The sequence below is a fragment of the Homo sapiens genome, chromosome 3 (assembly GCF_000001405.40).
Source record: "Homo sapiens chromosome 3, GRCh38.p14 Primary Assembly".
NCBI lineage: Eukaryota > Metazoa > Chordata > Mammalia > Primates > Hominidae > Homo > Homo sapiens.
This window is the reverse complement of record NC_000003.12, coordinates 134,149,839-134,294,017: the sequence shown is the minus strand read 5'-3', so window position 1 is coordinate 134,294,017 and position 144,179 is coordinate 134,149,839. Positions and strand designations below refer to the sequence as shown.

The 144,179-nt window shown below is 39.7% G+C and overlaps 1 protein-coding gene and 1 pseudogene across 3 annotated transcripts, besides 5 other annotated features; one reads left to right on the top strand and one right to left on the bottom strand.

Annotated features, from left to right (window-relative positions):
• Nucleotides 42,985-43,804: a silencer, noted in NCBI's record as "silent region_14752". NCBI's record gives its function as "represses an Ori minimal core promoter by ATAC-STARR-seq in GM12878 lymphoblastoid cells {active_cell/tissue: GM12878}" and the evidence as "EXISTENCE:reporter gene assay evidence [ECO:0000049][PMID:35858748]".
• Nucleotides 42,985-43,918: a biological region, named in NCBI's record as "H3K27ac-H3K4me1 hESC enhancer GRCh37_chr3:133968944-133969720".
• Nucleotides 43,140-43,918: an enhancer, noted in NCBI's record as "H3K27ac-H3K4me1 hESC enhancer chr3:133968944-133969720 (GRCh37/hg19 assembly coordinates)". NCBI's record gives its function as "activates a minimal SCP1, AML or CMV promoter by ChIP-STARR-seq in naive H9 embryonic stem cells {active_cell/tissue: H9 hESC(naive)}" and the evidence as "EXISTENCE:reporter gene assay evidence [ECO:0000049][PMID:30033119]".
• On the top strand, nt 43,159-136,885 carry RYK (receptor like tyrosine kinase). Of its 3 annotated transcripts, none has more exons than NM_002958.4 (15): nt 43,159-43,595; nt 71,479-71,600; nt 82,411-82,510; nt 84,189-84,323; nt 86,493-86,546; nt 91,144-91,288; nt 98,836-98,936; nt 102,044-102,169; nt 105,095-105,181; nt 110,947-111,016; nt 115,945-116,077; nt 117,979-118,088; nt 118,250-118,409; nt 134,645-134,781; nt 135,754-136,885. In NM_002958.4, exons 1-15 carry the CDS (start codon nt 43,364-43,366, stop codon nt 135,863-135,865), a joined length of 1,824 nt encoding a protein of 607 aa, NP_002949.2. In that variant the 5' UTR covers nt 43,159-43,363; the 3' UTR covers nt 135,866-136,885. The 3 variants fall into 3 exon arrangements, 2 of the variants coding, with proteins under 2 accessions (NP_002949.2, NP_001005861.1); NM_001005861.3 differs by having other exon boundaries at nt 102,035-102,169; XR_007095716.1 differs by lacking the exons at nt 115,945-116,077; nt 134,645-134,781; nt 135,754-136,885 and having other exon boundaries at nt 102,035-102,169; nt 118,250-118,361.
• Nucleotides 69,519-69,813: an enhancer, noted in NCBI's record as "tiled region #4898; HepG2 Activating non-DNase unmatched - State 8:EnhW, and K562 Activating DNase matched - State 8:EnhW". NCBI's record gives its function as "activates a minimal TATA promoter and a strong SV40 promoter by Sharpr-MPRA in HepG2 and K562 cells {active_cell/tissue: HepG2 | K562}" and the evidence as "EXISTENCE:reporter gene assay evidence [ECO:0000049][PMID:27701403]".
• Nucleotides 69,538-69,697: an enhancer, noted in NCBI's record as "active region_20561". NCBI's record gives its function as "activates an Ori minimal core promoter by ATAC-STARR-seq in GM12878 lymphoblastoid cells {active_cell/tissue: GM12878}" and the evidence as "EXISTENCE:reporter gene assay evidence [ECO:0000049][PMID:35858748]".
• On the bottom strand, nt 122,919-123,574 carry HMGB3P14 (high mobility group box 3 pseudogene 14; annotated as a pseudogene).

The following is a 144,179-nucleotide window of genomic DNA, read 5'->3' as shown; positions in this document are numbered from 1 at the left end:
TCTTCAGCAACCAGAGTTATTCTTTTAAAATACAAATTAGGTCAGGCGTGGTGGCTCACGCCTGTAATCCCAGCACTTTGGGAGGCCAAGGTGGGTGGATCATCTGAGGTCAGGAGTTCGAGACCAGCCTGGCCAACATGGTGAAACCCCATCTCTACTAAAAATACAAAAAATAGCCGGGTGTGGTGGTGGGCGCCTGTAATCCCAGCTACTTGAGAGGCTGAGGCAGGAGAATTGCTTGAACCCAGGAGGCAGAGATTGTAGTGAGCCGAGATTGCGCCACTGCACTCCAGCCTGGGCAATAGAGCGAAACTCAGTCTCAATAAATAAATAAATAAAATACAAATTAGCTCATATCACTCCTCCGCTCAAAATCTGCCAATAACTTCCCATCTTTGCTCAAAGTGCTGATAAAGCCAAAGTCGTTCCAGAGATCTGCCTTCCTCAGCGCCTCTAGGCTCTCATCTCCTACTACGCTCTCCCTTGTCCACTCAATCCAGCCACCCTGGCTTCCTATCACTCCTGGCACTGTTACCAGAGAACCACATTACTAGCTCCTTCTCCTTCTGCAGGTCTTGCTCAGACAATATTACTTTCTCAGGAAGGCCTTCTCTGAAAGCTTTTTAAAAACTGCAGTTACCCTATCTTCTATCTTCTATCCCCTCTCCCTGCTTTTACTCCATAACATGTGTGCCACCTTCTAGCATAACACATTATACATACAGACTGGTTTGCTCTCTGTCTCTCCGCTAAAAAGTATGGTCCATGAGGGCAGGTACTATGTTTTGTTCAAGCCAAATCTCCAGCATCAGACCCTGCTTGGCACATAGCAGATGCTCAATAGATATTTGTTGAGGCCAGGCGCAGTGGCTCATGCCTGTAATCCCAGCACTTTGGGAGGCCAAGGCAGGTGGATCATGAGGTCAGGAGTTCAAGACCAGCCTGGCTAACATAGTGAAACCCCATCTCTACTAAAAATACAAAAATTAGCCAGGTGTGGTGGCACACTCCTGTAGTCCCAGCTACTTGGGAGGCTGAGGCAGGATAATCACTTGAACCTGGGAGGCGGAGGTTGCAGTGAGCTGAGACCATGCCATTGCACTCCATCCTGGGTAGCAGAGTGAGACTCCATCTCAAATATAATATATATATATATAAATAATATATATATTATATATAAATATATATATTACTCTTTTATTTAAAAAATTTAAAACACCAGTAGAAAAAGAGATAGGGAGAGAGGGAGGAAGAGAAAAAAGGTGGAGAGAGATACATACATATATATATTATATATATGTATATATACACACATATACACCTATATATTATATATGTATATATACACACATATACACCTATATATTATATATGTATATATACACACATATATACATATATATTATATATGTATATATACACACATATATACATATATATTATATATGTATATATACACACATATATACATATATATTATATATGTATATATACACACATATATACATATATATTATATATGTATATATACACATATATATACATATATACATATATACACATATATACATATATACGTATATATACACATATATATACGTATATATGTGTATATATACACACACACATATATATACACATATATACAAACACACATATATATATACATATATACACACATATATATACACACATATATACACACACACATATATATACACATATATACAAACACACATATATATATACATATATACACACATATATATACACACATATATACACACACACATATATATACACATATATATATTTGTTGAAATATTTTTTGAACCAATGATGAAACCCAGGACAGGAAGGACAGCCAGGGAAGTTCAGAAACAAGGGCGTGTTTTGCTTTTGTTTTTCTTCCTTGGCAGCCTTGCTCTGATCTTTCTCCACTTACTCTTCTTGCTCAAGGCCCCATTTGGCCACCATCCCAGGCCTCACTAGGGCTTTTCAGAGGTGCTTTTAAAGACAGTGGTAATCTGATTGGCTCAGCTCCACCTCTTTCCCATCTCTCCCTACCTTTTTCTCTTCCTCCCTCTCTCCCCATCTCTTTTTCTACTGGTGTTTTACATTTTTTAAGTAAAAGAGTAATATTTCTAAAAATATAACTTTATTTTCTGAATAGGCCAAGACTGAAGGAGGGGTAATTTGGGAGGACTCTGACAGCCAAGAGCAAATGCCACAAAACGTCTCCCTTCTGTCCCTTCACAGGCTCATGTTCCCTGCAGAGAATCACCAGTTCAACAGCGTGTATTAGCCAGGAGAAGAGAGGACAGGCTTTGCTTTGGTAGCAGACAGCCCCCAAATCTGTCACATAAAACAGAACTTTACTTCTTACTCGTGCCACATTTCCAAAATGAATTGGGAGGGGCTCTGCAGTTCAGTGTCTCAGAGATCCAGGCTGATGGAGGCTTTTCTGAAGTGTGATTGCATCATCTGATCACCCCTTCAGAGCAGGAAAAGAGAAAGATGAAGGGACATACTGGTTCTTAAAGGCATCAGGCCAGAAGTGAAGGCCATCACTTTCACTCACAGTTCATTGACTAGAATCAGTCACATGGCTTCACACAGTTTCCAGAGGCCTAGGAGAGGTGGAGGGCATATAGTTATTCTGTAAAAACTTAATGTCTCTTCCCAGGCACAATTCTGGGGAAGGAGTGAGGAGACATATCTTCCCCAAAGGTGAGAGGTCTGTTCAGAGATAGATGATTATCTACTCACCCGTTCCACCTCCCAGAGCTTGCAGAACTCAAATGAGGCCTGGCTTACACAAGACGAAGAGATCAAATATAAGCCAGCTCCAAGCATCTGAACAAGGCCAAATGGCAGGATGATTTCCTGGGGAAGGCAGGCACCAATTTTGCCTCGCTCTCCACTCCCTGATCCCAGACCTGCTAGAAGCATTGCGGACCTACAGCCAGACCATTAAGAACCCTCTGAGATATCAGTAACACTCAGTGACATCACCAAGAAGAATTTCTTCCTTCTTTTAGATTATTTCCCTAGGATAAATTCCCAGATGTGGAATAACTGGCTCAAAGTATAACAATATTTGTATGGCTTTTAAGTCAAGTTGACAAAGTGCTTTCCAAGATTTGCATGGTGAATAAGCACTGTCTATCATTATCTGTCCCTTGCATTGTCACCAAGATTAGAAGTGATTATTTTAGATTTTGCCATTCTGATGAGCAAAAATCATATTTTTTCTTTGTTTTAATTTGTATTTATGTGATTATAGCAGGCTTTAATCTTTTGCCACGTTTGTTTATAACAATGTTTCCACTTGTGTAATTTGTGAGCACAGATGCTGGCTTACTTACTTACTCAAGCCTTAATTTCTTAAACCAATTTTTATAAATTCTTTATGTAACAAAGATGTTACTATTCTGTCTGTGGTAACAGCAGCCTTGTGTCTCCACCTCATCATCCTCATTCTGGTCTCTGCTTTTTCATTTTGGTTATTTTATTTCCATCGTTTTTGTTGTAGTGAAGAAGTTTTAAATTTGTATTTACTCAAATTCATCGGTCTTTTCTTTTGTGGTTTCTTCCTTTTTTCTTTTGTTTTTCTTTCTTTTTGGTTTTCACTTCAAAGCTTACAAATATATTTCCTGTCCTGAAATTTGATTAATATTTGCTTCTATTTTCTTCCCTTTGTCTTCCGTAGTTTGTTTTTTTGACACTTAAATCTGCAATCCAAATAAAACTTAGTTTAGAATTATGGCATTTATTTTTCCAAAAAGTAGGAAGTATAAGACTTCCTGCAATTCCTTAAGCCAAATAAATAAACAAATAAAAGTGAAGTTTGTCCAAAAGTATCTTGGGGCATGTGAGGACTGGGGTGGGCCTGAAATAGAATTTTTGTTTAGTTCTCTTGAACCCTTAGTGTTTCTAAAGTATAGACAGGGTTGGAAATGGCCCATTTGAATAACCTCTTTTCCATCAGGTCCTCTTCAGAGGACACAGAATGAAGTCCAACTGCTAAAATCCTTATTTTATTTTTGAGACAGGGTCTCGTGTTGTTATCCGGGCTGGAGTGCAGTGGCACAATCTCAGCTCATTGCAACCTCTGCCTCCTGGGTTCAAGGAATTCTTGTACCTCAGCCTCCCAAGTAGCTGGGAGTACAGGCATGTATCACCACGCCTGGCTAATTTTTATATTTTTAGTAGAGACAGGGTTTCGCCATGTTGCCCAGGCCAGTCTTGAACTCCTGACCTCAAGTGATCCACCAGCCTAGGCCTCCCAAAATGATGGGATTATAGGCGTGAGCCACCATGCTGGCCCTTCTTTTTTTGTTTGTTTTTTTGAGTGTAACATCTACAGGGTTGACAGTTGTTGGAGGGTATGGGGGTGGTTAGGGCAGGGGCCTTTGTTTCCGGATTCATGAGGTTTTCTTTTTCTTGAGCTGTCTATAACAGCGAATGGCAGTTTATGTTACAGACTAATACTGTGATTTGCATCATCAGGTACATTCAGTTTTCTGCATTAAGAAGGCTATGTAGCTGCAGTCCACAGAAACCCTTTTAAAATGAAGATTGAGTAGGGGATGGACCCAAGAGGTGTATAGGCCAGGTAGTTCATTACAAAGAACAAACACTTACTTTGATTTTTTTTTTTTTTTGTCTGTTTGGGTTTTTTTGTTTGTTTGGTTTGGTTTTTGGTTTTTGGTTTTTGTTTTGTTTTGTTTTGTTTTGTTTTGAGGCAGAGTCTTGCACTGTCACCCAGGCTAGAGTGCAGAGTGCAGTGGCGTGGTCTCAGCTCACTGCAACCTCCACCTCCCAGTTTCAAGCTATTCTCTTGCCTCAGCCTCCCAAGTATCTGGAATTACAGGTATGCACCACAATGCCCAGCTAATTTTTTTGTTTTTAGTAGAGACGGGGTTTCACCATGCTGGCCAGGCTGGTCTCGAACTCCTGACCTCGTGATCCACCTGCCTCAGCCTCTCAAAGTTCTGGGATTACAGGTGTAAGCCACTGCACCTGGTCTGTCTGTTTAAGTGAAGGTGGAGAGATGGCTTACTGCTAATATATAGAGAATGCTAATACATATTTTTAGTCACCAATACAAATTTTATTCTAAACGTAGTCATGAGATATAGGGATAAATAAAATCTAGTAAATCTCAGAGAATTTAATCGTGGTGGCACAAGCCTATAGTACCAGTTACTTGGGAGGCTGAGGTGGGAGAAAAGGAAAATGAATTAAATGTAAAATGATATTCAGGAATTATATTGATTTTATTAGATGTAATAATGGAATTGTGGTTGCTTTTTTGTTGTTCTTATCTGTAGAGATATATACTGAAGAATGTATGAATAAAATAAAACTAAGTGATCTTAGAATTTGGTTTGCTCATCAGGAAGTTTTTTGCACTTTGACTTTTTAGTATATTGCATTAAAATTTGCTTATCTTGATTACTGAGTATTTTTGGAACCCCCTTAAGTTTTACATCTGAGACAAGTGCCATTCTCAACTCACCCTAGTCCTGGCCTTTGGGAGAGGGAACGTCAAGAAGTCAGTCAAGAGGTAGATAATGCAATTACAGAATGGTATGAAAGCTATAAAGGCAAAGCGATGGAGAATCAAGATGGAGTGAGGAGAGAGACTGGGAGAAGGTGTGTGCATGACTGTATATGTCTGTGCATGTTGTTAGGTGGTGTGCAGTGGGGAGTCAGGGGCAAGCACTCCACAGAGAGGATGGAGTTGGAGAAGTGGGGGAGTGGGAGGAATTAAGGATATGTTTTCTGGATAGAAAAGATGGGACTTGCTAATGGATTAGAAAGAGAAGGAGAGCAAAAGGGAAGAGACTGAATGTGGTTATAGTAATGGCAAAGAGTACATTTATCAAGGTGAGGAATAGTGAGGAGAAACAGGATTCAAGGGAAACCGTTTGACTTTGAACCATATTAAGCTTGAGCTACTTATTGAGGACACAAGTAGAGTTGTCACAAAGGCATTCCTGAAGGCAAATCTGGAGCTCGGGTAGAAGGAGTTGAGCAAGAGATACAAATTTGGATGAGGTCACTTATGGAGACAATATAGACAGAAAAATGGAGAGGGCACAGAGCTGAGCTCTGGGGCTAATCAATACTTATAGGTCAGGTAAGAAGGAGAAACCAGCAAATGAGGCTGAGGAGCAGCCATCATTGAGGTAGGAGGAATGCCAGAAGAATTCTAGAAGAACTCTATGAAATGCTGCTGAGAAGTGAGGTAAGCTGAAAAAAGAGAAGTAACCATTAGATATGGTAGCAGGCAGGTCCTTGGTGACTGAGTCATGGTCAGTGCTATGATTGGAACCTGTCCCCCAAAGGCCATGTGTTGGAAACTTGATCCCCAATGGAGCAGTGTTGAGAGGTGGGATTTTTAAGAGGTGATAAAGGTATGAGAGCAAAGTTCTCATGAATGAATGAATTAATGTCATTATCCCAGGAGTGGGCTTGTTGTAAAAGCAGGTTTGGCTCTCTCTCGCCTCTCTCTTGTTCTTGTTCTCACCCTCTGTTCACCCTTTACCTTCCACTGTGGGATGTGCAGCAAGAAGGCCCAGATGCAGGCCCCTGAACCGTGGACTTCCCAGCCTCCAGAACTGTAAAAATAAATCTCTCTTCTTTATAAATTACCCAGTTCATGTATTCTGTTATAGCAACACAAAACAAACTAAGACAGGCAGTGCAATGAGCAGGGGGATGGAAGCCAGATTGGAATGGATTAGCAAATGAATGTGAGAGGCAAGGAAATGAAAACAGTGAATTTGATAATGCATTTGAGAAATTATTCGAGGATGTAGAATAGAGAGATGGCTGGGAAGAATCCACAACCCTCATCTCCCCTATCTACGTACAATATTTTTAATTGAGTCTAGCTGTGGTTCAGGAAGCTGTGAAATTTGTGAAAATTGAGTTCATGAGCACAGGTTACTTTGTGTGAAGACTACAAAGAAGGAAGTAATTTGTCTTACATTTTTCATATTTCAAAAATGTATTATCTTTTAACCAGCTAAACAATTGCAGAGGAGAGCATTAGCTAAAAATGTTAAGTCTAAATTAGGGGTTGAGTTTTTTTGTTTGTTGGCTTTTTTATAATTTTTTTTTTTTTTTTAAACGGAGTCTCGCTCTGTCGCCCAGGCTGGAGTGCAGTGGCGCTATCTCCGCTCACTGCAAGCTCCGCCTCCCAGGTTGACGCCATTGTCCTGCCTCAGCCTCCCGAGTAGCTGGGACTACAGGCGCCCCCCACCACGCCCGGCTAATTTTTTGTATTTTTAGTAGAGACGGGGTTTCACCGTGTTAGCCAGGATAGTCTCGGTTTCCTGACCTCGTGATCCAACCACCTCGGCCTCCCAAAGTGCTGGGATTACAGGCGTTGAGCCACCACGCCTGGCCTATTTTTAATTTTTGTGGGTACAAAATAGGCATATATATTTATGGGGTACATGAAACATTTTGATACAGGATGGAAATATTTCGATATAGGATGGATGGATATTACTCATACAATGAGTTATAATCACACCAGAGTAAATGGGGTATCCATCACCTCAAGCATTTGTCATTTCTTTATGTTACAAACATTCCAATTATACTCTTTTAGTTATTTTTAAATGTACAATAAATTATTGTTGACTGTAGTCACTCTGTTGAGCTATCAAATACTAGATCTTATTCATTCTATCTAACTATATTTTTGTACTCATTAATCATTTCCACTTAGACCAACTTCCCCTCCCCCCACCCCCCCCACTGCCAAAACTGCCCTCCCTGGCCTCTGGTATCCATCATTCTGTTTTCTATCTCCATGAGTTCAATCGTTTTAATTATTAGATCCCACAAATGATTGAGAACAGACAAAGTTCTTCTTTCTGTGTCTAGCTTATTTCACTTAACATAATGTCTTCCAGTTCCATCTATGTTGTTGTAAATGACAGGATCTCATTCTGTTTATGACTGAATAGTACTTCTTTGTATATATGCACAACATTTTCTTTATCCATTTGTTTGCCAATGGGCACTTAGGTTGCTTCCAAATCTTGGCTATTGTGAATAGTGCTACAATAAACATGAGAGTGCAGATATCTCTTTGACATACTGATTTCATTTCCTCTGGGCAAATACCCAGTAGTGGAATTGCTGGATCATGTAGCAGTTTTGCCTTCAGTTTTTTGAGGAAACCCCATTCTGTTCTCCATGGTGGCTGTACTAATTTACATCCCCTCCAACAGTGTACAAGGCTTCCCTTTTCTCCACATCCTCACTAGCATTTGTTATTGCCTATCTTTTGGATAAAAGCCATTTTTACTGGGGTGAGATGATATCTCACTGTAGTTTTGATTTGCATTTCTCTGATGATCAATAATATTAAGCACCTCTTCATATACATGTTTCCCATTTATATGTTTTCTTTTGAGTAATATCTATTCAGATCTTTTGCCCATTTTTGAACTAGATTATTAGATTTTTTTTTATTGAGTTGTTTGGGCTCCTTATATATTCTAGTTTTTAATCTCTTGTCAGATGGATAATTTGCAAATATTTTCTCCCATTTTGTGGGTTGTCTCTTCACCTTGCCAATTGTTTCCTTGGCTGTGGAGAAGCTTTTCAGCTTTATGGGATCCTATTTGTCTATATTTCGCTTTGGTTGCCTGTGCTTTTGGGGTGTTACTTAATAAATCTTTCCCCAGACCAATGACCTGGAGAGTTTCCCAATGTTTTCTTTCAGTAGTTTCATAGTTTGAAGTCATAGATTTAAGTCTTTAATTTATTTTGATTTGATTTGACTTACAGTGGCTCACGCCTGTAATTTCTGATTTTTGCATATGGCGAGACAGAGGGGTCTTGTTTCATTCTTCTGCATGTGGATATCCAGTTTTCCCAGTATCATTTATTGAGGACTGTCTTTTCCCCAGTGTATGTTCTTGACATCTTTATGGAAAATTCGTTCACTGTAGATGTATGGATTTATTTCTGGGTTCTCTATTCTGTTCCACTGGTCTGTTTTTATACCAGTATCATGCTGTTTTGGTTACAATAGCGCTGTAGTATAATGTGAAGTCAGGTAATGTGATTCCTCTAGTTTTGTTCTTTTTGCTCAGGATAGCTTTGGCTATTCTGGGGCTTTCGTGGTTCTATATAACTTTTAGGATTGTTTTGAGCTTTTTAAAAGTAAGAATCATCTCCAAAGGCAGGGGACGCCAAGCATAGAGAAATGAGGGGTGATGGAAATCGAGCTCCATCTCATGCAGAGCATCTGACAGCTGAGACTGAGGGTCTGCCTACCACCTAATTGAGTGGACAAGCCCTTGAAGCGGGCTGCCCTGAGATGGAGCAGCCTCGGGAACACTTGCCACCTCAGCATTTTGTGACCAGTGCCTTGTTTTCCCCTCATCAAGGACAAAGCCAGAACTGTCTCCAGTAGCTGCAGTCCTCCATGCTGGGCGAGGGTGGTCTTCTGTCACTAACAGTGGGGAAACTGAGAAGAAGCAGAAACAGCATCACTTCTCCCCTGCCCCACCCCCGCCCCACCCTGTGTTCTTCAGTAAAGACAGGTAGAGAGCAGAGGGAATAATGAACATTCATTTTAAAAGCCACCAACCTGGGCCAGGCTCACATCTGTAATCCTGGCATTTTGGGAGGCTGAGGCGGGAGGATCACTTGAGACCAGGAGTTCAAGACCAGCCTGGGCAACATAGCAAGATCCCAGTCTCTACAAAAAAAAATTTTCTTTTTTTGAGATGGAGTCTCACTCTGTCACCCAGGCTGAAGTGCAGTGGCTCGGCCTCAGCTCATTGCACCCTCTGCCTTTCGGGTTAAAGCGATTCTCCTGCCTCAGTCTCCTGAGTAGCTGGGCATGTGCCACTATGCTTGGCTAATTTTTTATAGTTTTAGTAGAGGGAGGTTCACCATGTTGGCCAGGCTGGTCTCAAACTCTTGACCTCAGGTGATCCACCCGCCTCGGCCTCCCAAAGTGCCGAGATTAGAGGTGTGAGCCACCATGCCTGGTCTTACAAATATATATATATATATATATGTATATATACATTTTAATAGCCAGGTGTGGTGGCATGAACCTATAGTCCCAGCTACTCAGGAGGCTGAGGGAGGAAGATCGCTTAAGCCCAGGGGTTTGAGGCTGTAGTGAGCTATGATTGCACCACTGCACTCCAGCCTGAGTGACAGGGAAAGACCCTGTCTCTGAAAAAAAAAAAAAAAAAGCCACCAACATCATCTTTTTAATCAGCCTTGGTAGGGGAAACTGTTCTGAGAGGTAAAGAAACTTATTTTGGGTTTTGAATTCTAAACCCAAGGCACAAAGTATTAAGTTGTTGGAAATTGTTGGTTTGAGGAATTAGGGATAACTCTGCTCCTTATTTCAAGCAAACTGAACTGTGTAGCATGACCACTTCTCTGATTCCTCTTTGCCCACCTGCTTGCTCTGTCCCTCTGGCTTTCTAAATTTCCTGCTTAGACTTTGGGCAGGGACTGCTCAGACAGGCCTTAGTAGCTATTCTTTTTTTCTTTTTCTTTTTTTTTTTGAGACAGAGTTTCACTTTTGTTGCCCAGGCTGGAGTGCAATGGCGCAATCTTGGCTCGCTGCAAGCTCCGCCTCCTAGGTTCAAGCGGTTCTCCTGCCTCAGCCTCCTGAGTAGCTGGGACTACAGGTGCCCACCACCATGCCTGGCTAATTTTTTGTATTTTTAGAAGAGACAGGGTTTCACCATGTTGGCCCAGCTGGTTTCGAACTCTTGAGCTCAGGTGACTTACCTGCCTCAGCCTCCCAAAGTGCTGGGATTACAGGCGTGAGCCACCGCACCTGCCCTAATATCTATTCTTTAGTCAAGGAAATGAGACATTTATTAAATCAGCAACTCTGGCAGCTCTGAGGCCATACTTGGCCCAGCAGACCATTCAGAACAAACAAATCCATCTCCAAAAGTTTGTAGAGTTAAGGCAGCTTTCGCTGGATGTTTTACTAAAAGGTGCAATACAGAAAAATTTATGCCACCCAACATAGCAGTTTCTCCCAGCCCCGCCTCTTGTGGAGAGGGGAAGTCTTCTGCTTCATAAAACACACTCGATTCCCTCCTCTGGCCACTGGCGCTCTCTCTTCACATTCCTCTCCTCTCTTCTGTGCTTTCCTAGGCAGAACAGCCTGGCCTGCTATCAGCTTCTGCTCCTCTGCCTCTCATTCCAGCCATCCTGACTGGTACTGAGAACATATTTCCTGCACTTGAATGTTATCTGTCAAAACAGATCTAAGGGGCCTGGCACGGTGGCTCATGCGTGTAATCCCAGCACTTTGGGAGGCGAGGCGGGTGGATCACATGAGCCTAGGAGTTTAAGACCATCCTGGGCAACACAGTGAAACCCCATTTCTACAGAAAACACAAAAAATTAGCCAGGCATGGTGGCACATGCCTGTAGTCCCAGCTACTACAGTCCCAGGCTGAGGTGGAAGGGTTGCTTGAGCCCAGGAGGCAGAGGCTGCAGTGAGCCATGAAACCGTGATTGTGATTGCGACACTGCACTCCAGCCTGGGAGAGAGAAAAACAAAAACAAAAACAAAACAAACAAACAAAAAAAGATGTGAGGGCCCACTCTCCCCAGTGATGGGACTCCCATTTTATTTACTGAAGTCCTTTGGGTTTGTATTAGTTTCCTATTGCTGCTGTAACAAATTACCACAAATTGAGCAACTTAAAATAATATAAATGTAGTATCTTACAGATCTGTAGTTCAGAAGTTCAAAATAGGTCTCATTGGGCTGAAATCAAGGTGTGGGGAAGGCTGCATTCCTTTCTGGAGGCTCAAGAGGAAAATCTGTTTTCTTGCAGTTTTTCCAGTTTCTAGAATCCACTGCATTCTTTGGTTCATGACCCCCTGCCATCTTCAAAGGCTAGCAATTGCATCACTGCAGCCCTGCTTTCATAGTCAATCTTTTTATCTGACTCTGGCTCTTCTTCTACTTCTCTCTCTCACATTTAAGGAACCTTTTGATTATATCAGCTTGCCCTGAAAATCCAGAATAATCTCCCTATTTTAAAGTTGGCTAGTTAGTGACCTTAATGCCATCTGCAAACTTAATTCCTATTTGCCATATAACAACATAGTCACAGTTTCTGCAGATTAATACATGGACACCTTGTGGGGGGCATTATCCAGTATACCATAGGGTTCAAAGGCCAATGTGGCTAGCAGTAGCTTGGGGAAGAATGGTCTCCTTTTCCTGTAGCCACAGACAACACAGGAGAGAGGCCATGCTGGGTCCTAAGCCTGACTCGAATAGGTGGCAAAGGGGCTAAGGAAAACCTTTCTCCAAGTTTAGCATGATGCCGTCCTTTCTCAATTTTAGCTCTGCTCCAATTCTTGACCTTAACCTCCACATTCGGTGGGCAAAGATGGGTGGTGAGTGATTGTCAGAAGAAACAAAGATAAGCAGACACCTTTATCCCCAGTTAAGAGATATTTGCTTTCCATGACCTCTTTCATCCTCTCCTGGTCCTTTGGGCTCACAAACATTGAATCATTCAGATTTTGGTGGACATCTTGGCATGTGATGTCTCTCCCATCCCCAGAATAACATTGGCATCTTCTCACTGACACAGGGAGGAGGAAAAGCATCATCTCCCTGGGTCTCTGATTTGCAGATGAAGAAATGCAAGACGGTCACCTACTTCGATTTGGGACCAATCATAACTCCAGATCCCCATGCTTATGTGGTATAGTGAGATAGTCTCCAAAGATGGCTGTTGCCAATTCCTTTTTTTTTTTTTTTTTTTTTTTTTTTTGAGACGGAGTCTCGCTGTGTAGCCCAGGCTGGAGTGCAGTGGCATGATCTCAGCTCACTGCAACCTCCATCTCCCAGGTCCCCAGTTCAAGCAATTCTTCTGCCTCAGCCTCCCAAGTAACTGGGATTACAGGCATGCTCCACCATGCTCAGCTAATTTTTTTGTATTTTTAGTAGAGACAGGGTTTCACCATGTCAGCCAGGCTAGTCTTTAACTCCTGAACTTGTGATCCACCCGCTTCAGCCTCGGCCTCCCAAAGTGCTGGGATTACAGGTGTGAGCCACCGCGCCCAGCAGGCTGTTGCCAATCCCTTATGTCCCTGAATCCACTGCTGCTCCTCACATTGAGATGTAGCATCTAATTCCTCTCCCTGGGCTAACCTTAGTAACTTGCTTAACCACTAAATGTGATGGAAGTGAGGTTCTAGGTCTTTTGAGGCTAAGTCATAAAGTTTTGCAGGGTCCTCTTGGGCATTCATTCCTGGAATCCAGCCATAACTCTGTGAGAAGCCCAAGCCACATGCGGAGGCCAACTGTAGGCCTTCTTCTCATCTGGTTGATAAGACCAGATGAGTTCCCAGCCAACAGCAGTATCCACTGCTAGCCATATGAGTGAGCCATCTTGAATAGTTAGCCCAGTAAAGCCTTCAGAGAGAAAGTAGGAATGAGAAGAGTTTATATCTGAAAGAAGTAACATGGACAAAAATGGCAAACCAAAACAATGATGAGTAGATGAGAAATATGAATAGAGCTAATTGAGAACACTCATCTTTCAAGATTCAGTTCAAGTACCCTCTGCCAGGCAGCCACCTCCTCTTCCATTTTCCTAATTTCTGCCTTGCTTAAACTGTTTTTTTCCACTTTAATTGTAGCACCAGGAATATTTTGGGATGCTATTTTTTAAATTAAATATTCCTGTTATGGTTAGGGTAAAGGTAAGTGTCTACAACAAAGATTTCTCAAAATGCAATTGCTTAAATTATGTAGATGTTCCTTTTTCTCTCCCATAAAAAAGTCAGAAGGTGAGACCTGCTCCTCATGGTCATTCAGGGACCCTGATCCTTCCAAGTCATTGCTCCACTATCCTCCTTGGTAAATTCATCAACTGCTTTATAGAAACTTGGTCACCACCAGATCTGGGTTCCAGCCAGTCTGGAAGAGGGAAGACAGGCGGAGGAGGCAGGCCTGATGCCCTAGGCCTAGAAGTGGCCATATCACCTCCTTCACAGGTTTTTGTCAAGAACTTGGTCACATCACTGCACTGAACCCAAGGGAGACTTGCTGGTCCTTAAGAATGAGCCTGTCTCCTGACCCAGAGTGGAGCTTAATCTGAACCTGCTGAAGGTATGAGCCTGTTGCAGCTAGCTAGGCTGGAAGTGATAAAGGTGAAAGCCGACGTGGGGATCTGGGAAAGAAGAGAGAGAAGACAGATGTGGAAGAATTTAACAGGGAAAATGAACAGGGCTTGATGAATCTTGCCAGAACAGAGAGCTTTGAATGTTATGATCCCTTGTGATCTAAGTTGACAGATCTTTGGCACAAGTTTAAAGAACTTGAGCTGAATACTTCACTTAACAGAAATTTGTTAAACACATTCCAAAGTTAGAAAATTCCTCAACTGTTTCAAAATCACAGGAAAAAGCATGCCTTGAGCTTGAAGGCTTTCAGAGGTCTCTGGTTTAATACTGCTACTGTTAACAGGTTTGAGCACCAAATTGCACATAAGGGCTTTCACCTGGCTGCCATTCCATACCACTGGCCGTACCTTCCTGGCTTCAACAGCACCATTCTGGATTGCTAACAAATGCTCCAGAAAGCAAATGTGTGCACTCATTCCCTGATGTCCAGACACTTGCTGTTTTCTAGGGAACCAGGCTCTGTGGATAAGCAGTGTTTGGACACATCATTCTTTAAAGTCGGCACAGGTTTTGGAATCAGTGCAGACTGAGTCTGAATTCTGGCTTGGCTACTTACTACCTACTTTAGTCACGTTGTTTCACCTAAGCTTCTGTTAGTCCGTTAACTTACCTGCTTAAGCTCTAGCTCCTTCACCTATAAAATGGAGACTGTATTGGGCCTACCTCACTGGGTGTATGAGAAGCGTATTAGTCCATTTTCACACTGCTATAAAGACATACCCAAAACTGGGTAGTTTATAAAGAAAAGAGGTTTAATTGACTCACTCATCTGCATGGCTGGAAGGCCTCAGGAAACTTACAATCGTGGCAGAAGGCAAATGGGAAGCAAGGACCTTCTTCAGGTGGCGGCAGGAGAGACAGAGAGCGAGTGTGAAGGAGGAACTGTCAAACACTTATAAAACCATCAGATCTCTTGAGAACTCACTCACTACCACAAGACCATCATAGGGGAAACCGCCCCCATGATCCAATCACGAATCAGGTCCCTTCCTCGACATGTGGGGATTACAATTCAGATTACAATTTGAGATGAGATTTGGGTGGGGACACAGCCAAACCATATTATGAAGTAAATGAGGTTCTGGGTGTGAAGTACTTAGCCCTTAGTAAATGACAGTGAACGATAACCAATAGCTCTTAAACTATTACAACAACTAGGTTTTCAGGCCTCTGTGACCTCTCAAGTCAAAAGGTATTACAAGTATAAAAGAAATAATAGCCAGTTACAGCCATTTACAAAACTCAAGTGTGCAAAATGGAAACTTATTAATTTCTTCAGCTTGTCTTAATTTCCAATTCGGTGACTCCAGCGTGGCCCCTGGAAGATAACCTGACCCTGGTGCATGCAGTGCCACGTCTTGACTTCTCAGCAAAATTTGGGATGACAAATTGGACTTGGAACTCAGTCTTCACTTCCTCTCTCTTGCTCTCTCTTGTTTGATATAATCTAAGAATTTTGCTCATTGCATAGTCACCTCAAGGAGAGAGAAGTGGGTCCCTTTTTAGGTCTCCTATGCTTTAGGGACCCAAGTTGTTGTTTGCTACTGATGTCCTGCAGCCCATGGTGCTCTCAGAGATCACAGCTCTGACAGCTCTCGTCAGTGGCACATTCTGTTCCATCCTACAGTCTTCAGTCTTGTCCTCCCCTCACTTCTAGGGGTCAGGCTTGTTCCTCCCTTACTTCTGGGGACAGGCCAAGCTCATCCTCCCAGTGGGTAGGTGTCTCTCCCCTGACCTGGACCATGTTGGCTCTCACTACCAGCCAACTACTGGCTCACTATGAGCTAGAGAAGCCCTCCAAGCCACATTTGGACCTGTAAAAACTGGGACCTGTTCATATCTAAATGCATCATGCCACCATTCCTCTTGCTTCCCCTTACCAGAAGCTTATCGCAATAAAAGCTATTTGCTCTCCCTGACCTCTTCCATCCTCTCCTGGACCTCTTGGCTCACAAACATTGAGTCATTCAGATTTTGGTGGACATCTTGGCATTTGATGTCTCTCCCATCCCCCGGTGCAGGACCCATCTGAGCAACTACAGGGGGGAAACTGAGACTGCAAGTCTTCCTTTCTCTTATGTACCCCTCATCTCCCTTGGAAAAGTTTCCTTTTTTCCTCCTTCCCTTTCTCTTCACATCAGAGCTCATGTCGTGGGGGGAGTGTTCCAATACTTGTCAATTTATTCTTTTTGTATAATTCTGTCTCCTCTTTCTCCTCCCCAGCACAAAGCTCTTTTTATGTAGGTGAAAGGGATATGTGTGCCTGTGCGTGTGCATGCACACACACACACACAGGGTGAAAACCAGTTCTCCAAATTTATGCATACTTTGCAGGCTATTTTGTCTCCCATCCACCAGAGAACAAAACTTCTTTGAACTGAGAAGCTAAGAAAGTGTGCCATTCTTGTTAGTAGCAGGCCATTTGTGAATGCTGAGAGGGTGAACATGTTTTTTATGTCTCAGCTATTAGTCTGCCATAAATGAATACTTCATGTTGCATCTGTCTTACAAGTTATGTGGGTGTTTACCAAGTTAGTGCATAGGAAAGAGGTCAGCCAGGCTGCTCAGTGCATGGAGTGGGCAGAGGCCCCTTCGTGGTGCTCCACTGGACCCTTCTATTTACCATTCCAATCTTTGCATGTCACTTTTATTTTTGCCAAGTTATACATACACATATAGTTTAAGAAGTGAAATAGTTATCTGAAATGCTAGAAAGACAGCAGTCTTCTGGTCTCCTCTCCTGCCCTCCCCTCCCATTCTCACTGTATTCCTTCAGTTGACTCTTTTGATCTTTTCATCTATATTGCTGATTAATGGGATTATATTGCTGCTTGATTCTCCATTTTAGGCAATATCTATTGATAATGAGCATTTTACCTCTTTTAGATTATTTTGGCAAATATCCATGACCTATAGCTATTAAAGTCTCTTCCCATACTTTGCTTGGCGATCAATGTTAAATTCTGCCAAATGTTCACATATTTATTAGCAAAAAGGCACAAAAAGAGTCATGGCAATTATTCTTGCAACCGAGGGGATGTCCTCCGTTTCTATCTATGGGCATGTCCTCCAGTTGAAAGACTTCTGCTTCATCATTTCCAGATCATAGACTTCATGTTTTATGTTTGGGCTAGGGAGAGAAGCTGGGCATCTGTATGCTTCTCAAAGATATAATTATGTCTTCTATCCTTAGTCCTTCTTGCATTCCTCCTTTCAGAGATACCTGGTGTCTCTAACTCCTGACTTATGTTTTTGCTAAGTAAGTCAGTTGCCACTGTTCTTCTGCTTTCAGCTTCCAAAATGTAGTTACCATTGTCTCTGCTCCCATTCCCTTTGTCATTTGACTTATGCCCTTAAAAAAATCCGTTTCCTGCCAATTGAGTAGAGTTTAGGGAAATTGGAGAGATAAAAGTTGTGTTTAATCTGCCATTTTTAAGCAAAAATGTCTTATTCTATTTTAGCCCCTTCTGGTTTCATTTGGGAACTATCCAAGCTAGATGCCGTAATGTGTCACTTTAAACATCCTCTGCAAGCTTGTTCCTTTTTCCTTCCACTGCTCTGGATTTGCATGCAAATATGAATTATTCCACAGGCCATCTTCTTTCCTTTTGCAAACAAACTGCTCAACACATATGTTAGTGTTACCTCGAAGACTTCACTTATCAGTTTTGGCTTCACTCCAAACAATGCCCAGAACTTGAAGAGCCCTGGTCAATACTATCTTCTGTCCACCTCACCAACAAATACATATGTTCAACCCTGTTATCCAGTCTCCAACTCTACCCTACTATTCTGTGCTTTCACCCAGAAATGACCTTTGTTGATATTTCAGAGAGAATAGAAGCAACAAAATGTGAATTTCCTTAACTTCTTTCTCCTCCTTCCCTACCCCATGTCTACATCTGAACCCATCCGGACTGCCCTCTTCAGCAATCTCTGGCCCCAGCACTGTAACAGACTCTGTTTATGAAGCTGCCTGAGATGTCCCTCCTACATGCAGACCACACTGTGCTTTCCAGTCCCAGTTCTTCCTGCCTCTTTGGGACATTGCTCCATCAGCTATCCCCTTTTATTTTTATAATCTTATATTATATTCTTTTATTTTTTTAACTTTTATTTTAGGTTCTGGGGTACATGTGCAGATTTGCTACATAGGTAAACTCGTGTCACAGGGGTTTGTTGTACAGATTATTTCATCACCAAGATACTAAACCTACTACCCAAAATTATTTTTGCTGCTCCTTTCCTTTCTCCCGCCCTCCACTTCAAGGAGGCCCCAGTGTCTTTTGTTCCCTTCTTTGTGTTCATGAGTCCTCATGATTTAGCTCCCACTTATAAGTCAGAACATGTGGTATTTGGTTTCCTGTTGCTGTATTAGCTTGCTAAGGGTAATGGCCTTCAGTTCCACCCATGTTCCCATAAAAGACATGATCTCATTCTTTTTATGGCTGCATAGTATTCCATGGTGTATATGTACCACATTTTCTTTATCAAATCTGTCTTTGAGGGCAGTTAGGTTGACTCCATATCTTTGCTATTGTGAATAGTGCTGCAATAAACATTTGCATGCATGTGTCTTTATGGTAGAATGATTTATATTCCTCTGGGCATATGCCCAGTAATGGGATTACTGGGTTGAATGGTAGTTCTGCTTTGAACTCTTTGAGAAATTGCCATACTGCTTTCCACAATGGTTGAACTAATTTACACTCCCACCAACAGTGTATAAGTGTTCCCTTTTCTCTGCAACCTCACCAGCATCTGTTTTGTTTTTTTTTTACTTTTTAGTAATAGCCATTACTAAACAGTGTGTGAGATGGTATCTCATTGTGGTTTTGATTTACATATTTCTAATGATCAGTGATATTGAGCTTTTTAAAATATTCTTCTTGGCTGCATGTATCTCTTCTTTAGAAAACTGTCCATATTCTTATATTCTATAAGAGCAGCCTCATTTTGGACCTGGCCACTTTGGCACATTCCTTTTGGCTTAGAAAGAGCTTAGATTTTTTTCATCTTAAAAGAATCCCTCTAAATCCCTATGGAGATATTGCTCCTTCTCTCCCCACTCTTACATCAAGTTTCTTGAAAACATTGTATTTACTCTGTTTTCATACTGCTGATAAAGACATACCCAAGACTAGGTAATTTATGAAGAAAAAGAGGTTTAATGAACTCACAGTTCCACATGTCTGGGAAGACCTCATGATCATGGTGGAAGGCAAAAGGCAAGTCTTACATGGCAGCAGACAAGAGAGAAAAAATGAGGGCCAAGCGAAAGGGGAAACCCCTTATAAAAACATCAGATCTCATGAGACTTATTCACTCCCAGGAGAACAGTATGGGGGAAACTGCCCCTGTGATTCAATTAGCTCCCACAAGATCCACCCCACAATATATGAGAATCATGGGAGCTACAATTCAAGCTAAGATTTGAGTGAGGACACAGCCAAACTATATCAAACATCTTCTGAATTCATGGTCTCCACTTCCTTGCCTCTACTTTCTTCTGTGACCTTTGCAGTCAGCTTTCTGCTTCCCATGGAGTCTCCCTCACCAATGCCCATTTTGTCAGCAGAGGCATTGAGCATGCCTCTATTCATGGCTTACCTCATTGCATTTAGCACAATTGACCACTGCCTCCCTAACACACTTCTTTTTCTGAACACCATGACTACTCTCATGCTTCTCCTAAATCTCTGGTTACTCCTTCTTCTGTAGTTTCTTATAGGATTACGTGATCTTATTATATCTCATAATGCATGTTGCTATGGTTTAAATGTGTCCCCAAAGTCCATATGTTGGGAACTTGATCCCCAATGCAGCAGTGATGGAAGGTGGGGCCTAATGAGAAGTGTTTGGGTCATGGGGGCACCATTCTCATGAATCAATTAGTGCCATTATCTCAGTAGTGGGTTCCTTATAAAAGGACAAGTTTGGCCACATCTTGTCTCTTTCTTGCCCTCTCTTTGCCCTTCCATTATGGGATGACATAGCAAGAAGACCCTGCCAGATGTTAGCTCCTCAGTCTTCGACTTCCCAGCCTCCAGACCATAAGCCAATACATTTTTGTTCATTATAACTTACACAGTCTGTGGTATTCTGTTATAACAGCATAAAATGAACTAAGACATATGTTAATCATGCATTAGAGTGTCTGACATCTGTCCATGTTCAAGAAATGTCCCCAATCATTAGTAGTCGCAGCAGGAGGAAGAGGAGGGGGTAGAGGGTTAGCATTAATATTGCTACTAATTTCTATCCATCAGAATGGCACCACTACCACCTATTTCCAGTCCAAACACTTGGGATTCATCCTTGGCCCTTGCCACTCACTTCCTACTTCCCCAAACTTTATTTAACTTATCATCAAGCTATTGATCCTATTCCATAAATATCCCTCAGATCAGACCCTCTCTACCTGCTCCCCTGCCCCCATTTCCACCCTCACTTCCCTGCCCTGTTCAGTCCCCATCCTCTGTTACCCAGTCTATTTGAAAGTCGGAAAGCCACACTGCCTGGTGTCTCAGCCTCTGGCCTTACCATTTCCCCTCCAGTCCATCCTCTACATCTTCTCCAAAACGATCCTCTAACATGCTTGTCTGAGCAGATCACATCTCTCCCAGGCATATTTCAGTAACAATTATAATTGGAACAGAGAAGAGAAAAGCTAATATTTAAAATCATAACAGACTGCAGCTGCATCATCCCCAAAGGCTTGCATGCCTCTGAGCACAAAGCTCTTTGTTTCAAAACACCTGGGTGGGGCCGGCCTTGGTGGCTCATGCCTGTAATCCCAGCATTTTGGGAGGCCAAGGCCGGTGGATCACCTGAGGTCAGGAGTTCAAGACCAGCCTGCCAGCATGGCGAAACCCCGTCTCTACTAAAAATACAAAAATTAACCTGAAGTGGTGATGCGCGTAGTAACCCCAGCTACTTGGGAGGCTGAGACAGGAGAATCGCTTGAACCTGGGAGGCGGAGTCTGCAGTGAGCCGAGATCGCACCACTGCACTCCAGCCTGGGCAACAGAGCTAGACTCCATCTCAAAAAACAAACAAAGAAACAAAACAAACAGACAAAAAACACCTGGGTGGACACAGAAGGTGAACAGGTGGGAATTTAAAACAAAGAGATAGCTAAACTCCTCTGCAGGAAATAAGTTGGGATTTGGGGGCTGGCAGGCATCTAGAGAGGGAAGAGAATTGAGGAAAGCCTTAGGAGGGATGCTACCTCACCATCTCAGTGGGAGGCTGGAGGTATGCCCTCAACCCCACTGCCCTTTGCCCTACATCTTTAATAAAGTTTATTACATAAACACTGCCCCTCATGATCCTATAAATGGAGGAAAGGGGTGATGTTCTATGAGGATCTGCTAGGAACACAGAACTGAGAGCAGAGGTGGGAGGGCATCCCTGTGACTCTGGAAATTACAGGTAGGATGAAATTGGAGCCTGCAGACTCTAGGAACAAAGGGCTTGGACGGGGAGGACCTGATGTAAACAAAGGTGGGTGTTCAAGTCAATTATACCTAAATTTCTAAAAAGTGTCACCAGGCTCTTTGGCGTGATCTCATCACTATGGCCATAATGTGGCAGATGTTTTCTCTGGGTCAGGCAATGGGTTGGCTGCTTTGAATGCACAATCTCATGCCATCCTCTCCTAAGGCCTGCTACAGAGTTGACATTATTGGGTCCATTTACAACTTAGGACCTACCACTTACCTGGAGTCACAGAGTTGGAAGGGGTCAGAGAGTTGGGGTCTGAAAGCAGATCTATGTATTCTCGCCGTTATTCAGAGCTGTCTCCTTTCTCTTAGATAAACTCTCAGCATTTCCCCATTGGCTCCAATTTTCTAATCGTGGTCAAATAAAAAGTCAGATCCAGTCACAGGTCTGAATGAAAACATCAGGTCTATTCACTTGTTTTGCAAATTGGAAGACGTTGCTCCAAGGAAGGGCAGGGAACTGGGACACCAAGGGAGCCAAGTGAACGAGGATATTTCTTTTCATTGTGAGTCTAATGTTCCTTCCACTGCACCCATTTCCCAAACTGGGCCTGCAGAACTGGTGATGCCAATAAGTGTGCCATGAGAAAAGTATCCTGCAGTTAAATAAATCTGGACATTATTGAGTTAAAGTTAAATAGAGCTTCTCACAAGCTTCAATATATTACTGTACATTTCATTTGCCAAAAGCGGGTGTTGGTATGCTCGTTTCCCAAACTTATCGGACAAGGAGTTTGGTGGAACAATGATGAGCCTCTTATCAAGCTGGTGTATTGTGGAACAGAGTTTGGGAACTCTGGCTTACTTTGCAGAAAAATCCTTGCTTTGAGGAAATACAGGCATTACATTCAGCAAGGGTTTCAAGTAATGCAAACTGACCACCCATAAAGATGATATTTCCTGCAGGAAGGATGAGGAACTCCTGAAGTCCTGCAGGAGCTCACGTTTTTCCTGGTAGATAGGAGTAGAGACAGACTCTATGTAGAAGGGATATTCTGAGTAAAGGAAGGAACTCCACAGAACAGGCTTTGGGAGAAAGGACAAGATCTAGCTGAAGGATTCTGAGAATGAGGCCAGATACAAAAGAAAATGTAGTAAACAGAAAGGGCTGCTTTACAGTACTCAAAGCACAAGGATGATATACCTTTATTTTTCTCAAATAAAATCTGGCTTTGAGGCCCACCCACTGTGATTGGCAAGAAGTCTTATACTAGACATTTTTTATTTTTGGTGACTCCTTTTTTTTTTTTTTTTTGAGATAAAGTCTCACTCTGTCACCCAGGCTGGAGTGCAATGGTTCAATCATGGCTCACTACAACCTCCATCTCCCAAGTGATTTTCATGCCTCAGCCTCCCAAGTAGCTAGGATTACCAGGGCACACCATGGCGGCTAATTTTTTGTATTTTTAGTAGAAACGGGGTTTCACTGTGCTGGCCAGGCTGGTCTCAAACTCCGGACCTCAAGTGATCCGCCCACCTTGACCTCCCAAAGTGCTGAGATTACAGGCCTGAGCCACCCACCCCCCGCCCATTTTCGGTGATTCTTACCCCTTCCTTCAGGTCATACAAGCATCTGGGGCTTGTCTAGTCCAGAACAACTGGGGAAGAGCCAACTCTGGTCATGGTGGATACCCAAGAGAACCACTAGTGTAACTCCTGTGCAAATTTGGACTCCAGCTTGGACCAGCACTGCCATTCCAGGCAGGACGCCAAAATGGCCCTCCCAGGGGTTTCATCACAGACAGGCATCAGCTACAGAGACCCCTGTGGTAACCAGGGCCACTAGTTGGTGTCCACAGACATCTAGCCTCCTTACAGTATCTGAGGTACTCCTCTTCCCAGCCTCAGTGAAGTTTTCTTGGCAGCTGGATACATCCCTCCTTCCCTGGAAGCCCAAACTTCGGGCCCGCTCCCACTCCCAATTCATCCAATTTAGCTTCTTTAACCAAGCTCTGAGACCATGTGTCTAATAATGATCTTCTGGGTTTTGGGGAGCCAGGTTGACCTTACACATTTAAGGAGAGCATGAGCTACATACCCCCTTGAATCGGGAGGAAAAATGCCTCATCTTTCTTTGGCTAATGAATCCACAGCAGGCACTCCTAATAGTTCCATAAAAAAAAAAAAAAACAAAACGAAACAAAAAAAAACAGCTGGGCGCAGTAGCTCACACCTGTAATCCCAGCACTTTGGGAGGCTGAGGTGGGTGGATCACTGAAGTCAGCAGTTCCAGACCAGCCTGGCCAACCTGGTGAAACCCTGTCTCTACTAAAAATACAAAAATTAGCCAGGTGTGGCAGCATGCATCTGTAGTCCCAGCTACTCAGGAGGCTGAGGCATGGGAATCGTTTGAACCTGGGAGACAGAGGTTGTAGTGAGCTGAGATCACGCCACTGGACTCCAGCCTGGGCAACAGAGCGAGACTTGGTCTCAAAAAAAAAAAAAAAAAAAAAAAAGATTTTTCTCAAGAATGTATCATGTTACAAATACACCAAATACACAAGCAAGGCCATTATATTTGCTATGATTATATTTGCAGTAAAAGATAGGAAAATGTTAGAGACAAATTTGGTAAAGCAATGAAGTCAGGGGAGGGAAATTCACTCCAATAAGACCCTTCTCCCTATGGAGCTTCTCTCCACATGGGGTTGAAAAAACCTTGGAGTGATTCTGACACATGAGTAAGAATGACTCTAATGTGATCACTATAATAGCACAGATGCCTGGGAAGTATTGTGTAGCTGAGCACAGGAGTCAACATGCTATAAACTCACTTGACATCCACAACAATACATAACATAAATAATCATGACCAGTAAAAAGGAAAAGAATAGAAAGGCTGGCTGTGATGGCTAATTATTATTATTATTATTTAATTTTTTTTGGGGGGGGATGGGGTCTCCCACTGTCATCCAGGCTAGAGCACAGTGGCACAATCTCAGCTCACTGCAACCTCTGCCTCCTGGGTTCAAGTGATTCTCCTGCCTCAGCCTCCCTAGTAGCTGAGATTACAGGCACCCACCACCATGCCCTGCTAATTTTTATATTTTTAGTAGAGATGGGGTTTCACCATATTGGCCAGGCTGGTCTCGAACTCCTGACATCAAGTGATCTGCCCGCCTCTGCCTCCCAAAATGCTGGGATTACAGGCATGAGCTACTGCGCCTGGCCCATGTGATGGTTAATTATATGTGTTGACTTGGCGAGGCTAGGGTGCCCCATTGTTTTGTCAAACACCAGTCTAGATGTGCTGTTGAAGTATTTTAAAGATGTGATTAACATTTAAATCTGCAGACTTTGAGTAAAGCAGATTACTTTCGATAATGTGGGTGGGCCTCAATCTAATCAACCGAAGACCTTAACAGCCAAAACTGGGGTTTCCAAAAGAAGAACCAATTCTGTCTCAAAACTGCAAGACAGAAACTCTGCCTGAACTTATAGCCTGCAGACTCAGACTCAAGACAGCAACATCAACTATTCTCTGAATTTCTAGCCTGCAAGCCTGCCCTACACATTTTGCCCTTGCCAGTTTCCACAACTGCATGAGCCAATTCCTTGAAATGAACCTCTATCTCCTATTGATCTGTTTCAGGGGAGAATCGTCACTAATGAAAAAGGCTTATGCTATTTTGAATATTATAGTGTCCACTAGAGATTAAGAATTAAAGACATGAGAACGGAACCAGGTAGCAAACTAGGTGCCCATATCTACTTTTCCTCCCCCCGGCACCAAATTCTACAAAGTGGACAACATTTAAAGAAAGGGGAGAATGGAGAAGAGGTATAGAAGGAAAAGAAGGAGGAGGAGGAAGAGGCAGTGCATTTCTTGATACAGCACAGAGCTTTGACTGGGACAAGAAATGCAAAGATTTTTCTCTCAGTTTGCCTCTTGTTTTTTGACTTTGTTTATGGTTGTTTTGTCATGCAGGAGTATTTTATTTCCTATAAATGAATTAGAAAAATGAAGACATCCTCTAAAAGACAGAAAACAGATGGTATCAAGTTAACAGAGAAGAAAGATCAGAGAAAACCACAGCCTAAAATACCCTCAGTCCTGCTTTTGGAATGGAAGTTGTTCTGGAACAGCTCCTAGTTCAGAGTCAATGGACCCAAAAAAAGGGATGGTACCCTGGGGCAACCACTGGGATATGCAATTTGGAGCAACAGGCCATGTGAAACCCTTTTCTCTGCTCCTCTTGTGCCGAGCAAGGGTTAGCAGCAGTGTTGTCTCCAGGGTAAAGCAGTGACTTGGGTACTGAGGCCAGAGATGCAGAGTGATGTCCTGGCAACAAGTCACCCCCAGGATAGACAAGAAAAACCTCATGGCAAAAGATAAGCTAGTAGAGGTTTCCACACTCAGCAGAGGTACAATCTCACCACCATCCGCAAAAACCAATATGGCATCATAAAAACAAGGATGAGCAGATGATCAATAGTCAGGAAGTATCTGAGGAAAACCGATACCCTAAAAGAGAACAGCAGACTAACAAACAGAAAGACTGATGTCTGAGGAAAGAGTTAAGAGCAAAGAGAAGAGTTCAAATATCTCTAATCAATTGCTTCAGAATGGTTAAGAACATGGGCTCAGGAAACAAACTGCCTGAAATCAATTTTGATTTCTATCCTGCTCTGAGATGTATGGATAGCACTGGGGAAAGTTGTGCCTCAGTTTTCTAATCTGTAAAGTGGGAATTTGAATAATACCAATCTCATAGGATTATTTTAAAACTTAAATGAGATAATCATGAGAAAACAAACCTCAGTAATGAGGTAATAATAAGTACTCAATACATGTTCAATACTGTATTATTGTTTTTAAAAAGCAAGAACTGGCTGCAGTAGAGAAGCAAAAATTTGAGAATATAGAAATGAAAATCAATGTATGGCAAATTTATAAATGAGAAAGATGAATGAACCATATAATAGATTAAAAAGTGGGCCAGGCGCAGTGGCTCATGCCTGTAATCCCAGCACTTTGGGAGGCTGAGGCGGGTGGATCATTAGGTCAAGAGATCGAGACCATCCTGGCCAACATGGTGAAACCCTGTCTCTACTAAAAATACAAAAATCAGCTGGGCATGGTGGCACACACCTGTAGTCCCAGCTACCTGGGAAGCTAATGCAGGAGAATCGCTTGAACTGGGAAGGTGGAGGTTGCGGTAAGCCGAGATCTCACCATCACACTACAGCCTGGGCGACAAGAATGAAACTCTGTCTCAAAAAAAAAAAGTGAATTAGTCACTGAGATTTTAGCCAATGTGCCCAGGAGGTGGGGGTTGGTGTATGAGGGGCCAAGCTTTCTAACTGGCCTTTCCTTCTTTCCTTTCCCCTTCATGGAGGCAGAGCTTTTGACTGACATGCCTGCAGGTGAAAGTGGGGGTAGAGATTGGTGTGCCTGGGCTGAACTTTCAGTAGGTAGGGCCAGAAGTTTGTTTACCTATGGAAGGATCAAGCAAATAAGCCGATCCATTGAGGATAATGGGAGCCCGGTTTTTGAGTTACAAATAGGAAATGAGGAAGGAATTGTGTGGCACTGGAATCAGAAGTACTGATGTGAACTCATGGATGTTACAGATGTATGTATGTATATGTGTACATACATACACAGACATATACATACATAAATACATTTGTTTCCCTGCTTTGTCTCCTGAAAGGACCTGCAAACAATATACAATGAGCACACCTAGTTCCCAAATCTTGGTTTCTAAAGACCATTCTCTATGAAAAGGAACTAGGGCTGCTAAGAAAAAATGACTCCAGGGCTGGGGCAGAAAAGTGCAAGAGGAGATAAAAATATTTTGTTTTCCTAAAAAGTAAGAAAATGCTCAGTGAATGCTAGAGACATATCAAAAGGACCCAAGAATCAGCTGCAAGGGGACCCACTGGCCAAATCTGAGACAATTCAAACATAAAAATATATATAATGATAGTAATGGATTACAATCCACCAAATAAAATAATCCATGAATTCAGTTGATATAAATATATCAATAAATGGAAGAAAACGGAAAGTTCTCCCTTATGGTTAAATGCCAACTAAATATGGAAGAAATCAGAAAGTTAAAAAATCATCAGTAGGTAATCAAACTAGTAGATAAAAGTTTGGTGAGGAACAGGAGATTTATATAATCTCAAAGTATCTCCCCCCAAATTTCTTGTTAATTACAAGGGAAAATAACTTTACAGTGAGGAAATGTATCGGAGAACACCTTAAACAAGTATTTAAAGTTAACATCACAGTAACGGGCCAAGCCAATAACGCATGATTCACTGAGAAGAAAATAGCAATTCTACAATATTCCTGCCAAAATGTATAACCTGAATCTAATCACAAGGAAACATGAGGTAACACGGATTGAGCAACATTCTATACAATAACTGGTCAAGGGCAAGAAATTCAAGCAAAAGAAAGGCTAAGAAACTCTTTCAGATTAAAGGCGACTAAAAAGATATGACAAATAAATGCAATTTATGATCCTGGATTGGATCTTGGACCAGGAAAAAAACAGCTATAAAAACTTTATTGGGACAATTAATGAAATCTGAATGTGAACTGTGGATTAGAAAACAGTATTATATCAATGTTAACTGTCTTAATTTTGATAATGGCACTAGGGTTATAAAAGAGAATGTCCTTGTTCTTATGAAATACACAATGAAGTATTTAGGCTTGATGTATGCAACCTATTCTCAAACAGTTCAGAGTAATGTCTTCCTTCCTTCCTCCCTCCCTCCCTCCCTTCCTTCCTTCCTTCCCTCCCTCCCTCTCTCTTTCTTTCTCGCTCTCTCTTTCTTTCTTCCTTTCTTTCTCTCCTTGATTTTACAAATGAAACTGAGAATTTCCTGGAATTTCTGAAAGACACCAGTTCCGGAAATCTCAATAACTCCACTTTCATACATGCCAGAGAAACTGTAGACATCAGTTTAAAAAACCTTTTAAAAACCCATAAGGAGGCCAGGCATGGTGGCTCACGCCTGTAATCCCAGCACTTTGGGAGGCTGAGGTGGGCGGATCACTTGAGGTCACAAGTTTGAGACCAGGCTGGCCAACATGGAGAAACCCCATCTCTACTTAAAATACAAAAAATTAGTTGGGCATGGTGGTGGGTGCCTGTAATCCCAGCTACTAGGGAGGCTGAGCCAGGAGAATCACTTGAACCCAGGAGGTGGAGGCTGCAGTGAGCCGAGATCGTCCCACTGCACTCCAGCCTGGTGACAGAGCAAGACTCTGTCTCAAAAAAAAAGAAAAAAAAAAAAACAAGAGGCAGATAATGTATCAAGGTGATCAAAGTGGCAGTTAGAGTTACAATTAATTTTTCAGAAGGAATAATGGAAACCAGAAGACAGTGAAATATCATCTATGTTCTAGCAACTCTGAATTCTGTAATGAGCAAAACTATTTTTCCTTTAGAATAAGATAAGGCATTTCTACTCAAATAAAAGCAGAGAGATTTTACCACAAAAGATCACCATAAAGGAAAATTTAAAAGATGAACTTCAGGCAAAAGGTAAATGATTCCAGTTGGAAGTTCTGAGATACGAAAAGGAATGGTTGTAAGTGTAACTAAGCAAGCACTGACAAAATCAAGTAACAATAGTAGCATTAAACTTTTGTGCATGTAGGCATAGGCTAGAACTAAAATTGTTGACAATAAGAGCAAATGAGTGGGGGTGGGGGTGATCATAAAGTGTTTTAATGTTCTCACGTTCTTCAGGAGAAGGGTAAATATATGGATTAAATTTAGACCTGGTTAAGTATGAGTTTAATATAACCAGAACAATCATTAAAAGAACAGCCATAAAGCATACGACTTCCAAAAAAAGTAGAGACAAAAAAGTAAAATGAGAAGGAAAATCAATCCAAAAGAAGGCAAAAATTGGTTGGGGGCATGGGAGGAGAATAGCATAAGAAAGAAAATAGAAAATTTGTAATGAAATAGTTGAAATAAATCCAAATATACCTGTAGCTCCAGTAATGTAGTGAACTAAATTCTCAAGTTAAAGACAAATATTGTCATATGTAATAAAACAAAATCCACACTTAACACATTGGGACACAGAAATGTTGAAGCTGACAGGATGTAAAATGATATACAGGCAAATGCTAACAAGAAGAAAGCTGGCAAGCTGGTATGGCTTTATTAATTTTAGACAAAATAGACTCTAGGCAAAAAGCATCAATGGAGATAAAATGAGTCATACATAAGAATAAACAGCTCAAAATTTCCAGAAGACATATCACTTTAAAATTTCCATGTCACTAATAATATAGTTCCAAAATACATAAAGCTCAAACTGACGGAACTACAGGAAGAAACAGATAAATCTATTATCTTAAGGAGAAATTTGCATACAGTTGTCACAGTAAGAGATCAGGCAAAAACAGAAGAGTAAAAAGAAGGAACATTTGATCAACACAATAAAAAGGTTGAGGGGTTGAAGTAATGCACATTACACAGAACTTCGCTCTCAACTATTGTAGAGCATATATACTTTTCACATGAAACATTTATGAGAATTAAACGACATGCTACACCATTAATCTAGCTTTAACAAATTTCTTTTTTTTTTTTTTTTTTTTTTTTTTTTTTTTTTGAGACGGAGTCTCACTCTGTCGCCCACGCTGGAGTGCGGTGGCGCGATCTCCGCTCACTGCAAGTTCCGCCTCCCGGGTTCACGCCATTCTCCTGCCTCAGCCTCCTGAGTAGCTGGGACTACAGGCGCCCGCCACTACGCCCGGCTAATTTTTTTGTTTTGTTTGTTTTGTTTTGTTTTGTTTTTGAGATGGAGTCTCGCACTGTTGCCCAGGCTGGAGTGCAGTGGCAGGATCTCGGCTCACTGCAAGCTCCGCCTCCTGGGTTCACGCCATTCTCCTGCCTCAGCCTCCCGAGAAGCTGGGACTACAGGCGCCCACGACCACGCCTGGCTAATTTTTTTGTATTTTTAGTAGAGACGGGGTTTCACTGTGTTAGCCAGGATGGTCTTGATCTCCTGACCTCGTGATCTGCCCGCCTCGCCTCCCAAAGTGCTGGGATTACAGGCGTGAGCCACCATGCCCGGCCAACTTTCTAAAGATTGATATCTGAGCCCAAAGCTAGTATCTGTGAAGCTTTTAGAATTTTTTTTTTTTTTAAGACGGAGTCTTGGTCTGTCACCCAGGCTGGAGTGTACTGGCATGATCTCGGCTCACTGCAACCTCTGCCTCCTGGGTTCAAGCGATTCTCCTGCCTCAGCCTCCCGAGTAGCTGGGATTACAGATGCCCACCATCACGCCTGGCTAATTTTTGTATTTTTAATAAAGACGGGTTTTCACCATGTTGGCCAGGTTGGTTTCAAACTCCTGACCTCAGGTGATCCGCCCGCCTCGGCCTCCCAAAGTGCTGGGATTACAGGCATGAGCCACCATGCCCAGCCTTAGAATTTGACCTAGAGACAAAAACAGAACTACCATGTCTCAGAGCTGTGGAAAGTTCAGTAGTTTCAACTAAAGAATTCCTAGAAAGGTGTACTGATCTGTTCTAAAATGAATTGTGATAGTGGTTGCACAGCTCTATAAGTATACTAAAACTCATAGAATTGTTAACTTTAGGTGAATTGTGGCATGCAAATTATATATCAATTAAGTTTACGTATGTATCAACTTGAGAAGCTAGAAAACTATGGAAACCTGTCTGTTTCTATGAGGAATTTTAAAAACTTTCAGAAAGAAAATATGAGCTAATGAAGCTAAAGTATTTGGGGGAAAAAAAGAAGTCTGACTTCCAATGCCTCAAAGAAAACATTAGACTTAAGAGTACTGAACACTTACTATAGAAACCAGGAGACATGACGAAGTGACATACTGCACTCAGTGAATTAATCATGTAATAGCTGAAATCCTAAAGGCTTAGAAGAAGAGAATGAAATTGAAATATGGACTAATTGTATTCCACAATTAGAAGAACTGGAGGATCCCCAGAGTAAAAAAAATTAACAACTCAAAGATGATGGACAAACAAACAAACTCCATTAACTCTAACAGAAAGTGATTAGAAACCATTTCCAATGCTAACTGAATAATGAGATGTCAGCTAGGTACAAGAGGAAGAACAATTGAAAAGTTGCAATATGAACCTCTTTGCTATATTCACCAGAAAGTTATAATGAAAAGTGTAATGGACTGAATTGTGTCCCTCCATAATTCATTTGTTGAAGCTCTAACCCCCAATGTGACTATGTGCTTGGAGGCAGAGCTTTTTAGGGGAGTGATTAAGGTTAAATAAGATCAGAATAGTGGGGGCCCTAATCCAATTGAACTTCTATTCTTAAAAGAAAAGGAAGCGACACCAGAGATTTCTCTTTTTCTGTGGGGACACAGAGTAGAGGTCATGTGAGGGCAGAGCAAGAAGGTGGCTGTCTACAAGCCAGGAAGAGAGGCCTCACCAGAAACCCATCTTGGCAGCACCTTGATCTTGGACTTCTAGCCTCCAGAACTGTGAGAAAATAAATTTCTGTTGTTTAAGTCAGCTAGTCTATAGTCTTCTGTTACGGCAGCCTGAGCTGACTAACACAGAAAGCAAATACAGAAGCTTCTGATTAAAGATAGTAGAGCAAGAACATGCATTAATCTACAATCACTTCTAAAATCCCTTTAAAACCACCATTAAGAGATTTTTTAAAGGCATAAACAAACAAGGACAAAAAATATGGCAGAGGAGACAATAGCAGGAAGATGTTCAAAGCTGGAAAGCAGGACATGTAGTAACTTATTTTGCTGATCTGAGAAAGAGGAATTCTAAGGCAGAAATAGGGAAAGCAGAGAATCCATCCAAAAGACTCAGGAATTGGTGGAACCAGTTAACTTTGCAAGTGAAAATGAAGATGGTATTGAAAATAAGAGAGTTGTTTAAATAGATTAAAGAGCTAAAAGGTTGTTAAACCTCCAGATACCTTCCTGCTATAGTTTGCATGTTTGTCCCCTACAAACCTCATGTTGAAATTTGACTCCTGATGTTGCAAGGTTGGGTAGTGGCACCTGGTGAGAGGCATTTGGGTCATGGGGGCAGATCCCTCATGAATAGATTGATGCCCTCCCTGGGGGTGAATTCTTTCTCTGTTAGTTCTTTCAAGTTCTGGTTGCTAAAAAGAGTCTGGCACCTACCCCCACTTGCTTCCTCTCTTGCCATGTGACCCTTTTGCACATGCTGGCTCCTCTTCTACTTTCCACTGTTGAAACGACTTCAGGTCCTCACCAGATGCAGATGCCCAATCTTGAACTTTCCAGCCACCAGAATAATGAGCCAAATAAACCTCTTTTCTTCGTAAACTATCCAGTCTCAGATATTCTGTTACAGCAACACTAAATGGACTAAGACACCTCCCCAACTCAGCACAGCAAGATGTCTCACACCACCTCCCCAAATCTGGCAAAGTACTGGAGTTTTAAATATTGGAGAGGATAAAACTAAGGGTTAAGTTGAAGGCAAGAGTACCATATTAAAAATAGGAAGATTTTGAGATATTCTATCTACATATTGATTTTAGGATTATGGGTCCTTCTTTTCCCTTGGCTGCTGGAATGCTGTTAGTTGGGCCTGTACTCTTTGGTCAAGAGATGGGGAAAATATTCCGTGGGAAATTAGACCAGCCCAAAAGATACGTGGAAAGATATGGACATTGGGGATTCCTAAATAAGTGGCCAGATGAGCCACTGAGAATTTCATAGTCAACAGATTCCATCCATATCTATACAGTTTCCAATTCAATTTTTAGTGCTCCTCTCTTCAATGAGCAACCAGGCAAGGATGATTTCAGGAACTGGTCTAACAATAAAGACTAAGATTAAAAACAAACAAAAGAAAACGGAAAAATTAAAACTATACAGAGAAATAAAACTTTTTCAAAAGTTTTTAAGAAGTGTTTTAAAAATATATTATTACTATCAGAGCTGTAAGAGAAGATAATTATTATGAAGCAAGAATATACCATTAGGCCTGGCGCAGTGGCTTACGCGTGTAATTCCCGCACTTTGGGAAGCCGAGGCGAGTGGATCACGAGGTCAAGAGATCAAGACCATCCCGGCCAACATGGTGAAACCCCGTCTCTACTAATACAAAAATTAGCCGGGCATGGTGGCGGGCGCCTGTTGTCCCAGCTACTTGGGAGGCTGAGGCAGGAGAATCAATTGAACCTGGGAGGTGGAGGTTGCAGTGAGCTGAGATTGTGCCACTGTACTCCAGCCTGGTGACAGAGCGAGATTCCATCTCAAAAAAAAAAAAAAAAAAAAAAATATATATATATATATATATATATATATATATATATATATACACATACACACCATTAAAAAGGACATTTAAGAGAACAAACAAGCTCTGGGAAATGAAAAATTCGAGCAGAGTTATAAGATAAAATTAAAGAAATTAGTTAGAAAGATTAGCAAAGAGATGCTTTAACAGCCAGAATATAGGAATTTTAGAAAGAAGATGGAAAACAGAGTGGGGATATCATCAAGGACATAATTCAAGAAAACATCCCAGAACTGAATAGCCAGTGTTTGCAGATTCAAAGGATCCACAAAATACTCTAGACAACTGATTAAAATAGAAACACATCAAGGTACACATTAAAAACTTTCAGAATATCAGGAATAAAGTATTCCAAAATTTTCCAGAGGGCAGAGGGCAAGGGGAGGAAAAGGAGAGTGGGAGAGAAGGTTTTATACAAAGGGTCAAGAATCATAATGGCATCTGACTTTCCAAAAGTTACACTGAAAGGCAGAAGACGATGTAAAAATACCTTTGAAATTCTAAGGAAATGTTATTTTTAACATACAATTCTATGCTTAGTCAGTATTATGAATAAAGTGTTTATAAAGATGTTTGGAATAAAGACTTTCAAATATGCAAACTCTCAAAATACTTATCTTCCATGTATACTTTCTTAGGGAAGTGCTGGAAGAAGTGCCCACTATATAAAGAAGGCAAATCAAGAAAAAGGACGCTATCCAGGAAACAGGGAATCTAAAAAGAGTTACACAGGGAGGTCCCTGCATGATGGAACATTGCAAGATGATGACTTTACAGCATCTAGGGAATAATTAATCCAAATGTCCAAGATGATGAAACTGATGGATCAGCTGATGTGTTTGAATACATTGAGAGAAGTTTTAAACAACCGAGGGATGAGTTTGGGCATGAATTATTGATGAATACGTAGAAACCTAAGCAAGTGAACTACATGCTAACTTTAGTGGGGAAAAGGGCTGTGCAAGAAAGGAAAAATTATTGTCACATGGCTAAGCTATGAATAGCATTTACACAGTCATAACTATATAAACAGTGTTTATGGTATGATGGTAGTAAGAACAGGCAGTTATATGTGTGTGGTATTTTGGAGGGTATAAAAGAGAGCAAAATATACATAGTTTTCTGAAGGAGCAAATCATTTTAATACATAATGCCCAAAATAGAAAAACCAACAGGTCGGTCATATAAACATATTATTTCAAGTGATAGAAGTCAATAAACAGCTAAAGGGGTTTAAAGCAGCTGCCAGGTGAGAATGGAGAACAAGTGGTAATGTTGTTTCTTGGTAATATGCCTTGTGGAATGGTGGCTCACACCTGTAATCCAAGCACTTTGGGAGGCCGAGGCAGGCATATCACCTGAGGTCAGGAGTTTGAGACCAGCCTGACCAACATGGTGAAACCCCGTCTCTTGGGGGCCGGGCCCGGTGGCTCACGCCTGTAATCCCAGCACTTCGGGAGGCTGAGGCAGGCGGATAGAGAGTCAGGAGATAGAGATCATCGTGGCTAAAACGGTGAAACCCTGTCTCTACTAAAAATACAAAAAATTAGCCCAGCGTGTTGGCGGGCGCCTGTAGTCCCAGCTACTCGGGAGGCTGAGGCAGGAGAATGGCGTGAACCCGGGAGGCGAAGCTTGCAGTGAGCCGATATCGCGCCACTGCACTCCAGCCTGGGCAACAGAGCGGGACTCCATCTCAAAAAAAAAAAAAAGAAAAAGAAACCCCCAACTCTTCTAAAAAAGCTGGGCATGGTGATACATGCCTGTAATCCCAGCTACTTGGGAGGCTGAGGCATGAGAATCGCTTGAACCGGAGAGGCAGAGGTTGCAGTGAGCTGAGATCATACCATTGCACGCCAGCCTGGGCAACAAGAGCAAAACTCCATCTCAAAAAATAAATAAATAAATAAATAAACCAACAACAAAACAAACTATTTGACTCTTTAAACTATATTTGTATATAATTTTGTTAAAAATTAACAGGCCAGGCGCGGTGGCTCATGCCTGTAATCCCAGCACTTTGGGAGGCTGAGGCAGGTGGATCACAAGGTCAGGAGTTCAAGACCAGCCTGGCCAAGATGGTAAAACCCTGTCTCTACTAAAAATACAAAAATTAACCAGGCTTGGTGGCGGGCACCTGTAAACCTAGCTACTCAGCAGGGTGAGGCAGATAACTGCTTGAACCCAGGAGGCAGAGCTTGCAGTGAGCTGAGATGGCGCCACTGCACTCCAGCCTGGGCGATAGAGTCAGGCACTGCCTCAAAAACAAACAAACAAAAACACAAACAACAACAACAACAACAAAAAGCCCTAATTTTTTAAACAAAGAAAATGCCTGGGCCAGATGCGGTGGCTCACGCCTGTAATCCCAGCACTTTGGGAGGCCCAGGCAGGCGGATCACGAGGTCAGGAGATGGAGACCATCCTGGCTAACACGGTGAAACCCCGTCTCTACTAAAAATACAGAAAGTTAGCCGGGTGTGGTGGCAGGCACCTGTAGTCCCAGCTACTCAGGAGGCTGAGGCAGGAGAATGGCATGAATCCGGGAGGCGGAGCTTGCAGTAAGCCGAGATCGCGCCACTGCACTCCAGCCTGGGCGACAGAGTGAGACCGTCTCAAAAAAAAAAAAAAACAAAAACAAAAAACAAAAACAACAACAACAAAAAAGGAAAATGCCTGAAACGTATTATGACATAAAACAGAAACATTTAATGTTCTCTAAGCAGAAAGACATGACTCTGCAAATGTAGGTGACTTGAAACCAATATGAGAATGAAACAAAGAGAAATTATCAGTTGTGGAAGACCTAAAAGCTTCTGAGCAGAAATTTCAAAAGTAAATAGATAAATACACAAAATAAATTACAGAAAAAAGAGAAATATGCTGTCACGATAGGAAGGTTGGTGAAATCTGGCTTACTGCTTGTGTTAGAATAAGCTCTTACTTATTACCATGAGGACTGTAGTAATTTGTTACAGCAGCAACAAAAAACTGATGATGATGTCGCCCTCGATCAGTTGTACCTTTTCCTCAACTGTGGAGACCTCCTCACAATTTAAAAGAACATCACCTAGGTTTTCTCCAGGAATAAGGTCCTGTCTTCTGAGAGGCCAGACTAAATACATTAAATTAGGTTAAGACAAAGCCATTGTAACAAAGAGACCTCCAAATGGATTTAATAAGATAAAAGTTTATTTCTCTGTCACATAAGAGTCCGGCCAGTCTCAGCTGACAGTAGGTTGTGCTCATGTGGCCCCAGAGGCTTCTGAGCTCGTCCACCATGTTGCTCTTCTCCCTCGAAGCACCCTGCTTACCTCCGCAATCAAGGTGAACCATCGCCACTCACACAGAAAGTGAGGAAGCAGAAGCTGCGCGTATCACTTTTGCTCACATTCTACTCGAAAGAATTTAGTGAAGTACAGGGAAGGCTGTGAAACTAGCACAGCAAAAATTCTATGAGTATGGACAAAGGAGAGAACAGATTTCAGGGGACAATTTGTGTCCATCACCTGCATGACCCATTCTTTAGATTCTTAAGTCCCCTCAGCCCAAGGAAGTCTCTTCACTTTGGCCCCACATTGTGCATCCCCATTACAAGGTTCTGGTGGCCACCCTGATTCTTTTGTGAGATGCTCACTTTCTTCCAACTTAGCAAAGATCCCTGGCTCCCTTGTAGGATAATAAAGAGGCTTCTCCAGGCTTTCAGCCCAAGACACTGAATAAGGAATGTTTTTCATATTTCACATGCCAATATAAAATTTACTTTGATGATAGACATCATTTTTGCCGAATTTCTTTTTCACCTTGGGGAGAATGAAATTCTGCACATTTGAGCTAAACAATTCAACATTGAGGTTTGTGGTTAAAAAAAATGCTTATGACAAGTGAAGATGCCCTATAATACTGTGACTTCTCATAGGATCACTTGCCTATTTTAGTTTCAGTTACTGTAGCTAATGCCATTTGTCAATTGTTTAAAGTGCTATGAAAAATGTAATTTTTAAAATGAAATGCTGAACAACCTGGAACTAATATCTAGATCAGCACTGCCCAATAGAAATGTCAGGCCATAAACATAATTTTCTAGTAAAGTCAAAAAAGGTAAAAGAAACATATGAAATACATTTTAATAATATATTTTAACACAATATATCTAAAATATTACCACTCTAACATTCAACCAATATAAAAATTATCAATGAAATATTTTACATTCTTTTTTTTTTTAATACCAAGTCTTCAATATCTGGCATGTACTTTGCACTTACAGCACATCTCAATTCCTACCAGCCACATTTGAAGTACTTTATAGCCACATGTGGCTAGTGCCTACTATACTGGCCAGTGTAGAACTACATGATCTCAATGTGAAAGGTATGTGAAGAAAGAGGGAAGTGAAAGCAGGCTGAAATTCCTGTTTTGTTTAAAGTTAGATATGGCCACTAAGGAACATTCAGTAAATGTAATAACTAGTGTTTGGTACAAATGGTTAACCATATGGAAAAAATAAAATTGTATCATGTGCCATACATAAACATAAATTCCAGATAGATTAAGGAGCTATTTTTTAAGAGAAAAAAGTACAAAATACAAAAAGTATTAATTGGGGGACCTTTGAAAGACACAAAATGCGGAAGCCATAAAGGAAAAGATTGTCAGATTTATCTAAAATAGAAATCCAAAATTTAAGTTAAGTAAAGAACATCATAAGAAAAGTTAAATGACAAGGGATACAGTAAAAGAAAACATCCATAAATCAATAAGAAGACAAATAAGCTAACTAAAAAATAGAATATGTGGGCAGATATTTCAAAGAGTAATTTGAATATGCAATAAGTATATGAGATACTTAACCGCACTAGTGATGAGGGCAATGCAGATTAAACAACAATAAGCTATTTTTCTTTCACTAGACTGTCAACAGCAAAATGAAAAACATTGGCCTATTACCTTGTGTCTCTCATTTATGCCACATTTGGAAATGTATATTTGTAAAATCTTTTGGAAGGCAATTCAGCAGAATCTATCAAAATTAAAACATAACTCCTTTGGACTTGAAGATTCCATTTCAGAGAATCTGTTCTTCTAAATATTTATACATATGCACAAAGATGTATGTGCAAGGATTTGATGTGTATTACCAGAACTGGTAAAATCCATCAGTTCATCCCAACCAAAAGAACACCACAGGGATGCCTCTGTATGCCCTGTCATGAGAACATCCTCGAGATCTCAACTTACTTAGATCAGTCAAAAAAGCAAATCCTGTAGATCACAACTTTTTGTTGTGTTGTCCATTTCTATAAGGCTGAAAAAGAGCACACACATACAATTGTGTGTTTAAACCCATATATGTGTGAGTAACTGCCTAGAGAAAGGGCTCTCAGAACATACATCAAACTGGGCAGTGGGTAAGAGAGACGAGGGTGTGTGTGGAGGGACATATTTATATTTTATTTCACATACTTCTGTGCTGCTTGACTCTTTTACAGTGCAAATGGTTTAATATATTACTTGTGGAAGGAGAAGGTTTATAGAGAGAGCCACATTCCCAACTGCTCCTGGCAAAAGACGAGGCTGATTTCAGGACTTGGAGCCACCCCTTCTCCAACCACCCACCCCCACCCAGCTGAGTGGTTGGGTCAGGTCCATGTTGCTGAGTTGTCTCTGGGTGTCTGTCCTTGCGGGCACCAGGTATTCTCAGCCCACACCAGAGGTCAAACATGGAACACCCATCATCTCTGTGTAGCTTTGACCCCACGCTCCCATCTACCCATCTACCCCATGGCATCTCAAGTCCAAGACTGGCTTTTTAAAGTACAAGTCCTGCTGATGGTATTTCCTGGCCATGCTGAAATATGTCTCCTGGAGGAGGAGAATAAGGTCAACCACTGTGACAAACAAAACCAAGAGTGGAGGGCCAATGTGTGGATTGTGTTGATGACTGTGGCTTTCATTTCCCCAAGGCAAAGAAACCTCAGGAGGCTGTGGTCATGGTTTCTCATTTTCATGCTGAGGCTTTTTGGGAAATTTCAGAAGTTGCCACCCACACCTTGTTAGGGGAGGGAGAGGAAACTTCCTCTTCAGGATGGGCTGGGGATTGTGGGAAGACCTTTGTGTGAGACCAAGTGTCATGCAGAGACAGCAAGAGAGAGACTGGGAATCAATTCCTTCTCCAAGGGTTTAATTAAAGTGTGGGGAAGTTTGCAATCTTATTCAGAAGTTAACATCTGAGCATAGATTTGAAGGAGGTAAGAGATGAAGCCATGTGGGTGTCAGACAGAAGCATTCCAGAGACAGGGAACAGCAGTGCAAAGGCCCTGAGGTAGGATTGTGTCTGGTTTGTTGGAAGAACAGAAAGGAAGCCTTTGTGGTGTGGCAGGAACTAAGGGAGTAGGCGGTGAGCAGAAGATAAGGTCAGAGGGAAGGGAGAAAGGTGGAGAGTGAGAACTACCTTGACATCTTGGAAAGACTTTGCCTTTTATTCTAGGTGAGTTGGGGAACCACTGGTGGTCTGAAAGCCAGAGAGTACATGATCAGGCTGACGTTTAACAGAATGCCTCTGTCTGCTGTGTTGGGAACAGACTGAGCGAGTAAGGGAGAAAGCAGGCAACTGCAGCTGACCAAAAGAGAGACAGGAGAGCTGAGATATTAATGGAGTGACCAGCAGCATCAGAATTACCAGGAGGCTTGGGAAAACAGATTGTTGGGCCCCAGCCCTGGAGCTGCTACCTGTTAGTATGGGCAGTGTCCAAGGAATTTACATTACAAGTTCCCAGGTGATGATACTGCTGGTCTGGGGGCCACACTTTGAGAACTTGTCTTTGTAGAATTTATGAAAACATTTGTTTATCAAAGTTCTCAAGGAAGCACATTGCTCGCTCCTGTGTCCCCAGTGCCTAGCGTGATGCCTGGCACGAGTCTTCATCGAGCTCAGGCTCTGGGCCAGGCTCAGTGCTATTGAATGAGGTTCATGAGGGTCCCAGGTTTGAACTGTTTGGAGGTAACTGGTGATGAAACTTTCACAGGAAGTGGTCATTAAAGGGAAAGGATTCCTTGTAATTACAATAACAACAGGTGTGACACCTACCCAGCGTCTGCCTAGATGTTTTACTTGTATCCCTCTCCAATTAAATCCTGTAAAAGCCCTGGGAGTCGGGCATTATCCCGGGATTTTTATGAATGAGAGAACCAAGGCTTGGAGAGTTTAATTTTCCCAAGACCACAGGATTAACAAGTACCAGAACCCAGCCAGGCCTGAGTGGGAGCTCTCTGCTGTTTACATCATAGGCCGCCTGAAGAAGTCACTGACAAGACCTAGTAATTAAAGAACCTCGAGAAGCTAGGAGTTTCATTCTTTGAGGACTGTGAGCTTTTTTAAAAGTGCAAAGAATATGCCATCCTTTAAAAAAATGCTTCCCATCTGAATTGAGATTCCTGTTCACACAACATGTTTTGAGCCTCCAGCCCTTCCTGGCAGAACCCTGGTAGCAGTGGCTGTCCCAACAGAAGTATTTTTGCTGACTTTTGTGGCTTAAAAGCCTTCTCTGATGGAGCACTTTTCCTCCCCTCTTCCTCTTCTCAGCCTCCTCCGGCAGGATGAAGGGTGTAAGATTTTGTGCTGAGGCGCTGAAGCTTGACAAATTGAGGCCAGCCTATCTCTAAATGGAATCCGTGTATCTTGCTAGGGAGGGAGAAAATCAAGTTCCAGCACTTCCCTCCTTATCAGCCTCTCCTTTTCCCTACCCTTCCCTGAGGATAAAAATAACCGCTTCCCAGGGCCTCACTGCGATGGAGCAACTGTGCCCCGAAGCCAGGCCTAGCTGTCAGAGCAGCTGCTCCCCGAGGCACGGCCCCGCGAGAGCCTTGGGGTCAGGACGGGGGCCTGTCCGCAGGGACGAGGTGTCCCAGGACAGGGCAGGGGCCCTTGGAGCCTCACCAAGAGAGGGGGCACTGGTGCAAGTTTGACCGCGATGGTGGGCGGCTCACAAAAATACATCAGGAGGCCCGGAAGTCCATGCACTGGCTGGCTCCACCGCCTTTAAGTACACGAGGTCTATCTGCAGTTCTTAACCTCTTTGAGGGCACAAGGACTCCCTAGAACAAATGATGACATACCACCTCTCTGTGTGCAATCAAGCATACACACAACACACAGAAACATGGACGTGGACACAAATACGCACGGAGACACATACACTTTTGCACACAGTTTCATATTATTGGAAGGCTGTCGAAGCCTGGTATGGACCACAGATTAACAACCCCAAAGGCAGGTTGATTATAGTGATGCAGAACGATTATAAAAAAAATAACAATTTGGCAGGGCGCGGTGGCTTACACCTGTAATCCCAGCACTTTGGGAGGCCGAGGTCAGTTGATCACGTGAGGTCAGGAGTTCGAGACCAACCCGGCCAACATGGTGAAACCCCGTCTCTACTAAAAATACAAAAAAATTAGTCGGGCATGGTTGCGGGCGCCTGTAATCCCAGCTACTCGGGAGGCTGAGGCAGGAGAATGGCTTGAACCTAGGAGGCAGAGGTTGCAGTGAGCCGAGATCGTGCCAGTGCACTCCAGCTTGGGTGACGGAGCAAGACTTCGTCTCAAAATAAATAAATAAAAATATAAAAATAAATAAAATTTTGTAACGTAAAAATAGGGTTAGTAAAGCGTGCTAAGATCTTTCTGGAAAACAAATATATGTAGTATAAATTCTAATAATAGATACGGAAACGATAAAGTTGATCACCGATGGTAAGATAAAGGATGATTTCTATTTATTTGAGTTTTCCCACTAAACAGGAAAGCATGCTGCTTTTTCGCAACCAGAACGGCCGCATCCAGGCGTTTCCGGGGACCTGGGGCGCCCACTGAGCTGCAGGCGCGGCCGGTGGCTCCAGCCTGGCCCGTCCGTCGGGAAAGGAGGGTTACAGACAATAGACAAGCAAACATTAGACGCAGTGACCGCGTGGGGCGGGGACCGGCTCTTGCGGAGAGGGTGACCCGAGCCCTTCGCCCGCCGAGGCACTTTAAAACCCCAGCGCGTTGCCCAGGCCGGCCCGCCCAGAGCGAAAGGTGCGTGCGCGCTCCCGGGGAGGCGGCGGCGCGCACGGGCGCGTCCCGCGGGCAGCCCCCAACTCCGGACGATGCAGCGAGGAGGCGGCGGCGGCGGCGCGCTCCGGAGGTCTGAAGCCACTGCTGGCTGCCACGGGCCGGCGGTGCGATGAGCTGGGCAGCCGCCCCCGGCTCGGGGCTGTGAGCGGCTCGGGGCCGGGGGTGGGCGGCGGTGCGGCGGGCGGCCGACGCTCCTCTTCGGCGGCGGCGGCGGCGGCCATGCGTGGGGCGGCGCGGCTGGGGCGGCCGGGCCGGAGTTGCCTCCCGGGGGCCCGCGGCCTGAGGGCCCCGCCGCCGCCGCCGCTGCTGCTTCTGCTTGCGCTGTTGCCGCTGCTGCCCGCGCCTGGCGCTGCCGCCGCCCCCGCCCCGCGGCCCCCGGAGCTGCAGTCGGCTTCCGCGGGGCCCAGCGTGAGTCTCTACCTGAGCGAGGACGAGGTGCGCCGGCTGATCGGTGAGTGGGGCCGCCGAGGCCGGGGCGGGCAGGTCGGGCCGGCTGGGGCAGCTTCCGGCCGCCGGCGGATCAGTCTGCGAGCCGTGGACCTCGGGCGAGTACCCTCCCCGCCCCCCGCGCCCGGATTCGCCTCGCGGCCCGGTCTCTGCCTGCCGTGCTGGCTGGGAGGTGTGGTCCCTGCCCGGTCCCCAGCTCTGGGTCAGCCTTCGTGCCGCCCTCGCTGCCCCGCCGCGATAGACCCAGATTCACCCCATCCCATCCTCCTCACTGCCTCCTTAGCCCTTCTCCCTAGAAGAGTCAGTCACCCTTACAACTTTTTTTCCTTGCTGCACGAAGTTTTTTTGACGCTTTCTATGTGTGTCACTCTAGGGCCCTCGATTTTGAATATCTCGAAATTCACGTTTTAGACTGAACTTGCAAACCCTTTGCTGTGGTTTTGATGCTCCAGTAGAGGCCACGCTCTGTGCTTACCCTTTTACAAAAAAAAAAAAAAAAAAAAAAAAAACGAGAGAGAAAGAAGGGGAGGTTATAAGGGCACCAAATGTTCGTGGCAGCCTCCAACTCTTGGGACGTAGATTTGGAGCATATGCTTAGATTCTAAGCATATTTTTAGTGAATGAATCGCCAGGTAGCAGACCTTTTTAGTTTCAATACCTTTTTGGTTTTTGCATTGGGTGTGTTGGGAGTTTGGACTGACTCTGTACTTCTGGGCCACTCTCCTACTTTTGAGTATCTTGAAGGGAAACAAGAACTTAGTCTTGGGTCGGTTTGTGGTTCCATTTACTTGCTTAGCTTTGTTGTTTGGGGAATTAATTTGAAAAATTGCTGGGGTCTTATGTTAGGACTTTGTGGATTCTGGAAATGACCCCTTAGAGGAAGATCTGACAGGAACGACCCCCCAAAAAGGAAGTCCTTGGTACCTAGACGTTTGCATTCTTTTGTTATTATGGCAGTATCTTTATTTCATCTGAAGGTGGTGCTTCTGAGTGTTTGAGGGGAAAAATTATTCTCTATTGCATCCATTATTTGTCAGTATTCTATTTTTTTTTAAGTAATAAGACTTTGTTGAGGTGTGTTGAGATTGACTCAGTGTAGAAATGGAATTACTGAAAGCAGACTCTTTAGACATTACATGTACGGATTTGCAGTTTTTAGCCAAAGAAGAATGCTCTTTTTATGAAGTCGTGCTCATTCTTAATCCTTCTTAGTCTAGCTGAGTTAGCTGAATGTAGTTTAGCTGAATTAAAACTCTACTTGGGGTAGTACTTGGAACACAAGACTAAGATTTAGGAAAAATAATACAAGACGACTCATATCACATTAATTTTAGAAATATTAACGTATTATGCATGGTTTTGTAAAGGCTTTTTGGTTAAAAGCACTTATATAGCTTGTGACTTTGTTTACATGGGTAAACAAAGTCAGAGGTGTAGGTAGGAGACAGAAGACAACCAGGGACTGACATTGAATTCCTGCCATATACCTGCCCCTACATGCTTTATACACATAATTTCTTCTAATTTTCTCGGGGCCCAGTGAGGTAGGTGGCATTATGCCTATTGTAGAGATGAGGAAAGTGGGGTTTTAAAGTAACTTGCTCAAGGTCACACAGTTAATTTTTTTTTAGACGGAGTCTCGCTCTTGTCACCCAGGCTGGAGTGCAGTGGCGTGATCTCGGCTCACTGCAATCTCTGCTTCCTGGGTTCAGGTGATTCACCTGCCTCAGCCTCCCAAGTAGCGACCACTTCTGGCTATTTTTTGTATTTTTAGTAGAGACAGGGTTTCACCATGTTGGTCAGGCTGGTCTTGAACTCCTGAGCTCGTGATCTGCCCGCCTCGGCCTCCCAAAGTGCTGGGATTACAGGTGTGAGCCACCGCACCTGGCCTAGTTCATATTTTTGAAAAAAATGAAACAGTGTTGACATAGGCTGCAAAGTTTTATCGAATGAAATGAAGATTTTGTCTGTAGAAGTTTGATTATGTCATGGTGGAAAATAAATCATTGCTAATTAGCACTTGAGTTATATATTTGTTACCTTATTCAAAGGTTGGCCTGGAACTAATTTTCTTAGCAGTATTTGCAGCAGAGGAAGCTCCTGTTTGATGAGCATCCAATTTATGCCCAGAAATGCTGTTGCTGGGAGGGTAGGAAGCATTGTTTCAATTAACTCCCTTGTCTATCCCCGGGGGCGAGAGAGACTTCTAGTAGTATTTTCTCTAGTGCAAATAGGGTTGACCTGTTACAGAGGATCTCTAGTCACTCCATCCTGCCAGATTCAGGTTCGTTGTTTCCATCCCTTCCCATCTCCCTCATACATTCTACCTTTAAAATAATTCCTTGGCTCCTCCAGGTAGGGAAGAGCCAAGTGGGTAGGACTGAGATGTGTACTGAGATGTGTACAAGGCACTCCGAATTCTCAGAATGCAGTCTCTCACAGAAGCTGTTATGGTACTTAAGGCTTCTTGGAATAGTAGCTTTGCACCGTATTTTAGAATCACTACAGATTTTGTGCCTTCTGAACGCTGGCATAGGAAACGAACCATTATTTTATAATATTTTTAAGACAGTTTAGAGTTCCAAGTAAGAAACTTATAAATGAAGTTGATAGTGACAACTTTATAAATTGAACTAATTACCCTTGATATGAGAATAAATTGTTTTAATCCAGTTAATATATGCATATAGTTTTAAGAGAACCAAAAGGCTTTTTTTTTTTTTTGAGACGGAGTTTCGCTCTTGTTGCCCAGGCTGGAGTCCAATGGTATGATCTTAGCTCACCGCAACCTCTGCCTCCAAGGTTCAAGCGATTCTCCTGCCTCAGCCTCCCCAGTAGTTGGGATTACAGGCACGCATTACCATGCCCAGCTAATTTTGTATTTTTAGTAGAGACGAGGTTTCTCCATGTTGGTCAGGCTGTTCTCAAACCCCCAACCTCAGGTGATCACCCACCTCAGCCTCCCAAAGTGCTGGGATTACAGGTGTGAGCCACCGCATCCGGCTTAAAAGACTTTTGACAAACACAGCAGGCTCTTGCTTTTGTCTTTTTTATCCCTCAGGCTCTACTTTCCAGGGGTAGCTACTACCTCAGCTAGGTCTGTTTATTTTTTCTTCCTCTTTTTTTACTTTCGTCATTCTAAATCAATGTAGAATAAGTCTTTGACTTTCTAGTATCATAACTGAGCTCTTTCTCATTTCTCTCTTAAATCCTCCAATGTAGTTACGTAACTTTTTTGTAAAAATAGCAGTATTTACATTATTGTGTACACAGGTATTGCTAAATAGTGACTTATGATTTTTTTTATACATTTTTGTTTTTCCCACAGCAAATAATTGCATTTTATCAAAATTGCGTTTTGATTCGTTACCTATTTATCTTTGGCTGTGTTCCCTCAACTACTCCAAGAAGTATGTTAAATGCCTTTTGATTTTTTTTTTTTCCAGGTAGCACATTAAATCATCTATCAGTGCCACTTGGTTTCCTCTTAGAGACTTCTTGGTCTGGAGCATTCCATCCTCTTGCTCCAATCTAGATAGTACGATTATTTTTTCTGGGACTTCCTGTTACTTCTTTCCTGTCTTGGAACCTCTGTTTTTTAGATCTCCTGTCTTCCTTTTTCTTGGTTTGCTTCATTTTGCTACTATGTATGTATCCTCAGTAGCTTCTTAGGAAGGAATGATGGGAGATAAATTACTTGAGGCCTTGAATGTCTGAATGTATCTATCCTGTCCTCATACTTTATAGATGGTTTGGCTGAATTTAAAATATTAAGTAGAAATACATTTTTTCATAATTTTGATGGCATATTCACAGTTTTCTGTCTTAAGGGTTTTTGATGAAAAGTCCAAAGCCATTCTGATGCCTCTTTTTTTCTGTTTTTTTGAAGCTCAGGTTCTTTTTCTCTGGCATTCTGAAGTTTTATAAGTTTTTGTGTGGTTGGTTGGTTGGTTCTTTCCTTCCTTTCTTCCTTTTCTTTCTTGTATTACCTTAGTGGGTCCTTTCAATCTAGAGACTCTTTTTAGTTTTCAGAAATGCTTTTTTTTTTTTTAATAATTCCCACCCTTTATTTTCTCTCTCTCTGTGTGTGTGTGTGTGTGTGTGTGTGTGTGTGTGTGTGTGTATTTCTTTCTGAGATGTCTGTTGGTTTGGTTGTTGAACCCACTACAAATGATCTTTAAATTTTCTTAACTAATCTCATGTCTTACGTATTTCTTTGTACTGGAAGGAGTGGGAGGGGGGGAATGGTTCTCAATTTTAATGATCATGTTTTTAAATTTTAGAATCTTTTTCTGTTTCCATTTCATTGCATCTTATTTTATGGATGTATTATCTTTACTTATCTCTGATGTGTGTATTTTTATTTTTTCTTTGTGTTTAATATATTTTTAATATTTCTTCTGTTTCCTCCAGTGTGGTTATTCATTTCAGGGATCTTTTCTTTGTTTGTTTAAGTCATAAATATCTGGTGATCCTTGACTGTCTATAATGAAGAAAAAGATCCTGAGGAGCTGATTGCAGAGGAGAGAACATGTGTGTATTGGTGGTCTAGTGACTTGTGAGTTCAGGTGGACTTTTCATTGGGAGTCTGCCCCGAATATCAACACCTTTACATCTCGTTTGGGGCCAGTGTTCACAATGAAGAAATCATCATCTCCTGCCTCTGGTATGCTTGGTGATATGCCAGCTGCCAGGGTTTGGGTTACCTGGCTGAGGGAGGGATGGAGGCTGTAGCCTTCGACTTCTGGCTACAGTTCTCCTGTCACTGTGATTCAGTTTCTTCAGAAAAAACTTTGGGTTTCCTGCTGGAACTGGGGATCCAAAAGCTTTGAACACCTCTTTCGGTGGCTCCCCCCTTGTCTAGGCTAAGCCTCACATCAGCCTTTGGCATCTCCTTGGTGCCTCAAGACCTGAGCCTCTTGGAGGTCCTGAGGGGCAGTGACCATTCCTTCAAGTACTTTGCCATCTTGCAAAAGTTTGTTTAAAAAAGCATGTTGTCTTTCCTTTTCTGTTTGTCCTTATGGTTTGATGTCTTTGTGATTTTTTTTTTTTAAACTATCATTTTAGAGGAATTTTGGAAGGAAATGGAGGTAAGGGATTATGGTCATTCCACAATGTGTAAATGGCAGTTAGGGTTTGGGTTTAACTATTGAAGATGACGTGTGGCAGTCTTTTTATATGAACAATATTACGAGTAGTTAATGGTGGTTGTAGTAGTAGTTGACACTTTTAAAAGTGCTGTCTTTTGTCTGTGTGGGGCATAGAGGTCATCCCTGTGTTATGTACTGTCATTTCCATTTTATAGATGAGTGTTAGTCTGCTCAGGCTGCTGTAACAAAGTACCATAAATTGGGTGGATTGTAAACAACAGAGATTTATTTCTCACAGTTTTGGAGGCTGGGAAGTCCAGGATCAAGGCTTTGGTAGATTTGATATCTGCTGAGAGCCCTCTTCCTGGTTTATGGATACTGCTTTCTCCCTGTGTTCTCACATGGTGGAAGGGGCAAACGAGCTCCCCTGGGTCTTTTTATAAGGGCTCTAATCCCATTCATGAGGACTGCTCTTATGAGCTAATCACCTCCCAAAGGGCCCTACCTGCTAATACCATCCCTTAGTGGTTAGGATTTCAACATAGAAATTTTGGGGTGACACAGAGAAATGAGAAAACAATAATCTTAGAGTAGGTATGTATTAATGACTAGCCTGGTTTTTTGGTAGTAGTAGGGCACACGGTCCTGATGGAAGTGTATAAGTTCTGAAACACCGAAAGCTTCAGAAGCTTTTAAACTCTGGTTGGCCTTCCTGTGTTCCTGGGCCCTGGTTCATCGCTTGCATTTACAAGCCTGTTACTTGCATAACAGGCTGCAATGTAGGCATTCATTTCTGCATTTTACTGATGAGGACCCTGATTCAGGGCCTTTTGGACAGTGAGTAGAAGGCCAGGTCTTGACTCAGTCCTGCCTGAGACCTGAATTCATACTGTCTCTTTATCAGCTCTGGAGGAGTGCAATTAACCAAAAACTCAAAGAGTAGAACCGCAAGCCTCCTGCCACAGGTGCTTGTTTGTGGTCTTTATTATTATGCTAATTATTCTTGCATCCTCCCATGTTCTTTAATTGATAATTTTCATTGTACTGAGCTCTGTGGAATTCCGGAGCCTGTGAAGGTGGCATATGGCTGGGCAGTGCCAGAAGCTTGGGAAGAACATGCTGGTGGGTGGGTGGGGAATGGTATAAACTGGTTATGCCAACAGTGGTGGTGGTGATAGGGGTCAGGGGGACTTTTGGGAAGAGGCCCCATCTCCCACCAGTTAGAAATTAACTTTGGATAACTTGCTTCTCCTCTTAAAATAAATATCTTCTGGAAAAGTCAAGAATGTTCACATTTTATTTAAAATCAAGTCAATACTAGTTGAAATCACTGTGTCCCAAATCAGTCCAGAAAATTTTTTTGAAGCTAAACCAAGTACCATATATTGTGGTAGAAAATGACAATTCAAAATTATTACACTCCTTTCCCTGAAGATCTCAGAATTTTGTAGGGGAGACTTGCATTTATGACTGTAACAGAGATAAGAGTTATATTGCTGGTTGACATAAGTTATTGTAGGAGCACTTACTTTTGACTGTGGAAAGGGCGGAGGGGAGACAGGCTTAGAGAGTTTAGGAAACTTGTCCCAGGGAAAAAAAAGACATTTGAGCCTCATCTTGAAGGATGAATTTGATAGGCAGAAAAGAGCAGTTCATACCAGGCTGAGAAAGTAGTGTGAACAAAGACATAGAGGGTGGAAGCAGCTGTGTGAAATTGTGGGGTAGGAAAAATCTAATGTGGCTGAGGTGAAAAATTAGCAAAGCCATGGAGCGCCACAGGATAAAGCTGGAAGGTAGGCTGAGGTTAGAGTAGGAATTTGAACTCTTACAGGTGAATTCTTCAGTGAGCTGCTAAAGAATGCAGACTAGGAGAGTGCGCAGTCAGGTCTGGGTTATAGGGAAGATAACTTTGGCCCCAGTGAAAAGGATGGCTTTGGAGAATGAAATGCTGGATCTGGGAAATGAGATAGAGCCAACCTTGTGATGATAAGAGGGATCAACTAAGGCAGTTGAAGGGGTGGGATGGATTTGTGAGGAATTTGGTGAGTTTGGAGAAGACTTAGTAGAAGAGACTTTAGGGCTAAAGAAAGGGGAGGAGTCACAGAGGAATCTAGGGTTTCAGATTTGGGCAACTGAACCAAAGGACCCTTTCCTTTTGGGAGAAGTGGTTGGTCAAGGGAAAGAAAAAGGAGATGAACCATGTATTCCTCTCCTCCCAGCACCCCTCTCTCCTAAATCTCAGAGCCCATGCTTGGTGGGGAGGAGGGGTGGAGGGTTGAAGGTGTCCTCTGCCCATGAGTCTGGCATAACCTGCCAGAGGGCCCAGATCCTGGGTGGGTTTTTGGGAGGTTAGCACTCTGCAGCAAATCCTTAACCCTAGGCGTTTTGGTGGAGTTGGTATTTATTTGAATCCATGTGTTCTTCATTGGGAGACAGGCAGAGACATTGTGCAATTGTGGGTTTGAGGGTTGTTTTTTTTCCTCATGCTACACATGTGAGAGAACTCTATCCAATTATGGCTAAACCTGTCCCCTGTGAGTCACATCCTGAGTTGACTGGTCAATTCCAAAGGTGCTGCCTAAAATGCTGTTTGGATTTTAAGAATCACTTTTGGGACAAATCAAACATGTGAGTATTTATTCAGGCACCTGAGTTGAGAAGTTCCATAGCATTACTTTTGGTGTTTTGATGCAGTTACGCCAATGTTCTGAAAAATCTTGCCAGCTACACATCCTAAAGCAAAACAAAAACTTGTACATGAAACAGAACCATTAGCTACTCTAAAATTATGTCACACTTAAAGGTATACATTTTTGTGCGTTGTTGATGTAAATCAAGTGCAATATTTTCTAATAAAAATTTTATTAAACAGCATTCATTTGTGAAGGTCCTCTTAAAATGTGCCAAAATAAACGTGTGTGTATTGCTCAGTTACATAATAAACAGTTGTTGAATGATTCTTTTTGTGTGTTCAGCAGTGATAATGCTGAGTGGATTTCATAGGTCTCATTCTTATCTTTTTTTTTTTTTTGAGACGGAGTTTTGCTCTTGTCACCCAGGCTGGAGTGTAATGGCATGATCTCGGCTCACTGCAACCTCTGCCTCCTGGGTTCAAGCAATTCTCCTGCCTCAGCCTCCTGAGTAGCTGGGATCACAGGCGTCCACCACCATTCCCAGCTAATTTTTGTATTTTTGGTAGAGATGGGATTTCAGCATGTTGGCCAGTCCAATCTTGAACTCCTGACCTCAGGTGATCCACCCACCTTGGCCTCCTTTCAAAGTGCTGGGATTACAGGCGTGAGCCACCTTGCCCGGCCTCATTCTCATTCTTATATAAATTTTAAGCTGGAATAGACAGCACACAAGTCTCTAGTTAGGGATCACCTGTAATTTAGGGAGGAGGAGGAAGAGCGTATCTTGCTGTATGCCAGGTACTTTACATATGTTCTCTTTTATCAACCATAGGAAGTCGGTGGCATTGACTGTTTTTTGTTTGTTTGTTTTTAAACAGATAAAGCTGAGATGCTGAGGTTGTGGGCAATTAACAGAATTTGCTGTAGGTCACAGAGATGTGTGGGGCTATGTGACTCCAAAGTGCGTGCTTTCTCTACTGTGCTGCCTTTGAAGGTTGACAGTTGACTTAGTCTTTAACCAAAATCATCTGAGAAGCTTTAACAAACTACAGATTCCTTGACCTACCCTGAGCAATTTGTTGAATTGATCTGAGATGGGGCTCAGGTAAATTAACGTTTTGAATGCCATGTTTAATTAATTACAGGAGGTACAGGTTTTCCACATTTGAACGTCTCTGAAATCAGAACCATGTTATAATCAGTGGGGAGAGTCATCAGTTAATAGCTTTTTTCTTTCTTAGTGGCACAAAAAATAAGGATGTACTTTAGATTAAATGAAATATGATATTATAAAAAGGTGATACTGTAAAGGGAACTTAAATACATAGTTTGTCACCTTTCTTTTTTTTTTTTTGAGATAGAGTCTTGCTCTTTCTCTCAGGCTGGAGTACAGTGGTGCAATCTCAGCTCACTGCAGTCTCTGTCTCCCAGCTTCAAGCGATTGTCGTGCCTAAGGCTCCTGAGTAGCTTGGGACTACAGGCGTGCACCACCACGCGTGGCTAATTTTTGTATCTTTTTTTTTTTTTTTTTGGTAGAGATGGCGTTTCACCATGTTGGCCAGACTGGTCTCGAACTCCTGACTTCAAGTGATTTCCCTCCCCCACCAACCCTGTCTGGGCTTCCCAAAGTGCTGGGATTACAGGTGTGAGCCACCATACCAGGCCTCCACCTTTTTTATGTGCATATGCATGTGTTTGTCACAACTTTCAGAATTGTAAAATTCACTGGTGGTATTTATTATTTGCTTACAGCAATAGCTGTGTAGTAATGCCCTTGCAGGGAAATCATAAAATGAATGAGATATTGTCATTAGATTAAGAGCAATAGCAAGGTTACTTTTCAGCCAAGAAGCTGCAGGCAAGGAGAAATGTCAGTGGTTCTCAGCCTTTTTTTGTGAAAGCCTTAGGCCCTTTCCCTAGAAAAAGGCATGAATGTCCACACATACTAAAATTTGTATACTGTGCTAGGACCTCTAGACTTTTGGGGCCTTTGAGGGACTCCTGATGAAAAGCTTAATGGGTACACCTGAGTGTCACAAAAACTGGTATATGTCATATTCTGTTTTACATCCTAAGATCTGACCTCCTACATGAATTTTTTTGAAAATTTGCATATATTAAGATTCACTCTGTTGAAAAGTTATGTAGGTTTCGACAAATGCATAGTGTCCTATATCCACTACAGTATCATAGACAGTAGTTTGCACCTTTAAAAAGTCCCCTGTGAATGGGGCATTTGTATTTATAAATACTCCCTCCCTTATATTTTAAATAAGGTGCTTTAAAAATGTATTTATTATGGAACATTTCAAAAATTCAAAATAAGGCATAATAATATAATGAATCTCTGTATACCCGTCATCCAGCTTCAGCAGTTCTCAACTCATAGCCAATTCTGTTTCATCTCTACCACCTTACCCCTACTCCACTCATTTGCCCTCACTCTCCTTATCCTCTACTTAGATTATTTTGAAGCAAATCTAGACATAATTTCATAAAAATATTCCAATATGTATATCTGAAAGAAATTCTTAAAAAATCTAAAATAACCATTATTGCACATTATTAAGAAATTAAGAATTTATAAATATCAAATATCTAAGCTGTTGAGCTTTTCCTGATTTATAAATATGTAAATGTATATGTAGAGACTCTTCTTGCCTACGACCTGGATCCACTCTTATCCCTGCCCCTCCCTGCACCACTCAGTTCCCTTGGTGCCAGACTCCTTCTCACCCTGGAGTCTACATTAGATGGCACCTCTGCCTTGCGTTCTTTCCCCAAATCTTTACATGGCTGGTACTTTCTAGATCTCAACTTAAAATGTCAATTCCCCAGAGAGGCTCATCTTCCTAGGGTTGATCCCCAGTGCCTCTCTGTGCTATCACACTGTTTTAAGCATCTGATACTTTTTTGGTTGTTTCCATCTCCTTTAGTGAAAGTTCTGTTTGAATAGACACTTTTTAGGTTGTTCCACTTTCTATTTTTAGCACCTAAAACAGTATCTGACATGTAGTAGGTTTTCATTAAAAGTGGAACAAATGAGTAAACAAGTGAATCATACTTACAAAAAAATTCACTATCCTGTGCCTTACTGGAGTCATCATTCTGTTGATCATTTCCCATGGCCTGCTTAGTTATTATCCAAAAGGGAAATTAGACTGAAGCTATACTTACTAATGGAAGTTTACATATGTTAATTTTTTATAGCTGCTTTTCTTTTCTTTTTTTTCCCCCTTTTTGAGACAGGGTCTCTCTTTGTTGCCCAGGCTGGAGTGTAGTGATGCAGTTACGGCTCACTGCAGCTTTGATCTCCCAGACTCAAGTGATCCTTCTGTCTCAGCCTCTAAATAGCTGGGACTACAGGTGTGAGCTACCATACCCCACTAATATAAAAATTTTTTTTTGTATAGATGAGGTCTCCCTGTGCTGCCCAGGATGGTCTGAAACTTCTGGGCTCAAGGGATCCTCCCACCTTGGCCTCCCAAAGTGCTGGGTTTACAGGTGTGAGCCACTATGCCTGGTCTTGATAACTTATTTTCTTTGGAGTTGCCTAATTTGCCTCTCCCATTCCCTTGCTGTCTCTGGGTAAGGCGCCTCCCATGTCGACTTCCATAGCTCCATACCCTGCATAAGCAGACCTGTATCACTGCACCCATCATATTTTGTCTCTCCCCTACTGCACCGAGGCTACCTTATGGCTTGGCACAGAGCAGTCTCTCAATAGACTGTTGGCCCACGCTACAATTGGAGGATGTGAAGTATTCAAGAGAGATTCCGGCAAAAGCCTTTATCAGTAATGAAAAGCTAGGAAATACAATTTCTAATTTTTTTTCCCCAAAATGCATAACCTGCTGTCCTATCCAGTCTATTTTCCATCTTATATACAGTATAGTTTTCAGCCCTAGCAATTTGACTTGGGTCTTTTTGTATTTTCCATGATTCTACTTAACTTTTTGACCATGTGGAGTACAGGTATAATAGTTGTTTCAGTGTCCTTGCTTGTATTCTAACATTTGTGCCTGTTCTGTGTTGATTTTGACGACATATCATGTTTACTTCCTGAAGTGGCACAGTTAGGAAAAGTTAGTGCCTGCAGATTCCTGGCTTTTCCTTGGGAGGAACAGGAGATTCCCTTCCATGTCTTCTTGAAGCTGATTTCTAAACCACCTATCAGGACCAAAAGGGTAGGCTTACCTGCTTTTCTTTAGGCAGAAAGAAGGCAGTCTGAAGGACGGAGGGGAAGAAGGGGTATATTTATGTTGTCTGCTGTTGTTGGTCATGCATACGTTCTTTCTCTGGAAAGCTCTCTCTAATCCTCCTTTCTGTGTATGAACATACACTCTCAAGACAGTTCTATCAAGACACTTAGGGTTGCAGGACAAATATATGAGGAAATGCTGAAGAATGTGGCAGAGAATTACACGAAAAATCATATTTAATCCACAGATTATTGCTTGAACAGCTATGGGATTGAAGATTTACATGCTTATTCAACTATGGGGAAAGGATGCCCCTGTTCTACAGTCTAATATTTTAATTCCTTGTCTTATAATGTAGTTAAACATTAGGTCTCAGCTAATTTTCTAGGCATAATATGACCACAGCTAGATTTATTACATTCTGATGAACAAACTGTTATTTTATCGATTTCAGCTTGTTACTTTCCATAACCTAAGAGCATTTGAAATAAGAGCTCCTTGTTTACTTTCCTTTTAGCATTCATTAAAATGTATTCAGTGGTTTAATACATGTTAAGTGATATTGGTTTTTTCTCTGATTAATGGCTCATATTACCACTGTCCTCAGAATCTAGAAGATTATCTTGACTAAATGAATTTTTACTTAAGGTTTAAATGGCATATGGAAACTGTGGATGATATAATAAAATAATAGTGTTTTGGCTGACACTAGGAAACCATGGATGATATCATAGAGTAATAGAATTTTGCGGCTGAGGAGAGGGACATTAACATCATCTGGTTTAACTTTTTTGTTTTGTAGTTGAGAAAATTGTTGTCTAGAGAGGGCGGTTAAGTAATTGGTTGCCAAAGGTCATTCAGCTACCTACTGGTGAAGCCAGGGGAAGGGAAGTAAGAACTGTGAACTCTGCTTTAGTTCTCTTTCTATGACATCACTTTTGTTTTTTTGCCTTAACTAATGGTTCTTGACATTTTCTTTAAAGTATCATTTTCTTTAAAACCCATTTTCTTTAAAACCCATCTTTGATGTAGTTGACTTTTATCGACAGCCAGCCATTCATGCATCTAATATTTAAGTAGTTACAAGTAAACTAAGACCCCAGCCTTGTTTGTGAGATGTGCAAGGTAATAGGAAGATGGACATTTGAAACAACTCCCTGAAATATGTTTTGTTAAGTGCTATAAAGGTGGCTTTTAAAATAAAGAGAGATGGTTTGCTGATTTAGCACGAATGAACCATATGTACAGCTTTGAGAAACCAATAGTCAACTTTTAAAATCATTTGGAAAAAATTTTTGAACTGTTGAATTATTAGAACTTGAGTTAGGCCAGTTCATGTGGATCACAGACCTTGAAATAAATTTGAACTTAAAATCGTCTAGGGAAAAATGAATTTTTTTTGATAAGCCTTAAGAGTTTTGCAAGAATAACTTTGGTTTTTTAGCTTTGAATTTGAGTTGTTTAAAAATAAAATTTTGAAAAAATGCCATGCTTTCTAACAAGAGAGCAACATTTTTCCTTTGCTGGAATTGGCAATGGGAAATTTAAGTCTGGTTAATGTAACTGAACAGCTGAAGTATTTTCATCCTAAATCAGAATTTAAAAATTCTGTGCATTCTAATGACAAAATGCTACCTCTTTAGTTCGTGGCTGTCCATTCTTGTTCTTGTCTGCTTTCCAGCACAGCCCCCTTGTCTCTTGGCATCCTTGTCAAAAATTAATCAGCCCAAAATATGTAACTTTCTTTCTGGACTCTCAGTTCTCTTCTGTTGGTCTACATGTCTGTCATGCCAGTACTACACTGTTTTGATTAAAGTAGCTTCGTGGTGATCTTTGAAACCAGGAAGTGTGAGTCCTCCAACTATGTTCTTTTTAAAAATTGTTTTGGCTATTTTGGCCTGCTCACAATTTCATATTAATTTGAGGATCTGCTTTTACTCTTGTGCAAAAATGGGAGTCAGAAGTTTGATAGGGATTTTAGTGAATCTGTAGCTCACTTGGGTAGTATTGTTATATTAACAGTGTTAAGTCTTCCAGTCCATGAACATGGGTGTTTTTCCATTTATTTAGGTCTTTAATTCTTTCAGCAATGTTTGTAGTTTTCAGTGTACAGTTATTCCTAAGTATTTTATTCTTTTGGATGCTATTGTAAATGGAATTGTTTTCTAATTTCCTTTTTGGATTGTTCATTGAGGGACCAGCTCTTATTATGCATTATACCTCTCCTTTCCTACTTGGATTGTTTTGCCCACTACAGTGTCTCAGCATTCTCTTTTCTTTTGATTTCTATGATCTTTACTTACATAACCTTTGACTCATTAGGATTGTTGGAGTCACCAGACCTCTACAAAATGATACTCAGTGACTTTATTTCCCTGACTCTAATTTTCATTTATTCCCTCCCTTTATCCCAAAGGGATATTAGAACCTACCCTGATTTTTTTTTTCCTTTGACCATGCGGGTGTCCCAGTTCCCAGTTTTCTTTTTTTTCCCAAATAAGGCACTCATTGGAATGACCACCTTAGAAGTGATCTGTCTCAGCCCTTGGAATTTCCTAACTATAGCACACCTACCTTCCTTCTCAGTCACTCCCTTCTATTGGAACCAGGCTCTGTTTCCTAGTCTCATAAAGAGTTACCCTGCTCCTGGCTTGCCACAGAACTGGTTCCTTAAAGCATTACTGAATAGATTGTTTCCCTCACTGCCTCTCTAATCATTTCTCACTACTCACTTAACCTCTGTGATGCTTAACACTCCCTGACAGTAATAACCCCTGCTGTCCACTGTCCCTGCTTTCAGACTGCATTTGATTGCTGTTGTCGTATTTGAAACACTAATAATTAATAGTAATTAGAAACAACTAGGTTATCTAGCCCCTGTCTTTATGTGTCTTTTGCTTTTCTCTTTTAATTTTTTTCAAGCGTATGATGGGGAAGGAAAGAAAAAGGAGTTAAAATTGAGAGATAAAGTATGATATTCTCTATAGATTTCATCTTTTTCTAAAAGTAAATTTGTTTAAAATTCTTTTATTTCATTAATTTTATTTCCTGATTATTAGGGTAAAATATACTCATTTATAGACTATTTGGAAAATATACAAGAAAAGATATAGACTGGAAAATATACAGGAAAAGATATAGACTAGAAAATATACTCATTATAGACTATTTGGAAAATATTTGTAAAGAAGAAAAATGCCATATATTAACCATGCATTGACAATTTTTGATGAATGTATTTTCAATTTTTTTTCATGTTCTTGTTTTTTCTTTATGTAGTTGAAACCATTTGTGATGGTTAAGAATATAGGTAACTCTTTGAGATAGATGGTACTTAAAAATGTGTATGTTCAGTTTTGCCTCACTCCCTGCCTTCTTACCATTGCCCGGTGGTCATATTGTGGCCTATACATTTTTTCCTTTAAGAAATTGATTATGCTTTTCCTTATAGCTGATCACATTTTGTAAATATCTTACAGATGATTTGAAGTAAGTCACATTTCCTATAGAGTACCATCTTGATAGATGTATTAATTATGGCTGTACCTATAAACTATATCTTTTATATGCTAATATCAGTCATAGACTGATAGTTTTGTACCATGGTCATACTTATATTTGGTTCTCTTCATATTTCTACTATTTTGGTTTTTAAAATTCTTTATAGTTTGATACAGAACAGTGATGATTCATGATTATTATACCTTCATCCTGAAGCATAGCTCTTCTCAGTATAAAACAGTTCTCTATCCCCTATTAAAAACAAAAGTTTTATTAATCTCTCAGTATGTTTTAGAGAAACTTTTTGGGAAGAATACATAATTGCGGTGTTTCCTGAGGCCTTCTGAGTACTATTTTTGCATATGATGAGAGTTTGTCTAGAAATAGAATTCCTTGCCTGCTTCCTCTTCTCCTGAAAATTAAAGCTTTGTTCCATTCCCTGTCATCTTCAGGGTTTTCCATGTTATTCTCATTCAGATAGCATGGGTAACCCAATAATTTTATTTCAGTCCCATTGTCAAATGTTGCATGTGGAAATTTTTTCCAAGTTTTGGTCTTCTCTTTTGGTCTTTCTCTTCAGTTTATAGTACTTTGCCAAATTTTGCTCTTTGGTTTAACTGGGTATTTTAAGGGAAAGTTGGAGGAAAGTGTTTTAATCATTAATAATTTATCATTACTGGTGTTAACATTAATATACCAAAGATAATGTCGTTACAAATGTGATTTTCTAAATTGAATTTTATTTTTGAGGGCCTTTTCTGTATCTCTTATCAACCTTCATGGGTTATTTTAGACAGTAGTTGGTTGTATTTTTGTATTAATGAGTTGTCGCAGCTGTATGCATATTTCTTTAAACATGTTTTTGAACACTTTTATTGTTTTTCCAGCTTAACTTTCATAGAAAATTTAAGAGAAGAAAAAGAATAAAAGCATATAATAAAAATCATCCATAATCCACTATTTATATTCAACCACTGTTAACATATTTTGCTATTTTCCCTTTTTTTAAAGTGGAACACAACATGCATATGAATATATATTTAACTTTGATTCACCGGATGTTTATTGAATACCTGTTACATGCATGAACTATTCTAGGTGCCAGACATTGTTAGAAATTTGCTGTATACAGTTTGTATGTTGTAATTTGCATTTACTGTTATATTCTAAGCAAAACTCATTTTACTACAGTATTTATAACAGTTTTGTTCATGGCTTCATAGTCTTTTTTCAGTGTTTTTTAGTCACTTATTTGGTCATTAAAACCTGTCTTCAAAGAAGCCTAATATGTTAGAGAGATGAACAGGGAGCAGTTTAGTTGAGAGGATATCATGACTTGAGGTATCACCTCTCTCCTCCAAAGAAAGATAAACTGTTGAAAACTGTTGTTCTATCTTCTGGATGTATTACAGTTTATTAATTATTGCTCTGTTGCTGGTAGTTTATATTGTTACTTTTCTTCAGTTTTAATTTTTATTAATATATTTGTACATAAAAATTTGTGTCTGTCTTTCGTTTCCTTAAGATGGATTTTAGTAATGGAATTATTGGGTCAAAGAGTATAAATATTTATAAAACTTTGTATAGAGTCACAAATTACGTGTCATAACCTGTGTAACAGTCAGTATTATTTTTAAATAATATAAACATTTCTGTTATAACATCAAATGTATTCCATAAAAACCCTTCAAGTTTACCTATTCACTAAAAATAACAGGATTTATGAGAAAAATAAGGTTAAGGGCCAGCCACTCAAGATTTCTGCAATTAAAGCAGAGCACCAACAAAAGCATAATTGGTACCTTGTGAGATCACTTGGGCAGCCCAGTCAAACCATTTAGCATGGCTTATGTTGCCTCAGAAGAGAGTGAGAGATATTAACATATAGGGTGTGGTCTTGAGACAGTACAGATGAAAGTCATTTTCTTAGCCAATGTGGTTGCCATAAAGGTGGGCACCAGAGTAAGTGCAGCTTGCTGTGCAAAGGATGGGAATGCTCCTTTGAGCAGGGAGTCCTGGGTACAGGTGCTCATTTTAAATATTCTTGAAATAGAGCTGAGAGGACTCCTGCTTGGCAGCAGCTGAGCTAAATGAGGATCTTTTTCTTTCTCACTGAAAGTTATAATTCTATTCCTGCTATTCCAGATCCCCTTGCCTAGGAAAATTAATATGTGAACCCACTTGTTATACTGGAATGATCTTACTTACCACTTAAAAGCTGTGTTACAGAAACATGTCTCACAATATAACAGACTGTATTTGCTAATTTGATGCGTGAAAATTTGAACAGAATTTTATTGGTTTCTTTCAAGCCTTTTCAAACTGGAAATAACTACCTTAGCTAATAAAGAATGGAGTATCTGTTTCAAAACAAGTGTTTTCAAAACCTATAGTCAGAAAACAGCAACTGTGTTTAATGATTATATTGCAATTTAAACACCTCAGTCTATGGTAGTGAATTTTAAATTTACAATTTATTTTGGTGGTCATTAGGTGTTCATAGGCATTTGGATCACAGGGCTTTAAATTGTCAGCAGCTTATAAATATTTATTTGTTGAGGGTACAAGCATCATCTTGTAGTGAGTCATTTGTGGCAATGGCTTAATCCAGGATTATGCAGCATTCAATTATAGCACCAGAGAGGACAGGAAGTAGAGGAGTGAGTTCAAGATTGGGTGTTTTTTTCTGAGCTGATGGTGTATGTCTGATGTAGGCTGTGGTGGGTGAAAGTGGAAACCTCCACTGGTAAGAAAGTAATTGAAGTAATTGAGGTTGAGGCCTGTAAGAAGAAACTGAGGAAATGATTGGTACAATAGAATGGGAGAAACAAGAGGATTATAGATACTGGAGACAGAATGACCCTGGGAGCAGCTGTTGTTAATTGTAAAGAGCTGAAGAACTACTAGCTGTTGAGATACTATAGTTCAAGATTTTAGAGGCAGAGTAATTCGCATATTGCTGCTGTCCATGAGAAATGAGTTTCTTTGGTATGGATGAAGATTGTTGGAGTTGAGGAATAAAAGAGACATTGAAGGGCAGATTGAAAGTGGGTTAGTCTCAGGGACATTGGGAGTCTGCCCTAATGAGACATAGAAGAGGGGTGCATAGAACTTGTATAAACTGGTCCCAGAATCCTCAGTGAATGAGGTAACTGAGATACTGAGAAGGATAGAGGGTGGCATAGTTTGATGGCATGATTGTAAAGAAACAGAACTTTGGGTAAGGGTGCTCAAGCAGTCATCTGAAGTGGCCATGGCGATCCAGGGCAGTGTCCACTGAGGGTAAGAGAATGGGCCCTTTGGGCTCCACAGGGCCAGGGGAAAGTTGTACTTCCGAAGGATAAGGAGGTTGGTGGAAGTCAGAGGGGTATTAGTGGGTGACAGTATAGAAGTAGATCATTGAAGGGGGATAAGGGGTGGACGGCCAGGGTGCTAAGCTACTAGCACAAGTTGAAGTCCAACTAGGTTTTAGAAGCCTGAGAAAGTTGGCTGACTGCAGTCTTTGCCCTGTCTTCAGTTGAAATGTTGTGAAGTTGCTCTGTTATGTTCAAAAAGAATATTCCCTACTTAGGAGGCATGGTTTCTGTTGAAGTTGGTAGTTTCTGTTTGGGCTGGTAAAACTAGAGAGACCTTGAGCAATTTGGGGAGAACAGATGTTCCCAGGAGGCTGGGAAGGAATTGGCTATATCCACCCGTCTCCTTGACAGATAAGATAAAATTTCTAGTAGAACAAAACCACGAATTATCAAATGACTGCATGTATGACTTGAGGACGTGCCTGCATTTTCTTCTTTTTTTTTTTTTTTTGGTCTTGTCTGGCTGCTTACAGGTACTTTTTATCTAGCTTAACATGGAGTTGAATTTACAGAACTCCTAGATGCTCTTGATACTTTGAACTGTGTCTGGAAAACTTACTTACATATTATTTTTTGTTATTATTACCAGTAATAACAATAAATTGTTATTAGGAACAGAGTTCTTTATTTTCCTGGGAAAGGTGTTTTGAAGTTTAAATATGGAAGTTGGTGATCACTTAAGATTAATTTTTTCTAAAACTTTTTATGTTAGTACAAATACTATGCTATGATTTTGCAAGCTTCTTGAGATAAGCAGAGAGGTAAAAACCATTGAGTGTTAATTCCTTTTTTCCATCTTTTAAAAAAATTAGTTAAACTACGTATAATGAAATACACAGATTTTAAATGTTCTCTTGGTTGAGTTTTGAAAAATGCATACACCTATGTAACCACCACTCCAACCAAGATATAGGACATTTCCATCACCCCAGAAATTCCCTGATGCCTCTTTGTAATAAATTCAACAGTTTCCCTTCCACTCCCCTTTCCAGGGTCACCACTGACCTGATTTCTATCACCATAAATTACTTTTGCCTATTCTATAACTTTATATAAGTGGAAATATTAGTATATACTCTCTTGTGTAGTTTCTTTCACTCATACAGTCTATGAAATTCATCCCTATTGTTACAAAGTCTCTTATTTTCATTGCTGATTAGCATTCCATTTATATATATGCCACAGTTGGTTATCCGTTCATCTGTTGATGGACATTTGTGTTGTTTCCAGTTTTGGCTATTGTGGATAAAAGGGCTGTGAACATGGCCAGGCATGGTGGCTCACGCTTGTAATCCCAGTACTTTGGGAGGCCGAGGCGGATGGATCACTTGAGGTCAGGAGACCAGTCTGGCCAACATAGTGAAACCGCGTTTCTACTAAAAATACAAAAATTAGCCGGGCGTGGTGGCAGGTGCCCATAATCCCAGCTACTTAGGAGGCTGAAGCAGGAGAATCGCTTGTACCTGGGAGGCAGAGGTTGCAGTGAGCTGAGATCCTGCCTGGGCAACATAGTGAGACTCTGTCTCAAAAATAAAAACGTTCGGGGGAGGGATATGAATATTTGTGCATAAGTCTTTTTGTGGACATATGTTTTCTTTTCTTTTGGATAATTACTCAGAAATGGAATTCTTGGATCATAGAATAGGTGTATGTTTAACTTTATAAGAAACTGTGTTTTCCAAAGTAGTTGAACATTTTTTACACTCTTAGCAATGTGTAAGAGTTGTATAATAGTTACTCCACCTCCTTGCCAACGTTCAATGTTATTCTCTTGGGTGCTAATGGCTCTCACTGTGGTGTTCATTTGTAGTTCTCTGATGACTAAGGATGTTTAGCACCTCTTCATATGCTTATTGGGTATGTATATAATTATGAAATGTCTGCTGACATCTTTTGTCCATTTTATTTAATTTGGTTAAAAAATTTTTGGTTCTTTATATATTCTAGAAACAAATCATTAAAAAAAATTAACCAACATCTCTCCCTTCCCCCAGCTAAGTTCTTTCTTAGATAGATGTGACTGTTTTCTCCTAGTTTGTGACTTTAATTTCATTTTCTTAATGTTTTTTGAGGGACAGAAGTTTTTAATTTTGATGAACTTCAGTTTTTAATTTTGATGATTTTTAAATTTTGATAAGGTTTTAAATTTTTGATAATTTTCAGTTTTTTCTGGTTGCTTTATGTTCTGTGTCACCTGTCCAGGAAATCTTTGCTTACCCCAGGTTGTGAAGATTTTCTATCCTACGTTTTTTTTTTTTTTTTTTCCAGCCCAAAGGAGAGCAAGGGAGAGAGGGAAGGAGAGACAGAAGGGGTTGGGGGAAAGAGAAAGAGAGAGAGAGAGAGAGAGAGAAGGCAGTAGAGAGAGTGCGAGGCGGAGGGGGAAGAAGAAAAAGAGAGAGGGCGAGGGAGCCAGAGAGCAAGAGCGACAGAGCCCCAGAGAGGGAGCGCTCCGCTCTGGCAGACAGGGCCTCTTCTATCCTACGTTTTCTTTTAGAAGCTTTATAGTTTTGGCTTTTACATTTAGGTTTATATCTCAGATTGGGTTTTGTTTGATATGTAAGATAGGGGTCAAGGTTTATTTATTTTTTTACTTGTAACCCTAGGAAGAGTTTTTTAAACATTTATTTTTTAAATTTTTATTTATTTTTTATTTACACATTATTATTGTACATATTTATAGAGTACAGTTTGGTGTTTTGATACATATCTCTGCTGTATAATGATCCAGTCAGGGTAGTGTATTCATCACGTGATACATTTATCATTTCTTTGTGATAATAACCTTGAAAAGCCTCTCTTCTAGCTATTTTGTGATATACAGTGTTTTACTGTTAACTAGTGACTCTACTGTGTGTTAGAACATCAGAATTTATTCCTCTTATCTAACTGTAAGTTTGTACCCACTGACTAACCTTTCCCCATCCTCCACTTTCCCCTCCCCGCCTCAGTCTCTAGTAATAATTGCTGTGCTCTATTCCTATGATATCAACTTTTTTTTTCTTTTTTTTAAAGATTCCACATATGAGTGATGTCATGCGGTATTTGTCTTTCTGTGTCTGGCTTATTTCACTTAACATGATGTCTTCCAGGTTCATTCATGTTGTAGCAAATGACAGAATGTCCATTTTTTTAAAAGTTGAATAATACTACATTGTGTACATTTACCATATTTTCTTTATGCATTCATTCCTTGTTGGACAGTTAGGTTGATCTCATATCTTGGCTATTGTAAATAGTGCTACAGTAAACATGGGAATGCAGATACCTCTTCGACATACTAATTTCATTTTCTTTGGATATATACCCAGTAGTGCGATTGCTGGGTCATATGGTAGTTATTTTTTTTTCCCCCTACACACAGAGTCTTGTTCTATCTTCCAGGCTGGAGTGCAGTGACACGATCATAGCTCACTGCCGCCTCGAACTCCTGGGCTCAAGCCAGCCTCCCATCTCAGCCACCCAAGTAGTGAGGACTACAGGCATACACCACCATGCTTGGCTAATTGTAAACATTTTTTGTAGAGATAGTGTCTTGCTAATGTTGCCCAGACTGGTCTCATACTTCTGGGCCTAAGTGATCCTCTGGTCCCGGCCTCCCACACACTGGGATTATTGGCATGAGCCACTGTACCTGGCCTTAACTTTTAATTTTTTAAAGAACCTCCAAAGTCAGGCCAGGCACGGTGGCTCACGCCTGTAATCCCAACAGTTTGGGAGGCCGAGGCAGGCGGATCACGAGGTCAGGAGATCGAGACTATCCTGGCTAACATGGTGAAACCCTGTCTCTACTAAAAATACAAAAACAAAATTAGCTGGGCATGGTGGCAGGCACCTGTAGTCCCAGCTACTTGGGAGGCTGAGGCGGGAGAATGGCGTGAACCCGGGAGGCAGAGCTTGCAGTGAGCTGAGATTGCGCCACTGCACTCCAGCCTCGGCGACAGAGCAAGACTCATCTTAAAAAAAAATAAAAAAAGAACCTCCAAAGTCTTTTTCATAATGGTGTACTAGTTTATAATCCTACCAGCAGTATAATAGCTGTCCTAACAGGAATGAGGTGGTATCTCATTGTGGTTTTAATTTTCATTTTAAGGTTTTTTTTTTCTCTGTATATTTATGCATCTAGTTGCTTTACATCGCTTGTTGAAAATACTAAAGTTGAATTGCCTTGTTCCTCTTCCAAGGCATTTTCATTTTCAAGATCGTTGTTGGCATGTAAATTTCACGATTAATTTATTTTTTCAAAAAAATCTATTGAGATTTTGATTAAGATTACTTTGAATCTGCAGATCAATATGAGAGACTTGACATGTTAACAGTATTCAGGCTTATCTAAGGAGAATGGTACAGTATGTCTCTCCACTTTTTAAGGTCTTCTCTAATTTTTCTTAGCCATGTTTTATAGTTTTCAGTGTAGAGATCTTACATAGCTTTAGAGTTATTCCTAGGTCCCTGGTGTTTTTTAATGTTATAGTATTGATTTTTTAAGTTTTATTTTCTAGTTGTTGCTAATATAGAAATACAATTGATGTTAAAGTATTGGCTTTGTATTCTGAGACCTTGCTAAATTCACTAGTTGGTTTTAGTAGTATTTTAGTAGATTTCACAGTGTTTTCTATACATATGATTATGTCATCTGTGAACAATGACAGTTTTACTTCATCCTTGTGCTTTTTATGTCTTAATACATTGGCTAGGACCTCCGGTACAAGGTTGAATGGAAGTTGTGGAAGTGGACATCTTTGCCTTGTTTCTGATCTTAGGAATAAGGATTTAATAATTTACCATTGAGTATGATATTAGCTGTAGGGTTTTTTTAATGTTCTTTACCAAACTAAGAAAGTTTCTGTCTATTCCTAGTTTGTTGACAGTTTTTATCATTAATAGGTTTTGAATTTTGTCAAATGCTTTTTCTGTATCGAGATGATACGGGTTTTTATTTTGTTAATATGGTAAATTATACTGATTTTTAAAAGGTTAACCTTTCATATATAGTTGGTCATGATGTGTTAATCCTTTTATGTATTCTTGTATTGAATTTGCTAATATTTTGTGGAGAATGAATCTATGTTCATAAGGGATGTTGTTCTGTAATTTTCTTTTCTCATTATGTTTTAGTAAGTTTTTTGTATCAATATGATGCTGCTGGCCTCATCAGATGAGTTAGGAAGTATTCTCTTCAACTATTTTCTGATAGAGTTTATGTAAGATTGGTGTTGTGTCTTCCCTAAATGTTTGATAGAATTCACTAATGAAGCCATTTGGACCTGGAGCTTTCTTTTGGGATAGGTTTTTAATTGAAATTTTTATTTCTTTTAGTTTGGTAAATTATGTTTTTAAAGGGTGCTTCTGTTTCATCTAATTTGTTGATTTTATTGTCAAAGTTGTTTATAATAATCTTTTTATCTTTTTAACATCTATAGGATTTGTAGTAATGTTTCATTTTCATTCCTAGTATTGGTAATTTGTGTTTGGTGTTTTTTCTCTTTTTTCCTTGATCAGCCTTGTGAAGGGTTTAACTGTTTTATTAATCTTTTCAAATAATACTCTTTTGGCTTCATCCTTATAGTTAATATCTTTATCATATGGTATTTGATCAGGGAAGGTAGCCTGTATGATTTTGGTTTGAATCTGTTTTTATATTTTAAAAAAATTTTAAATGCATGTGGTCTAATTCATGATTAATCCCCCCTCACTTTTTCATGTCCCATAATTATATGTTCAAATCATCTATGTCCACACTCAATTTGGTGACCTTTGATCTTTTTTTTTTTTGATCTTTTTATTTTTTAAAGAGAGAGGGTCTTGTGTTACATAGACGGGAGTACAGTGGTGTGATCATAGCTCATGGTAACCTCAAATTCCTGAGCTCAAGCCATCCTCATGCCTCATCCTCCTGAGTAGTTAGTACTACAGGTGTGTACCACCACTCCCAGCTAATTTAAAAAAAGTTTTTTATAGAGATGGGTTGTTGCTGTGTTGCCCAGGCTGGTCTTGAACTCCTAGCCTCAATGGATCCTCTCGTTTCAGCCTCCCAAAGAGCTGGGATTACAGGTGTAACACCATGCCCAACTGTTTTGATCTTTTGATTTCTGAGAGGATGTTAGTTTCCAATTGTGATTGTGGATTTGTGTGTTTCTTTTTGCCTTTTTGTCCGTTGGTTTTTGCTTTCTATATTTGAAGCCCTTTTTTTTTTCAGTTGTACTACTGTATCTTCTTGTGTTTTTTATTAATATGAACTCATTAGTAAATTTTATATTAATACATTTAGTATGAAATCCTTTCAACTTGAGTCCTAGTTTGTCTCATGTCAGTACTGCCTCATGTAATTTTCTTCTTTTTATTTATCTGACATATATTTCTAAGTAAACAGCACCTATCTAGACTAGACTAAGACCCAGACGTAAGAAAAAAGGCAAATTTAAATTATTTACAATTTTTCCTCTAACCCCTTTCTCCAGCACCACCAATCCTCCATTCCTGGATATTTGCTAACACTCCTGCCAGCAGGGAGAGGCTTTTGCAGAAGGGTCTGCATTTCTGTCTCTGCTTTCAGTATCTTTTTTAGGATAAATAAAAGCAGTGCTACCCAGCTAGTGCTGTGGATGGCAAGCCACCCAGGTGCCGGGGCAAGAGACTGAAGGCACAAGCTGTTCCAGTATAATAAAGAAAATATATAGAACAAGAATAGTTATACTAGAAATAGAATATAGATATGATTATATATGAATATGATTAATCATTAGTTTGTAGCATTACTCTTTATTCCAATATTATAATAATCTCTGTTCTACAATTACAACCTAGAAAAAACCAGGCCATACAGAGATAGGAGCTGAAGGGACATGGTGAGAAGTGACCAGAAGACAAGAGTGTGAGCCCTCTGTCAAGCCCGGATAGGGCCACTAGAGGGCTCCTTGGTCTAGCGGTAACGCCAGTGCCTGGGAAGGCACCCGTTACTTAGCAGACCTTGGTCTAGTGGTAGCGCCAGTGCCTGGGAAGGCACCTGTTACTTAGCAGACCAGGAAAGGGACTCTCCCTTTCCCCGGGGGAGTTAGAGAAGACTCTGCTCCACCACCTCTTGTGGAAGGCCTGACATGAGTCAGGCCCGCCCGCAGCCATCTGGAGGCCTAAACGTCTCCCTGCGATGCTATGCTTTAGCAATCACGTTCCTGGTCCACTTTCATGTTCCATCCTGTACACCTGGCTCTGCCTTCTAGGTAGCAGTAGCAGAATTAAAGTATTAAAATCTTTGATCTCTCCGAGAAATGCATAGAAGAAATAATGACATAAGCTGCCCCCTCTCTCTCTCCACCTCAGCTACCAAATAGGGAAGGGCTGGCCCCCTGTCCGTCGGACACGTGACTTATGTGACCTTACCTATCATTGGAGATGACTCACACTCCTTACCCTGCCCCCTTGCCTTGTATACAATAAATAACAGCACAGCCAGGCATTCAGGGCCACTACCGGTCTCCACATCTTGGTGGTAGTGGTCCCCCAGGCCCAGCTGCCTTTTTTCTATTTCTTTGTCTTTTGTCTTTATTTCTACGATCTCTGGGCTCCGCACACAAGGAGAAAAACCCACAGGCCCTGTAGGGTTGGACCCTACAAGTTCAGCAGCTTTCCCCTATGTGGCGTGCCTTAAATTTCATTTCTGCATTAATGATTTTATTACACCTAGTTCAGAAACGAGAAAACTAATTTTACAGGATAAATACCTGTAGGAGAGTGATTTGTTTCTAGGTCTATATTCTTAGGAGGTATGAGATCTCCATCTTGACCTCTCTGCATACTGTGAGGTTTCAGACCCCATAGTGCCGGCTCAGTAAATGTGAAATTTGCATTTTGGCTGTTCTCCTCAGTATCTTTCCCCCTCTAACTTGTGGAATATATATGTCATGTATTACTAGAGGGACACCTGGATAGAACTTTAAATAACAGTAAATCAATTCAAGAGAAAGTTACTCCCTGCTCTTAGTCTTTCAGTTCCTTGGATGATCATGGAGAAATCCTCTGTGTGATTTTTTTTTTTTTTTTTACATTTCTCAAACACTTGATTATACCTCCCTCCTCCCTTTTTATAAACAATGAGCTAGGCTCAAGTTCACTGCCTTCTTGGTAGGCACCAGAATTGAGCTAGAATTTAGTACATTTGTTTTTCTTTTGTTTTTTTGATAACTCTTTTTTTAACAGTAACTGTTGATTTGCCACTGAAAAGTAGTGATTAAATTTTGCCTTAAAAATTTTTATTTTAACAAATTAAATAAGTTTTAAAGAAAAATATTAAATACAGGCAGGATAAAAGGGTGTGACAAAATTGAGATCCTGATACGTATGGAAGATTGTATGTGCCCTGGCTGAGAAGGTGGTATGGGAGTGAGTGAAACTTCGGAGTCACTTCTCCGGCATTCCAGGCTTTTCATTTATTTTTGTTTTGTCTATAGTACTAACCTCTTGGTTAACAAGCATTTATGTTTTGTGCAGAGAGCTGTGTCCTGCAGATACCATGAAAAACATAGTGTTCTTCCCTTTGTAGTCTTGGTAGGGAAGACAGCATGTGCCTGCAAAACACCTGGTGCAAGTGTGTACCATGGTAAATGCTATCAGAACAGCAAGGACCTTGTGTTGTCAGAGGAGGTGGAGGTCATCTCTGGCTGGAGGCTTGAGGCTTGGCTCAGGCTTATGTTTTATCCGAGGGGCCTTTCTCCCTTTCATTTTGAATCTCCCTTCCTAAGTCTACGTAAATTTTTTGGGGAAGGGGCATTTCTTTGTAGCTGTTCCTCTAAGAAGCACTGTGTCCAGAAGAAAGAGCATCACACTGGCCCTCAGAAGACAGAGTGGCTCCCAGAGTTCTATCTAGTTCTAGCACACCTGTTTTCAGCTGGATAACTGCTTAATTGTTTCAAGTCTCAATTTCTTCATCTTTCTTGGTGATGATAAAACCCCGTGTCTTTTTTGCTTCATAAGGCAGCCCATGTTAGGGCCATTTGTGATGTTCATTTGCTTATCAATATTATCTTCACTCTATTTGTATTTGAAATACTGATAGGGATGATTTTGAGAATATTTTAAGTGTTTAATTATTTTTTTCCTATTTTTTTCTAGGTCTTGATGCAGAACTTTATTATGTGAGAAATGACCTTATTAGTCACTACGCTCTATCCTTTAGTCTGTTAGTACCCAGTGAGACAAATTTCCTGCACTTCACCTGGCATGCGAAGTCCAAGGTAAGAGAGTGGCTAACCACAGACATCATGACAGGGTCACCCAGCCACAGAGGCAAGGGCTGTGTTTGAGGACTGGGCTGCTGTCTGTACTGAAGGGTCCGCTGGTGATGTGATATAATAGTACTGAGTCTTTTCAGATTTATATTTCAAATATTTGGCCTATTCCTCTAAAATTTCTTGAATCCTTTAAAACGAAGGTGGCTATCATTTAATTGATTAGCACATGACACAACACTTAACATCCTTTTAGGCTCTTCAAACAGAGATCCAGACCTAGCTTGAAAAGGGTACAGTTGGACCCAATAATGCCTGTGCTGCTGTGGTGAAAGGAGATGGGTGTAGGGGTGGAGATTGGTAAGATAGGCTTTTTAGACATGTTGGACAGAATGGATACAGTTCTCCCACTCATGGAGAAACGGTGTAAGAAAGGTACAGCAGATGCAGCCCCCATGTGTCCTGTGGTGAGGCTTCTTTACCCATAAGGGCTAAACCCAATCACTTAAGAATCTCTTGCCTGGGCTACTTGTTGCTGAATTCTTCACATTGCCTCTGACTGCCTGGGTCCCTCAAACATGGTAAGTTTTCTCCTAAGTCAAAGAGTCGGAGGCTGAGCATGGAGGTGCCTCCTGTACCCAACCAACTTCAGTTTCTTTTATCAGCTTTATATAGGCTTTTGAATAGGATTTTATTCAGGAAATAAAAATAGTCTTGCTACTATAAATAAGAATACCTATTGTAGAGTTTTTAAAAAAAGTATTATAGAGTAGTGTCTGTCATAATATTTGCTCCAAGTTATTTAAATTGGCCACTTTAATATAGATTTTTAAAAATCTTCATTTTTTTCTACTTAGAAAACAACAGTGATTATTGGGAAAATTTAAATATTACAGAAATGTTTTAAGAACTGTAAGACTAGGCCTGGCGTGGTAGCTCACACCTGTAATCCCAGCACTTTGGGAGATTGAGACAGGTGGATCACAAGGTCAGGAGATCGAGACCATCTTGGCCAACATGGTGAAACCCCATCTCTACTAAAAATACGAAAATTAGCGAGGTGTGGTGGCACACACCTGTATTCCCAGCTACTCAGGAGGCTGAGGCAGGAGAATCACTTGAACCCGGGAGGCGGAGGTTGCAGTGAGCCGAGATCGCACCACTGCACTCCATCCTGGGAGACAGAGTGAGACTCTGTCTCAAAAAAAAAAAAAAAAAAAAAAAAAAGAAAAAGAACTGTTAAGACTTTGTAGTTCTATACTCAGAAGTAATTGTTTATAGTTTGGTATAACTTCTTCAAAGTCCCCTTTTTTCCCTTTTTAAACAAAAAAGGGATTTTTAGACATGTATGTTGAACAGTACTTTTTCCCCTACAGAATAACTTATCTAGGCATCTTTCTTTTTCTCTCACTCATTCTCTTTAGTGGTTTTATAATATGAGATTGTATGGATGTATGCTATATTGCTATCTGTGAAGTACCTCGTTGATGGGACACATGGATTTTTAATAGCATTTTATTATTTCAAACAATGCTTCCCTTCACCATTACACAGTTTCCCTCATTTCATTTTATAGGCAAAATCCAGGTAATGGGATGATGAAAACAATTGGTAGTTCATCTTTTATTGATGTTTCTACCTTTGCTATTTCTTTTATTTAAAAATTTTTCAATCTTTGCTTTTGATGAATATAGAAACACAGAAAAAAATGTGTGTTAATGTGTATCCCTGTGTGTGTATATGTACATATATATGTGTGTGTATGTATATAAATATGTTAAGAACATCTTTGTTCAGAAGTTTTTGTGCACTTGTGGCCTTATTTCTGAATAGTAAATTACTGCTGAGAAGTCAAGTGGCTAGGCCAATGTGTGTGTCTTTAAAACTTTGAAAGATACTGCCAGATGTACCAGTGAATAAGTGCTTATTTTTGACCTTCATTTTCTAATACCAACATTTTAAGTATACTTGTTTGCCTTCCAGTCTCCCTCTCCCTCCCCCTCCCCATACGTCAGTGAGTATTTTCTAAGAAAAAGGGCATTCTTTATACAACCAAAATACAATGATCAAAACCAGAAAATTTGACATTATTATGTTATTATCTAATCCACAGTAGTCACATTTTATCAATTATCACAACAATGTTCTTCATAGCTAATTTTTTACTAGTTGATGTCTCTTAGTTCCCTATCAGTCTGGAACAGTTCCGTAGCCTTTCTTTGTGTTTTTTGACCTTAACATTTTTGAAACTTACAGGCCAGTAATTTTGTAGAATGCCCCTCAGTTTGTGTTGTCTGAGGTTTCTTCATGATTAGATTCAGGAATATCTCTTTGGCAGTGATACCACAAAGGTGCTGTCCTTCCCAGTGCACAAGGTGCCAATTTGTCCCATGACTGGTGGTGGTAACTCCGAACACTCTTGTCACCAGATTTCTCCCCTGTCAAGTTTTTTACTTTATATATAGTTAGTAAGTAATTTGTGGGGAGATAATTTGAAACTATCTTTTAAAAAAATCTCATTCCTCATCATCCTTTCAACCACTACTTTTTGCATCTGTTTTTGGAACTAGTTTCGTATTTCAGCCTGTGGTGTGGTGAGGGTAGTGTGTTTCCTCTCACTGGAAGAGGTCAGACCTACACTGGATAACCATTCAATAAGGCTGTTATAGAAGGAATTCAAGTATTTGTGGAGTGGTTGTTACTGAATTTTAAGTTCCCTTGCAACTCTGAGGTCCAGTGTTTCTATGAACATCTTTCAGGCAGAGAAGCTTCTTATATTCTCCAAAAAGTTGATAGCTAATTCTTTGTTGTTATTCTTACCTTTGATGTTGATACATATAAAAACAAATAATAAATGTATTTCAAAATGGTGAAAGGTTTATTAGAGAATTCTGTTCTAGGTACTTCTATTGACTTTGAACAGAGTGTGAATATTTCTGGGCACACTTAGGAAAAAAGAATGCTGATATGAGAAGGTTTCCTGGGCAAGTGTATGGGTAGTGATTTGTGAGTACAAAGGCAATGTGGGAAGTGGCAGTCAGGACTGAACAAAATAAAACCTTCTTTTACTGATTCCTTTAAAACAGTTAAAATACACCGTTTGTTATTTGGAATGAGCTCAGGGCCCTGATGTTGCTGGTAATGGGTGTCTGAGTCTTAGGAGCCTGTTACAGGGGGAAGTTGGAGTGGGAGAGAGCAGGTAGGAGGGGCTCGGGTGAATATATATGTTTGAAGGGGAAGCAGTGTTAGCATGGTACATTTTGGGTTAGGAGAAGCCTTGGTATAGCTGTAACTGTACTCCCATATCATTCACATTATTTTATAGAGCATAATTTCTAAGTTACCTCTTTGGCAGGTATAAATATTATTAGTGCACATTTGGGCTGCCACTGCTGGTATGATATTCTTTGTGAGGCAGAAGTTTCCTGATTTTTTTTGGAGGGTATGACTATTTTCATGTCTAGGCCAGAAATGTAGAAGGGATCCTAGTTTCCTTCTCCTATACTTTCTAAATCTAGTTGATTCTCTCTAATAATTACATCTTAAATTTGTTTCCTACCTCTCTTGTGACCCAATGCCTCACACTTAGTTTGGGCCTTCATTGTTTCTTGCTGGATTCGGAAGTGGTCTTCTAACTGGTCTCCTTTCCTCTGGACTGACCTCTTGTTGCACCCTCCACAAAGCCACCTTAGGCTTCTCTGTTGCTACTGGAATAAAGCTCTTGATTTCGTAGGAGGCCTTTATGATCTGGTCTCGGCCTTTCTTTTCTGCCTCCTATCTAGCCAGTCATTTAGTGTCATTTTTGTCTGTCTTGGAATTTCATGAATGCCCTGTGACCTGTCACAGTGCTGCTGTTTGCCACAAATGCCGTTTTTTCATTCTTTACCTGAATAACTCCTGTTTACCTCATAAAGCTGTGACCTGTTGTCACCTCTTCTCCAGCTGTGTCAGGTGCCCTTTTCTGTCTGCACAGTGCCCTTCTCTCTCATAGCCCTAGTTATACTTTAAGAATATTGTAATAGTTGATTTTCTTTTCTTTCTCCCTCCTACTTGCTGAGCACCTTAAAGGGTATCCTCTGTGCTTGGTATAGCACGTGGTACTAACTGCAGAAGAGATGTGCAGGTAGAAGCCACAGGGCCCAGCTCAACAAATGGGGAGCTTCTGAGCAGTTAGGGCTTTTCAGAGTTGGGATGTGCGGCTTTAGGAGTGGTGACTTTTCTATTTCTGGAAGTGTGAAAACATATAGGCTGGGTACACTCGACAGTAGTTGCACAAATGGGATTTTTCAGATATTTTACTCATAATAGAGTGAGGTTATAAGTTTGGAAAAATGAGTGGGTTGAATATAAACCTAAACTGATTTCACAAGTTCATCTGTAACAGGTATAAAATTTAGAGGAAAGTAACCGTCTTACGATGTTTTTTTAGTAAAAAACTAAGGAAATATGTCTGTGTTAATCTAGTTTCAGGCTTCAGCCACTATTGCAGTTCCCAATTCTAGGTAATAATCTCTGGTGATTTTAGCACAGTTGATTACGTTTATTTATTTTAAAAATTAATCTTATGAGTAGATAATATATGCACATAGTAAAAATTTAAAAAGCATAAAGGGTATACAGTGAAAAATAAGTCCCTTGCACCTTCTAGTACCATCCCTGAGCAATCCAGCCACTTAGTTCCCCTTGCCTGAGTCAGCCACTGTTGCCTGATTATTGTCTTTCCTTTGGAAATAGTTCGTGTGTATATAAGCTTCCATGCATATATGTATATATACATCTTTCAACAGCTAACATACCACCTACTTTTCTGCAGTTTGCAGAGCACTGAACAATATCCTGGTCAAGGATCTCTGTCACTTGATACAGAGTTGTACTTTTTCCCCCTTCAAATGGCTGTATTACTTATTATTATATAGTTGTACTTTGGTTATTGATCAGTTCCTGTGAGGAAATTAAGACCCAGATTTGGAAAGGGATTTGCTTAAGGTAGGAGAAGTAGGGTTAGAGGAAGCAGAAGGTAGAGATGACCTGAAATGGGAAAGTCACACGTGAGGGCAGGGGAGGCTTGATGAAGGGTTTGTCACCTGATCATTTAACCCTGAGGTGTAATCATGAACTTTCAGAAGGAGGGCCGTGGCTCTCAAGCTCTAATACTTTATCAGAAACCCTCGGTTCTTGCTTTTTAAGGTTTGCCAGAAGATGAAATATTTGCTTCCAGAGATCTGCAGGCTCCCTGATATGTGTCGGTTCAACATCGTAGATACTTTAACATTAGTTTCACATATCACAGCTTCTGGTAATACTGTTTCTCAGTGTTTTCGCCATTTTGTCTTGCCACACAGATTGTGGTCTCTTCAGAGGCTTGAAGCTGTCTTACTCTTAGCGCATAGGTCACACATGCCTTAGTGAGTGGTCAGGAAAGACCATTGTGTTAATTGCATTTTGAGTTGGGAGTAGAACTCTGGTATTGCTTCTTTTTCACAAGACCACACACTTAAAAGCAGGCTACTGAGAGGCTTTAACAGATAGTTTCTTCTGTATTCCAGAACATTCCCCAATATCCAGGAGAAACATGTAACTGTGTCTGTTAAGTGTCAGTAGCTTTTTTTTTTTTTTTTTTTTTTTTTTTTTGAGACAGAGTCTCACTCTGTCGCCCAGGCTGGAGTGCAGTGGCGCTTTCTCTGCTCACTGCAACCTCCACCTCCTGGGTTCACACCATTCTCCTGCCTCAGCCTCCTGAATAGCTGGGTCAACAGGCGCCCGCTACCATGCCCAGCTAAGTTTTTTGTATTTTTAGTAGAGACAGGGTTTCACTGTGTTAGCCAGGATGGTCTCAATTTCCTCACATCGTGATCCACCCGCCTCAGCCTCCCAAAGTGCTGGCATTACAGGCATGAGCCACCGCGCCTGGCCGTCAGTAGCTATTTTAGATATCTGAAAAGCGAAAATTTGCCAGAATGTAGCAGAATATTCCCACTACCCACCCTTACCCCATGGCTGTTCTGTGCTTTCAGGAATTCGTCATCATTTTCTAGGAGTTGCAGGGAACTTGTCCAGAGTTCCAGCAGGCACTGCTGGAGGCCAGCAGCTGTGTCCTTTGCAGAGTGAGGTTTCTATGAGAAAGGCATTACTTCTAGTAAGTTCAGAGAAATTAAAAGGCTATTTGGCTGTAGACAAGTGTATTCACTTTAAATCTGTACTCTCTGTGTTCCAGAAGGAAATGGCTTTACTTACCAGCTTCCTATTTGTAATTGCCATTTGTTTCCAAGTAAGGGAACATAAGCAAAAATGTTTATTTTTCAGTTTATTCAAATGTTGATATTTTTGGTAATTTGTTTCTTTTTTTTTCCTTTCCTTTTATTTTCTTTTTCTTTTTCTTTTTTTTTTTGAGACTGAGTCTCACTCTGTCACCCACACTGGCGTGCAGTGGTGCGATCTTGGCTCACTACATCCTCCGCCCCCCAGGTTCAAGTGATTCTCCTGCCTTAGCCTCCGAGTAGCCGAGTAGCATGTGCCCACCACCATGCCCACCTAATTTTTGTATTTTTAGTAGAGACGGGGTTTTACCGTGTTGGCCAGGCTGGTCTTGAACTCCTGGCCTCAAGTGATCCACCTGCATTGACCTCCCAGAATGCTGGGATTACAGGTGTGAGCCACCACGCCTAGCCTGTAGTTTCTTTTCTGAAGTATTTTGGCTCACTCTACATTCTGATAAACAACTGCTGTTCAAATTTCTTTGTCCCAGTAGACTGTACATTTAACTTTTGAGCAGATCTGTTTCTTTAAAGGATGATTGGCAAGTGAGAGTCCTTACAGATCGATACATGCCAAACTAGAGAAAATTGGACTTCAATAATTGGCAATTTCTTCTCTAATCCCAGAAACTGCAGTTTTAAAATTTATATCTTAAAGACTGCAGAGGGAAAAGAGAACTACCTTGTGAATGCCTCCCATTTTTAGACAGTTCCTCAAAAAAGGAGCCAGCAAGGAGGCTTCCACAGTTTCATGCTTCATATTCCTCTAAGCTGCTGATAGGACCAAAGGGGCTGCCTTCTCAAATCTCCTCCTCAGCCCTTTGCACCTCTCCCTGTGCCCTCATTGGCCAGCTACACTCACAGCCTCATTTCCTTCCCTTCTCTCCTCCTTTTCACCTTGCCACACTGAGATGCTCAGGCGCCAGTCTTAGCTGCTTTTTTAACTGCAGTTATGGCCCTGGACCCCTTTGCCAGGCCCTCTCTGCTTACTTTGGGGTTCTGGTCTCTGGTCTGCTCCTTCTCTCCTTGTGATAACTGAGACCTAGAATAAAGGAGACAGCAAGTTTCTGGGGAAATAGTAAGTGTGGCTTTGAATTTGTTAAGTTGGAAGGCTGTAGGATAATTAGATAGAATTGCCTAGTAGGTAATTGGACACTTGAGAGGGATTGAAGGTAAAAGAGAGTGAGAGAAATTGACGATTAAGATATCCCATCAGTGGTGAAATGGGCTAGAACCCTAGTGTACTAGGATTGAAGGATTTACATTTGGAGAGGAAAATGGACCTTTCCTTGGGACTAGAATGAAAAGAATAGATGCTCTAATAGATCTGCCGGGGTGTTGAAAAGAAAGGCAGAAATGGGGTTCCTCTGTACTAGTGGAAAGGGACAAAAACATTGAGTGTGAGGAGGTGGGGAAGGCCTGTAAGGTTGGAATAAGACGAGGGAAAAGAGGGTCAGTGAGGAAGGGATTGCTGAGTAGAACTAAGGGCCTCCCCTGAGACTGGAGGTCATTGTTGTGTAAGAGCTCCTTTTCTGTAGGATGGATTTCCTTCAGCAGTGCTGAGCAGCAGGAGTAGAGTAAGAAGGGGTGGTCAGGATGCTAGAGCTGCCCTTTGAGGGTTTGGAAGGAGTCAACCAGCTGAAGGTGCCAATATGACTGTCAGTAATGTTGCCTTCTTTAGGGCTTGGGCTGTGGAGAACATGAAACTAGGTGTTCACGGCTATACTGGAGAGAAGGGAAGTGGCTTTAACTGGCTGCTGCATCCTGCTATGAACACAGCACCTGGCTCATAAATGTGCCTCATAAATGTTGGCTGACTTGGAGTGATGGAATCAGAGAACTAGTTTTGTAGGAATCAGAGGTGGTGATGGGATCTTTGATAGAATGGCATTTTTGCATTTGTTTTGGTAGTGAAGTAATTCTTTAGCGTGTCAGGATATTGAATACTGAATATTGAAGCCAGGGAGAACATGGCAGGAGACCAAGGCCTCTGCAAGTCCTGTGTGGCTTATTGGTGTTGATGGCATGAGAAGTAGCCATTATGAGTAGAAGCTGTGAGCTTCGGCCGGGCGCGGTGGCTCACACCTGTAATCTCAGCAATGTGGGAGGCCAAGACAGGTGGATCACTTGGGGCCAGGAGTTCGAGACCATCCTGGCCAACATGGTGAAATCTCGTCTCTACTAAAAATACAAAAATTAGCTGGGCATAGTGGCGTGTGCCTGTAGTCCCACCAGCTACTCGGGAGGCTGAGGCAGGAGAATCGCTTGAACCCAGGAGGTGGAGGTTGCAGCGAGCCGATATCACGCCACTGCACTCCAGCCTGGGTGACAGAGTGAGACTCGGTCTCAAAAAAAGAAGTTATAAACTTCAAAGTAGAGGGGATTTGCATGAGGGCATGAGGAAGGGATGTCTGGGAAGGACCTAGTGATCCTAAAGAGTGCCGACCCTACTGTCTAGGCCCTGAGGGTCAGGTGTTGTAGGAACTGAATGATAGGAAGGGGAACAGATGACTTCTGAGGAAAGCCAGGTTGTGGGAGAAGGTGGGAAGACATTTGTGAAGAGGCAGAGAGTGTAGGAGGCTGTTCTGAATAGGGAGGTTCTCAGAATGGGGAAAAAACAGAAGGCCTGCAACAGTGTTCTTGACAGACCCAGGAGGGTTTGTGTCAGAATCCCTGGGGCCAGCAGTGGGCTGATGATTATGGAGAAGTGCAGCATGGCAATAAGGTAGCTGTTCTGGAATGACTGCTGATGCTGCTGATGTCAGAGGAGACTTGTGCCAGGCTAACAGTATGTATTGCATTAATGATCTTATTTGATCCTCATAACATGTATTACCCTTATTTTACAAAATATGGAAACTCAGAGAAGTTACAAATTTACCTAAGAGTCACATGGTCTCATGGTTCCAAACCCAGTTCTTGCTGGCGGTGCTGATTTCTTTTGTGCACCTACCCTTCATGTATGGTCCTGTTCAGAGATAGCATCGGTGTAGGGATGTATAATGCATTCTTTGATGTATTGCTGGAGAGCTTGCTCATTCCCTGCCCAAACTTGCTTGGCTGTGGCTCTCTAGCACCCCCTGGTGGCAGCAATGGTATTGTGATATGCTAAGGTGAATGTGAACACTTCCTAGCCAAGGTACCTCGAAGTCACTGATGTGCTGCAGCAAGAACATTTCCTTTGTTGGGAATGTGGCACTTATCAAACACAGCCTTTAACAGTTGTTTACGTACCTATCTTAACTGCAAAGGAAGAGTTTAATGTTTGCATACCCCTACAGTGTTTAGCTAAGACACTTTAAATAGAGTGTGAAAGGAGAAACCCCAAGGGGAATCAAATTCTGGACTGAGCCCTTCTTATTCATGGGTAACAACGCCTTCCACCTTAGCCCAAGCGTAAGGGCCATCCCTTCCCTTATATCTGGGATGATACTCTTTCCCTCTTTTCTTTCATCTTTATTATGTACCATTTCGTTAGCTTTTTTCACTAGCATATATACATATTTGAATATCTCATCTAAAAACAAAGAAAAGCTTTGGAACACCCCCCACTTCACCATCTGTCTCCCATTCTTCTAGTTAAGTTTCTTGAAGAATGGTTTATCGAACATCTTTCTTCTCACTCTTTTCCCAACCTGCTGCCTCGTGGCTCTGCAAATCTCAGTCTGCCACCAATGATACCTTTTGTGACCACTGAATGAGAGAGGGATACCATAGTTATCAAGAACCTGTGGGCAGGGCAGAGAGTGATGTGAACTGTAGGGCTTCATTGAAAGTCTTGATGCTGGCAGCCATTCTGAATTTCAGCTATTGCTTTGCAGTTTGAGCTGCTTCTTTCATGAACTCTCCATAGCAACAGAGCCTTAATTATTGATGCTGATTGGTTCTGTTAAGCCACATTGGGTAGGCCAAGTATTGATAGATAACATTGGTGTTTTAGAGACATCTCATGGGTTGCCTGTCTTCCCTTCTGGATTCTGAATCACTTAAGAAGTAGATCCAGAGGTCAAATGGGGATCTAAACATGAACTTTCTTTTTGGTGAGAGCAAGACTAGAGGATGTGACTTAGATATTCTATGAGAAATCTACCTTGGAATCTGCTTATTGTGTGAGTGGGTCTGCAGAGCAGACCTTCCTCCACCAGCCACAAGGAGGCCCTCCGAGCTTGGCTTTCATTTATCAACCAGAGAAGGCATTGGTAGCTATTTATGGTCTGTCAGTTACATATCTCACCGCTTTGGTTCTTCATATCTGGCTCTCCATGGCCTCTCTGTCAGTGCTGCATAGTTCTCAGCAGGATTTCTGACCCTAGATGGCAGGTTTTATGGAAGAGTGGTGGTCCTGTTGTGGACTTAAAATAGAGGGTGGCTTACTTGGTTGAATTTTTATCCAATTGAAAATTCTTAGGACTGTTTCTGACAATTTGCATTTTTTTATAGCTAGATTATTTGTACATATGAAAGGCTCATCCATTGATTAATGAGCCAATTAATGAAGTCAAGCTGATAGTATCCTTCTTGTTATCACAGGTCCATTTTGTTTATTTTTGTCTATTTTACAGGTTGAATATAAGCTGGGATTCCAAGTGGACAATGTTTTGGCAATGGATATGCCCCAGGTCAACATTTCTGTTCAGGGGGAAGTTCCACGCACTTTATCAGGTAAGTAAGAGTCTTCAAAGACAGAGTTAACATACTTTTTCAACTGCATCCCCTATGGCCCCAAAACAGAAGTTTACTGATGTGTAGTGTGTATTACTTGATAGGCATAAGATGTATGAGTACTGTGAAAAGTAATTTTTGTAAATATTTGCACTGTGTTCTTAAACCATTCTCTCTTTTCTGTCCTTCTGGAACTCTCTGTGCTCCGCCCTCCCTGTCTCTTTTTCTGCATTGCTGGTACTTACCTCCACATGAGTCCCTGTGCCTGATCTTGTTTCCCTTTGATTAGGCACCACATTTCACCCTGTGGCCCAGATGATCTTTGCACGGTCATGTTTGACCCTGTGACGTGAAGCCCATCAGTGCTCTCCACTCCCATCAACTGAACATTCCAGACTCACCACCTTGTGTCCTGGATCCTTTACCATCTGCCCCTGCCTGCCTGTCTAGCCTTGTTGCTGCACTTGCCCCAGAGTTGTAGCAGTTCCAGACTACATGCAGTTCTGATCTTCAAGCCTTTGCATGTGCTGGTCTCAGTATTTGGGATCATCTTTTCCTCTTTCTGCTCGTGAACTCCTTTCTATTCATCCTACTCATTCTGCAAGACTCAAGATCTGCACTGTCTTTTTTCTGCCACCTTCTCTTCTTTCATTTGTTAACTTCTATTCTTCCTACCCCTTAGAACCTTATATTTAACTGTTTTTGCACTGATTACATATCTAGCAATTCCCTTGATGCATAGCATAGAGTATGGTGCAGGATAGGCACTCAGTACAGTCTGAGTAAATGAATAAGTGTATTATTTACACCAATTTAACTGCTTTTGAGCTAACTTCTTAGGCTCTTGAAGTTGTGGTATTTGTAAGAAATGGATATTTTTAAAAATTGAAAGTATCAGCCACAATAGTGTTGTGAAACTTTTTCTGGCAGTCATATTCACTGTTATCAGTGACATACATTAAGCTTAAATAAAGCACAGGAGGGCTGCTTAAATTTTTATGGGCAGTAAAGGAATTTAGAAATGCCCATATCTTTAATGCAGTCATACAGATGGTAGAATGATAGGTTTTAAATTTGTAGGAAAAGAATCTTAAAGATTGGGGAAAAAAATTATATGCACTGAAGTCTGTTATCCCATTGTTACAATTATGGATTAAAATCAATTTCTGTTGAGAAAGGTGATAGCTGACAATTTATCAGATTCATTTACAGGTTTATATTTAATCTTTTTATTAAGAGCAGACATACTTGCATTTTGGTAGTGAGTTGTCTTTCCATTTGATCATGTAATTTCTGTTGTTACTATTGCTGATGTGTCTGTTAAGGTTTGCCTTATGATCCTTCAGTTTTAGTGTACTGGAATAGCAGGACTTATGAGACAAAGTGGTGTATTAAAAACAATGAGCAGAAGTTGAAAACAATTATCTCTTCATTGATGTCTTGGTTTGTTCTTTAATACTAACTTTTATATCCATAATGAATTAAATGCTTAATGTCTAGAGGTGTGGTAGTCTGAAGATCTCTAAAAACTTTTGTTTAGTTACTTTATTTAAATGTATTACTTTTAGTTTTCTTGCAGCAAAAATAAGTAATTCTAAAATGTTTAAAAGAATCATTTTGGGGCATTAATGTTGATTTTTAGAAAATGTAAAATATTTTTCTTATCTTTTTTAAACAGTGTTTCGGGTAGAGCTTTCCTGTACTGGCAAAGTAGATTCTGAAGTTATGATACTAATGCAGCTCAACTTGACAGTAAATTCTTCAAAAAATTTTACCGTCTTAAATTTTAAACGAAGGAAAATGTGCTACAAAAGTAAGGAATTTATTTACCAAAATATGTTTTACATGTATGTGAGAAGGTGAAAAATAGAGTTTGTTGTTTTTTCACAGATTTAAGTATGTCCAACTCATGATTATAGTTGCAAGTGAGAAAAGAGCACTGGCAGGTGAAGTTTTGAGATAATCCCAGATGGTTGGTAGCCAAGAATCTCACTCAGGCCTCATTCAGTCCATGCTTTCTCAAATCTTTTGTCAGAATTGCTAAGATGTTTTCCATTAGGAATAGTGCTAAAATGGTTGAAGAGGTAAAGAAATAAGAAAAATCTGTTGGGACTTCTGAGTAACTATGTTAACTGTGTTTCCCTTATCAAGTTACTTTTATGCAGAAGCATTGCTCTCGGGTGAGATAGACCTGGGTTGGAATGGCAGCTCTGCTCTTTTCAGGATATTGATACAAGTTACTTAACCTCTCTGAGGCTTAGTTTTTTCATCTGTAAAATGGGCATAATACCTGTTTCAGAGGTTTGTTGTTTTTTACGGTTCATTAAATCTAGCCTAAAACTTAGAATACCGTATGTGGGTACTTAGCAAAGTTAGTTCTTTTTGGTTTTGAATTATCTGTTACTGAAGAAATCGAGTGGATATGAAAGAGTTCCAGCATGCTAGGTCATAAATCAAAGAATTTTAGAGTTCTCCTTACAAGTTTAGTCCAACCCACTCACTGTAAGTTCCACAAAGCTACAGTGACCCAAATTTACAAGGTCACGTAGGTAGAATTGGTTAGTATCTAAGATGGGGGGGGGAAATATACTTTAAAAAAACCTCGCAAACCCTCAGTGCTTACTGTGTTCTAAGTGCTTGATAGGTATTACACCTGTTTAATCCCTACAGCAACCCTAGGCAATGGGTTCTCTCATTGTCTTCATTTTCAGAAAAGGAAGCTGAGCTTCAGAGAATCTAGCTTGTCAAGATCAGATAGCTAAGTGGTGCAGCTAGGATGCAGACCTGTTCTCTCAGCCTCTTTGTTAAACTTTCTTTTAATAAATTTCCCAATTGAAATCAGTGCTGAGTGTTATGAAAACACCTAAGGCCAACAAGTGAGTTGAATTGGCTAATGTCTGGGTACATGCCAATAAAAAAGCTGCACTACATTTGAATAGACATTTTAAGAAAGAAGAGTTAGCATCTTTCAGCTTTAGTGTTTTGGTACAATTTTCAGTTCTACTATATTCAGTTATATACCAACTTCCATGTAATGTTAAAGACAAAGGAGATTTCAGAGACTCTCTACTCCAATGTAGTCATTATATATTTGATATAAGGAGATTGGACCCTTGGCCACCTAGGCTACCACAGCTAGCCAGTGAGGAGTGTAAAACATTCAGTTCCTTATCCTCAGAGAGATGGGCATGACTGTACCATGGTGCTTCATCTGTTACTCTTAAGTAAGGCAGAATGATAACCAGACATGGTGTGGCCTCTGGATCCCACCAGTGCTAATATCTGCTAAGGTTAATGATCAGCTGATACTCAAAATGGTCACATACTTTCTCCATTTTCTTTAATATGTGTGTGAAATTAACATTAAAATTCTGTGTTGGAGTAATTTTCTATTCTGTTTTAGACTTAAGTTTTTCTCTGGCCCTCTGTATTTGTTGGTCATGGTTTTGGCCACCCTAGTCATCCAGTTCAGGCTCATGACTCTTACTTTATTATGTGATCCTAATGTATTTATTTATCTGGTTTTCCAGCCTACTATATTTCAAAAACTGTCTGCAACAGAAAACATCTGTACTATATGGAATGTTAGTAGGTGTTACTAGCAAGAAAAGTTTCTTTTATCATATGAGGATGGGAATTATGGGTTAGACAAGTTTTGTGACCCCATAACTCCTTTCAGTCTTTATATTCTAATGTTCACTGTGAAGCTCCAAAGAGACACTATAGTATGTGGCTTTTCCCAAACTTCTTGATCATAGGAACATTTTCACTGAGCATCTAGAAGTAACACCCTTTGGCTAACAGTGGTATAGACTATTGATTGGTGACTGTAGTGGTGATTATCAGAATAGTAACATAGCTTTCATTATCTCGCAACACATACCTGTTGCTGAGTTCCAGCAATGTTCTGATAATTATAGTAATTAAGGATTTTCATGGAAAAGAGAATTTCTAAAGCATCATTTTTCTCCTTTAAATTCAGAACTTGAAGAAGTAAAAACTTCAGCCTTGGACAAAAACACTAGCAGAACTATTTGTAAGTGTTACTGTATTATCTTTATCCATTATTAGAAATGAAAAATGGTTGACTGCATATAAACATGATTGCATGAAGCTTGGAGGCCTCATGGTATCAAATGATAATGACACCATGCTGTTATTTTGCTGGTGCTTTGTAGACTGGTGGATAGGTCATGAAACTGTTAGAATATTGAATATTTTGAGAACTAAAATTTATACGTATTTTGTAACGAGTAAGCTAAAAAGTTTTACAAGCAAGAATATCATATATTTTTGAGTAGTCATAATTAAAGTATGACCATGAAATATGTGTAAGATGTTTATTAGCAGAGGGTTAGAAAATCTGGCTTGCAGTCTGGACCTAATCTTAAGCTAATTTCATCCAGGTGAAGGTGTAAGCTTAAAGATATTATGTTACTTAAACCTACAGAGCAGGTATGCAAAGTAGATTTTTATTTTTTGGTATCGGTTGTGTTTAGATATTATTACAAACTTCTTTTTTTTTTCTGACATGAAGACATCGTTGGGTCTTACTCTTCTTGCGGTAGTGTTAATAGCAGTATCTTAAAAGGATACTAGATTCTCTTCATGCAAGTAGACTTTAAAAAATTGGTTTTGAAAACTTCAAGTATATAAAAGTTCAGAGTACGCTTTGATGAACTCCCATGTGCCCATCCCCCAGCCTCAGTAATGATCAACACTTTGCCATTGTTCTTCCATTGATTCCCTCCTTTTGTGGTTGGTTAGGGGTGGAGGAGAGTATTTTCAGGCACATCCCAGGCATCAGATTATTTCACCCATAAATATTTCAGTGTAGATCTCCTTTAAAAGGGCCTTTAAAAAACCCCCACAATCACCTAATACCTATTCATTTTGATTTATCACATATAACAAAATTAACAGCAGTTGCTTAGTATCTCCAATAGATAGTCCATGTTCAAATTAACCCGATTGTCTTTAAAATGTCTTTTTTTCCTCCTGAATCAAGATCCAAATGAAGCCTACACAACTGTTGGGTGATATATGTTTTGTATTAATCAGAAACCACCAACCCTTTTATTAATATTATTTATTTATTGAAGAAATTATGTCATTTGTCCCATAGAATTTCCCACATTCTGCATCTTCCTGAAATCATTGAACATGTTTGTTTGTTTGTTTTTCTGTAAACTGGCAGATAGATTTTGCACTTGATTAGATTTAGAACCAACTCTTTTGGTAAGAATAGTCCATAGATGGTAGGTACTCTGTGCTGCCTATTTTGTCTTTTCATCACCTTGGGAGGCACAGAGTATCTGGATGTCCCAAAGGGGAATTTTTTTGCCTGTAAAATAATGTGACATATCGTCTACTTGCTGGAATATTTCTGAAAAGAAAGAAAAAACATTAAAAAAAATGTCACTGTTGCCAAAGTTTACTTTTAAAATTCTGGTGACTTTGCCCATTTCTTTTATGCTAGTAGGATATTACTTCTCACAAAGAGCAGTACTGCATATTCTTGGCCTCTGTCTGTGTCTTCCTTGCTGCCTCTCATCTTCCCGCCCTTTCTATTTATTCATCCACCCAGTACCTATGGAGAGTCTGTGGTGTGTTAGGCGGTATGACTGAAGCAGAGGACTAAACTGTGAGCAAAGAGATCCTTTCCTCGGGGGTTTATAATGTAGTGGGAGAAATAGACGAGGCAATATAGGCAATGATACCAACATAGCATGGCAAGCTATGATAAGGCAAGCACAGGGGATTTGGGAACCCAAGGATAGCTTCCTGAGAACAGTGACAGCTCTTCTGAGAGCTGAAGGGTGACCAGATGGTGGCAAATGAAGGATGAATGAGGGAATGGGAAAAATGCATAGGAAAGCCTGGAATTTGGAGGTAATTGAGCAGGGCGCATCTAGGGGGATCTGCCCAGCAGAGCCGTATCCTTGGCTCTGCTCTGGAAAGTGCTTGGACAGTACTGCTAACATATGCCTCCAGAATTCAGAATTTTTTTCTGTCCCTCCCAAGATTGAATAGCTTTCCTGTGGCATAAGGTAATTCTTGATGAAAGTCATGCCTTCATTCAGGCTACAGCCAAGTCTAGCTGCCCTAGAAGTCATTTGGTCTCTACGTTAATCTGTTCTGATTTATTGTTTGTTGATAGGAAGGTTAAATTTTAGAAAAGTTTTATTTTTCTTATTTCCATGTGTTTTTGAAAGCTGTAAGTTTTATCTTTTATCCTGACCTATCCCCAGAACTCCAAACTTGTATATCTGTCAGTTTAACGTCTGTGCATGGAGATATGAGGTACCTAGTTAGTAGACTAGGTACTCCAAATTTAACTTGGGCAAAACTCTTGATTTTCACATCCCCAACCTGCTTATTTTTATCTTTGTAAAGTTACCCTTATCCAAGTTATTGCTTGAGCCAAAACTTTTCATTCTTCTTTTTCTTTCTACTTTGGTACAATCCATTAGTAAGGTATGTTGACTGTGTTCCCAAATCCACTTACTTCTCATCTTCACTGTGACACTCTTGTCCAAGCCAGTGCTGTCTCTCTGAATTACTCTGGTAACCTTCTAACTTGTTCCCTGCTTCTGCTCTTGCTCCCCTACACGGCATTCTTCACACATCATGCAGTCATTTTTTGTTAAGTGACCGTGTGAAATTGCTTTGCTTGAAACCTTGCAATGATCCCCCATCTCACTTAGGATAAACCCCAAATGCCTCAAGTTTTGTTCAGTAGAGTTATGATGTGAGTACTCGTGATCAAATCTTTCATGAATCTCCAGTCACACCAGTTCTACTTCTGTTTGCATCTTCCACTCTGCCTGCTTATGTCATTTGTATCTTGCTGTGTGTTTTTTCTCAGTTTGCTTCTGCGTGTGTGTGTGTGTGTGTGTGTGTGTGTGTGTGTGTGGCTGTGGCTGTGTCATTGGGTTATTTTCCCTGTTGCTGAGGCTTTCTTTTTGTCTCTCTTATTTATATATTTATTTATTTGTTAATTATTTTTGAGACGGAGTCTTGCTTTGTCACCCAGGCTGGAGTGCAGTGGTGTGATTTTGGCTCACTGCAACCTCTGCCTCCCGGGTTCAAGTGATTCTCCTGCCTCAGCCTCTCGAGTAGCTGGGACTACAGGTGCGCACCACCATACACGGCTAATTTTTGTATTTTTTTTTCAGTAGAGATGGGGTTTCACTATGTTGGTCAGGCTGGTCTCAAACTCCTGACCTCAAGGGATCACCCACCTCAGCCTCCCAAAGCGCTGGGATTACAGGTGTGAGCCACGGCACCCAGCTTGCCTCTCTTTTTAAAATAATATAAAGCTGAGTATCATTTTATTTAATGAATAGAGCCTTTAAAAACAGAAAAGCAAAACAATTTCTGTTGTACTCTCAAAAAAGAATAAATGTTTTTATAAACTTGTGGACCCTTCTGTCACTCAGTCTTCTGTGAGTCAGTGGTCCCTGGCAACAAAATGATGTCTGATTCCTCTAACCCAAACATTGTTGTTGAAGAAATATGAAGAATATATAGATCTGCACTGTCTAGTATGGTAACTGCTAGCCACATGTGGCTTTTTAACTTTAATTACAGTGAAGTAAAATTAAAACATCAGTTCCTCAGTTTTACTAACTACATTTCAGTAGCTTTAGTTGTACTTATATTTGAATGCTTAATAGCCACAGGTGACCAGTGGCTACTGTATTGGACAGTACTCTAGAGAACATTTTCGTCACTGCAGAAAGTTCTGTTGGACAGCACTGCTGTAGTATATTTTATGCACTGGTATGTTTTATGTATACCACTTGTGAGTGACTGTTATACTCATTAGCCAAAAATTCTATTTAAAATCTTTTTTCTTTCTTTTTTTTAATCTTTGTAAAGGTACCCTTATCCAAGTTATTGCTTAAGCCAAAACTTTTCATTCTTCTTTTTCTTTCTACTTTGGTACAATCCATTAGTAAGGTCTGTTGACTTTTGTATTAATCAGAAACCACCAACCCTTTTATTAATTTTATTTATTGAAGAAATTATACCATTTGTCCCATAGACTTTCCCACATTCTGCATCTTCCTGAAATCATTGAACATTTTTTTTTTCTGTAAACTGGCAGGTAGATTTTGCACTTGATTAGATTTAGAACCAACTCTTTTGGTAAGAATAGTCCATAGATGGTCTGTCGCCCACGCTGGAGTACAGTGGAGCGATCTCGGCTCACTGCAACCTCTGCCTCCCAGGTGCAAGCGATTCTCATGCCTCAGCCTCCTGAGTAGCTAGGATTACAGGTGCCTGCCACCATGCCCAGCTAATTTTCGTACTTTTAGTAGAGGCGGGGTTTCACCATATTGGCCAGGGTGGTCTCAAACTCCTGACCTCAAGGTGATCCACCTGCCTTGGCCTCCCGAAGTGCTGGGATTACAGGCGTGAGCCATCACACCTGGCCTAAAATATTTTTTTTAAACTACAACAAAAACATCAAAAAAATTATGTGAACTTCCACCAATATGCTACTGGTAACTGATCTTACAAAGAATGGGCACATGAAAAGAACAGAATACTTATTTATGTATATTGGGTCACAAAGCAGTCATATTTGTTTAAAAAGCTAAATGTGCTTTTTGTTTTTATTTCAGATGATCCTGTACATGCAGCTCCAACCACTTCTACGCGTGTGTTTTATATTAGTGTAGGGGTTTGTTGTGCAGTAATATTTCTCGTAGCAATAATATTAGCTGTTTTGCACCTTCATAGTATGAAAAGGATTGAACTGGATGACAGGTATTGTACATATTTTGGGAAAGAAAAAAAATGAAAGCAGTTATTTGTATATATGTGGGAGCCCATACACATCGATGCACAGTGGTGCAGGGAAAGGAGGGAGGATGATTAAGCCCCAGCCAAAGGAAAAATAAGATGACCTAATCACTGTCTCTGGTTTCTCTGATTTTATTTTTATTTTTTAAAAATTAAGAAGTCAGAAATTAGTTTTTTAGTTGTTGAGGAAGAAGTGGAGAACAAGTAGTTTTTTCTATTCCCTTTGACATGACTCTACCTCAGACCATTGCCTTTTCAAAATAGCCCTGTTTCTTCCTTCTAGATCTTGCCTTCATCATTCTCCCTTTCTCTCTTCCTCCCTCCATCCATCCAGTAAACATGTATTGAGCACCTGCTCTGATTTAAACCATTGGTTCTCAACCTGGTTACACATTAGAGTCAAGGAGAAGCTTTGAAAACATACTGGTATTTGGGTCCACCTTCCAGAGATTTTGATGCAGTTGGTTTGTGGTAGTATTTGGGGATCAGTATTTTTCATAAAGCTTCCTGGATGATTCTAATGTACAGCCAGTTTGAGATATACTGGGTTAGATACTATGCTAAGTGCTGGGAACAGAAAGAAAGAATGATATACTTTATAGTTTCAAGATTTTAATCTTTTACATTAACCTGTAATTATAAAAGTATGTAATTTGATGACTGTGATATGTATAGTAAAGTGTGTGAATACAAAAGGTGCTTGTCCAGCCTCAGTGAGTCAGAGATGACAAGGAGGACATTATAGTCAAGTTAGGGTGAGAGGTACAGATGGAATGATAGGTTTATTTTCATAACAAACACTTCTTACTTCCCTCCTCTGTGATTTCCAGTTGCTGCCTGAAGACATGCCCCAGCTTTGTGACTTCTTTGAAAGCCCTCCTTTATGTGGAGACGTATCATCCATACTCTTTGAACCTTTTCTCCTCTTATTGCTGTATCCTTACTTGCGCTCCAGTCAAATGATCACTTATTCCTCACTTTCGCCCCACACTTTGCCCTTCAGGACTTTTGTTCATGCTTTCTTCTTCCCACAAGCCTCCATGCATTTTCCACCAGTCCAAACTTGGTCCGTTCTTCAAATTCCAGCTCCATTGCTGTCTCTTTCATGAAGTCTTTTCTAAGCCTCCCAAACACCCCTTTCTCTTTGTCTCTGTCTCTGTCTCTCTCTCTCTCGTAGCAGTTATTGCACTTTTTCTTCTATAATTTTTTGTGTAATTGTCTTACCTTTAGAATGTAAGCTTTTTCCAGTTAGGGAGCAGTGTGTCTTACTCATTGTTGAGTCACCAGTCCTAATTAGTCTTAACATGCAGCTGGGAAGCATATTTGTGGCGTAAGAATATGAAGGGGAAGGGAGCTGGTTGGATTCAATACCTGCCCCTTAGTACTCTTTGTCCCCACTGTTTTATTTTCCATTTCTGTGTGGAGAAAGAAGAGAAAAGGGATACGAATGAGAAGGAAGTACGTATATGATTTGTTTCAGAATATGTTTTGTGTACATGATGGTGGTGAAGTTAGGTTTAGATTTTACAGGGGAAGAAATGGCATTTGGAAGCGATTGAGGGAACATTTTGATAGGACTTTGAGAGAGGATACAGGTAGAGAGGTGACTGAAGAGCATGACATTTGGAAGTCAGTCTTGATATAGCCAGAGAGTTGCGTTTTCCTTGAATGCTTGCATGCGTGCTAGGGCTGTGAGCCCACATAGGCCAGAATTTTGCAATAACTTTCAGATTCCATGGGGCATCTACCTCTGCCTGCTGAAATAATTAGTTACCATCCATGAATTGGTGTTCCAGTTCTCTTTAGTTTTCAGGCAAAAGTTTCCAGACATTACCTGAGTAAAACCAGCTTATATTATCACGTTTTCAGAGCATAGTCTAGTGGTCAAGAGTACGGACTCTAGAGCCAGACCATCTCTGTTTGAAGCCTGGCTATTCTGTTTACTAGTTTTATGGGCTACATGGATTAAGTTATATAGCCTATGTGTGTCTCAGTTCTCCTCTGTAAAGCAGAAATACACACCTAGTAGGTATGTTGTGAGGTTTTAATGAAATACAGTAAGCTCTTAAAACAGAGCCCTACGTATAGTAAATGGCATTTTATGAAGTTTTTAATAAAGTTGCAATATGCTAGTATGTCCAGAATTGGTTCCTTCTGGTGGGTTCTTGGTCTTGCTGACTTCAAGAATGAAGCCGCGGACTCTCGCGGTGAGTGTTACAGTTCTTAAAGATGGTGTGTCTGGAGTTTGTTCCTTCAGATGTTCAGATGTGTCCGGAGTTTCTTCCCTTCTGGTGGGTTCATGGTCTCACTGACTTCAGGAGTGAAGCCGCAGACCTTCGCAGTGAGTGTTATAGCTCTTAAAGGTGGTGCATCCGGAGTGGTTCGTTCCTCCTGGTGGGTTCGTGGTCTCACTGGCTTTAGGAGTGAAGCTGCAGACCTTCGCAGTGTTACAGCTCATAAAGGTAGTGCGGACCCAAAGAGTGAGCAGCAGCAAGATTTATTGTGAAGAGCGAAAGAACAAAGCTTCCACAGCGTGGAAGGGGACCCAAGCAGGTTGCCGCTGCTGGCTTGGGTGGCCTGCTTTTTTTCCCTTATTTGGCCCCACCCACATCCTGCTGATTGGTCCATTTTACAGAGAGCTGATTGGCCCATTTTACAGAGTGGTGATTGGTCCGTTTTACAGAGTGCTGATTGGTCTGTTTTTACAGAGTGCTGATTGGTGCGTTTACAAACCTTTAGCTAGACAGAAAAGTTCTCAAAGTCCCCTACCTGATTAGCTAGACACAGACCACTGATTGGTGCGTTTACAAACCTTTAGCTAGACACAGAGTGCCGTTTGGTGCATTTACAATCCTTTAGCTAGACAGAAAAGTTGTCCAAGTCCCCACCCGACCCAGAAGCCCAGCCAGCTTCACCTCTCACTAGTAGTGATGGACAAAGTTCTTCTGCCCTTTCCTGTCCTATTAACAATTATTTATTACCTGCCAGGCAAGCTAACAGTGGTGACCAGAAAGCTCACATCCAGTTATCCAACAGCATTTAAGAGACATCTGCTGCTTCTCTCTCTGCATAGGGGCCACTGGGATTACCATTTATTGAGTGTTTTCTGTTTACCAGTACTGTACCCCAGGTACTTTATATGTATTATCTTAACACAGCCACCTAGAAATAGGCTTGAAGAGATTAAATAACTTTTTCAGGATTGCTCTTCTAGGAGCAGGGCAGAGCAGGCGGGACTCAGTGTTGTAATAGCTATGTGTTAATAATCCACTATTGTCATTGTATAAAACACTTGCTGTGTGCCAGGCACTGTTCCCTGTGCTTTACATTCATGAACTCCGTTAATCCTCACACAGTCTGGTGAGGTTAGATGGAGCCCATGGCTCCGTGGAATTCATTAGAAAGGGATGGTAGTGTTCTTCCATTCCAGGCACTTAGGAGCCACTGCTTGTTATAAACAGATCTCATTAGAGGCAGAGAATTAACACTGCCTGAGATATGCCCATGCCAGGGCAGTTGGAGCTCATGTGTGTGGCTTTCCCTCTCTCAACACTGCAAATTGATCTTTTCAGTCTCTTTGTTACGCCTGATGAGTCTGTCCTGGATAGGCAGAGCTTCTCTTTACATTCACCCTGAAGTCCTGCAGAGGGGTTGGTCTGCAGCGTGTCTCTACTGTAGTCTTTCCCTGTTAGTTTGTGACTGTGGGAAAGTTTATTACTCCTTTGTGGGATGCTTGAACTTGTCATCTGGCAGCATCTTAATTTTTCTCTTCCAGTTTCCATTATCCCCACCACCGCCCCCATGCCATTACTGGTGACAGAGTTTCCCTTTAAAATCTTTGATTTTATATTTAATGCCTAACTGTCTGACACATAGTAAAATACTCAGTAACTATTTGGTTGAATAACCAATGAATAGAGGGAGGAAAAAAACCATTTTGTTTTACCAATCATTCTTTGCTTTTTTCACAATAGTTTGTGCCAGAAATGACCATTCTGTCTGGTTTATGTTTTCTGTCCCAGGGAAGCGTGGTTTTCTCTGTTCATTGATTGACTCAGTGTTAGTTGAGCTGTCACTGGGGCTCACTCTGGCCCACTTGCGGCTTATTGTGCCAGGTACTGGCATAAGTGCTGGGGAAGGAGAGGTGAATAAACAGGCACTTGTCCTGCCTTTGTGGAGTTTATAGTCTGGTTGGATGAGACAGATATTAAACAAAAAAAATCCTTACTGGAATGTAGGGGTCACAGTCTTTGTCTGTTGCATTCATTGCTGTATCTCTAGCACCCAGTACAGTACCTGACATGTAGTAGATACTTAATAAATATTTGTGGAATGAATGGATGAAGTGGAGTTACAGAGAAAAATAGAAAAGTACAAATTGTTGTCAGTGTTTTGAAGGAAAATTATGATCTTTCCCAAAGTTCTGACTTCATTCTAAGACAGGGTTAGTATCTCCATACATAATTTTACTTGCTTTTGAAAATCAAATGAGATAATCTATTTAGATTGATAATTTATTTAGACTGGCTATAAACTATTAAGTGCTAGCAAATATACATTTTAATCTCATTTTCCACCTCTTGTGATATAGCTATGTAGGTGTTGACTTTAATGGATGTCAGGGGTAGGTCCCTAATTGCTTCTTGCTTCTATCATAACAGTAAGTCTTGGATTCAAAAAAAAATTTCGTTCTGACCACTTAGCATAGTGCTTTGCTTATTTTAGGGACCCACTTAATATCTGTTGAGGGAATGAAAAATTGACATAGATGTCCCTGTAACGCCTTTGTGTGCCTACAGTCTTTTCAAAAATTCTGAGGTAGCACAAGAGTGCCACCTACTGTTAAGTTAATGGAGAGACTGTGTCTGTGCACTTAGTCATCAGTGATGTTGGTTGCAGATAATACTTAAGAAGTACTTTCACATATCTCATACAATTTGAGCCTCACAAAAATCCTGTGAGGTAGATTATCTTAATCCCATTTATTTCCTCCCCTTTTGAGGATGGTAATGCTCCTCTTCCCTCCCCATTATTGAAGTCTGGACTTCTAACAGCTTTGATATCTGGTTTGATTTTTGAGTGGTACTCAACTGTAAAACAGAGTCCTGTAATCCCTTTTTGCTCTAACGACTGGAGATGCATAATATTCACATAATTAATATAACTATAGTAGTATACTATAAATTAGTAACAATAATTTATAAAGATATGTTTGAGGGCTAGGCAATAAATGCTTTACTTATTTATTTTTCATGTAATCGTTTTAGCAATCTTATCAGAGGATAGTGTTATGCACACTCTGTCCACGGGAATTTGAGGTTCCAGAGGATTAAATAGTTTGTCCTAGGCCGTACAGCTAGTAATCGATGATACTGGCAGTTCTGACTTCACGGTTTATGCTCTTCATCTCTTTTCTATATTGACCTATACCCACTGCATTATAAACTCATATAGATCAATTCTGTAATAACGTTGAGCCAAAGAAGCTCTTCCAGCACTCTGACCAGATGATAGCCTAATGAATCTTTATTATAGTCTCTTTGAGTTGCAAAGTATCTTCGCAGAGTTGCTGGAGAAACAGGGCTAACTGCAGCATCACAAGAAGAAGTATCAGGTTGGTGCAGTAATTGCAGTTTTTGTCATTAAAAGCAATAGCATTAAAAGCAATGACAAAAACTGCAATTTGCAATTACTTTTGCACCAATCTAATAGATAACCTAAAATGATGGACATCTTCAGGGAAGGCATGCTGGGGGGGCATTTCATTAGGCAAACATGTATCTTGAGATCTATGGTTGTGCTGAGCAGAATGGTTTGCATATTATAAGTGCTCTCCAAATGTTTATTGCAGGACATTTCTATCTTAATTTTTGCTATGACTTTCTACAGATGTTTGGTTACAATAGCAGATAGTAGTATATTGTATTATTAGCCATAGAAAGGCTACATAAAGACTTACAGTCCTCATTGCCTGGATGTTATATATTTACATTTTTCAGATTTGTGTATGGGCTCTTGAAATTGATAAACATTCATATATAAATGTTATAGATTACATAGCAGCCGTGTGTGTGTGTGTGTGTGTGTGTGTGTGTGTGTGTGTGTGTGTGTTTTGTTTCAGAGACAGGGTCTCACTATGTTGCCCAGGCTGGCGTCAAACTCCTGGACTAAAGTGATCTGCCTAACAGCCTTCCAAATAGCTGCAGCTACAGGCTTCACACCGCACTCAGCTTTATTATGTATTTTTTTAAATCACCAGTTTTTGAAAATACAGAATTATTATGTGGGAAGTGGTCAGTTAAAAGATTTTGCATATTAAGGAAAGTTGGAGACTTGATTGGGCACTGCTGATCCTGTAGCTAAGAGAGGCATTGAAAGACCTATCCTGCTATCTGGTTTCACCCTTCATGCTGAATTTCTATGTTTCACGTCTCCACTGCTGCAAAATTATAAGAACTAAGGCAGTGAGACCGAAATGTACCCACGAGACAAGGTTTCTCCCCACTGAAAAGACAAAACTACATGCTTGAGCAGCATTACTTTGCAGTAATCTTGAACACAAGGTTTACAATTATTTGAACCTATCATCTTCTTGGTGTCCTGTATTATTTAGAGAATATGGTGTAGTGTTTCAAGTACTAGAGATTTCCCAGAAGTTGGATGAAAGGGAGGGATTGGGGAAGTAGAAGAAGCAAAATGTATTGTGTTTAAATAAACTTGAACCAAATTTGATACTTTTTTTTTTTTTGAGATGGACTGTCACTTTATCGCCCAGGCTGGAGTGCAGTGGCGTAATCTTGACTCACTGCAAACTCCACCTCCCAGATTCAAGCGATTCTCCTGCATCAGCCTCCCGAGTAACTGGGACTACAGGCACGCGTCACCATGCCCGGCTAATTTTGTACTTTTAGTAGAGACAGGGTTTCACCATGTAGGCCATACTGGTGTCGAACTCCTGACCTCCAGTCATCTGTCCGCCTTGGCCTCCCAAAGTGTTGGGATTACAGGCGTGAGCCACCGCACCTGGCCAATACTCCTTTCTAAGCTCCGAGCATGTTGGCACATTTGATTTGGTTTGCTCTTTCTTTATCTGTAGGCCATTTGATATTGGGCCATCATTGAAAGAGGCCTGTCTTTCTTCTTCTTTTCTAAAAAGCAATCTAATTGAATGACATGGGCTCTTTTTTTGAGAGATGATCCGTAGTTCCCTAACATATTTGTGTGTGAAGTTTAGGACAATTAGCTGAGGTGTCTGAGCACTAGTACCTACATTTCTGAATAATTTTGATAAGATGAACTCGCTTAATGATTTTGGAGATAGAAATGAAAGAAAAAATAGAGCTCTATAGGAGTTAGATTAAAATATCAGTATTGGAACATCATGAATTATTGTGATCTCCGTAAGGATTTTAGGCTGGTTTTAATGGCTATGTGCATTTTGTATGTATGGAAAAAGGAAATTTCTCATTGAAACTGACTTGTCAAATATTTCTCTCAAAAATTGTTTGCAGCATTAGTGCCAGCAGTAGTTCCCAAGGGCTGTCTCAGCCATCCACCCAGACGACTCAGTATCTGAGAGCAGACACGCCCAACAATGCAACTCCTATCACCAGTAAGAGTTAATTTAATTCTAAAGCCAGTTTACTCAAGTTGTCTATGCTGCTTCCCAGTGGTCTTGCATGGTTAGTGTACTTGTGGGACATGTTGTGTAAATCGTATCTAAAGTATGCAAAATTAGGTATGCTCTTCAACTTTTGCTTTCTAGAGCATTGAATGAAACATTCTAAAATTGAGGTATCAAAAATGAAATTTAAGTTTGCTAGAATTGGTGTGGCTTTCGGGAGATTTCCATAGATTTATTATACTAAAAGGGCTACTAAGTCACTTCTATAGAAATTCAAAAGGAAGATTTTTCAGGTAACTATATGGAATTAACTATTGAGCTGCATAAAGACAGAGACTTTAGACTGTAAGGAATTGTTTGATGGTCTTATGGGCCATGGTGAAGACTTTACATTGTTTTTTAATCATAATAGGAAGTTAGCTACCACTGGAAAGTTGAGAATGTCGGATCTGATTTCCTTTTTTGGACTGGCATTTATTCTTTAGTAAAATAAGATTAAGATATCTGTCCTCTACCCAGTGCCCTATTGTGGTTTTCCAGTACTGTCTCCCATGAAAAAGAACCAGGATTTTTTGGAGAAATGGCTGATTCCAGGTCTGAGTTAGGAAGTGAACAAGATAAGCCTGGGACATGTTGCTGAGTCAGATATCAAGGAAATAGCTAAGACTTGAAGAGCTTCCACTGGCTAAAGATAGGACCATTTGATCATCAAAATGAATAATGACTATAATGAATTAAAACGTAAAATGTGTAAAAATCCACAAATTTGTAATAATACATTATTTAACAAAATTGTTCATTATGAGAGGTGACTAAGGCTCCAGTGAATACCTTACTCTACCAACTGACTACATGAACTGTATTTCAGGTTAACCAGATGGTGCTGGTGGATGAGAGAAAATTTTTCTTTACAGATGATTCTCAGCTAATAAATGTGGAAGAAATTATATAATTAGAAAATCACATGTGCAACTCCTGATAAAATAGTTGATTCAGAAAAAGATCATCAGTGATTGAAAGGAAAATGGGGAACTCTGCCATTGAGGGATCAGGCTGTCACCACCTGAATACACTGATGAACTCAGCATTACTAAAAGTAGGGGACCTAGGTATTTCGTACCCAAGGATATGATGTACCATTCATGGAGCATTCTTTTCTGTCCCTGCTGCACCCCCTACAAGTTAACCTGGATCTGATCAAGGTTATAGACCTGACTTACAGTTTACAGGAAATACTACTTGAAGAAGTAGAGGCCAAACATTTTCCAGGGTAGCCGACCCAGTTTCTTCAATAAGACAGTGGCAAGAAAAAAGGAGGAAAGAAGGCATTATACAGTAAACAAAATTTAAGGGAAATAATAATAGCAGCTACTCTTCCCACTAATGAAGAAAGAAATATATGCTTTTTAGGAAATACGATAGATGTGAAAGTAGTTTAAGCTACTCAGAAGAGGCACATCATTGCTTTTAATGTTTAAATATCAATCTTTGCTCATTAGAATGGATTCTTAATTGTTATACGTGACCTCAAAGAGGTAGGGAATTGTTGTTATACATGCTAAAATACTTTCTTAAAAAAGTCAAAGGGGCCGGGTGTGGTGGCTCTTGCCAGTAATCCCACCACTTTGGGAGGCCAAGGCGGGCGGATCATGAGGTCAGGAGATCAAGACCATCCTGGCTAACACGGTGAAACCCCATCTCTACTAAAAATACAAAAAATTAGCTGGGTGTGGTGGCTCGCGCCTGTAGTCCCAGCTACTTGGGAGGCTGAGGCAGGAGAATGGCGTGAACCCAGGAGGTGGAGCTTGCAGTGAGCTGAGATCACGCCACTGCACTCCAGCCTAGGCAACAGAGTGAGACTCCGTCTCAAAAAAAAAAAAAAGTCAAGGGAAATAAATTTATTTATCTTTTAAAAATTGTTGCCATCAATAAGAAATTTACTTGTTTGTAATCATGGCCATTACCGTAAGGAGCTAGATAATTTACTTACTACATATATATATACTGAAAACAAACACTTTTTAAAAAAGTCAATAGAAATACATTTGTTTACAGATAGAAAAAGAGGAAGAAAAAAATATTTGAAGACATAGTAGCCAAGAATTTTCTAAGATAACAACGCAACAGATCACAGATCCAGGAAACTAAGAGAACTCCAGGTAGAATTAAACATTCACATATACTCACACACCTAGACAGTCTATCACAGTCAAACTGCTGCCAATCAGTGGTTTCAGGTGGTGTCAGTCTACATGCATTGTAAAGTTGCCCAAAACTTTTCATGTGGTTCTCCTGGCAACCATTGATGATCATTGCATAGGTCCACTAATTTTGGGGGGAGGTTTCTTCCCATTATCTGGAGATGCCATTCCAACTTCTACTTGCTAAAGCCAGATTTTCCTTTTATTCTAACATTTTTTTTCTTGAAGTGAAAACTAATTTGTGGCTGTAAATTCTGTTTTTACTGTCATTGAATTAAGAATGAATGGGAATTAAGGGAACTTATTAAATTTGAATCTCACAATGGTTTTACTAGGATGTGGTAATACCAGAATAATTACATTGATTATGTATTTTGTTTGAAAAAAGCCTTTTCAAACAAAAATAACTTTCTGTTTGAAACTTTTTGTTTGTTCAAACAAAACAACTTTTCAAATGAAGAGATGTTTGAAAAAAATCTTTTCAAACATGTCTTCATTTGAAAAGTTGGTGTGTTATGAGACTATATTAGAAAACCTTTTGGGAGAAAAACTGTCCATAAGAAGGATTAAATGAAATTTCACAGATCAAAGCTTGTTTCATTTGGCTAAAAGGCAATTGAAGTGGTGGTCATGGTAATACTATTTTTAGGATTTCTTGTTGCAGTTCAGAATTTTAACATTTTGGAGTAGTATTGTGGTGGGTGAGGAGACATTTCTTTAACATTTAGTGTGGCCTTCAAATAACTCTCCTAGTTCATATATATGCCTGTTTCCTTTTATGATTCTTACACTCATTCCTGTGACCTGAGTCCTGAGGTTCTAACTGAACTAGTTGACTCCAATACCATAATAAGGGTATTTATATTGCTTGGTTTGGCTTTGTTGGCTCCTTAGGTTATCCTACCTTGCGGATAGAGAAGAACGACTTGAGAAGTGTCACTCTTTTGGAGGCCAAAGGCAAGGTGAAGGATATAGCAATATCCAGAGAGAGGATAACTCTAAAAGATGTACTCCAAGAAGGTATTTATTATCTCAAAGTCGGTTTTTTAAGTATGATTTAATGTTACCACTATAGACACTTTTTTCAAAAATTTAAAAAATTTCATCTCATTTTGTGTCTAAGATAAGGATAGGAAGCAGTGTATGGTTTTTCTTTTATAAAAATTATTTTCATTTGCTCCTATACTTGAATGGGCCTTGTACAACTTTGGTGCAGTTCTTGATTTTCAAGTATATTAAAGCACGTATATTATTGTTGGCTATATTTAAGGTGTATTCTCTGTTTGGTTTTTATTTAAAATGGCCACTACCTGGCAGGTCTCTCTGAGATAGTCTAAGTTACTTTCTCTCTGACGGATAACTTGGGGGTTGTAGCGGAAGGAATGGACATGGGCTTGGGCTTTGGTTTTGGTCCTTAGTTCCAATCCCACATTTTATTCTCCGTGTGGCTTTGGAGAAATCACGTAATGTCTTCAGTCTCCAGTTCCCTCCTCTATAAATTTGGACTGCGTTGTCATCTCTTAGACTAGTTATAAAGATGAGATGAAATTAGGTACAGTAAATGAATGAACACATAATAGTGTTTGCCAGGTGTTAGTATGCTTCCCTTCACCTCTCACTGGGCCTTGCTTTCCTTTTTGAATTGGAGGGTATTGATTAGGGAGATGCTGAAAGAAGAAGACAGAAATTAATAATAAAATACTGCACTGAGCTCTTCATGTTGTTAAATAGAGAATTACTTTTTTACCTCCACTGTAATTCAGTTTGGAATGCTTTGGATACTTATGAGTCCTCCTTATGTATTCCTTTGCTGGTTGGGACACATTTAGGTCAATCACAGCTAAGTCAGGTACTTAAACTGTCCCCAGTAGCAAATGGTAATTAATGGAAGCAGATTTTCTGGTATGTCTTAAAATGCATGATTGCCACTTGTTAATAGTTGACTGTTTTCTAAGCATAACTAGTTTGCAGATCTTTTTGCAATCTGAAGAGAGTAAGTAGACCAGGTAGCATTTCCTAAAGAATAAAAAAAAATGAGAGATCAATTAATGTTATATTTGCAGTTTCTTTTGGTCTCTGAATGGGATAGAATAGGCAATCTGTTGTAGTGGTATGATTTGAGAAGAAGGAATTCTGAACCAGGTAGAGTTTTTCTTTATTGGTCTTTTCAGGCCCATAATAGTTTATTTTAAAATTCTTTTGATTTCAGAAAAGAAAATATGGTGGCTGATTAACATTTAAAAAGGTGGTCAGGTTCACTGGAAATCTGATAAATGCAAAGAAAACAATAGTTACATGCGATTTTTTTTTTTTACGTTAGTTTGTGAAAAAGTAAAAAGATAATTTCTAGGTTGACGGGTATGGAGGAACACATGCTCTTTTACATTGCTGGTAGGAATGTGAATTGCTGTAACATTGTGGTAAAGTAATATGTACATATATATTTTTGTGTATGTTCCTTACTTCCATTGTTTTTAAGTATATGTAAATCTGTGTTTGAGAGTAATATTTAAAAATGGGACTAGGTACTGGGAAGAGGAGACAGGAGGTTTTGCAGTGCTTCAGTGCAAGAGAGTTAAGAAGCTCAGTCAAGCAAGGTGAACTTGGCTGGAGAGAGAAGGGAAAACCTTTGTGAGGAAGACAGGTCAGGGTGTGTAGCTCTATGTATTGACTAGAGTGTTTGAAGATATTTACTCAGCTTCAAGCAAAATGTCTTAAATGAAGATTATCCAAAGTCTTTTCTGCCTTGAGCATACAAGTTACTCTGTCTCTAGGCCACAGTGAAACCTGATGATACATGGATACCAACAACTCCACCTCATAGAGTGGAAGGCATTAGAGCAAGCCTATTTGTATGCATGGTATCTGCAGCAAAGTGAAACTATTTGCAAGCTTATCTTTTAAATTGTGAAGGAAGGAAAGTAAACAATTTTCTAGTGAGAAAGAGTAAAATGAGATTCATTTTCAGTGATCATCTTGTTTGGGAGTTTTCTATGGGCAATTACAAAATTGGTAATAAAATCTAGATGGATTTTCTTAGTTCCTTCCCTAGCACCCGCAAAGGTCATAACTAACTTCTCTTATTACTATAAGAGTTTTTGTTTTTTGTTTTTTTTTTTTTTTTTTTTGGCGGAGTCTCGTTCTGTTGCCCAGGCTGGAGTGCAGTGGCACAATCTTGGCTCACTGCAGGCTCCACCTCCCGGGTTCATGCTGTTCTCCTGCCTCAGCCTCCCACGCCCGGCTAATTTTTTTGTATTTTTTTTTGTATTTTTAGTAGAGACGGGGTTTCACCGTGTTAGCCACGATGGTCTCAATCTCCTGACCTCATGACCCGCCTGCCTCGGCCTCCCAAAGTGCTGGGATTACAGGCGTGAGCCGCGCGCAGCCTCTTCTCACTCTAAGAGTTTTTAGGAACACATTTTACCAGTGAACCGAGAGTCTAATTGGCTTGTCTGAGACCTTCTGAGGAGTGAGTGGTAGAAGGAATGGAACCCAGGACTGTCTGGATCCAAAACTTGTACTCCCTGGCCTTCCCTTGAAGCTACTTTTTAAGGCTCTGCGGTAGAGAGGAAAGTTCATTTTTGTCTTTTCGTCATTTCTCTGAGGCTAAGCCTAGAAACTCATAAATGCCATTGTGGATACCTCATTACTGAGCTCCAATGCTCCTGGCTATATCATTAGTTTATTTAGTATAATTCAGGAAAATTTTCATATACTTAGTTTAGATATGGTGTTTCTGAAAGCAAGTTAAGATGTGTAATAGTCACAAAAAACTTTTAACAGTCGTTAAAACCAAAGATTTGGGTCTTTTTACTCTAGGGCTACAGTAATGTTGATCACATATGACCTTGTTATTTTTGTTTTATGTTATATTGTGCCAGAAAGTTTTGTACTATAATTTTATGAATGTTGTATGATCTCATTAATTATTACTTTTCCTTTTAGGTACTTTTGGGCGTATTTTCCATGGGATTTTAATAGATGAAAAAGATCCAAATAAAGAAAAACAAGCATTTGTCAAAACAGTTAAAGGTAGGATCTTTTTTCCATAGTATTTCCATGATGCTCTTCTGTCTCAGGTGGCTCCTGCCAGCAAAATTCTGTCTCAGTTTCCCAATGTGTGCCAGACCTTTTAAATCAGTCAGTGTTAATTTAGCTGAAAACAAAAATTGTCTTATATGAGCCTAATTGTTTTGGAAATTTGGGTTGTTCTCATTAAGTATAGAAAAACAGAAGTCTGTTAAATTAAGACATAAGACATTTCTTAGATATTACTCAGTTAATTGCAAGTCAAACTGCATCCACTTGATTTCATTGTTACTATGTTTAGTGTTGGTATACTTTTGCAGGTATAGCCATAGTTGGAATTGCTGGCCTAAGGGTGTGTACATTTAAAATTTTAATAGAGCCCAGGTGCAGTGGCTCATGCCTGTAATCCCGGCACTTTGGGAGGCCGAGGTGGCCAGATCACCTGAGGTCAGGAGTTCGAGACCAGCCTGGCCAGCATGGTGAAACCCCTGTCTCTGCTAAAAATACAAAAATTAGCCAGGCGTGGTGGCTCACGCCTGTAATCCCAGCTACTCAGAAGGCTGAGGTGTGAGAATTGCTTGAACCCGAGAGGCGGAGGATGCAGTGAGCCGAGATCATGCCACTGCACTCCAGCCTGGGCGACAGAGACTCTGTCTCAAAAAAAAAAAAAAATATATATATATATATATTGTTAGATTGTCCTCTAAAAGATAGCACTGGTTTATATTGTCATGAACAGAATAACTGTTTTCACATATTCTTCTTTTGGGCCAGCGTTTGAAATGTGACGCCTAATTTTTAATTTATTGATGTGTATAAGTTATTTAATTAAAGATTCCCTATCAAGATACTACAGTGTTATTTATGCAGGCATATGGCTTATTTCCTATTACTGGTAGATTTGCAAGACTTTAAAAAATACTAGAATTTTAATTACTTACAACAGATGCTTGTGAAAGCTTAAATAGTTCTGAATTAAGAGCTGGGTGCAGTGGCTCACAATTGTAATCCCAATGCTTTGGGAGGCTAAGGCAGGAGGATTGCTTGAGTCCATAAGTTCAAGATCGGCCTGGGCGATATAGCAAGACCCCCCGTCTCTACAAAAAAAAAAAAAAAAAGTAGCTGGGTGTGGTAGCATATACCTGTAGTCCCAGCTACTCAGGAGGATGAGGCAGGAGGATTGCTTGAGCCCAGGAATTCAAGGCTGCAGTGACCCCTGATCATGCCACTGTACTCCAGCCTAGGTGACAGAGCAAGATCCTGTTTTAATTTTTAAAAATGATGATAATAATTCTGAGGTAAGTCTTATTTGCTTATCTAGAGAGAAAGAAAAATGTGATAATTTATAGGGTGCTTAATGTCTATCAGGTCTGATGTAAATTGAGAAGACATGCTAATAATATCTAAAAACAAATTTAGCACTTTCCCTTCAGAAACTGAAGGGAAGATTAAATTCAGTTTTATGAGTAGAAAGTGATAAAATTTTATACAGTTTATGAAGTTAATTTATAAGAACTGTTTCTAAATTTACTTAAAGGAATACATGGAAAGTATGAAGGGTTTATGTTTATTGGTTGTAAAAAGTTGGGTTATACCAATCTAACAAAAAATCTTTGGAATTGCTTTTAATTGAACAAAATTGTTTGTTTAAGGCTGCTACAAATACATCCATACACACACACCTCTTTAATATTTTCTAAACAAGTGGTTTAATTTACTATATCATTCAATATTTATTTTATTCATTCACCCCTTCCCAGCACCAAAAACACTTTTAAAGGGTAATATTTATGTGTTAGGTCCATCCTTTCGGCTAAGACCAAGTGTAAGTTAGGTCCCAGTAGGTTTTCTGACTAGGAGAGTTTACATATTACTTTTTGTAAATGTAAAATTTGAACTATAAGGTTATTAAACAACAGCCTTTTGTTACTCTTTTCTCATTTTTTTTTTAAGGAAACTCCTTAATTCAAATATTTCTTCCGGGGTTTGTAAGTATTCTATAGACTGTGTAGAACTGGGCTATTATTGACTTGTTCTGAATTAAGGAAGGAGGTTTTTATACAAAATTGGGTTGATTTAGGGTTGGAAGGGGAGATAAAAGGAAATAATAGTGATAAGAAAACACAATGAGTATACTTGGACTGTTTCACAAGATAAGACTTCTCTTTCCGTATATGCTTGACTTGTAGTCACTGGTTGTTTCTGTGCTTTACCACTGTAATTATAATGTTCTCTGTGAGCTGTGCGGAAATAAGAGAAAGCACAGTGAGTCCTTATGGGGGACAGAGGGGAAGTGCATTGCCTCAAATTTGTTAGAGAGATAGCGCCACATGACTGTCTCTGAGATTGATTATTTTGGAATGCTGTTTTTATGGTTTTAGTTGTAGCCACATAGAGCTGACCAAGGTCTTTCACAAATCTGTATGCTTTGTTACATGTTGCACAATTAGAAGTTTAGCATAAAATAAAAAAACAGTGTTTTAGAAAGCACTGACCTTTGCCTTTAGGCATAAGCAGAAAATTGGAGTTTGGCTTTTAAAAATATTCATAATTTTATACAGAGACTTCATAGATACTCCAGTATAAATTTCCAGAGATTGAAATTAGCAACCCGAATCTTACACACTAAATATTGTGAAATTGAATTCCATAAAATAAATGAATCAGTTTGGATTTACTGGTATTAAGTTCTTATTTTCTTTATTATAGCTACTAAATTTTTATAGTTTTGTAAATAAGCAAGTGTTTGTTTTTAAAAATCATTTTGTGCATCCTTGTAACTTTTAGAATATATTTAATAGTACCCTTTTCAAATGTGTACATCTTGAAGATAGACCTTTCATTATGTAATTAAAAGACTAGGATGAGACTGGGAAAGGAATCCAAGAAAACGAGTTTTTCTTACTAAATGGATAAAGTTATTTTATCTTTAATTGAGTTTTCTTAGATCATCATTCAAGTGTCCTTTGCTTTAATAGAACATGCTTATCAAAATAAAAACTTGAAAAAAGTAAGTATAAAATGACACATTCTGAAATTACCATTTGTTGTACTTAGATCTCCTTACCAGTTGAGGGAATGGTAAAAGTCTTTTTAACTGGGCAGGGACCTCCAACTATTACTAGTTTTCAGTCTTGAAAAGATCCTACTAGCCTCCAGTAGTCCTGGCCATAATTTCATTAGAAATTATTTAGGTTATAGAAAGAGTAATAAAGGCACATTTTGCTATTTACTAAGAAATCCCACAAGCAGTTTGTAGACACTTAGAGTTTATTCCAGCAGACATTGATATGAAGCACCTTTTCCAAAGAAGTACCGAATGTTTCAGATCCTTGGCTTTTTGTCTACCCATTTTACATTCCTACAAAAGTCTTAACTAAGAGAAGTTGCTTGGAAAGGGGACACTTAGTAGCAAGTAATGGAAGTGAAGCAAGACGAAGTGAAGCAGGAATGAGATTCCAATGGGTAGATGTGGAAGTAAATGAAATTTGAGATTTCTCAGCTTTGACAGTTCCACATTTAAAGACCAAATGTGACAATCATAGTATCTGAATTCAGTGGGGTGGGTTTTATTGTTGGTTCAGCATTTTCCTAGGTGGGTCTAGAATATGAATCTTGGCTTTGCCAGTCTTTTACATTTCTCTCTTCCTCTTATTGCATTGGTCCGAAGCTTTATAAATTATTATTTAATTAATTAATTAATTTATAGATGGGGTCTCACTCTGTCACCCAGGCTGGAGTGCAGTGGCACAATCATAGCTCACTGCAGCCTCAACCTCCTGGGCTCAAGCAATCCCCCACCTCAGCCACCTGAGTAACTAGGAATACAGGTGTGCAACACCACACCCTGCTAATTTTTTTTTTTTTTTTTTTTTTTTGTAGAGATGGGGTTTCACCATGTTGCCAGCCTGAGCTTTACAAATTATTATTGCTGTTTTTACTACTGATGTAAAAATTCGTTATGGGTTTCTTTGAAAGGGTTTTTAAGAATATACTGTTAAGTTTGTTTTAACATTTAAAAACTATTTTTTAAAATTCAAACCCACTTCTTATTTGTTTATTATTATTATTTTGGGAGACAGGGTCTTGCTCTGTTGCCCAGGCTGGAGTGCAGTGGTGCAATCATGGCTCACTGCAACCTTGATGTCCTTGGCTCCAGCAATCCTCCAGCCTCAACCCCCTCAGTGGCTGGGACTGCTAGTGTGCACCACCAGGTCCAACTAATTAAAAACACTTTTTGAAATAGAGATGGGGTCTTGTTGTATTGCTCAGGCTGATCTTGAGCTCCTGACTTTAAGTGATCCCCCTGCTTCAGCCTCCCAAAGTGGTGGTATTACAGGTGTGAACCGCTGTACCTGGCTGCATTTTCAATTTTATAATAGAAATATTCTTTTCAAGCAGTGGAGAAATTCCTCTATACTGTTAAGGTCGTGGTCCCTATAAGATGAGGAATCCTTGTGGATTTGTGCAAATATTTGAAGGCTTAAAAATTCCTTTGGAGATGTAGACTTAAAGATATTGGTAAATTGCATTATCATGTTTTTGTTTCAAAAACATTGACCTAAAAGTTCATTTGTTCTGTTTTGCTACTTTGGACCAAAAACCATGAGTTTAGAAACTAAAACTAAAATGGCATAATTCTAATTTTGGTTATCATATGAAAGTTAACTATATTTTTACTACTGTATTATTAGTTCTTTTTGTTTGTTTTTAACCACAGAGAAGTAAAAAGAAGAAAGCAACAGAATAGGCCATAATCTCCAATCATAACTTTTGTAGTCATTTTATACCTGTAATGTTTGTTAGGTTAGGAAGTATAAACAGAACAGAAAGGTACAAAACCTAAATTCTCCCATCTTGAAAAGTAGCCATCATATGTAAACAATTCCTTAATATGTAAGAAATATTAGGATATGTAAACACAAGTTGTACCTTGTTTTTGAAATTTAATATACCTTAGAGATCGTCCTCTGTCAGTACATATCTCATTTTTCAAAAGTAGCCACATAGTATCCCATTGTGTCAATTTAATTAGTTCTTTGTTAGTGGGTACTTTGGTGGTTGAGTTTTTTTGCCATTGAACAGTGCTCTTATTACATTGTACATAGATGAGCTTTTGTGACTATATCTGTAACAGAGACTCTTAGCAGTGGGATTGATGATGGAAGGTATATCTGCATTTCAAAATTTTGTTACATGTTGCTTTCTCCATCTATCCAAGCTACTATTGATGAACCTGTTTTCTCACACTCTTGCCCAAATTCTTAATAGTAGGTAGTGGAATTTTTTGTGTCTCAATTTGACAGGGGAAATGGCATCTCCTGGTTTAATTTGCATTTCTTAGGACTGAGGCTGTGAGTCGTTTTGTAATCTTGTGTGTCATTTGTTTTTTATTTTCTCAGTGAACTGTGTGTTTATATCCTCTGCCTCTTTTTCTTATTGATTTATATGAGCTATTTAAATAGGAAAAAAGGAAGTTAGCAGTATATATGCCTTATGTGTTGCATATGTTTTTCCAGTCTGTTATTGCATTTTCTGCTTTGTTTATGGAAACTTAATTGATTTTAATATAAAAATTTCTGGGAAAATTGACCTATTTAATGAGACTGCAGTAGAATTTTTATCTAGATCTATTTAGATTTACCTGTAACTTATAATGAAAACCTATGTACCTTATAGTTCAAGATAATTATTTACTAATAGCAGAAAATGTTAATGCCATATATGTAGTATTATTATTCAAGACATTTTCTTTTCTTTATATATAGATCAAGCTTCTGAAATTCAGGTGACAATGATGCTCACTGAAAGTTGTAAGCTGCGAGGTCTTCATCACAGGTGAGAGGAGAAACCACCAGCATTTCAGTGTTGAGCATGGCAACACTTGATGCCACATTTTTATGTGCAGAACATTGTGATGACTTCTGAATTGAAAGCTTTGTGGAATAGCTTAATTTTTTTTTCTGAATATAAAAGTGAAATGCATTCTCATTGCACAAAACTTACAAACACAGTAAAGTATAAAAGAAAACAAAGAATAGTATGTAAGCCCACATCTGGATAATCATAGCTAATCTAGCTGATCTTTCCAGAAATAATTTATACATATTTATGTGCACATTTCCCTTTAAAAAATAGGATGATGGTTTACATATGTTAAAAAATATTTGTTATGAGATTTTTGAACGTATAGGACCTCAAAGTCAAGTATAATAAACATGAATAAATCTTCCTTCTAGATGCAGTAATAGTTAACATTTTGCCATATTTTCTGTGTTGTGTATGTTTGTGTATTTATCCATCTGTATCTAGAGACATATCTCTAGATACAGGTATCTATATATTTGTGTATATAACTATTTTATAATAAATTAGACATCTCAGTACTTTTAGTGCATGTCCAGCATGTATTTTCAATAAAAAGAAGATAGTTTTCTTTATAATCATAATATCACTGTTGTCTTTGACAAAGTTAACATGCTTCTTAATTTAATGAAACAATGTATCTGACTTTTGATATTGGCAACTGTAAATCCATGTAGCCATTTAAAAAGGCTACATAGTAGTCCACTGAATGGATGTACCACATTTTATTTAACTAATTTCTGGTATACAATCATTATGCCATAGCATGATTTTTAAAAACTACTTATAGTTCTATATGAAGACCTTTTTTTTTTTTTTGGAGACAGAGTCTCGCTCTGTCACCCAGGCTAGAGTGCAGTGGTGTGATCTTGGCTCACTGCAAGCTCTGCCTCCCTGGTTCACGCCATTCTCCTACCTCAGCCTCCTGAGTAGCTGGGACTATAGGCACGCCTGGCTAATTTTTTCTATTTTTAGTAGAGACAGGGTTTCACCGTGTTAGCCACGATGGTCTCGATCTCCTGACCTCATGATCTGCCCACCTCGGCCTCCCAAAGTGCTGGGATTACAGGCATGAGCCACTGTGCCCGGCCATGAAGACCTTTTTTAAAAGCTTGGTATTGGTCCTGTTCACAGAACTGTAACAAAAACTTCTACCTTTTGAGCCAGAAGCAGCTTAAATGTAACATCATAATGTGTGACAGTATCAACATTAGAGCAAATTTTTTTAAAGCACTATATAGAGTCAACATAATTTGTATGTCTACTGAAAATTTGATCACATATGTTTAAAAAAAGAACTGTGGTTATCTCTGTTGGAAGATGTTTATAGGCTTCTGAAAAAATATAGTTTCTGTATACTTTAGACAGTTCCTTGAGTTCTGCTGAAAAATAAGGTGACTACCCAGAGCCTTACTTTTAAATTTAGTTATATTTTGGTTCATATTCAGAAGGATTTGAGGACCTAAAAAGAAGGCAGCCACAGTAAGATAAATAAAATGGTAATGAAAAAGAAACTGAGTTTTTTGGCATTGTGGTGGTAAAAAAGAAAACAAATGAGCCAGCAGTAAGGAGAACAAATATTTTTACTGTGACTGAACATAAAACACCTCCTAGCTTCTCGGCAACCAAGGGTGAAGGAAACACTAAAAGTTGATAATCTCAGTAGCAGAAGGGAAAGAAACAGTTGGAATATTGTCCTTTTTGGCAGTGTTGAAAGTGCTTAATGGTCTATTACACTGACTCTAGGGAGAAGGGCCAAAGGTGTTTAATCCTAGTATATAATGTTAACCTATTACTTAGATACCTAGCCAATGTTCTTACCCCAGTGAAAGGTTTGCATCACTTCAGCACAGAAGTGAGTAGCAGGGATAAATGTAGACAAAGCCAGGATTTTCCCAAGAAACGGTTTTATATTCACTGTAGCCTTAAAGATGTCTTGGCTGAAAAATGCTCAGAGCAAGCATTTGCAGTGTTGTGTCTCATGCAGTTTTAGATTGTAAGGTTTTGCAGCATCCCATCAGGATGAATTAGCAGTCTCAGGAGGTCCTTAGGGAATTGAATGACATTACATACTAAATTGGGGTTATTTGATACTGAGCATTCAGTCCTTGAGGAAAGTCTTGTAAAGGTAGGTTATAGCTTGATTATGCTTAATTGTTCTTCCTTCTATGAGGTGATAGCAGGAGTCCTAGTTACAATGAATAAAACACATTGTCAGCATGTAGAAAGTATATTATTCTTTCCATTCATTGTAGCAGTTCATTTCATTTTTAAGGTGACCAGGGCCTATCACACATTTTGTTTTGATCCTTAATATGTATAGACTGTTCATAGCTATACTTATGTATTTGTTTGTTCATTCTTTTATTCTAATTCATTCAGTACCCATTTTGCACTTGGAACTGTGTTAGGCAGAATGAAAATGAAATGATCTTCAGAGATCGTATTATAGAATTTATCAAGCAACAGAATATAGAATTTATTCAGCAAGAAAAGACACCTGTTTTTAGATTTTACCTTGTGGTATGTAATACAGCATGTTTGCTTCATGTTTTAACATCCATGGTTACGGATTGTACGCGTATTGAAGTGTTTTAAAGCATTTTGAAATCCTTTCTTTTCACACATTTTTCCACTGGAATTTATGAAAATAATTTTATTAAAAGTTAAAATAGCTGTATACATAAAAGATATTAACCTATTTTAATTTCATTAGAAGTGCTTCACATCAAAGTACTCTTGCGCTATTTCTGCTTGTAGTTTGGCCCCTTCATTGGCCCAAAGATGCCTGATGGTGAACACTTCTTATGCCAAATGGCTCACAGCTCTCCCTCTGCAAACGCCCTCAACAAGACTGAGAATTAGAGGCAGTTCTTGTGCCAAGCCCCACAGAACCTACCCTTCCTGTACCTTCTTTCTTCACTATAGCATCTCCTGCTTTCATTCACTCTTCTTAGAGATCCAGACCTTCCCCTTCATCCTCCTTTTCATTACAAGATGGGCAGAATGAAAAACAGCCATTTGTACTTTGAAACATTTTCATGAAGTTTGTTAGCTCTACCAGTGGATTTTTAATCCTGTGGTAGTGGAATAAAAGATTTGACTTCACCCAGCAAACCTAATGGATAAAATGTCTTTAACTCTGCTAAATGAATTTCAGTCACAAAGAAAGAAACAGAAGTAATCTTTGGTGAGTTAAATAGATTGGGCAACAGTGTTTAATGGTATGCCCAAGTTAATCCTTAGTGTAAACCTGTAGTCATTTTAGTATTCATGGGAGTTGGTGGAAAGGAAGCTCTGTAATCTCCCATGTGATCTCCCTTGCTCCTCTGGAGAGAAAGTCTAGTGGTCCAGGGGAATGCAAAGGGTATTGAATCAGATGAAGATCTGATATTTTTCTCCGTGTACTTGCTCTTTGTCCTTGGCAGGTTACCTAAACTTTCTCTCCCAGCGTGGATTTCCTTGCATATAAAGTGGAACTCCTAATCGCTGCCACTTGAGCGGTTATAGAGAGGTTGCCTCTTAGAGGTTTACTGATCTTTAAGTCCTCATTTTCCCACCTCCTCAGGGTCAGTGCTTTCCATGTTAGTAACTCCTGCAAATATGAGGGGAGCGCACAGCTTTGCCACTTGTGCATTGGTGATTGTGCCACGGTTTTATAACTGGGGTTTAAAAAGTGATACATGCTCAATTAAGACAATTTTTAGGAAATACAGAAAACAAAGCTGAAATTATCTATAGTCTTACAACTTAAAGACAACTCTTAACTCTTTGCATATTTCCATGCAGACCTTTATTATTTTTCTCCATTTTTATAATTATCTTGCAAATGGGAATTTTTTATCTTACTTTCTTGTAAGATAAGCTTTTACTTATATTCTCATATTGTGACCAATTGTGACTTATTATCCTGTTATTCTTTCCTTATTAAACATCCTTAGAAGCAGGATTTGCCAAGTTAAGGAGTAGGAATGTTTTAAGGCTATTTGTTACTGTTATTTGTTATTAAATGTTTGTTTTATATAGCATAGATTACGAAGTGTTGGGTATAAAAATTGAGTTTACCTTAGTTTTTGTCTTCTAGCAATTTTTAGCTTAGTGGGGAAGATGATATAATTATGTAAAAAGTTACATAACCTTGGGAAAAATTAGCAGTTATTTCCAGATGTCAGTGGAGGAGGTGTTATTAGACAGTAGGATGAAATGTATGTATGTATGCCATAGAAATTAAAATAGGAACGGGATTGTCCACTACATGCTTGGTTTTATTTTGCACATCACAGCAACCTTTTATGGTTGGTGGGGTCCCTATGTTATAAGAATGGAAACCAAAGCCAAGAGAAGATGGTCACTCTGATAGTAATTGGTAAATCTAGGATTCAAAAATCTGATTCTAAATCCAGTGTGACCAGCTAAGAACTTTTTGGCTTTTGTGGCAGTTTCAGCCTTTTAGAGACCTTTTTTGATGATCATATTCTTGACCACCGTCTGGATTGGGCCTTTTTTTTTTTTCATGTGTGATAATGGAGTAAGTGGGATATTGTTATCATAATACACTCATGGGCAAGTCAGTTTTTAGATGTCTCTGATTAATTGCCCTTTGGAGTAAAGATATAGTGTGGTTAGAGTGTGCCTTCAGAGAATCCAGCCCACAGGAAGCAACTTTGAGTTTATGATTTTTCCCTACCAAGAATGTGCATATATGGGGATATATGCACATATATAGGGGACACTTAAGTCTGGTTTAAAATACAGAACACTTATAATTTTACATTTTTAATGGTAATCATGTTTTTAAGTATTTTGGGGATTTTGTTTTGTTTTAGATTATTTTTATTAGAAGTAAGCCCCTAACATTTTGGATTCCTTTGTCTTTCTCCCAATTTTTTATTATTTTATAGAAATCTTCTTCCTATTACTCATGTGTGTATAGAAGAAGGAGAAAAGCCCATGGTGATATTGCCTTACATGAATTGGGGGAATCTTAAATTGTTTTTACGACAGTGCAAGTTAGTAGAGGCCAATAATCCACAGGTGAGAAAAATTTGCCCAAATACCAATTATTTACCAGTAGTTTCTGATAATGTCTTTGAAAGTAGATATTAACATTCTTAAATATAAACTGTTTAGAGGCCTGCAAAAAAGAACCTCAAAATGAACCACAAGATATTTATAACCTGTTGGCTTAAAGGAAAATGTTGGCTTATGTTCCTGCCTTGAGGCTTACACTGTGCTGATGCTGAAGTTTTCCTTATATTCTCGTTGTGTACTTATTCATAATCAACTCAAACCCTTTGTAATGCCATCTTAGGTGTTTTCCTGATAACTGAGGGTACTTGTCCTAGATCTTCCTCTTAGGAATGGAAACAGACTTTCTAGAGCCATTTGGTTCATACTATACCAAAGTCTGGTGATGACTGGAGGTCTAGATTGTGGGAGATAATTGGATGTATTGTTAATATGCGTGGCTGTAAGATGGCAGTCATCTAAGAGTGTTTCTCTTCCCTGCTTGTGTTTATAACTGTAAAGCAAAGGTCAGATACCAAGCATATTATGATGGTAGTGGTAGTAAAGCCTAGTGGGTTTTTTTTGCTGTCAGCTGTATCTTGTTGTCCCATTAAGTTGCTTTAGGATTTATAATAGTATGCTTATTATAGTTGCCAGGAGAAAGTGGGTTCAAAGGCTGCATTCAGTATTTGGCCTAATATGTATCATATGCTTTGTAAATTGACAAGACTAAAGCTGGGATTCTCAATAAGTGGTTAGAGGCTGTGGCTCATCTGCATTACCTGGGGAAGGATTTTATTCCTCAGCCCCAAGTACTGTCATACACCTAGAAGAACACATCAGCAGAAAAAGCTAGGAGCTCGTACTTTGGGTTTGTGTGTGGTTTTTTTTTGTTTGTTTTTTGTTTTTTGTGTTTTTTTTTGAGATGGAGTCTCGCTCTGTCGCCCAGGCTAGAGTGCAGTGGCGTGATCTCAGCACTGCCAGCTCTGCCTCCCAGGTTCACGCCGTTCTCCTGCCTCAGCCTCCCGAGTAGCTGGGACTACAGGCGCCTGCCACCACGCCCGGCTAATTTTTTGTATTTTTAGTAGACGGGGTTTCACCGTGGTAGCCAGGATGGTCTCAATCTCCTGACCTCGTGATCTGCCTGCCTCAGCCTCCCAAAGTGCTGGGATTACAAATGTGAGCCACCGCACCCAGCTGCAGGGTTTTTTTGTTTTTTGTTTCATTAGACAGGATCTCAGTCACCAAGGGTAGAGGGCAGTGGTGTGATCACAGCTCACTGCAGCCTCAACCTCCCATGCTTAAGCAATCCTCCCACCTCAGCCTCCTGAGTAGCTGGGACCACAGGAACATGCCACCATACCTGGCTAATTTAAAAAAAAATCATTTTGTGTAGAGACAGGGCCTCAGTATGTTGTCCAGGTTGGTCTCGAACTCCTGGGCTCAAGTGATCCTCCCACCTCAGCCTTCCCAAGTGCTGGGATTATAGGCATGAGCCACTGCACCAGGCTTAGATTTGTGTTAATTTGAAAATAATCCCAAAGAGAGAATCTCCTAATAAAAACTACTGTTTGGGGGAAAAAAAGATTACTGAATTATAAACATTTGAAATATTACCTTGAGAACTCAGCATTCACTGAACAGATGTATTGAGCAGCTGCTGTGTGTGCTGGATATTGGGGAGATACATCTAACAGATGAAAGGAGACAGAGTAAATGGTAGATTACAGAATAATAAGGACTACAGTTGATATAAGTATAGGGATATATGGGAACATAGTCTTGGTCAAGAAATAGCTTTTAAAAATTCTGTGTGTAGGTTTAAAGCAGTATTTTTGGATGGAGTAGGATTGTGGAATAAAAAAAGTAAGAAAGTGCCATCATATTTGTGTGCTATTTGCAAACCATGTTATTTTTTGTTACCACAGGCAATTTCTCAGCAAGACCTGGTACACATGGCTATTCAGATTGCCTGTGGAATGAGCTACCTGGCCAGAAGGGAAGTCATCCACAAAGACCTGGCTGCCAGGAACTGTGTGTAGGTGCCATGAGCTTGACGCTGTCACTTGATGTAGAGTGCTTCCTGGATTTGGGGTTCTCTGCGAGTCACAGTGGGACTTGTGTTGTATTTAAGGGTGGTGATGATCCCTACTTTTTAATACTCTGATTGCATTTGATGTTCATATCTTTACTTTTCAGCATTGATGACACACTTCAAGTTAAGATCACAGACAATGCCCTCTCCAGAGACTTGTTCCCCATGGACTATCACTGTCTGGGGGACAATGAAAACAGGCCAGTTCGTTGGATGGCTCTTGAAAGTCTGGTTAATAACGAGTTCTCTAGCGCTAGTGATGTGGTAAGTGCCGGGACCCCCAGATAGCAAAAGAATAGAGAAACAGCTTTCTGTTTTTAAATGTTCTACTATTTTTATCTTTTGGGTTTTTAAAAAATCTGCTAGCTGTTCCCGGAAATTTTTATCCAGAAAGCAAGTGTAATTAGCTGCCAGTCAACCAGTTTATGGAGAGGAGCTGTGACCCAGACCATAGGCCAGCACTGTTTGTAATCTCATTTCATCCTCACAGTACTGCTCTGACAGAAGCACTTTTTTTTTTTTTTTTTTTAAGACAGAGTTCCACTCTTGTAGCCCAGGCTGGAGTGCAATGGCGCAATCCTGGCTCACTGCAACCTCTGCCTACCAGGTTCAAGCGATTCTCAGGCCTCAGCCTCCCAGGTAGCTGGGATTACAGGCGTGTGCCACCATGGGCACATGCCCAGCTAATTTTGTATTTTTAGTAGAGACGGGGTTTCACCATGTTGGCCAGGCTGGTCTTGAACTCCTGACCTCAGTTGATCCACCTGCCTCCGCCTCCCAAAGTCCTGGGATTACAGGTGTGAGCCACCACGCCCATTGACAGAAGCACTATTAACACTAGGAGATAGGCTGTGGTATCCCAGTTTTAAAGGTGAGGATTTTGAGACTCAGAGCAGTTACAGTAATTTCATTATTATTTCTTTCTTATATAAGAGGCAGACCAAATAGTTGCTAGATCATAAAGATGTTTTCTTTTTTTCAGGTGACCTCTTCTAAGTGTTATGGCTCATAAAATTTGTAAATCCCCCCGTCATCCTCTTCCTTTTGTCAAGTTTCTGGGTGGTTTTGCCACTTAGCCAGATCATAGTTGGGCCCTTTGTGATGTACAGTTTCAGAAGCCACGTTCACTTGTTCATATTTTACAGCCATGTAAAATTTCTGTCACTTGATTTCTTAGTCTTATTTGGAAGACTAAGTGTAATTTATTTTCCTGTCTCTTGCCTGTTAGACTTTATTATTGTTGCAGAATATTTAGGGATTAGGTAAAACTTCTGCTTATAGGGTCCCACATATGTTCACTCAGTGATAATCTGTTTGTGTTATATGTAAAATCCTATAGAATAATTTGCTTCTAAGCTTCAACTGTAAGAATTGGGCTTACTGTATCATTGTATTTTGTGTGTCTATATTTTAAAATTTAGGGCTACTCTTTTGTTTCAAAGTGTGTATGTTTTAAGGATTAATCTTTTAATCATGTATTACTGTACGCTAATTAATTATATTAATTGGTATATACTCATTTCCTCGGTGTATGAGTTTTCTGTGGCTGCTGTAGCAAATTACTACAACCTTGGTGGCTTAAAACAATAGAAATATAGTCTCTCGTGGTTCACTTCTGAGGCCAAATGTCTGAAATCAAGGTGTAGTCAGGGCTGGGCTCCTTCCAGAGGCTCTAGTGGAGAAGCAGTCCTTGCCTCTTTCAGCTCTGGTGGCTGTTGGCATTCTTTGGCTTGCGGTTCCATCCCTCTGTTCCAAGTTCATACCACCTTCTTCTTCACATACGTCTTTCAAACTCTCTTTGCCTCCCTCTTAAAAGGATACATATGATTTAGAACCCACTTACATAATCCAGAATAAACTTTTCCTCTCAAGATCCTTAATCACGTTTTGTCATGTAAGGTAATTACAAGTTTCAGGGAGTAGGACATGGGCATATCTTTGGGGCTACCATTCAGTTCACTGCAGTCAATAATTGAAATGATCTAAGATTTCTTTACTGAAAAACTGATATTCTAATTTAAAATCCTTAAAATGAGAATAATTTGAGAAAGGGGAAAATTCCTTTAATTAACTCTAACTACTAAATAAATTTTTTTTCCTTTTTAGAAACTATGTGCTATTTGATATTGATATGGTTTGGCTATGTCCCCACCCAAAATCTCATCTTGAATTGGAATTCCCATAATCCCCACGTCAAGGGCGAGACCAAGGGTGGAGATAATTGGATCATGGGGGGCAGGTTCCCCCATGCTGTTCTAGTGAGTCTCACGAGATCTGATGCTTTTATCAGCGTCTGGCATTTCCCCTGCTCACACTCACTCCATCCTGCCACCCTGTGAGGAAGGTGCCTGCTTCTTCTTTTCCTTCGTCATGATTGTAAGTTTCCTGGGGCCTCTCCATCATTGCAGAAATAAGTCAATTCAACCTCTCTCCTTTATAAATTACTCAGTCTTGGGTATTTATTCATAGCAGTGTGAGAAGGGACTAATACAGATATATTGCTCCTTTTACATACCAAGTATTTTGATAAAATGTGTTCACTTAATGTGAATGAGCAATTTACTTATATAATTTTTAAATTTTTTTTTTTTTTGAGACAGAGTCTCGCTCTATCACCAGACTGGAGTGCAGTGGCGCGATTGCAGCTCAGTGCAACCTCCGCCTCCTGGGTTCATGCGATTCTCCTGCCTCAGCCTCCTGAGTAGCTGGGACTATAGGCGCGCACCACCATGCCTAGCTAATTTTGTTAAAATCAAGGTCTTTCATTTTATATATCTTCAAAATACTTTGTTTTAACTCAAGATAAACTATTCTCAAAGAAACAATTTATCTGACATTTGTGAGATGAACAAAGTAAATATGAATGATTATGAGAAGGGATGTGATCTGCTTCACAGAGCAGTCTCAGAAGCTAACACTGAATGACAACCTGTTTCATGTTGTCCACAGCCTCTCCTAGCCAGAGAGGCATCGGGCATGGTGGGTGATGGGTGGCAGGATGAGGGAAATAAAGCCAGACTCTTGGATACTGAATCCCAGGGTTCAGCTTATAGAGCAGTGGGGTACTAGTCCTGGTCTGTTTTTCCAGAGCTCTGATGATAAAGAAAAAATCTCTCTCTAGCATTAATGTCTAGAAGTTAAACATACCAAGTAAAGCAGTACAAATATGCAAAGCAGGTTATATTCTTTTTAAATCTCTACGTAATGAGAACCTGGGCTTTTTTTTAGGGAGAGAAAGGTTACATTTTTGGTTTTGATTTTTATATTTTTCAAATGACATACGAAGGGAAAGCAGAGTTTGATTTTAGACCAATGCACAGCTGCTGTACTGAATGACAGTAAGGACTAGTTCTACTCTTTGATAATGTTTTTGGTTTTAGAGTTGCCAAATCTTTATTCAGAAATTCTGAATTGTAGCTGGAACTGTTTACCAGCTCTACATTAAGCAAAGCTATTTTCATGGAGTGGGAAAGGGGACAGGAGGAATTGGTTTGGCTTTGGTTGTAGAACATAATTTTAAAACATAATATCAGTTGAATTAGAGCAGTGTGATCTCAAATTTACTCCTTTAGTAAAAGCTCACATCTAAACATTTTTAAATGTAGAAAAGTGAAGTAAACTTTTCTTAGTGTTTACTTTGAAAATTTTATTCCGTAGTTGATTTAAAAGATGGATTCACTCGTCTCTTTGGGATGTTAATTTTTTTATTTCCAGTGGTTGATTTAAAATTTTTATTTTGTTATTTATTGAAATATAGTTGCCTTTGCTGAAATGATATGGCTGTTGTGGTGAACCAAAACTAGTTCGATGGGCAGAAAATGGAAGATAATTCTTAGATGATAATCTATAAGTATTTCGTGTAATTTGAAGAGGTTGGAAATCTTTTTATTATTCTCTTAGAAAAAGGAGCATTGATAGCTTGTATTTCAAAGGGGTATGCAAGATGGCAAGTAGTGCTATTTGCTTGCACAGTGGAGGCCCCCAAAATATGTATTACTTTTTTTTTTTTTCCTTAGCTACTTCTGTTGCCCAGGTGGGAGTGCAGTGGTACAGTCATAGCTCAGTGTAGCCTTGTACTCCTGGGCTCAAGTGGTCCTCCTGCCTCAGCCTCCTGAGTAGCTAGGACTACCAGTGTGTGCCACCACACGTGGCTAATTCTTTTATTTTTTGTAGAGATGGAGGCTTGCTGTGTTGCCCAGGCTGATCTTGTACCCCTAAGCTCAAGCGATCCTCCTGCCTTGACCTCTCAAAGCACTGGGATTACAGGCGGGAGCCACTGCACCCAGCCTGTATTACTTAATTTAACGTATTTATTTCTGTGTAGGTATACCATTGTATAATTAAGCGATGATAGGAATTATTTTTTTGTAACATTTATGATTAAATATTTTGTAGGACCTACAGAGTGAAAATTAAGTTAGATAATATACTTTCAACAAATGAGGCTATAGCTAATAATAAATCTCCAAGCAAGATGCTCCAAGAGCGTTGAGTCTCTTCAGCTGGGTATTAGCTGGCAAAGTTCATGTTGAGGATACATGGTTTGGTTAGGCAGAACATTTCAAATTATATCAGAAATAGTTATTTTTATGGTTATGACATTTTGCAGGAGTTCACACATTTTATGTAAGAATCTGCCATCATCAGAATGCAGTTACACCAAATACTTAGTTGCTTGTTCATGTGGCAGCTTTATTTTAAAATATCACCATTAACTTAATGGTGAGCAGATTCACAAGAGAATTACTTTAGTTAGTTATTTAGTTTGTTATTACAGATAGAGTTTTTTATTCATTCTCCTCCTCCGCCTCTTCCTCCTCGTCATCTTTGCCTTTCTCTTCCACCTTTGTCCAGACAACTTTAGTGGGACCTTTTGCGCCATCAGATTTTCCTTTAGACTTGCAGTTAGCAACATCCTTCTCATACTTCTCCTTCAGCTTTGTTGCCTTTGTGATGCAAAGCTGCTTTTTAGTGTCACTTAAATTACTCCACCTCTCACCTAGCTTTTTTGCCACATCTCCAATAGAGATGCCAGGGTCTGAATTCTTGGGGCAGAATTCTGAACAGAACAGGAAGAATCTGGACAGTGACCTTTTGGGGACATTGAGGTCCTTTTTGTTTTTTATTTTTTTGTTTTGCCTCCCTTAGATAGTCCATAATCCTTCATTTCTGAATCATAGCATATTTTATCTACTTTTGCCATTTCATCAGATTTAGACTTCTCTTTCCCAGACATTGTCTTCCACTTCTCAGTGTACTTTTGGACAATTTTGCAAAAATTGACAGGGATCTTTGGGTTTTTCTGCTTAGGTTCTCTGTATGCCTGCACAAAGAAGGCATAAGCAAACATCTTGCCTTTTGGTTTTGTGGAGTAGCTTTTAGCCACCCTGACTGAATTGTTCATGAGTCTGGGCAGCACAGGGCATGACATGTAGCTTAGTGATTCCCCAGCCTCACGCTAGCTGCCTCCACAAAAGGCACCTCAACAGGAGAATTACTTTAACATCATAATTACTTTCAGTGTGTTTTGGCATAAACTTACTTGAAATAGCTGTGTGACCCAAATTTTCTGAGCTATACTTAGCATGTGATGTTAACAATATCCTCCGATTTGCATTTAACGTGGTTAACTCCTAGAAAGTGCTCACATTTTTCTTTTGTAGCTTATTATAAATTTGTTTCCATATATATGTATGTGTGTATATACAATCCCACACACACATATGTATGTATGTATCGCCTTTGCTTTAGATAATTGGAATTGAAAGGACTAGGAACACCCTTCTGTTTTCCATGACTATGATGTGACTGTTCGTGTAAAAGTCCTGCCTTTTAGTTTTTTGGGATTGAATTTTTTTTAATTCTTAAAATATTTTAAAGCACACTTGTTGAAGATTGCTTTTTAACATTTGGGTTGGAAATGTGTACACACAGTCATTATATTCTGTTACCATTTTTTCTTTATGGGTGAAGTTGGGGGCTTAAAAGTTACATTTAATATTCTATTTTTGGACACTTCCACCAGAGTCTATACACATGTGAAATACATATTTTTAGATGTAAATGTAGCACCCAACAAATGATACTGCTGCCTTGGAGGGAACATTTTCTCGGTCCTTTAAGACATCCTTAACATTTTTGCATTTCTTCATAATTAAAAATTCTACACGATTTATTTAGAAATACATTGATGTTTTCCATCATGAAAATAATACATTGCATCTCTGGGCTGTGTTTTCAGAATTTTTACTGAAAGGATTCAATATTTCAGTATGTCCAGATTCTTCTGTTAACGTCAACTTTTAACTGTTGAGCTTAAGAACTATGCACATCAAGATTTGACTAGTTATAAATGTCTAATATTATTCCAAGATATGACATCATTGTAGGCATTCTTAAGAATTTCTGGATATTGTTTTTATTGTGTTTTCATCAGATGTGGATACCACCATAAATTTTTTTATGTGACTTTCTTTTCCTTTATTTGAAAATAGAGTTCTTGATTTACATCTTCTTTGAATTACTTAGCTAATTATAGTAGCTAACGTAATTCTGCTCTTAAGAACTACTTTCTATTAGGAGATTACTAAATGTAATCAGGAGTATGCAGTTAGGAATTTCTTTCTTATTGGTTTTCTTGTCTTTATAGTATTACATTGTGTTTAAGAAGCATTTTCTTAAGAAAAACAAGTCAAGGAAATAACTTCCATGCCAAATATTATCAGCATGGTTTATGGCAGTGAAGAGATCCTTTTAAAAGTATTTGAACAGTTTTTAGGGGATAGGACAAATCAAAATGTGTTGCTTGTGCCTTTACATTATTTATTTTGTGACTATCAATGATCACCTAGAAAATAAAAGGAAGTCTGGAGTTATCCAGAGACTGCATCTGCAGCACATTGCTACGTATGACTCTTTTAACTCCCTGTTTGCCCAGTGCTGTGGAGGGAGCCCAGTGCTTGTTGTATCCTGAGCGACCTGAGCGGGAGAGTCTGACATTTATTATATACCCATGGAAAGTAGTCTGCTGAACTACTGTGGTATCAAAGAGAAAGCTAGAGTTACGGAGGATGCTTCTTCTTATTATTATTATTTTATTTTTTATTATACTTTAAGTTCTAAGGTACATGTGCATAACATGCAGGTTTGTTACATATGTATACATGTGCCATGTTGGTGTGCTGCACCCATTAACTCATCATTCACATTAGGTATATCTCCTAATGCTATCCCTCCCCCATCCCCCTACCCTACGAAGGCCCCGGTGTGTGATGTTCCCCTTCCTGTGTCCAAGTGTTCTCATTGTTCAATTCCCACCTATGAGTGTGAACATGCGGTGTTTGGTTTTTTGTCCTTGCGATAGTTTGCTGAGAATGATGGTTTCTAGTTTCGTCCATGTCCCTACAAAGGACATGAACTCATCCTTTTTTATGGCTGCATAGCATTCCATGGTGTATATGTGCCACATTTTCTTAATCCAGTCTATCATTGATGGACATTTGGGTTGGTTCCAAGTCTTTGCTGTCGTGAATAGTGCCTCAATAAACATACGTGTGCATGTGTCTTTATAGCAGCATGATTTATACTCCTTTGGGTAGATACCCAGTAATGGGATGGCTGGGTCAAATGGTATTTCTAGTTCTAGATCCTTGAGGAATCACCACACTGTCTTCAACAATGGTTGAACTAGTTTACAGTCCCACCAACAGTGTAAAAGTGTTTCTATTTCTCCACATCCTCTCCATCACCTGTTGTTTCCTGACTTTTTAATGATTGCCATTCTAACTGGTGTGAGATGGTATCTCATTGTGGTTTTGATTTGCATTTCTCTGATGGCCAGTGATGATGAGCATTTTTTCATGTGTCTTTTGGCTGCATAAATGTCTTCTTTTGAGAAGTATCTGTTCATATCCTTTGCCCACTCTTTGATGGGGTTGTTTTTTTCTTGTAAATTTGTTTGAGTTCTTTGTAGATTCTGGATATTAGCCCTTTGTCAGATGAGTAGATTACAAAAATTTTCTCCCATTTTGTAGGTTGCCTGTTCACTCTGACGGTAGCTTCTTTCGCTGTGCAGAAGCTCTTTAGTTTAATTAGATCCCATTTGTCAATTTTGGCTTTTGTTGCCATTGCTTTTGGTGTTTTAGACGTGAAGTCCTTGCTCATGCCTATGTCCTGAATGGTATTGCCTAGGTTTTCTTCTATTGTTTTTATGGTTTTAGGTCTGACATTTAAGTCTTTAATCCATCTTGAATTAATGTTTGTATAAGGTGTAAGGAAGGGATCCAGTTTCACCTTTCTACATATGGCTATCCAGTTTCACCTTTCTACATATGGCTAGCCAGTTTTCCCAGCACCATTTATTAAATAGGGAATCCTTTCCCCATTTCTTGTTTTTGTCAGGTTTGTCAAAGATCAGATAGTTGTAGATGTGTAGTATTATTTTTGAGGGCTCTATTCTGTTCCATTGGTCTATATCTCTGTTTTGGTACCAGTACCATGCTGTTTTGGTTACTGTAGCCTTGTAGTATAGTTTGAAGTCAGGTAGCATGATACCTCCAGCTTTGTTCTTCTGGCTTAGGATTGTCTTGGCAATGCGGGCTCTTTTTTTGGTTCCATATGAACTTTAAAGTAGTTTTTGAATCTGTAAATTACCTTGGGCAGTATGGCCATTTTCACGATATTGATTGTTCCTGTCCATGAGCATGGAGCGCTTATTATTTTTTAAAGTATAGAAAACTTTATTCATTATTAATTTTAGAGTAATGCATAGATTCCTAATATTTGTTTCCTTTATAGTTGTAGATTTTATATACAATAATCTTGGAACAATTATTTAAGTATTAAGTTCACATTAAGAGAAATAAATATTAAAGACAGGAAAAATCTAGAGGTGCAAGGATTATTTCAGACTTTAAGAAATAAAAATTTAAAATTTAACATTAAGATATTGTTTAGTTTTATTTAATGGTATTGTTTTATTCATCCTAATATTTTCTTGGAATGAGGAATAAATGGATTTACTTTAGGAAGAGTTACTGTATTTTCAGAGGTGAGCACTTGCTGTCCTGTGATCAAGTAGTTGGCCTGGGTGTTTTCTGTCGTTGGCTCTCCCTCAGGATAATTTACTGATAAAATCTTGTAAACAACTCTTTACATTCCTTTAAAGAGACTTGTCCTTATTCTGTTTAATATTCCCCTCAGATAGCCCCAGTGTTCTGATGGAGTAATGTCTATGCATCTGATACAGTGGCAAAAAGTGCCATAAATAACAGATATGTGTAATGGCCTGGTTAGCATCCAATGTTGGCTCCTCTGTCTTTCCTAATCACAGATCGTGGGGCAGATTCATAGCAGAAGTAGTCACTTTTCAATCACGTATAACACTCTGCTTAAAGATTGCTGATGTTTGAAGTTGAGTTGGTGTCTTAGTGTATTGGAGCCACTGTAACAAACTGCCATAGACTGGATAACTTAAATAACAAACAATGAATTCTCATAATTCTGGAGTCTAGGAAGTCCAAAATTAGGTACCAGCAGGTTCGGTGTCTGTTGAGAGCCCCTTTCCTGGTTCATAAATATCCATCCTCTCTTCTGGGTCCTCATGTGGCATAAGGGGTGAGGGAGCTCTCTGGTGGTCTCTTTTATAAGAGTACCAATCCCATTTATGAGGGCTGCACTCTCATGACCTGACCACCTTCCAAAGGCCCCAACTCCTAATACCATCACTTGGGGGTTAAGGTTTCAGCATATAAATGGTGGCAGGGACACACACATTCAGTCCACCACATTCTGCCACTGGCCTTCCAAAATTTATGTCATTCTCACATGCAAAATACATTCATTCCATCCCAACAGCCCTAAAAGTCTTAAGTTGTTTTAGCATCAGCTCCAAAGTCTTAAGTCCAAAGTGTCATTTAAATGTCGTCTAAATCTGATATGGATGAACCTCAAGGTACAGTTTATGCTGAGGCAAATTCCTCTCTAGCTCTGAACCTATAAAAGCAAATAAGTTATGTGCTTCAAAAATACAGTGGTGGGACAAGTAATGGATAGACATACTCATTCCAAAGGGAAGAAATAGGAAAGAAGAAAGGAGTAATGCATCTAAAATAAGTTGAAAACCTAACCGAACAAACAATATTAAACCTTAGGACTCAAGAATAATTCCCTTTGGCTTCGTACTCTGCTTTTCAGGTCCACTGGGGTGGGAACATCATCTCTCAGCTAGGTGGAACGTACCTCAGTGGCTGTTTGCCAGAGCCCCACCCCAGAGGCACTGAGGTCCTTTTTTGGCACTTGGGGCACACCAGACCTAAAGAGGCATCTAAGAGGAGGCATGTCCCTCTGGACATCTGCTCTAGGCCTGGTAAAGGGCGTCTACAGAAAAACCTATAGCTAACATATTTAGTGGTGAAAGGCTGAATTGTTTTTATTTAATACCAGGAACAAGACAAGGTTGCCCACTCTTACCACTTCTGTTACTCAGCACTGTCCTTAAGATTATAGCCAGTGCACTAAGGGAAGAAAAGAGTAGATAGAAAAAAGTAACTATTTGCAGAATAGTATGATCATTTATGTAGAAAATTCAGTATGATATACAAAAAAGCTACTAAAACTAATAAGTGAGTTTAGAAAGATTGCAAGATCAGTGTACAAAAATAAATTGTATTTTTGAACACTAACAATGAAAAATAAAGTTTTAAAAAAGTTTATAAGAACATCAAAAATACGAAGTTCTCAGGAATAAATCTGACAAAAAATGTGAAAGAGCTATACAATACATTGCTGAGAGAAATTAAATAATACATACACAATAGGAGAGGTACACCCTTTTTGCCTTGGTCAGAAAACTCAAGATATTCTCTCCAAGTTTGAAAAATATTATCAACATTATTAGTCATTCATTAGGGAAATGCAAAATTAAACCACAATGAGATACTGTTGGTTTGGCTAAAATTGAAAAGTCTGACCATACCAAATATTGACAAGGATATGAAAGAACAAGAGCTCTTTTACACTGCTGGCAGGAATGTAAAATGGGATATTTCCAAACTTTGGGAAACAGCTTGGCAATTTCTTAAAATGTTAAATATGTATGTACCATATTCAGTCATTTTGCTCTTAGATAAATGAAAACATGTTCTTACCAACACTACGCAGATGTTCATAGCAGCTTTATTTTTAATAGCTAAGGCTGAACATAATTCAAATGCTTATCAACAGGTAAATGGGTAAACTGCAGTATTCATATAACGAGCTATACTACTAAATAAAAAGGAATGAACTGTTGGTACATGCTACATCACAGATGAATCTCAGAATCATTCTGAGTAAAAGAAGCTAGGAAAACAGTATACAGCTTGAATAATTCTATTTATATAATTCTAGAAAACGCCAACTATCTAGTGACAGAAAGCAAATTAGTGGGTACTTGGGGATGGTAGTGCTGGTGGTAGGGAGGGGTGGAAGGAAAGGATCAAAACAGAATCATTTGGAAGTGATAGATATGCTCCTTATCTTGGTTGTGGCAGTGGTTTCAGGAGTGTTTATGTATATCAGAACTTATCCAGTGGAATACTTTATGTGCAATTTCTTATGTGTCAGCTGTACTACAATAAAAATAAATGAAAACTGTCTTTACTGTCTGATCACTGCAGCTAACAAATCTAGGACTACTTGCTAAATTTACCCAATCTTAAGACCCACCAAGGACTTTTGTTTAAAGGGATGTGATCCAGGCCTGTCATGGTGGCTCATGCCTATAATTCCAGCACTTTGGGAGGCCACGGCTGGTGGATCACTTGAAACCAGGAGTTCGAGACCAGCCTGGCCAACATGGTAAAACCCCATTTCTGCTAAAAATGCAAATAAATAATTAATTAAATAAAATAATGTGATCCAGGCTTCAGAATTATTAAGATAGGACAGAGGAACTGGACTTTTTAGCAAGCACCCCAGATAATTCTTCTCCTTCTTATAAAACACTTAACCCAGGTTCATTTAATTGCACTTTGGTAATCTGCAGCCATGTCTTTATGTGAGAAAGGGATATTAGGTTTCTAATATGAACAGAAAGGCCTAGCCATGGACCACCTGATGATGCTTCCACTGTGGTCAGATAAGATAATTTACAATTGAATGGAATTATTTTCCTTTCAGTTTATAGTTTACTGAAGTGAGCCTTGCATTGTAAGTTCCTGAAGTAATCACTGGAAATGTCTTAATTCAGTAGCTCCATCTTTAGTTAATGCTGCACTAAAAGAAAAAAGGAATTTTACTTACATACTTTTTGACAAGTCACATTCATATATGTTTTAGTGGAAAAACTGTTTTACATCTTATATATAGAAGCTGTAAAATAACATGTTCTGGGGAGAGGAATAAGATGAATAGAATAACATTATAATTATCTAAATGTTCTTTAAATGGAGATAGCCACAATCTTTCGTAAAACTCTGGAAAGAACAGCATGACCTTCTTATTGCCCCCTTTCCACCGACGTCAAACAGAAGGAAATTATAGAATAAGTCTGTCTAAATTTTAAATGGTTCAGTTATCGGAAGACCTTAGAGAGCAAGTTTTCCACAAATCATCTCTGCGCCATTTTGTCTTGATTATTTTTTTAAGGGTTGGTTTGCCAACATGTAATTAATCACTTTTGTTAGTTTTTAAGGAAATGAAACTGCATTGTTCCCTTTGGCTTGACTGTTCTTTTTTATGGCGTCTTTTAGTGTTGTAGTTGTAATATGAAAACCTTAGGTAAATGTTGGGCAGTAATGTGAACAAAACAGTGGGAAGGGAGTAATTTTTAAAAGCTTATCTACATTGCTGCTGTAATACTTACATTCAACTCCAGATCTCAAATACCACCAACTTTAATATCAAAGTCCCTTAAAGTCAGAAGGTGTTATAATGTCAGTGGATGGGGTTATTCCCTGTGTACAAAGAGTCAGGATGCACTTGTCACCAATTCCCATGGTTTCTTCTTCCAAAATCTAGTTTGAATGGATCATTTCATCTCTGGAGGAAGGGATGGGAGCACCCTTCCGACCAGTTTCATTTCTTTGGGCTCTGTTCCATCTGTGCAGGGAACTACCTTCTCTATGGAAATTGGACACGATTTTAAAAATAAAGCATTGCATTTACTAATGACTGTCAGTATTAAGATTTCATGTAGATCTTGTTGCTTCTCAGAAAAAAGTTTCATATACAGTAAGGTTTTAAAGATAGGCAAATAACTAGTTGTGAGCAGGCACCATCCTTTAACTTTTATTAATTTGAAATCATTTTTCCATTTTTAAGCAGAATAGAATGTCCCAGTAGGTGTAAGGGAAATTTCAGTAGCCTCCAAGACTCTGTGGAGATTTTGAAACTATACACGCTTCTCCATCTGTCGCCTGCCCCCTCCTCCCAGAGCATAGACTTCAAGGCTGGACTTTGCTCCATGTTAATGATCACTGTTAATGAAAAAGATAATAGGTTCCAAAAGGCTGACCACCTGTTTTTGGTATTTAGGGTAATGCTGCTGTCAAAGTGAATGAGATATATTCCTTCCTCTGTGTTCTGAAAGTTTACGTAGGGTTGGGTGTGTAATGGGTTGAATTGTGTCCTGCGTCTCCACCAAAAAAAAAAAAAAAATGGTTGAAGCCCTAACCCCCAGTACCTCAGAATGTGACCTTATTTGGAAATAGGGTCATTGCAGATGTAACGTTAAGATGAGGTCATACTCAATGAGTATGAGCTCTAATCCACCCTAAGAAAAGAGACACACACATGAGGAGAAAATGTCACGTGAAGATAGAGGCAGGGACTGCAGGGCTGCAGCTGCAAACCAAGACACACCAGGGGCTTCCGGCAACCACAGGAAGCTGGGAATAGGCAAGGAAAGATTCCCCCTACAGGTTTCCGGGGAAGCACAGCCACGCTGACACATTGATTTGGACTTCTAGCTATCAGAGCAGTGGGACAATAAATTTCTGTTGTTTAAACTACTCGTTTGTGGTATGTTATTATGGTAGCCCTAGAAAACTAATACAGATTTATATTTTCTTTCAAGTTTGATAGAATTCACCAAACAGTGTTGAGTTTTCTTTGTGGAAAGGTTTTGAATTGTGAATTCAGTATCTTTAATAGATGTAGGGCTATATAGATGTTCTGTTTACTCCTGTGTCTGTTTTGGTAATTTGTATTTTAAGAAATTTGTTTATTTCATTTAAGTTGCTGAATTTATTGGCATAAAATTGGATTGTTCATAATATTTTTTGATGTCTTAAAGGATGGTGTTCCCTCCTTTATTTCTGATATTTTAAATTTTTTGTTGTTGTTCAGTCTAACACAGTGGTTCTTAACTGGGACAGTTTTGCTCTGGCTAAGGACATTTGTCTGTGCCAAGGGACATTTGGCTATGTCCGGAGGCATTTTGGGTTGTCACAGCTTGGAGGATGTGCTACTATCATCTAGTGGGTAGAGCCCAGGGAGAATGCTAAACATCCTACAATGCACAGGACAGCTTCTCACAGCAAAGAATCCTCCAGCCCACAATATCAGTAGTGCTGAGGTTAAAAAACCTACTCTAGGCTTTATAGTGTAAACCTTCTATTTTCCAAAAATATTATATCATTTCATGTTTAATATAGTGTTTCCATTCATCCCCTTCCAGTCTTCAAACTGGTTGTGGGCATACCTTTTACTTCTCTGTATATTATAAACCCCACGATATATTGTTAGCTGTTTTTGCTTTAAATAGTCTGTCAAGGAAATTTTAACATAAGAGAATATGTTCAGTTGTTACTAATATATTTTCAGCACTCTGTATTCTTTGTGTTGACTCAGATTTCCATGTGGTATATTTTCTTTCCACATGAAGAACTGCTTTCATACATCTTACAGGTCTGCTGGAAACATAGTCTCTCTGCTTTTATTTGTCTGAAAAACTCTGTATTTATCTTCATTGTTGAAGTATATTTTGGCTCTATATAGAACTTTCCATGACAGTTTTTAATTTTTTTTTCTTTCTTTGAGACAGAGTCTCGCTTTGTTGCCCAGGCTGGAGTGCAGTGGCGCGATCTCGGCTCACCGCAACCTCCGCCTCCCGGGTTTAAGCGATTCTCCTGCTTCAGCCTCCCGAGTAGCTGGGATTACAGGCATGCGCCACCATGCCCAGATAATTTTGTATTTTTAGTAGAGATGGGGTTTCTCTATGTTGGTCATGGCTGATCTTGAACTCCTGACCTCAGATAATCCTCCCAAAGTGCTGGGATTACAGGTGTGAGCCACCGTGCCTGGCCCTAAAATATTTTAAAATATGTCATTTCATTGTTTTCTTGTTTGCATAGATTCTGGGGGGAAATGTAGCTATTGTTCACTATTATAAGGCTTTTAAAAAAATCTGTGTATTTTACAAAGTATTTTGGGATTTTGTTGTTATTGAAAAATAATAACCTAAAATTTAATGCAACATGTTTAGATTTTACAAACAGACTTGTATTTGACTTGCGTTTGGTATTTCTCTTTTTTCCTTTTCTTTTTTTCACTTTTTTCTCTTTTACTCATTAAAATATGTATTTTGGGGCAAGCTATTTCTCTGAGCCTCAGTTTTCTCACCTGTAAAATTGAGCTACCAATGATTCTCACAGGTTTATTGAGGAAATTAAATGTATTGAAGGATGCAAAATGATTTGAATTTGTAGGTACTCATAAACCTGATACTACAGTACACAGGTATCCCCCTCCTCATCCAAGTTCAGTTGTTCTGACCTCAGGGTTCACACTTGGCGGCAGATCAGTGGATGTACCGGATCTGAGTCCTTCCCAGCCATGTGGCAGCAGCTCTGTGTAGAGACGTTGCCTGCCCCCCGCCCCCTGCACGCTCTCCAGGAGCCAAGTACAGCCAGGAATTGGCCAAAATGGAGAGCCCCGAACGGACCATGAATGGACACTGTTGCCACTGTTTACTATTCCTGTTCCTTTCTGTAGTTTACCTGCTGATTTTAAATAAACCTGATTGCTTACTCAAGCAAGGTTGGAAGTTTTTTTAATCCTTTAATTTAAAACTTTAAATACAGTAAAAATCCATGACTTCTTATATTTCCCCTCATTTGCGTATTTCACTTAGGATGCTCTTCCCTTTAATTAAACTAAAATTCTGTTCATTTTCCACTTCTCAATTATGCAGACTAGCTATAATATTTAAAGTTACAAATTCTCATATTAGAAGAATCTTGGACATAATTCATAATACGTAGCTTGTAATCAACAGTAAACTATTACTTCCAATGGATCTAATTACTTAGAATTTATAATACTAATATTGGATGCACTCTTTTTTATCTTAGCAAGGGAAACTAACTGTGTATGATAGACATTTTTTTGTAAATAACATTTCGCTTTTCCAAAGCATGAGTTGAGCTGTTATTTTTTGTCCTGTAGCTGGCTGTGGGCGCTAGCCCCCTGACTGTTGTTTTAAATGTCCCCTCATTGTGCTTCTGCTCCTTTACTAGTGGGCCTTTGGAGTGACGCTGTGGGAACTCATGACTCTGGGCCAGACTCCCTACGTGGACATTGACCCCTTCGAGATGGCCGCATACCTGAAAGATGGTTACCGAATAGCCCAGCCAATCAACTGTCCTGATGAATTGTGAGTTTTTTTGAGCTTGAAGGCATGAGTTTTATTCCATTTACTATATTGGAATAAAGGAAAAAGAGCAGGTTTCCATATTCACACAGAGCCTTCCCTTTTGAGAATAATGACTCTTTGGATTTAAATTAGACTCTTATAAAAAACCACAAAGTCAGGGAGATTCGTTCACTCTTTCATGCATTTGATATTAGAACGTCTTGCATTTTATTTTATAGTGCATAATCTAAGCACTATAAATTAGTCTGAGAGGACGTACTAAGAAAATTGAATGCTACGTCAGTTATTCTATATAAAGTGAGTATCTGACTTTTATAGTTATAAAGTAGTTATAAAGGACATAGTAGTTATAAAAAACCTCTCTCGTTGTCATTTTGCCTTGCCAGTTAGTATCAGCTAATACAGGGAAGATGATCTGGACTAGTAAGCCAAATAGTTGCTTTCTGTTTCCTGCTTCTATCACATAGCTTATCTTGCCATGTAATGAGAATGGGATAAACAGGAGGCTATGCAGGGTGATTGATCGTACAGATGAGTATATTCTCAGTTCCAGAACCTCCTGAAGGTTTCTGCACCATGACAAGGTGGCAGCTTTTGTACTGATTTTACTCTAGATCCAGGGTTCATAGAACTTAGATAAAACTTTCTCTTCCTCCAAGTTCTTTTCTTAATTTAACTACAGGAAAACACACATTCTTTTTTTACTGTGTTTTAGGTTTTTACATGAAATCTCTGTATTTGCTGAAATATTTTGATATGTTGTCATGAAGAATTGAAATTCACACATAATCCAAATAATTTCTTTTAGCTTCTTTCTAGAGCTGCCAACAGATAGTAAAATGGATCCGTTTTTAATATATCATCCTCTCCATACCCACCTTTAGACAGGCAACATAACTGGCATCAAACTGAGCAAAAGTTATGAATACTGTATCCTTACTAGCCCAAATTTTCATTTTTGTCACTCTGCAGATTTGCTGTGATGGCCTGTTGCTGGGCCTTAGATCCAGAGGAGAGGCCCAAGTTTCAGCAGCTGGTACAGTGCCTAACAGAGTTTCATGCAGCCCTGGGGGCCTACGTCTGACTCCTCTCCAATCCCACACCATCAGGAAGAAGGTGCCTGTCGGGGCTCACTTGAAGCCTGTCAGGGATGCTTTGTATCTAACACAACGCCAACAGAAGCACATTTGTCTTCCAGAACACCGTGCCTTAGAAATGCTTTAGAATCTGAACTTTTTAAGACAGACTTAATAATGTGGCATATTTTCTAGATATCACTTTTATTAGGTTGAACTGAAAGGGTTTTTGTAAATTTTTTGGCCAAAATTTTTTAAAACATACTTACTTTGGACTAGGGGTACATTCTTACAAAATAAATAAACAGTTTTTAAAATTGTTTAGACACAGATATTTGGAATTAGCTATCTTAGTGCCAACTGCTTTTTATTTTTTTACTTCATCAAGGTGATGTAAGTGACTCACCTTTAAAGTTTTTTTAGTGTTATTTTTTATCACTACTCTGGGAAATGGTTTGTCTTCAAGATGCAATACTTTTCTTAGTAAAGGAAAAACAGCATAAAAAGATACCTGGTCTGCCTTGTACAAGAAAAGGCAATATTAGAGGAAGAAAATTTAAAGAAAAGCTAGAGGAAAAAAAAATTTTTTTAAAAATACTTATTAGAAGCAAACTGCCCTTGCATGGAAAACTGTTTATTTTTTTCAGTGAAAAGGAATTCTGCTTTCGTGTTTTTGGGAAAGCAGGAACTGAGTTCATTACATCTTTAATTTGGCAGAAATTAGCCTTTCTGTGAACCAGATGTGGTTTGGGGCAGATCTGTAGTAAACAATGGTGATTTTATTTATTTTTACTCTCTGGAAAAGGAGATAATACAATTCCAGAAAGTGAACTCATATTTCTAAGGTTAAGATTCCCTTTTATTGCACCTAGAATAGTGCTATGCACAGAGCGGGTGCTTGAGTTGTTGTCGTTTTTTGTTTGTTTTTTAAATGTAAACTGGTAAATTTTGTGCTTATCTTCAAGGCTGGCTTAAGTATAAAATTGTTTTTTAAACACTTGAAAAATTAAAGGATTTGTTTTATATTATGACAGTATTGAAATTATTTTTCATAATGAATGATTGGTTATTGTGTCTGGTAAGTCTTTGAACATTCAACAGCCAGACATTTGTGTTTTATTTCATGATGTTCCAGTCAAGTTCCAAAGCCCTAACACAGTTAAGCTGGCTCAGACTCCAGGTTCTAGTAAAAAGTTGGAATTAATGTTATAAGGAAGTATTAAAACACTGAAACATTTCTCCAGAACCAGCAAGTAAGGGATATGTATGTATTTATGCTCAGTTTTAGTTGGCCTAAAGCAGAGTTGAATGGGCTTTCTAAATAGCTAGGCCTGCAGGTACCTGCCACTACTCCCATCTTCAGAGGTATATAAGGGAGAATGTGTAGCAGTTGGAGGCTTTTGCTGTTTTTAAAAAAGCCTTATGAATCAGCAGCACATCGGGAAAAATAGCTCACATAGTACCTGGTTTTCCACAAGTAAGCCAAGGGCATGATTTTCTGTGTACATTTATTAACAGTTCTTTGGTTTTATGAAATACTCATATGAAGCCAGTCCCTGGAGTACTGTTTTTTAAAAGGTCCCTTTGAACCATTTGTAAATTATATTTTCATTCATAACCTGCATTCTTAGAAGGCATTCAGTCAACATTTACAGCACTTACTGTGTATTTTCCACATGGAGTGGTTCAACTCAAGCGTCCCTTCCAGTATTCAGGGCATTCTTATTTCATGTTCAAGTGAGTGCATTGTTTAGAAATCACAGTTTATTAACATGTACATGATCTATTTTAAAAAAAAAATAAGTACTGACACCTGACTTCTACTCCCAATTAGCAGATTGTAAGAAATGTCCTCAGTTTGGTGGATGGTGTGGTGCCTGTAACCTTATCTTTTTGTGTTTGTGAGCACTTTTATTTTATGTATGTATTTTTATTGTAGTAGATTTTTCTTGGTGAGCTACTTGGAGTCTTTGACATGGGAAGGAAAGAGCAGTTATAAGATCTCCCTGACTCATGTTCTTCCAGTAGTTTTATTGTAGATTGTGAATGTTACTGAAGTTTTACATTTTACTGATTTTGCAGAAAATATAATTTTTATGGAAAAGAAGCAAATTGACAAAGCAGTGTTGTGGTATTATAAGCTGGCTCTGGTGACCTAGAGATGCATTCTATTCTGTTTTTTCTTGTAATCCTCCTGTTCTAGAAATTTTTTTTTTTTTTATTGATAGAGGGAGGATTGGGTTGCTCATTCAGTATATATTTATTGAGTGCCCACTGTATCCTGGCTCTCGGGATAATGCAGGGAACAAGATAGATGAGGTTCTTCCCTTTCTAGATTTTGCATTCTAGTTAAGAAAAACAGGTAATGAACATAAATAAGATTTTGGTAAGTGCTATGATAGAAATAATAGAGTGATATTAGAGAGTGTAACTTTAGATGTCATAATTAGCCAAGCTTCTCTAAGCAGGTGGCATTTGAATTGTGATCTGAATGGCAAGAAGCAGCCAGCCATGAGAACACAGAGGCAGAAGGCACATAATTGCAGAAGCCTTAAAGCAGAAGCAAGCTGGCCTCCAATCTCAGCCGTTCCCCTTCATTCTCTAGCTGCTGCTGCTGTTGGAAAAAGAGAAAGGTAGCTAGCGTGGCTAGAATGTAGTTAGGGAAGGGAGTGGTACAAAGAAGCAGGTCTTTGTAAGCTGTGGCATACATTTATATTTTTTGCTGAATACAATGGGAATTCATTTGAGGATTTTTCAAGTAAGTAGCGATATGATCTGATTTGTCATTTTGAAAAGGTTGTGCCATCTCCTCTGTGAAGACTGGATTGTGAGAATTCAAAGGAAGAAGTAATGAGACCCTTTAAGAAGCCGTTGCATAGTTCAGAAAAGAAAAGATAGTGGTTTGGACCACTTTGAGTAGTGAGGAGATACAGAGAGAAGGGGCAGATTGGAGATATGTTTTGAAGATACACCAGGACCTGGATCCATTGGATGTTGACGGTGGGGTGAAGAAGGAAGCGGGGAGGTGAGGAATGACTAATTGATTTGGGGCTTGAGCATCTGGTTTTATGGCCAAGCTATATACTGAGATGGGGAAAAATCTAGGAGAAACTGAATTTTGCATTGGCCAGAGAAATCCATAATTTGGTGTAGACTGTGTTTGAGATGCCAGTTGATCATCTGTATGGAGATTTTTGATAGATGAGAGTCTGCAGCTCAGGGAAGGTCTCATTGAACATACAAATGTAGGAGTATAGCATATAGACTATTTTTAAAGCCATGGTACTGGATGGAGTTGATAGGGAGAGAGTGTATAGATGGAGAGGAGGTCCTAGGACTGAGTCTTGAGCATTCTAACCTTCAGTTCCAGCTAGTGAAGAAAGAAGAGATAACAAAGACAGGAAAAGCCACTGTAATTGATAAAAGCAACAACAAAAAAGTGAAAATGAGGTGTTGCAGGAGCCCAAGAAAGGTCGTGTTTCAAAATGGAGACGCCTCCATCAGATTTGGCAATATGGAGTTAACTGGCAGGAGCATGGGGACTGGAGCAAGTCGAAGTGTGGACACAGGTGGGGACGTAAAGGCCTACCACTGTCAGCCCTGCTGTGAAGGGAAATGAAGCAATAACTAGAGGAGATCAAAGGGGGTTTTTCGGGAGAAGAGGGACAGGGATGAGAGTGTTTTCCAGATGAAGGTACAGTGCCAGAAAATGTTTCATGGGCTCATGGGAATGATCCGGTAGAGGGAGAAAAATCCCTCTGGGGTATGGGCCACTGCTCTTCCTTGCCATTTGGTCCACAACCATGAAAGCCTTTCACTCTGGCCCCGAGCCCTTTTGTTGTATAAGGGTTGTGTGTTTACTGGGGGAGAAATGTGAGGGAGGTAAGGTAAGGGAGGCGGTACACAAAACTGCCACCGTCCCATTACCCAACAGCCTGCCTCTGTTGAGGGGCTTTCCTGGGACTTCAGACTGGCACCCTCATTGTGCTTGCAGCTGTCATGTTTCCTTGCCCAGATTGCCCATAGCTGCTTCCCTGGCCTCGGCCTTGAACCCCTCTAGCCAGCAACTGCCCAGGTAACACTTTATAAAACTGAGCCGCTGTCCCTGCTTGGAGCCTTCAGAGTAGACTTCAGACCTAGGCAGAGTATCCACTCAGCTCTGCCGTTTCTCCTGCTCCCCACTTCGGGCCTGCACGCTTCCCGCCGCTCGGCATGCTCCTTCCCCTTCTCCGAGAATGACGTGCTCCCCGCACTCCCCACACTGCCGCCTTGGGACCAAGAAGGTGCCTCTCACACCTTACTGCTCTCCTCCAGGCTTCGTGGTTGCTTTTCAGCCTTTTTCCCTGGATTTGAACTTTAACAAAGGTAAGATGGAGGTTTATTTTTCACCACTTGGCTGTGAGTTCCTTGAGGATAGGAACTTGTGTTTTACTCAGATCTGAATCTCCATTGCTTTAGTGGTGTGCTCAATACATGGTAGGGGTGAATATTTAATGAATGAATGAGTGAAAATATCTAAATTTTGCACAGGAGAGCAATTAGAGAGGCTTAAACAGGAAGGAAGTCTTCTAATTCCTTAAAAGCATTATCTCATATTTGAAGAGTTCAAGTTTGATGCAACATAAACTGATAAAGTTTGAAATAAAAAGAGACAGGTTGGTAGGAAAGACCATTCATATCCTATCCCCAAACTGGCTTAAGTCCACTCCCACTGCCCCCAGCTACCACCTTTTTACTTTATTCTACCTGCTATTTCTTTGGCCACCGGAATAATAAGCCTGATGTAAATTCTGTTTCATACTCCCACAGGTCAACTTTTTTTGGAGTTTGACAATAATTATTCCAAGTCAAGTAATTCATTGATTTTAGTGGAAGATTGTTTTCCAGGTGTTATTCTTCCATGCGCCTCACCCCCATCTCATAAAGTAGAAAAGAGATGATTTAATTTATGGGTCTAGAAAATAAAAATGTAAATACTTGCTTGTTAAATTAATTTTTTTCTACCTTCATTTTTACCTTTAATATTTCAAGATAATATTGGACTTAATTCTCTGAGACACACAAACATCCTGCATAAGTATATTGACAACATACATTTTATATGTAAGTGAACCATATGGGTGAGCCTCTGCTTTCTCCCTGACAGCGCTGTTCTTTAAGAAATTAAGGCTAACCAGGTCTATAGGTTTTAATGGGAGATGTCTCCTAACTTTTCAAAGACCAGATGTTCTTGTTATACTGATAAAAACTTATTAAAAAAAAAAAGAAATAGGGATTGATGATGTTCAACATTATTCTCTTTGAACAAATACATCATTTGTTCATACTTGGTTTCTCAGTATTTCAACAATAAAGCATGTTTTAATGATTTGTCTTTAGAGGAGTGAGCACTCCTCTGGGGGTATATTACAACTGGGAAAAAAAATATAGTTTGAAAATAAAATAACTGTTTACCCTTAAAGAAATTAACTCTATGGTGCCTTAAGGTTACATTTGCAATAAACTTTTTTACATCTTTCTGAGTCTTTTTTTGCTTTTTGCCTTCTTGGCTCTGAGAATAAGCATAGGCTGATATTAGATAGGTTTGTATCATTAGGGATAGCATTTAGCTGCAAGTAATGGAAAAATTCAACCATAATCACTTAACCAAAGGCAGGTCATTTTTCTCCCATAACAGCTCCAGAGAGAGATAAACCAATGCTAATGCAGTGATCCCAGGGTGTCATCCATTGCCAGTCTCCTCCTGTTTTGCTGCTCTGCCGTCTTTAGCATGCTGTGGTTCTTAGGGACCCCAAGGGCCTAGAGCTTGTTCCAGATAGGAAGATGAGCAAGGGCAAAAAGCAAGAGGCATGAGTTACTGAGTCCTTTTTGTGAGGAAACTACTAACTTCCTGTAGTATGCTTCCACCAACAACTTAATATCCTGAACGCACATGAGCACTCCATGCGCTACAGGTGGGTAATGCCAGGAAATTAGATTTTGTTATTTTTTGAAAACAGCTTTATTGAGATATAATTCTAGTATCACCCATTTAAAGCGTGTAATTCTCAGTGATTTTTAGTGTAGTCACAGAGTTGTATAATCATCGCCACAATCTAATTCATTTTTATTACCCTAAAAAGAAACCCCATACCCATTAGCAGTCACTCCCAATTCCACCCTCACCCTCAGCTCTAGGCAACCACGAATCTACTTTTTGTCTGTATAGATTTGCCTGTTCTGGACCATTCATATAAACGGAATCACACAACATGTGGTCTTTTGTGTTTGGCTTCTTACATTTAACATAGGATTTTCAAAATTCCTTCATGTATCATGTATCAGTACTTCATTCTTTTTTATTACTGACAGATATTCCATTGTATGGATATAAACCATTCATCAGTTAATGCATATTGGAGGAAATTGAGTTTTGAGTTGATCACGTTCTTGTTGTATACAAAATTGGGCTTCTATTGGTAAGGAAGGCGATGGCTCTTGAGGAACGGCTAGCAGTGTCTGCCGCTTTGCAGAAATGTGCTGGTATTTGGCTTCCTTTAGCAATATATTTAATGCTTCAAAAGTTCTGTCAAAGTACAGTGATTGTGAAGAGTCTTAGTGACTGTAGGGAGTGTCCAGTCAGCTTGGTGTTTAAGTTGGTGAGTCCTGCCATTATTTGAGATGAAAGCCTGGTAGGAATTACTACCTCACCTTTAGCTTCTAAGTCTTTGACCAGAAAACTCTACTGCTGTATTCCATTGTGAATGCTGTTACTTTGGCCTCTGGCCCACTGTTTTCCACCTGTTCATAATTCTGCCACCACCTTATAGATTTGAGCTTGCAAAGTTATATTTTCTTCAATATTTGGCGTACAGTATCTACCACCAGGTACCTTTTTGCTAGCTTCATGATCTGACTATTTAGGGCCTTTAGACGTAAGCCAGAGACTGGCTGTGTGTGTCCATTGAAAGTCTTATTAAAAGAGCTTAAAAAATATTTAATGATCTATTACATAGATTTATTGTACTATATTTCATATGCCTTTATTTAGACAATACTTGCATTCCTACTAGGTTTTTTGACTTTTTAATTGATACTATTTGGTCATAGCATTACTTAATAGGCATCTGAAGAACACTTTAGACATTGCCTAATTTAGAGAACAGGATACCGTCCTGGAGACTCTATGACGAATTGGTTGTGGGCCCTCATTCTAGAAAAACACTGGAATTAATATCCTGAAAAAAGTTCCTCTAGCCCAATGTGGTTCAAGCCAGAATAGGTTTGACTTACCCATAATCTCTTTATCAGGAAGTGCAGTGCTTGATAAATCTGTGTTCAAGTTTTGTGTTGGGATCTCTAAGCAGTGTCCCTCTGGCCTTTGCTCTTCCCCCTGTCCCAGTCCTCAGAACGGCCCACAGATAACTAAGCTTAAAGGATAGGGGCAGCTTTATGTGACCTGACAAGCATTCTTGGCCAGCTGAGCAGACTTGTCTTGTGGTAAGTACTCCCTTAGGGTCCTTCTCACCTCTTCTGGGAAGGCAGGAAGAGGAAGAGACAGGAGCTTGGCACTGCCGGGCTTCATGGAAACCTGGACTGGCTCCCACTGAGGGGCTTCCCCTTCTCCATTTTCCTCTGTGTCCACTCTGGACCTTTTATTCTTTAGTGTCCCTCTGTTGCCAGCCTCACCTTCTGGCTCTTGTCCTTATGTCCCTCTTAAAGGAACTTCATTCCCTTTCCACAGGGTGTAGTACTTCAAGTGCATTTAAACAATGTATTAAGACTTAAAGTAGATATGAAGATTAGTTTTTTCCACAGCCACCTTAGCAGGGCATCACATTTTTGAGATGAAAGGAGGATTACCTGTTTTATTTTACAAATAAGGAAACTGAATTCTGTATCACTTCCTAGATACGAGATTGAAAATAGGCCTTTTTTCATGTTGGCATGTTTTTAGGAGGTAGTTGGAATTCCCCAGGAAGGGAAATTAATTTGTTGAGTACTTACCAGCACTCCAATAGTGGGCATTTTAATATATGTCTGTCAAATAAGTGGAAGTTGATAATAGATTTGTGGAGAGTTTGGTAGTATTGGAGCATAGTGTTTAAAGCAGAGGGTGGCAGAAGATTCGAAGAGTAAATGGCAGATGCTGTGAGAGCCTAACACGTTAAGACTTTGTTCTGGAGGCTTTGTAGATTCAGTAAAAGGCTTTCATCAGGTAGTGATGCAGTCACATTTGTGTTAGCAATGATAGTAGCAGGTGGTCATTGCCTACTATACAGCCTTGTACTGATTGCTGTACATGCATGATCTCATTTAATCTTGACAACAATTGTTACTAAT

Excerpts from the sequence above, each read along its gene's own strand:
- RYK (NM_001005861.3), top strand. The coding sequence starts at position 43,364 with ATGCGTGGGGCGGCGCGGCTGGGGCGGCCGGGCCGGAGTTGCCTCCCG. Across the intron at positions 118,410-134,644 it reads TCTCTAGCGCTAGTGATGTG|TGGGCCTTTGGAGTGACGCT; the intron begins GTAAGTGCCGGG and ends CTCCTTTACTAG. Across the intron at positions 134,782-135,753 it reads ATCAACTGTCCTGATGAATT|ATTTGCTGTGATGGCCTGTT; the intron begins GTGAGTTTTTTT and ends GTCACTCTGCAG.